This window comes from Hibiscus syriacus, unplaced genomic scaffold, assembly GCF_006381635.1.
Source record: "Hibiscus syriacus cultivar Baekdansim isolate YM2019G1 unplaced genomic scaffold, ASM638163v2 tig00010263_pilon, whole genome shotgun sequence".
NCBI classification, from domain to species: domain Eukaryota; kingdom Viridiplantae; phylum Streptophyta; class Magnoliopsida; order Malvales; family Malvaceae; genus Hibiscus; species Hibiscus syriacus.
In genome coordinates, this window is record NW_024062210.1 from 741,559 (window position 1) to 870,875 (window position 129,317).

Sequence of the window (129,317 nt, forward strand, 5' to 3'; positions counted from 1 at the left end):
ATTTGCATGATCGTTGACTTCAGCTTCTTTGTCGACTGATCTTTCAACATTTGAGCTCTCTCCAGTTCAGTTCGAGCTTGTTGCTTTATCCTCTTAGCACTCGCGAATTCAATCTCGGCCATCTCCATCTCCCGTTTCGCTTCTTGTCGACCCTTTTCGGCGTAGGCTCTCTCCGCCATGGCTAGCTTCAGCTGCTCGCTCGCAAACTCCTTCACCTAGTGGCTTCTTCCTCCAATAGTGCTGCTTCACTATCATTCCAATTGTTCGCTCGGTACTCATTCATTCGAGTTTGATCCAATGGATAGCTTTAATGAGTCGAGCAATTCTCATCTATGTTCCGCCGTAAGTGAGTGCTCGATGACGGCAGAAGCTGAAGTTCAAGAGCCCGACTTGATTCCGGTATGAGCAACGGCGATAAGCTAAAGCTTGCATCGAGTGACGGAGTGGCGGTTGAAGCTGATCGAGCCTGGAATTGAGGTTGAACTCGTCGAACAGTGCAAATATCTTGGTGTTCGATGAAAGTCTCCACCCTGAAACCACAGAGAACAAAAGGAATGATTTCATGGTGTTTTTAGAAATATGTTATATATATACAATTATATGAATTATCTAGTCTAAATACTAAATTAAACAAAAGAAATGAACTGGGGTCGGGGGTATTTGTGTGTTCGCAAATTGAAACATTGAGGTCACTTTGAACTGTAGTAGATGTAATCATTTCTTGGATTTTTGAATAATTTATGTATGTTTTAGTACTATCAAGAGAGGATTGTAAGGAAAATAAAATAAAACCAACAAACAATCATAGAAAAATACTTAAACAGTATAAAACTTTTGAAAAAAGAGAAAAAATCCAAGAATATGGGTTTTGAGCTTCTTTCAGGAAAACTTTTATGCGAATTTTTAGGGTTTGATTCAGAAGCTTTTTTTTTTTTGGGTTTGAACTAACCTGGAGAAAACACGGCCACAGTCACAAGAATGGCCTTTGGTGCCACAAGTCTTGAGATGAGCCTTGTAATCGGACTGGACGGCGTAGCCTTTGCAGCACTTACCGCAAACCCTGCTTGTTATCGCTGTGCTTCCTTCTAAAATGTTTCTTTATACCGACCAGATCTCCGAGGGTGGCAAGGGTGGTGGTGCAAACAGCTCGGCTCCGGGCAAACGAACACCTTCTTCTTCACCGTATCTTGATTATCCGGCCTTTTCAACAACTTCCACGCACCTTGTGCCTTCTCCGATGCATTTGAAGGTTCTGGTCTCGTTGGAACCCTTGGTTGCAGATCTCACACACATACCTGTCGGATTCCAGCAGTGTTCTTGGTGATATGAAACCACTTCTGCTTCTGGATCTAATATTAAAAAATCAAAGGGAAAAAGAAAAAGTGTATTACTTATAATTTATAAACACACACATACATAAAAACATATATATGTATGTGTTAAAGATTTAGTTTACTATATATATACCGGGGTGCCGGCTGACTTTCTTTTCCTTTCGGGACGCCACCGTTTTCGAAAGAGAAGACTGAGAAGATGAGAGGAGGAGGATGGAAGTGCAGAACAGTAGCTGATTTTTCCAACATAATATTGCTTGCTTGCTGTTGATGTTCGATCCTTTTAATGGAATAGTTATGGATTATATATTGGTAAATTGGATTTGAAGTTCAGAGAACAAATCAATTGATATTTTGGCTTCAGCTTTACTGATAACAGCCGAGAAAGGAAGAAGAAGAAGAAGAAGAAGAAAACTATTGATTTCTGCTATCAGCTTTCTCAAAAGTTTTCTTTTTGTTTGTTGTTTCATTGATTGAACCGGGTAAGGTTGAGGCGTCTATTGTCCAATAAATCTGATAAATTTTGTTTAAAATTTTAAAATATTTATCTTCATATTAAGTATAAATATCCAACAAAAATGAAAAATTATTAAATGAACACGATTTACTATGTGATTCGTAATCCTAACCAATAAAATATATTCATCTTATTTTTTTAAGGTGAATCTTCACTTATTTCCTTTGTATAAATTATTAAATAACATAGTGAACTGAATATATGTAATAATTTCTCAAACAAAATCATATATTTTACCTTTAAAATATACTTTACCTTATTTTCAACTTGTGGTTAATTTTCAAATTTAATATTTATATTCAAAATTTATGATTACTTTTTTAAAAAATCCATGTTGAGAGAATAACATATTTTATCATTATATTTAACGCTTATTAATATAAATATGAATCAAACGATATCGGTAGAAAGTTGTCGCAACCGTCTTTTGGTTAGGCCTCGGAATTGGGTTTCGACTTGAAAAATGTGGATTGGGAGTCGCCACCGATCATTTATTTAAAACAAATGGGTTGATCGGATACCTTATTTCTTACCTGATATGCGTCTTTCCAAAGATGTGTCGGGTTCGGGAGTCGGTTACGGTCAAGGAAGGATTAGCATCCTTGAACCGCCCTTTCAGTACTACGTAATTTCCAGTTGTCTTTGATTAAGAAAATTGCAAGTTAAATTAAAATGTAAAATTTGATCCGAATTACTTACCCTTAATGAGTTTACGGAAATACCCTTAAAAAATTAAAATAAGATGTTAAAAGAAAAAAAATAAAAAAAAAAATAACAAAACTAAAGAGTAAACAAAGGAAATAATGAAACCAATAATAAACATAAAATAATGGATGAACAAATAAAAAAATGAAATTGAATAAAATAAAATAAATGAAGAAAAATATATATATATATAAAAAAGAATAAAAAGGTAAAGGTTTAAAAAAAAAAAATAAAAAAAAAAAAACTAAATAAAAATACATAATAAATAAAAATAAATAAAAAAAAATAAAAATGTATGTATAATATAAAATACTAAATAGTAACAATAATAATAAATAAATGAAAAATAATATACATATAATATAACTAAAAAATATAGATATAAAATAAAAATGAAAAATAAATATATATATAACGTAGGAAAATATAGTAAAAAACATAGTAAAATAGAAAAAATATAATAAGATATATAATAATATAAAATAATATAGAAAAAGAAAATATAAAAAAAAAAAAAAAATAAAATATAAATAAATAAAATATATATATATATATATATATATATATATATTATATACATATAAATAAGGGTTAAATTAAATAAAAAATGAATTAGGGGTCAAAATTAAAGTCAATCGAAGAAAAAAACGAAAAACACGCGGATCCACACGATCCGTTTATAAAAATCCGAATATTTTTAAAAACAAAAGCCTCGGGATTAGTTCTACAAAAATAGATCTCGAAAACGCCCCCGTTAATCGGCCAAAACACTTCTCTCAGCTTTCTTTCGAATCAAAACACAGGGTAAGGAAAATAACATGCGAAGGTATGAATTTTACCTTTCAAAATATAAATGCTTCGAAAAATGGCTACGAGTTGCTTGTAATTTTTTGCTTAGTATTTCGTATATCCTTCTCCGAATGTGTTACAATAGTGAGTTACAATGACTATTTATAATGCTTGTGAATCATATCTTTAGGAATTTAAATAATAGTAGAACTCTATCCTATTTTTAGGAGTTTGAATCCTAGCAAAATTATATCCTATTTTTAGGAGTATGAATCCTAGTATGACGAAAAGGTGTATTGACAGTTGCCCCTCTTTGCCCATAGTCGTGTAACGGGGATAGGCAAAGATTAAAAGACACACTTTTCGTTCAGTGGAGTTGAAAATAGACTCTGATGTTTCAATAACTCCCTGTCGAATTGAGTTACGGATGACTCCTCCATCGTGAAGCCGAGTTCATCTTGAAATGATATGAAATTGAAGCCGTAGTTTAGAATTTGAATCAGCACGTGGCTTCCTGTTGCCCTTCGGTCTTCTTCTCGGTTTAAAGACCTTGGATCGGAATCGAACTTAAAAATCTTCATTGACAGATAGCTTTTTCTTGACTTAAGCTATGCTGCTTGAAAATGGTTGCTTGTCACTTAGGCGCGGCTAACCCAGGTCCTCTTCTCGAATTGAAAACCTCGACTGCAACCGGAAAGTAGTGCGATTGATGTGTCATCGAGCTGAATGGAATCGAACTCGACAATTTTGATGGCAGATAACCCTTCTAGCCTTGAGTTATAGTGTAAATGATGTGCCTTGGAGCTGAGCGTAGTCGAACTCGAAGGTCTTTGTTGACATATACTCCCTTTTTGAGTTGGATATCCTTCGTCGTGAAGTTGAAATCCAATCTAAAGATGGATGATGCTTGTGTGCAAGATTCCCTTCGTCGTGAAGTTGAGCCTGAAATTGGATATCCTTCGTCGTGAAGTTGAAATCCAAGTAAGTAGCATTGTTCAGAGTCCAATATCCTCCGTCGTGAAGTTGAAATTGAATCTGAATGAAATTTTGTTGACAAGCAGCGGTCCCTTCGTCGTGAAGTTGAACTTGCGTTGTCTGGAGTCCAATATCCTTCGTTGTGAAGTTGAAATTGGCTCTGAGATTGGGAAGTTGTTGTTGACAAGCAGCGGTCCCTTCGTCGTGAAGTTGAACTTGCATTGTCTGGTCCAATATCCTCGTTGTGAGTTGAAATTGGCTCTGCGATTGGGAAGTTGTTGTTGACAAGCAGCGGTCCCTTCGTCGTGAAGTTGAACTTGCGTTGTCTGAAGTCCATATCCTTCGTTGTGAAGTTGAAATTGGCTCTGAAATTGAGAAGTTGTTGTTGACAAGCAGCGGTCCCTTCGTCGTGAAGTTGAACTTGTGTTGTCTCGAGTACCACGATATCCTCCGTCGTGGAGTTGAAATCGCGGATGGCCCCTTCGTTGTGAAGTTGAGCCTTGACTTGAATATCCTTCGTCGTGAAGTTGAAATCCAAGTATTGTATGTTGCGGGTGGACACAATTTCCTTCGCCGTGAAGTTGAAACCGTAGAGACCCCTTTATTGTGAAGTTTGGCTTCGAGCTAGATATCCTTCGTCGTGAAGTTGAAATCCACTCTCGTGCAAATTGTGTCGCTTTGAGTTCAATATCCTTCGCCGCGAAGTTGAAATTGACTCTAGCTAAAACCTGAAAAAGTTATGCATATATGTGATGCTATGGATGCAATGCTCTTAGGTGTGCCTAAAATGCATATGCAACATATGTTATCTTGGGGCTCTGGAGAGAAATCTCGATCTCCAGTTTCCTGTCTGGAAACTTGATTCTTTAATCTTCAAATTTTGATCCCTGATCTTGAATTCTTCAAATGTTCAAATCTGATGTGCACATTCTATTTTTGATTTGAGAAATGCTTCTCGACCATCTCAAGTATGTGCCTGAGCTGAGTGTAACGGTTCAGATGATGCTTTAAGAGAAGTTGTCTTGAAGAGATAGAATTCGTTTCAAGGGAAATGATCTCAAAGATATATGTTGTTTCATGAGAAACGGTCTCAAGGAAACAAAATTATGTTTTAAGGGAAAAAATGAAGATTTTGTGTTTCAAGAGTAACTGTCTCAAGGGAGACGAAATTTGTTTTAGGGGAAATAAATTCAAAGATTTTGTTTCAAGGGAAACTGTCTCAAGATAGACGAAATTTGTTTCAAGAGAAACTGTCTCAAGAGAGACAAAACTTAGTTCCAAAAGAAACTGTCTCAAAGGAGACGAAATTTGTTTCAAAGAAAACATATTCAAATATTTTGTTTCAAGGGAAACTGTCTCAAGAGAGACAAATTTATTTCAAGAGAAACTGTCTCAAGAGACAAATTTTGTTTCAAGGGAAACTATCTCAAGAGACGAAATTTATTTCAAGGGAAATGTTTTCAATGTTTATGTTTCAAGAGAAACTGTCTCAAGAGAGACAAATCTTGTTTTAAGAAAAACAATCATGAGTGAAATAAATCTTCTTTCGAGTAAAACAATCCCAAGTGAGACAAAGTCTGTTTTAAAAAAGCAATCTCAAATGAGATAATCATCTGCATTAAATGACACTGTCTCAAGCGAGACAAAATTTATATTTGAAATGTCGAATCTGAAAATGAATGTCGATCTTTCTATCTGTCGAGTTGGTTGAAGTGTAGCTTCTTGCTGCTGATTAAACACCGACATCAATCTGTAAAGGTGCTTTTGAATCGAGTATCCTTCGTCTTGAAGTCGAACTTGACTCTAAAGCTGTAAAAAATATGTACGTGGAAAGAAATGATAGATATGATGCTCTAAAATGTATGCATAAGATGCATGTAACATGAATTGGTTATTTTTATCTCCTGAAAAGGTCTGATAATTTGTATTAGGATGTTGAATCCCCAAATATGCCCCAATATCAAAAATACCCCAATATTGATGTTGAATCTTCAAAGATGCCCCAAATGTTCCTCATTTCTTGCTTCATCATTGATTCTAAGCACGAGCTTTATGTCTAAGAGTCACATGTCATTTACCAAGATCCACTCTAGAGAGACTGTCTTGTTTGAAAAAAAATGTTTTTCTTTCTCTTTTATTTTCAAAGTTCTGAAAATATCAATTAAAAGAGTTTTGAAAGATTTTGATCCAAAGTTTTGAAATATTGTCACTTTCACGGTTTTACAATTGAGACAAATCATAAAACTAGAGTTCATCGGATATCAAAGAATTAATTACAATGTTAATCCTTCAATAAATTATAGCTATTGACATGTGCCAAGATCAAAGCTATTTTGGGAAATGGTCAAGCAAAGAAAGGATAAAAAGTCTCAGGTTTTTGTTTTGGTCAAAGGTTTGGCATTTTTGTTCATTTGATGCTAAATGGGTTGACATTTGATGCTCAAAGGTTTGATGGGGTAGCTTGCATGCTCATCTACTAGAAGTGTTCTCCGACTCCAAGCGTTTATGGTCACACTCGGATTGTGTGATGCCTTATCGAGGAATTTGTGTGATCGCCTCAGTTGCACAATTTTTATATTCGAGCCGCCTTTCAGTTTTCAACTCGAACACTCCTTTGGTTTCAAGACGTTATTCAGGATTTACGTCTTGAACCCCCCTTTGTTATTTTTCTCTATCATACATTAATTACATTGTTTTTTGCAAACAAAGATTAATCCTGATGGGCGGATGAAATCTGAAGATAGTCTCTCCTGTTTAGAAATCCATGTATGATTAGAAAGGACTTTTAAGGCACGTAATGTAGGCTAGGGTTCATGGTTATGAAAGAAAAGGATAAATAGGCCCAAACAAGTGTTTCAGGGTGTTGAACCAAGGATCAATTCATTCTGATGCCTTTAATCTTGTCTTGCTCAAAATGTCTCTTTCTCTTGATGCTCTATGATCTTCGAGTGAAGTGATTCGGGAATGATTGTGCTTGATCAATCTCGTAGTTTGAAGCTTGATGTGCCATTTGTCTTTAGGGAATCTTTGCATGTGTTTTTTATCCCTTTTTCTTTTTTCTTTTTGTTATTTTTTGCTTTTTTTTTTGCTTTTTTTTCTTTTTGCCCTTTTTATTCTGATTAAATATTTGCACTTGGCATCTGGTTCACCTTTTGGTAACTCCTTTGGATTGATGTCTTCACTCATGTGAGCAGATTTCTTCCACATTGCCCCCCAGTGGGAGGTGATCCTTGGTTAGGGTTGAATCAGAAGAAAATACTATAGGCTCAAAAGGGGACACAAGGGATATATATTTTCTCCTGTTGTGAAGGGATAAAGAAAGAAGCCGTTCATCATTTCATACATGGAAGTCCTCACAGAAAATGTATCCCCAGGGGGATAGATTTTCAGGATTAATTCTATTCACAGAAAACAGTGTAATTAACGCGTGATAGAATTATTTCGGATGAATTCTTCTTTTTCCCCAGATGTCTCAATGTTCAAGCTCCCCGCAAGATGCCCCAAGTTGTGTCTTTAGAATAAAGCTCATGTTCAGATGAACAACTCAATGCCTTGGGTTAAAATGTCAATTTGAGTCTAAAAAGGCAGTGGTGTGATCTTATTGACTCAAAGAAAAGTATGGTGTATCAAAAAGATAAAGGCAATGTTCAAGAATTTCAAAGGGAGGTAATGTCAAAATTTGGTCTTTTTGGTAATGACCATGAGTTATTTTGGGCAAGACTCAAGGTATTTTATTCTGGGGTTTTGAGACAGGATAAGAAATGTCTAATCTTGTCATATGTCAAAAATCTATAATTCTTGAAGAATTAAACGAATCCTTAATTCATTTAATATTCGAAGAACTAAAGATTAAAACTCGTTCAATTGCTCCACCTTAGAAAGTAGCATAAATTCAATCGTTTAACAGATTAAGCAAACATGAAGATCAGAGACGTGTTCAAACAAAACAATCCTCTAAGTGCAAATGGTATATGTCATGTCCCCTTCTTTGGTTTTTTATGCCCCTGAATCCATCAGGTTTTGGATCTTGCGCTTCAATGCCTTATAGTTCTCAGAGGAATGTTTGGGGCTTCTTATGTGGTAACAGCTAACAGCTTCAACATCGTAGTCCTTAGTATACGAGGATTCTTTCTTAGATCATCATGGCCGCTTTGTCCTATCATCAGCTAATTAGGCTCTTTAATGTTACAATCTTGCTTCCATGTGGTTAAATTCGCTTCATCGAGTCCTTCATGACTTAATTTCATGTTTGTGAAAATGCTTAAAATTGTAGATGAAAATGCAAAAAGGCAAAAATGCAAAATGCAAGAATGCATGAAATGTTCGAGGCATTGATCCAGAAAAGTGTCCATTATTATAATATCCTTATTCAGACAAAAATGTTTTATCTTGTAAGAGATATAAAAACAATAAAAGGTATGTTCGGACTAAATCTTCTAGACATCCATCCGAGACACTTTCTTCCATGACTCTGCTTCTTTGATCATCTTCTTATAACTGTCACTGTGATACATAAACTCTGATATAGATAATCCATATGTTGCTGGGACAAACTGATGTGCCCCATACTGTCTAAGTGCCAACAACGGAGCATACCCACTGCACCTCAAGTCCAAATAGGGTCATAGTGTCAGAATTCCCACACTTGAAAAGAACATCACTGAGGAACACCAGGGGGTTCTCCAGGTAATATCCTGGTCCTGAAGATGAGTGAAGACTTTCATCCATTTCTCTTTTAAAGCGCCTTCATGTCATGTCATGGTGATGAACTCTCAAAGGTGAATACGTAGTGCTAAATCTACAGTAGCAACCCCATTAGTCTTCCAGAATGGATGTGAATCCAGACTTGAAGGAACTGAACACATCCAATGAATCTACCTCCGCCAGCTCTTCGGTAATGGTTGAGAGACCAAAGGTCTCGGCTGAGATGGTCGGTGCTGGGTTGACTCGTTCGGAAGTTGCTCAAATAGTTCCACCACGGCTGCGTCAATGCATCCCAAAACCTTTGGAAAGATGATCAAGCCATCCAGACCTAGTGCAAAAGGTCTATAGTCTTCCATTCATCAGGGTGGTCCTTCATTAGTTCCCTTATGTGGATCCATTCAATTCCTTCCCGTTACCTTTGTTTCGGAGTCGGTCAGTCACCCATTTTTCATCAACCCCTGCAATCTTAGCCAGCCCGTCTTGAAAGGCTCACTCTTGATGTGTTTGATGTAGGCTCGCTCCAGTTTAATGCTTTCACAGTGCAATAGTGTAGTATCTCCTCGATGGTAGGTACCATGTCCTCCTGGTTAAAAGTGAAGCAACTGTATCCCAGGTTCCAAAATTGAACCAAGACTCTGATTAAGGGCTCATCGTCTTAACATGAGCAAATACAATGTCACCATACCGCTGACTGAACTTCTGTTTCCGATCATTCTTCCAACTATCTCAGATGTCTCGAAGTTCTTTGCACATTATTCTGTTTTAGGCTGATATAGGCGTAGCTAACCAGCTCTGACACATAGCTTCCTTGAAGACTGACTCCCTTTTTCTTCTGAGTCTTCTCAGACCATAGTCGTACCTCGGGTTTTTTAATCTCTTGTATTACAACACCTTTGTCCATGGATTCAGATTATTCGAATTTTAACAAACACGTTTTAGTGGATCAATGACATCTTTTATGATGCAAGTGATGAAATAAATAAAATAATAAAAGAAAGATGAAAAGTTAGTGAGGTGAAAAAAATAATAAAAAACGATCATAAAAATGAAAGTCCTACCCCACATGATATCTACCCCACATGCTTATTATTCCTACCCGGACATGATCTCTATCCCGCATGCTACTTTCAAACAATCCTAACCGCATATTTGTCTAGTTCGCATGCTTTAACAGAAACTAAAGCATGAAACAAAGCAGCCTAGGTTTGGAATAAGGTTTTGGGGTGGGCTCTAATTCTCCATGGTCTCCCGGTTTAGGTGCTAAAAAATGGTACCCGAGTTCTCCTTGCTTGTGCCCCCTTGGGCTTGCCAGACCCTTAGTCCTAAACCCATCACAGGCTTATGTGGACTAAGTTAAACTCGAGAGGAAACATTCCCTTATGCCCATACGGAGAATAAATTCACACGAAGCATAAGGTATATGAATCCCGAAGGTTACTTGCTAGGCCCTACGGAGAATAAATTCACACGAAGGCTCGCTTTCACCCCCACTTAAATAGGGTTCGGAGCTCGGGTATAGAGCCTTTAGATGAAAATCTTTAAGGCTGAAATCATTAAAAAACGGTCAGTACAACTATTTACTTCGAAAATATAATCAAAGTAAGCAATAAGGATCGAAATGTTACCTTAAAATTTAAACTTACCCTTTTCATTAAAAACACTGGAAATTACCTTAGCCTGACTCACTTACGGTCCCCAGCGGAGTCGCCAAGCTGTCGCAACCGTCTTTCGGTTAGGCCCCGGAATTGGGTTTCGACTTGAAAAATGTGGATTGGGAGTCGCCACCGATCATTTATTTAAAACAAATGGGTTGATCGGATACCCTATTTCTTACCTGATATGCGTCTTTCCAAAGATGTGTCGGGTTCGGGAGTCGGTTACGGTCAAGGAAGGATTAGCACCCTTGAACCGCCCTTTCGGTACTACGTAATTTTCAGTTGTCTTTGATTAAGAAAATTGCAAGTAAATTAAAGGTAAAATTGATCCGAATTACTTACCCTTAATGAGTTTACGGAAATACCCTTAAAAATTAAATAAGATGTTAAAAGAAAATAATAATAAAGAAATAACAAAACTAAAGAGTAAACAAAAGAATAAATGAAACCAATATAATAAACATAAATAATTGGATGAAACAAATAAAAATGAAATTGAATAAATAAAATAAATGAAGAAAAAAATATATATACAAAAAAGAATAAAAAAGGTAAAGTGTTTTTTAAAAAGAAAAATAATAAGAAACAGAGAAACTAAAACACATAATGAAAATAAATAAATAGTATAATAAAATAAAAAATAAAAAAATATAAAAATATAAAAATGTATGTATAATATAATAAAATACTAAATAGTAACAATAATAATAAATAAATGAAAATAATATACATATAATATTAACTAAAAATAGTAATCATAGAAATATAAAATAAATGAAGTAGAATATATATATATATATACGTTAGGAAAATATAAAAAAACATAGTAAATAAGTAACATAGATAAAAAAATATATATATATATATATATATATAATAATAGAAAATAAATATAACGCAAAGAAAAATGAAAAAATAATAATAAATAAATAAAATATAATAATATATATATATATATATATATATATATATATTTATACATATAAATATAAGGGTTAAATTAAATAAAAAATGAATTAGGGGTCAAAATTAAAAGTCAATCGAAGAAAAAAAAACGACAAAACACGCGGATCCACACGATCCGTTTATAAAATCCGAATAGTTTTTAAAAATACAAGCCTCGGGGATTAGATCTACAAAAATAGATCTCGAAACGCCCCGATACGAGTTGCTTTAAATAGTTCTTACAATTTCGTATATCCTTCTCCGTGTGAATAGTGAGTTACAATGACTATTTATAAGCTTGTGAATCATATCATTAGGAATTTAAATAATAGTAGAACTCTATCCTATTTTTAGGAGTTTGAATCCTAGCAAAATTATATCCTATTTTTAGGAGTATGAATCCTAGTAGGACGAAAAGGTGTATTGACAAAAGTAAATTGTTATTATTCATTGACATCACAGGTTTGAGCACAAGAAATGTCAGGAATATGAGCGTTCAATGTCAGATGGTTAAATTATCTTAGAATATATACCTTGTATTTATAACCATAAATTAATAATAAAAACACTTATTAATAAAAAATAAATTTATATCATTATTTAATAAAAATATAATATTTATATTGATAATATAATTTGTATATTTCTAAATTGGTGGCATACTATAGTTCACAATTATATTATATAAGTGTATCAAATATAAATTTAATGAAAAGGATTTAATTATTGAAAATTGATCATTTTTATTTATTCATATTTTTTATTTCAATTTTTTTATGTAATGATACCGATTTTGATAAACAGTGACATTTGAACAGAAAAAAACATCCCGACAACAAACTTTATTAACCATATCATACAATAATTTGCATGAATCTACATATTTTATATACTCCTTTTATCTCAATTGTTTCATCATTTTTGTATTTTTAAATTATTCCATTTAGAATATCAATTTTAAAAAATAATAATATTTATATTTCTGGTTTATTCATTGATCTTAAAAAAGATTTAACTTTTTAAGATAAATTTCGTCATTAATTTTTTTTACAATATTTTACTTGCTAAGACTATGTGTATAGTTAATAAGTGACAAAATAATTAGAAGGGAAATATATGATTTGTTTAATATAAAAATACTTAAATTATATATCTTTTTTAATTTAGGTGTCAAACTTTTTTCCAATCAATCTAAGTGTCTAATGTTATAAATGTTAGCATTTTAAGTATTTCGATTGTAACAACGGTTAAAAAAATTCTAGTTAGTAGCACATGTCACATTTATGTAATTTTTAAATTTTTATTTAAAATAAAAAACTAAAATTAAATTAAAAAAAAAACTCAAAATTTTCTCAAATCTTAAAAAAACCCAAAACTTTGAAAACTCTTATTCAATCCCTATACCCACACCGACCACTGCCTTTTGCCTCAGTTTCCATCGACCAACCTCCACTCAATTGTATTCCACTTGACGAACACCACCAAAACAAGATTCTACGAATGTTAAACCTGATGAACAACAAAGCAACAAATCGTGACACCCGACGAACTCAATGGGCATCTTAACAGTAAGGGTGACGACAACAGATAAAGAAGATGGTAAGGGCGACGACAGTGGCCATGACCGACAAAGGATATGATAAGACTTTAAGGATTTATGGGTGATTTTTGGGATTTAGGGTTTTGTAATTTTAGAGAATTAGGGTTTTTAAATATAATAATATTTTAAGTTTTTTTTAATTTAACATTTTCAAAATTAACTGAATGTCACACGTGTCACTTAACAAAAAATTTAGTGTCCATTACAGCTGAGGCACTTAAAATGATAACGTTTGGAATACAAAATACCTAGATTGACAGAAAAATTAAGCACCTAAATGTGAAAAGAAGAATAATTTGGGCAACCTTTTGTATTAAGCCTATATAATTATATATGCACTTCATGTCACACATCTCTTGCGCGTGACCTCACCCTTTCATCATTGATATTTTTTATATTAGAGTCGATTTGTTTCACTTTTTTCATTTTTAATGTTTAATTGGCGGGAAATAGATTAGTTAATGTAATTTATTTTCTTGATAATAATAATTTTTTTATTTTTTGAAAAAAGATTTACAATCTAATTTTTTGTAAGTCGTTTTTTAAAATTTCATTTCAAATCATAAATATTCAAAATAATATTATTTTATGAATTAATATTAATATAATTTTAATATCCTCTTAATAAAAATATATAATTTATTATTATTCCTTTCATTAATTAACTTTCAATACATTGATCATCACCATTTAAATATGTAAAACTCATTCATTAAATATGGAAATTAAGTTGTGATTGGTGATTAAACAAGTATCAAATAATAATGAATAAAACAATAATGAAAGAGAGTCAAACTCCAAACACTAAGGACAACCTTTATCAGATTTCCTTAGTTGGATTATTTGATTACTAAAATAATATTATAACTTAAACCAGATTTGTATTAATTTTATCTCACTTTTATGATACAACATTCATCTTAAAAAAATAGAAATATATCAAATTTTATATAACATATATAATGGAAGGACGGCGTCATAGTAAATTGATAAAATCAAATTAATTTAAATAATTAATATATATATATATATATAAAGTTCAAACTTGTTGAAAATCATGATCCAACTATTTTTTAACAACACTATACTCATTAAGCTTTCGACATTCAACCAAAATTAAACTTAAATGAAAAAAATTCAATTCAGATGTACATATTACGGTTTCTATGTTAATTTTGTGGGACAATACTCGTATGATGATCATATTAAATAAGATAAAATTTATTTTAAAACAATGATTATTTAAAACACAATAATTATCTTTTATAAAACATATTTTACAATAATATATTCAACGAAAATCCTTTAAGAATTAAGACCAACCGATTCAAAGTTAATTAACCTAATGTATTGAAATTAGTTAATTAACCTAATGTATTGAAAATTTTCAAAATTCAACTATCTGTTAATCCAGTTCAAAATTTCATTAATGAATTTTGAATAAATCGATTCGATTGGTTAATCGAACAAACCGAGCATACACCCCTACCAATGAGGGTAATATTAGTCACTTTCAAATTGGTTTGGAAGAACATAATCAGTTGTGGAAGAAATTTTTACTTATTATTAGTAGTTTAGGGTTGAAATTGGGTATGGGCTTCATGATTGAATCCCTCCCCAGCTTTCAAAATTTAAAGTAAACATTTGGCATTCCCTCATCATAACTCTTTTCTTCAATAAAGTAATAAAAAAAAGGAATCTTAATTATTGCCTTTTTTTTTGCTTGTAATCAATACCTCTATATTTCTCTTGTTTTCAAGCTCTTTTTCTTAATAATTCATTGTTCTCTTTAGAAAAAAAAGAAGATAAACTATATTCTAAACATCTAACTTTCAATGTATTTATGTTTTAATCACTTAACGCTTAAAATCTTCAAAATTAATTATTATATTTGTGAATTTCATTCATTTTGATCATTCGGTTGCTAAGTGTTTCGGTGACTAAAACGAGTGCAATTTGGAAGTCTAGAGATAAAATTATAAATATTAAAAATTGAATGGCCATAATAGAAACAGACGAAAAGTAAGGTGACTAAATGTATAATTTACTAAAATATTAATGAGTCCGAAAAGGTGTTGTGATTTTGTATATTAAAATTTAAAAATATTGTAGATCAAGAAACAATTAAAATTGTCTTTAAATGGAAAATAACTTTATCCCGAAAATTATTTTAGTAAAAAAAATAATATAAAAATTTCAATATTTAAAACAAGGTATCTACTTATTAATTAAATGTTATTTTCGTGGGATGATATATTAAATCTTTTAAATAAGATTTAAAGTTTAAACATCATTATCGTGAATAGAGTAAATTGAGTTAGGATAATTGTCGTATAATATGTTTCTATAATACTTGATTTAAATTAATTTATCAATGAACTAATTATCAATGATTTATATAAAAAAAATATGATATATATATATATATTTATTTATTTATCAATGACTTTAGTTTTCTCTTGAAGGAGGATATAAACTTGTATGAATAAAGATGATAAGGAGACAAATTGATATGATGATTTTTTTATCAGTTCAATCTTATCATGATTTTATTATAATAAAATCTGATTCCGAATTGACTTAAATTTTAGTATAGCTTGCTCAACGGTTGGTGAAATTAAATATCCAAATCTTCTTTGATTTCTCTTAATACCCTATTACTAACATAACATCCAAAACATAAATATATTAAGTGATTTCAGTGGTTAAAAAGAATATAGTTATCTCTTTAGATTTTGGGTTTAGATAATTGTGTCTGTAGATTATGTATGTGTTGTCAATGATTAAAAAAAATTACGGACATATATTATATGATAATAATCCGAATTTAAAAGAAAACATCAAAAAACATGAACTTCAATGATCTCATGATGAGAAAGGGAAGAAGGTTCTTTATTGCGTACCCAGGAACCTGAAGCCTTTTGTCTGCTTTAGTTTTGTTTGGTATCCAAAGATTTGGCATCTTCGAAGGGACAGTGGAATAAGACGTAAATTTGAGTAATTACTATTCAAGGAATAGTAAAACATGAATTTACCACATCATAATAATAATTGCAGTTCGTATAATCCATCAAATAGAGAGGACGGTGACAAGTTGTTTGATGGGAAGTGTCAGGTTTCTGAAAAAGCAAACGTGCCTTTGGGTAATTTGTGAGTACATGAAAAACCAAGTTACCTAAAAAGACTTGGGGGGGGGGGGGAATCTAAACCAAAGATTTAAAGTAAAAAAGAAATGGGTAAAGTGAGACAAAAAGACGTTCGGAATTCAACTCGGTTTCCCAGAAAGTCTATAGAAAGTACTTTCTTAGAAAGTTTTTGGTCTTCCTCGGAGACATATATACCTATATCTATGGCTTTTCCACACCATCGGTTCCATTTTTAATACATATTATTTTGGTTTCTACTTCTACAAAATTAAAGTGCATATATGATGATAAGAATAGTAATGAAAAGGGGATTAAAGTCTAATTAATTAATCTATCAATTTAAAATTTTAAGATTAAAGAATCAAAGTCTAATTTATTTAACTGTAAATTTTCAACAGAAAATGATGATTTTAAAACATATGAATAGTCGGGTGTTCATCTTATAATTTTTAATAGTCTGAGGACTTAGCAAAGCAATGCCCTAGGGACCATTTAGTAACTTTTAATAGTCAGAGATTCAACAGAATAATTTCTCATACTCTGGGGACATTTGTGTACTTTACACTTGAATGATTAAATAATCAAGGAAATAAGTTTACGAAAAAAAAATAGAAATTGTAAAGCGTAATAGATGGGTTGGGTCGAACCCAAGTGATAAAAGTATAGACCTTTAATTGTTGAGATCAGTGCAGCCCCACCCTGAGTTAGCACTTTGTCTTTCAAGTGTTTGGGCTAACCTTAACTTGCTCCAAACTAACACCATTATATCACAATTGTTATTAAAATATTACATAAGGAGTATCTTGTTATGTTGCACTTATACGAATATGAGGATAGATACGAGGATATACTTTTTAAAATTATATGATATGAGTATAGTAAAGCTACGATAAATATAAAAAGAATAAAAAATTGTAATTATTATAAAAATACGTATTATACTCATATTTAGTTTTTTTTATTTGTATTAGCTTCCCTAAAATATACATATTTTGAGTTTCCGATATTTGATTAAGACGTTTCAAAAGGCTTTAGGAAGGTAATTGTAAGACGGTTTATACGATGGTATGAAAGAAGACATCTCAATCCATAAATGTCTAGATCTCATCCGAAAATTGAAAAATTGTTGAAGTCCGTTGATATTCCAAGCTTTAAAATCAACTTCAAATTCTTATTCAAAATCATATTATTATTATTATTTAAGTTAAATCTAAATAATAACCCTAGGTACGCATGTGAAGATCAAATATCATCTCTGAAAGCAACTTGTTAATCTGCTCCAACATCCAGTTGCCTCCTTTGGAAGTGGTTGGTTGCGGGGATCCTTGAAATTTGCTTTCTCGCTAAGCTCTTCGAATGCTCGCAATAAACTCAATCATCACTAGGTTCTTCGAAATTTGCTTTAACACTTTCAACATGTATTGGGCCGGGCCAGCACTTTGCTATCTTTGGAATGCATCTCACAAAGCTTATGCCGTCTATGGTAATCCCTGAATTGGTAAATTGCACGATTTCCAGAACCTCTACTCAAATTTGTCTTCTTCGATCCCACTAGTTTCATCCCGTCTCACTTTGATTGTTTGGATAATCATGGCCACCTTGGGAGTCGAGCTTTAAAGTGAGGCTTCCTGTTTCTTAATTCATACTGTCATCTTCGACCACAGTAACCTTCCTTTTATTTTACATTTTCCTTTCAGTTTTCTTAGTTCCCGAATTTCAGGCACCCTCAAACATGAAGCCTCGAACTGATGTCCCTCAAACATATTGTCCTGAACTAAGGTTCATCTGGCATATGTATTGGGTCGAATCTGCCTACGACTCCAGCAGAAAATGTCCCAATAGATCGATTGATACCTTTACTAAGCGTTGCTCCTACGAATATATGAATTACAAGATAGTATTGGTTAAAAAGACTTTCAACCATTTAATAATAAATACTCATGTATATATGTAGATGTTATGCTCAAACAAAAATCTACGGGGATAACAATCCTTTAAATACAAGGCAGTGACAGTTAAGTCTTATAGGGATCAAGTGCATCCCATTATTTTAGAAAAGTGATTAAATTTAATTTAATATGTTAAGAAAAAAAATTACAATTTTTACATACCCATATTTTAAGAAAAGAAAAATAAATTTTCTTACCTACGCTGAACTCGAAAATCAGAACGACAGTGAGAATTGCCCAGATAGAATATTTACTGGCATCCCTTAGGGGCCCTTTGAAAAGCATAAGCAACGAGACAGACGTTAGCGTGAGCCCTGTTTTTATGGCGAAAAAGACTTTACGAGGATCCGATCGACCCCATTTCATATAACTTGACAGCGAGTTCTTGAAGGCCATTCCAACAGTACTTGATCGAATCACAGCACGATCGGAAACACAGGCCTTTAACACCATCCTCGACGCCAGTCGAGCCGTAGGAGCCTAATCCCGAATACCCTTTCGTCGAAAGCAACCTTTCTTTACTCTCGGCACTATTCAGAAAAGACCTCCCTGCCATTGTTTTCTGCATCAAACAGATCACGAACAGAAACTGTGATTTACAAGATCTCCAAGAACAAACATCTGGGTTCAATCGATACACAAAAAAGAAAAGAAAAGTGGGTATGTGTTTGATTTGATCTACACGTATTGATTGAAGAGGAGAAGAGGATACAAAAACAACCAATCCAAAATAGAAAATTATGAAAGTCGCAAGAGTGGCAAGAGAAAAAGAGACAAATAGCAATGTCACCTGCTTCCACGCGTCACCAGCTACTTGATTTTTTCTTAAATTAAATTAACAATTTTGCTTGGATAATTCAATTGACTTTAAGTGGAAAGTGAAAACCACCCATCAAAATCCTCAGAAATCATGTGTCCCTTGGTTCATGTTGAAGATCATCTGGCCTCTTGGAACTGGGTTTCTTTCTGAAAGCTCTAAACCCAGAATGGATATATATTGGCTCTGAACCTTTTTAATTTGAATCATTACAATATCAACTTAATTTTTTTGTGTTTTGCAAGTTATGTTTTGGTGATTAAGCATGAGAGAGTTGGCAATCATTGTTAATTTTATAATCTAATCCGATTTAAATCAGATGCATCATATATTTTCAGGTTTATAATTATAATCATTTTGGGGGACCATGCATTGTCTGTATGTGGGGTTTCAATTATTTGTTATGTTCTTATTTAGATCTAATGAATGAAGAAAAGATGGCTTGGAACCATTCAACCTCTTCTTTAACACAATTATTACTATTATTGAATGGAAAAGAAAGATGCTAATTACAATTAAAGAGCATCGTAAATAACCACTTCGTTCTTCGACTGCCAGACGCCATGTTGGCCTCACGTCCCGTCCACAATTGCATAGAGCAGAGATCGAGTGATCATTCAGGATAGGGCACGAGCCTACTTCGGAGTTTGTTGTACCCTCCGTCAAAGCTCCTTTGCATATTATTTTAATGTCTCTAAACCTCTTGCTAAATTCTTCCACTCAAGATTTTAGAAAAGCAACTCCCAAGAAAGAGTCTCAAACATTAAACACTCCACAAGCTATAAATTCTTCATAATTATATGTACTATATGTTTTTCTTTTTATAAAGTTTGGTTGGCATGTACTAATTTGGAAAAATTATATCGTACGACAACCTTAATATACGGTTAAGAAAATACATTATTGATTTTGTTATTATTTTTTAACAAAACCGGTAAAAATTACCTAAAATATTATTATTTCTATCTAAAACATTAATGTTTTTAAAATTTTCGATAAAGTGTCTAATAATAACAAAACCGATAGAAAAAAATAATAAAATCGGTATCGCTTTACCGGATATATTAATAAAACCGGTAAAACACCTAATAATAACAAAATCGATAGAAATAATAATGTTTTTATTTATTTATTTATTGATTTTATTAAAAATAATAATAAAAAATGGATAATATCTTTATTTTAATAATATATTAAACTTACCACACGTGAAACTTTCATACTAATTCGTCAATTCTCCACATGATTTAAAGGTAAGTTATTGAATTGTCACCTTCCAATCAAATCAATCACCTTGCAATTTAAGGTTTCTTGTTTGAAAAATATTTTTATTACTTTTTAGTGGTTAGTTAAAGAAAATGAGAAAATAACTTCAGTGACAAAAATACCTTATAATATACGATTTTAACTAAATTTTTTGGATTTGCCAAAATGACCAACTAAATCGTAATGCGATCGATAATTCGCAACACGATCTCCAGTATCGCAAATAAGTTTCCAGATTCGCAACGCGAACATGGACTATCGCAACGCGAACTTCGACTATCGCAATGCGATTTTTCAAATTCGTTGCGATAGTCCAAGTTCGCGTTGCGATAGTCGAAATTCGTGTTGCGATTTATTCCAAATTCGCGTTGTGATTTATTCCAAATTCGTTGCGATAGTCCAAAATCGCAACGACTGGTGGTATTGTATTTGTTTCTTAAGAATTTTCTCTAAAAAGATAGTATTCGCGCGGACGTGTCAAAGACACGTATTACCACGACCACGACACGACACGACCCGAGACGACCAGTCGTGCTTAAAAATGATGTATGATTTAATGTTTTGTAAATCATTTTCTGAATTTTCACTATAAACCAAAAATATTCAAATAATATTATTTTATGTATTTAATATTAATATGATATTTTAATATCATTTTGATAAAAAATAATTATTAACGTATTTAAAATATGCTTATTAATATTTTTAACAATATAATATATATAATAATAACATTGTAAAGTTAGTTATATTATAATAATAAATGATATTATTCTATTCTTATTTTAATAATATATAATAAATTATTAATAAAAGTTATATTATTTATTAATATCTTTAAAAAATATTAAATTATTAATAATAAATAATAAATAATATTATGTATTATTATTAATATAATAGTCTAATAATATTTTAATAAAGATACTTAAAATATATTTATTGATAATTTTAAAAATATAATATATATTCTTATTTTAATAAATCTTTAATATAATTTATAATTTTTATTTTAATAGAATATACTAATCTTAATATTTTTATTTATAATTTTTTAGAAATAATATTTTAATAATATTATTAGCATAAATAATATTAAATAAATTATTCTGATAATATTTTTAAAATAATAATATTTAAGTTTTTATAATAAATAATATTATTTATTATATTTCATATTTACAATAAATAATTTCTACAAAATTTATCAACTAGTAAAAATTTTATTATATTTCATATTTGCAATAAATATCTAATTTTACTTTTTGATTCAAATAGAGCCATGGAAGAGAACTCAAACCTGCTGGGAAGTTCATGTGCAAGCAAGGATAAAGTTGTGGACCACCCACCAACAGATCCATGAGGCAAAAACGCACTTCCTAAGGCCATCCCATCAGTCAAATTGTGTTGCAATACTAGCATAAAAGAACGTCTAATTAAATAAATTATTTCCACTCAATCCAGTATAAATAAACTGAAAAGAGCTGTTATTCAAGCACAAGAACATTAAATTTCAAGAATACACAAAAATTATACTTACAACACCATCAGAGAATAGATTAAGATAGCCAAAAACCAGGTTCAATTGTGAATGAGAAGTGACAAGCAAAACCATGTAAATAAGAGCATCGCTACCAAATCAAGCCAATTTGGAGAGAGACTTATGACAAAACAACTAATCTACATACAAGAGTGAAAGGAGTAGGTAGAGCAGATGAGGATTGCTTCTTCTAACATCAAGGAGCAGAATTCAGTTGTTTCTTTCCTTAATTTGTTCTTAAATGAATTGCTTAAAACACATTGAACAGATCCTAAATATAAGCAAAGACAAATTAACATATTGAACAGATCCTAAATATGTAATACCTCACACTGTCGTATTTACTTAAGTCGGTCTCCTACTAAAACTAACACCTTCTACCAAGCATTATTTCTTTTCACCATAGCAACGGACTTTCAACAGATTTCCAAAAGCATTGCACGATTCTAACTGCTTGAGAAAACTTTGAACTATGTTCATCTCTATCTATGATATGCCTTCAAAATTTCAATAGTGATTTTATTGAACAAGAAATTTCTTGCATCAGTGGAAATATAAAGAAATGGTAAGACCAGCCTAGTAACATGTTCTCCTCATATTCATGAATATATACACGTAAACACACACCCGTTTATAATTAGGGTGTATTCGGTTCAATTCGATTTACTTTTTTTCAATAAAAGATAAACCGAATTGTACTATGCAATTTTATAGAAAATGAAACCAAGATCCAATGACGTAAAATCGAAATTTTCGGTTTGGTTTGATTTTGTAGATTTTTTTAAATAATATGATATGATTACAAAATAACATTTGTTCAGAACCTTCTTAATCAATTCATAACGTACACACCTGCTCAAACTCATGACCTCTAAGAAGAACAACGTTCCCTTTTATACTACTGAGATCACTTGATAGATTCGATTTTACGGTTTTTAAATGTTCATCAACATCCAAAACAAAACACTTCAAGCTTAAATGGACTTCAAACACACATGTTTAAATTTACAAAAAAATAATATTATTAGTTTTAAGAGTTTGTTTATTTAAATTTGTCTTATAACAAATTTAAAATGGACTGGATTTGGATAATTTTTTTTAATTTGGTTTTATAGGGAAGATTTGAGTCATACTCAGATTGCACGCGGATATCATATACGAAAACGTGGTGAGACTTGAGATATGTTCAAATTTTTAAGTTTTCCCAATTGGAGGGCATAAATTACTGGTTCATCCAATATTTACCTTTATATATATATATATATATATATATATATATATATATATATATATATTGTTATTCCACTGTATCAAGTTAACTATTCACAGAATTATCAAGAAAACTTGCATCTGTTAAAAGTTTTTTTTAATGTCATTAAAGGGGTCATCAACCATCCAAATTTCTCTAATGTCTATTGAGAGGATACATACCGTAAAGCTTCTTTATCTGTAGAAACCTTTAGCTACGGGGTTCAAATGCATAAGAATGTCCTTGACCTTTTCACCAATGTCCTCTTCTTTGTATGATGTTACAAACTTCACTGTAAGCAAACAGGACAGAAAACATTTATTTATTTTTATTAAAAAATTTCTTACTGCTAACTGCATAATGCTAATTGAAAACTCGAATGCCTTTGATGAATTAGCAAACAGGACAAAGAAAAACATTTATTATGAATGCAAAGATTTATTGAGTTGGAAAGTTTCTAGTCTCCAGGGACTAGCTTGTTTTGGAACGTACTCATTATTAATCAGACCTAAGGGATGAGGGTTGGAGTAATATTCAAAACACTACATTAATGCAAATATTAGTTGGACGAATAAGCTTTAACTGTGATTAAGAACTCCTACTCTCATGTAAGAAAAATTGTTTTAGTTTACTGAATCTAGAAAAGCAGTTGTCACAGTTTATGCAAAAATTGACATCTAATCTTAGCTATCCTGAAATAAAAGAACAGGAACTCTAATGCCTGGCCAATCGCCTTTCCACTTGATGGTATGCGGTATTTAACACTTGAACCTAGCTATATTTAAGGCCAGGGTCCCCTACCAAATCCCACTCCACCCCAAGAATACCCCAGTTCGAAAGGCATCAGTAACATTTGGATAAACATTGAAACCGATGATCTAAGTACATGGGGATTGAGAAGAAATAATTTATGCAGTGCACAAAAGAAAACTGAAATTTACCCCAGAGAAGAACAGGAAACTCCCACTGCTGTTTAGGCACCGTGACCACATAAGAAGTAACCTACAAAAGGCCAAAAAACAAGAGCACAAATGAAAAGTTTAATATATTTTAATCAAATTTGGCTGAATGTTAGAGATGAGCATGTGTCCAAGGCAGTCCTTTTTTCCTTAAGTTTTTCCATATACTTAAATGAAAATGTCCTATACTAATGTCTCAATATATTGTCATATGTGAGTTCTCAAAAGAAAATGAAGAGTTGAGTTACATAAAATTTAGCTTTTTTTAATCACATAATTTAAGAATAAGAGACATTTATTGGAACTATTTTGCTAAAACGAAAACATGCCAAGATTGCAGCAGCCAGAGAACACGGAGAACTAAACAGAAGTGATGTCTCCTCATTTCATAAAGAAGATCCATCACATCCATACATGCTTCAAAGCTCACCAATTCCCCAACCTTTGCCACTCCCCTGTAAGCAAAAGCAAAAAAAATGATACTAAGATGATAAAAACTTTTCAAATAATTCAATTCAAATGGATTGGATATTGGAGTGGAACCAGAGAACATTACTTGAATCGAATAAAAAGCTCTTCAAGGAATATGAAAGCCACATTTGATGTCCCAATTTCATAATTCAAAACCTTGACATTTTAAAAAAGGGAAAAGACTATCTTATTACTTAATAGTTTGATCAGAACAAAGATTATATAAAAGCCATGAGATTTACCTTTAGGAAGACCACCTCCTGCAAAATGTACTCACCATCACCATGTCATATGATTAAATAAAGTACTGAAACTTCGTAAAATAAAGTAGTTTTACAAATATATCATTGTATTAAATCAATACAAATTTCACTAGACATAATTCAAAGTTTGCAATTGTAAGATTATTTCGAGTTTTGATTATTAATATATATTTTGAGTTTGATCATCAAATGAAAACTGCATATATCAAACGAAGTATTGAAGCATTGAGGGGGAAAATAACTTACAGCTTCCATAAAATCTCTAGCAGTAAAATGCTGATCCTTAATGAATTCGTCTCCCAATGATTTTAAACATTTTACAGATAGAGCACGAGAATCGTGCATCTACAATAACAAACGGAAGCCATTACTTCTGAGACGAGGGAAAAAAAGAGGAAGAAAGAATGATAATCTTGAAATCTGAAAACTCAACTTTACTTGAAATCCATATTGAAATGAGTGCAAATAACTGCAGATTGCTCTCTTCAACGGATCGTAAAAGCCAGCTTCCGATCTGATTCCTCTGATTTACTAAACTGTGAAAAGAACTAAACGAAACTTCATCTACATTAAAATTTAATATTAAAAAAGAGATTCATGGAATTAAAATAGGAGAATAAGCAGATTTACGTGGTGAGAGAAGGGAGAAAACGATCCGCGAAGAGAAATAAAGCTGTGTATTTCACTATCAGTGGAGCTCGGAGTAGCTTTCAAATTACAACCGAAAAATGAAATTTATGAAGTAAATTGAATTTTCTTTTTTGTTTATTAAATTATCTGATATAGTTGGATTACTTACATGAGAAGATCCAATGAGTAACTTCACCGACTTCTTTCTCAGTCGCTTCATTTCATGGAGGGAATCAATGTCGCTTGAGACTGCCATTTCAAAGAAAACGCATAGACAGTGTGCTCGCGGCAATTTGTTTCTCTATTTTAAATCAAATTTAATTTGAATATCATAAATGTTGTTCTTACTATAAATTTTAGATTAGAAGATTTGCGTTTACAGCATATATGTGTGTTGCCAATTGGATTAAGAAAGTAGAAAAAATGTATTATCTTGTAATCATCATGTAATATTAAAAAGCACATTTTTATGATTAATATTTTGAGTTAATTGCATCATATGTCTCTAAACTATGACTTTTATTTTAAATTTATCTTTAAACTTTTGAATATTCTAATTTCATCCCTAATCTATAACTTTCATTTTAAATTAGTCATTAAATTTTTAAACATTCTAATTTCATTCTCAAACTGTGACCCTCATTCTAAATTAGTCCAAAAACTTTTGAATCTTTCAATTACATCCTCAAAATCATCCAAATATATGTCATTAGCTTCAAACATAGTTTAACCAGAATTTTATTTTTTCAAACATATAATAATATAACTTGACCGAACAATTTTATTAACAAAGGATGTGATTAGTATATATGTATATAGTTTGGGATATAATTTAAATGTTCAAAAAGTTTAAGGATCAATTTAAAAAGAAGTCATAGTTTGAGGATGAAAATAAAATGTTCAAAAGTTTAAGGACTAATTCAGAATTATAGCCATAATTTAGGAATATAATTAAAATATTTAAAAATTCATGGACTAATTTAGAATAAAATCATAATTTAAGAATGTGTGACTTTTTTTAAGTTATATTAACTTTTTATTCAAGAACGTGTTTGACTAATTTTTATATTATTTATTTTTAATAGATTAAATTTTAGTTTTTTTGGGTGAATAATGTACTATTAATAAAGTGAATCATATACAAAAAATATCATACATGCCTCATTAAAAATCATCATACTCTTACGTAGAGAAAGGAGTACACGCAGAGTACTTAAAACATCATAAACTGAACCTTAAAAGCTAAAAAAATAATGAACGCCTAGCTATTAACCGAACCAACCACATCGTGCTGCAGTAACTCGATCACTCTACCCGGAGGAGAGGTTAATTGATGGATCTCGAAGTCCCTGTCGCAAGCCAATTTTACCATGAAATCAGCTACCCAATTCCCTTTGCGATTAACATGTTGAAACCGAAGGAGCCAATCCCTGTGAATAAGTTCATCAAGATGAGCAAGACTGGAGACGGTATTGCGCCTCGTTCCATTCGATCGTATAAGCCGGATTGTGTCTATACAGTCCAGTTCTACTACCATCTGTCGATAGCCCCGCTCCCAAGCACACCACAGGCCAAGAAAGACTCCCCACATTTCCGCTTCTAATACCGAAAAAATGCCAATAAATTTATAAAACCCTCACTATTCCGAACGACTCCCCCGCATGCAGTATGTCCAGTGTGGAGATTACACCCACCATCCGAATTGAGTTTTACACAGCCGGTTTTCGGACACAGCCAAACAAGAGACGCTGTCGAACACTCCACGTTAATAGTTAATGAACGACGGCTGTGCATGGCTTCTCTTCTAGCTGCACTACACAGCAGCTGTAACCTCCTCCCTCTTTCAATAACGTAGTCGCATTCCTCTATCGAGTTATTAAAAATCTGGTCATTCCTATCTAGCCATATGTACCAAAGAAGTGAGCCAAAAAGGATGTGCTAATCCTCAACATCTGGTACAAACAGAGAGGCATCGGTAAGGTTGATAATTAACCAAGTATTGTCGTCCATTGCAAGATAATTAACATCTGGTACAAACAGAGAGGCATCTGGTACAAACAGAGAGGCATCGGTAAGGTTGATAATTAACAAAGGCAGCCCAAATCATCAGTGTTCCCTTACAACCTCGGAAGACATGGTTAACATCTTCAATATCCGCATTGCACACTGCATACTTAGCCTCGGTAGCAATATGACGAAAGAGTCTATAAGCGTTCGTCGTAATCCGCCGACTCCCAACCATCCACAAGAAGACCTTCACGCGTTGAAGGCCTGGGAACCTATGCATCGCCTTCCATAAACAATCATTTGCTGCAGCAGACGGGCCACAGTGGATAGAGTATGCTGACTTTATCGAGAATTGGAGATCCGGACTAGCTTGCCACCCAACTGTATCATCCAACCGCATCGTTACTGGTCCTCTAATGACTGCGATGTGTAGTAACACCTGCATAGGTAATAAATGATCGAAACAATCCCATCGCCAATTATCAGTCCCATCTCCCATGCTGGCTACCATGGCAAAACCCACGTTATGGAGTAGCCTCGCAGGGACGTATGAGATCAGCCAAAACTCAATGTTGTGTCCATTCCAACACAATGAACCACATTGTCGCATACATCCTGCCAAACCACACAAATACCCTTCCATAACCGCGAGCAATTACAGGTGAATATCCTATTTGTTAGGAAATAAACCAAGTGCAAGTAATTTCCCTATTACCAGATTAGTGAGAATACGAAATAAAAGCAGAAAAATAATACCCGAAATTGATAACGGAGTTCAGCCAATTGTGCTTACGTCTCCGGACTGCTGCAGATATTTTACTAAGAGAGAAAATTTACAGGTGTTTACAAAACACTCACTACTCACAAGAAAGCTCTCTAGTATTGGGGGAAAGAAATGATTTTTGGAATGGTCTTTAAGCTAAATGAGCTAGGGTATTTATAGTTGAAACTTAAGGACTTAATATTGTAAATACCCTAAAACCTAGGGATTAATTGTGATTATCCCATTATCATTTTTCAACAAACATATACCAAACTTTGAAAAACTATTTTTCAAAGAAACATTTACCAAACTTTGAAAACCATTTTCAAAGAAACATTTACCAAACTTTGAAAACCATTTTTTCAAAGTTGGTTACCAAACTTGAAAACCATTTTAATACTTTCAACAATCTCTCACTTGAAGACTGATTTTAATCTGTTTTCACACCTCGATCAATGCAACAGCTTTTCTAGTCTTGTTACTCTAGCATGCCAACTGAAGTTGAACACAACTTCAGTTTGTCTGTAGTCACCGTCTTTGTCAACATATCTGTCGAATTTTGAGCTCCACTGATCTTTTCAAGTTTCAAAATCTCATCTTCCAGAAGAGACCGGATAAAATGATATCGCAATTGTATGTGCTTTGTCCTGGAATGAAAAGACGGATTCTTTGCTAGATGTATAGCACTTTGACTGTCGCAATACAAGACATTGTTTTCTTGTTTCTTGCCTAACTCTTCCAAGAAACTTTGGAGCCAAACCATCTCCTTGCTAGCTTCCGTAACAGCGACATATTCTGCTTCAGTTGTGGAGAGAGCAACTATCTTCTGTAGTTGAGAAACCCAACTCACTGCGGTTCCTCCTAGAGTATAGACATACCCTGTAGTGCTCCTTCTGATGTCAACATTTCCGGCTAAGTCAGCATCTACATAGCCTGTCAGTATCGTATCTCCACCTTTGAAACAAAGTGCTTTGTTTGTGGTACCCCACAGATATCTGAGGATCCATTTGACTGCTTCCCAGTGTACCTTTCCCGGATTATTCATGTACCTGCTAACAGCTCCCACTGCTTGAGCAATATCTGGTCTGGTACAAACCATGGCATACATCAGACTTCCAATTGCTGAGGCATACGTCACCTTCACCATGTGTGCACGTTCTTCCTCCGTCTTTGGTGACTGTTCTTTGGAGAGTCTGAAATGAACACCTAAAGGTGTACTTACTGGTTTAGCATCTTGCATGTTGAACCTGGAGAGTACTTTGTTGATGTACTCAGCCTGTGATAATATCAAAATCCCCGACTTTGTGTCTCTCTTGATCCTCATCCCAAGAATCTGCTTTGCAGCGCCCAGATCCTTCATAGTAAACTGCTTTGACAATTTTTGCTTCAAGTTTATAATCTCTTGCATGTCTAAGCCTGCAACGAGCATGTCATCAACGTACAACAATAAAATAATGAAGCTATTATCGAACCTCTTGATGTAGCAACAATGATCTGCTTGGCATCTGGTAAAACCACTGCTACTCATGAAACTATCGAACTTCTTGTACCACTGTCTAGGAGCTTGTTTTAAACCATACAAGCTCTTCTTCAACCTACATACCAGGTTTTCTTGGCTACCTCTATGAAGCCTTCTGGCTGCCTCATATAGATTTCTTCCTCCAAATCACCATGAAGGAAAGTTGTCTTTATATCTAACTGCTCAAGATGTAAATTCTCTGCAGCTACAATTTTCAACACCAGTCTGATTGTAGATAGCTTCACGACTGGAGAGAAAATTTCATTGTAATCAATACCTTCTTTTTGTTGAAAACCTTTGACAACCAATCTTGCTTCATAGCGTTTGCTCCCATCGTGTTCTTCTTTGATCTTGTAAATCCACTTGTTATGGAGCGCTTTCTTGCCTGGTGGTAATTCAGCTAATTCCCATGTCTGATTTGACATAAGCGAGTCCATCTCATCTTTCATGGAAGACTTCCACTTGACTGAATCCTCCACTTGCATTGCTTCATCATAGCACTCTGGTTCACCATTGTCAGTCAGCAACAAGTAGTGCAAAGAAGGAGAATACCGTTGTGTTGGTTTAGGAATTCTGGAGGAGCATCTCAGTTCTGGTGTGTCTGGTTCTTCCTCTTGAACTGCTTCAGGACTGATCTGAACATCATTTCCAGAAATCTCCTCGAACTCAGCAAATTCCTTTGTTTCAGCTTCGGTATTACTTGATTCTGCGGTTGACCTGTTTTGTACATCACATTTTCATTGAAAATGACGTCTCTGCTTCTAATGATCTTTCGATTTTCGTAGTCCCAAAACCGGTAACCAAATCATCACCACCGTAACCAACAAATACGCATTTGTTGGACTTGGCATCAAGTTTACTTCTTTCAACAGAGTTTATGTGTACATAAGAAATACAACTAAACACTCTTAAGTGTGAAAGGTTTATTTCTTTCTTGCTCCAAGCTTCCTCTGGTATTCCGCCATCCAAAGGAACTGAGGGCCCACGGTTGATCAGGTAAGCTGTAGTGTTGATAGCTTCAGCCCATAGAAATTTGGGTAATCCGGCATGTATCCTCATGCTTCTGGCACGTTCATTCAGAGTTCTGTTCATGCGCTATGCTACGCCATTCTGCTGCGGTGTTAGGAGAATTGTTGTCTCCATCTTGATCCCATTGTTTGCGCAGAAATCTCTGAATCTACTATCTATGTACTCTCCTCCATTGTCAGACCTCAACCGCTTGACTTTTAAACCACTCATTTTCCACCATGGCCTTCCATTTTCTGAAGGTATCGAAGACTTCTGATTTCTTTTTCAGAAAATAAACCCACACCTTCCTTGTTGAATCATCGATGAAGGTGACATAGTATAGTGAGCATGCAAGAGATAGAACTGGGGATGGTCCCCATACATCAGTATGAACCAATTCTAACCTTTCTGCCTTGGGTGTCTTGCCAATCTTTGTAAAACAGACTTTCTTTTGTTTGCCAAAGATGCAATCCTCACATAGTCCGACATCTACATTCTTTAGATCCGGCAGCTTCCCTTTTGACAGAAGTATCTTCATTTCTTTCTCGCTCATATGGCCAATCCTTTGGTGCAATAGGTTTGATTTTCCATCAACATCTGCTACTGCAATGATATTCTCTAAATTTGAGGTTACATGGAGAGTACCAGTCTTCTTACCACGAGTAATGACGAGTGCTCCTTTGGTAATCTTCCATTCACAGCCTGAAAAGGTTGTACTGTATCCTTCTCCATCAAGCTGTCCTACAGAAATCAAATTTCTTTTGAGACCAGGAATATGTCTCACTCCTGTCAGCTTCCAGGTGGTCTGGTTTGGCAGCTTTAGTCGGATGTCTCATTTTCCGACGATCTTCAAGGTTTCATCATCAGCAAGATGAACCTTCCCAAAATCACCACTGACATAGTTCTCCATGATTTTTTGGCATGGCGTGGAGTGGAAAGATGCCCCTGAATCCAAAATCCATGATTCAATCGGACTGTTGACGCTTAAAATCATAGCATCACCTGTCTCCTCCGTCATGTTGGCAGATTCCTGTGCGCCAGTATTTTTCTTCGGTGCTCGGCAATCTCTTTTGAAGTGGCCCTTCTTGCCGCAATTATAACAGGTAAAATCTTTATTTCCTGTTCTTGATTTTCCCCTTCTGGATTTCGATCTGCCACGATTTGAATTTCTTTCTGAAGTTCTCCCTCTGGACTCCGTGTGCAAGGCTGAGGAGGTTGATGTTTCACCCGATTCTCTCCGTCGAATTTCTTCGCTCAGTACCAGATCCCGAACATCGTCGAATTTTAATTTGTTGTTTCCCGACGAACTGCTGACTGTTGTCCAACTGTCTGGTAAAGATGATAAGAGAATTAAAGCTCGAACTTCATCATCAAATTCAATTTCCACTGAACTCAACTGGGTTGTGATTGTGTTGAGTTCATTTAGGTGTTGTGCCACCGATGCCCCTTCCGTCATCCGCAAATTAAATAATCGCCTCATCAAATGAACTTTGTTTGAGGCCGATGGCTTCTCATACATACTGGAGAGAGCCGTCATAAGACCCGCCGTGGTCTTTTCCTTTGCTATGTTGAAAGCAACATTGCGGGATAACGTCAGTCGGATAACTCCGACCTCTGGTTGTTTTCCTGAGAGGGGTTGATATAGATTTTTCTGGTATAGAAAATCTTCAATTTGCATCTTCCAAAGTCCGCACCATCGAATTTTTCAATTTTCACATTCCCTTCGTCTGCAACCATCGCTCCCACTCGAATCTGGCTTCGTTTGGATCGTTTCTGACAATTTTTGCGAACCGCCGTGTATTAGAACACCTCCATCGACAAACTTGTATCGCCGACCGAATTTCACTATTCACAAAATTCACTATTCACGTAAATAGTAACCAGAATAGTAACCTCGCAAAAAATTGACAAAATTCACAACCCAAAAGCTCTGATTACCAGTTGTTAGGAAATAAACCAAGTACAAGTAATTTCCCTATTACCAGATTAGTGAGAATACGAAATAAAAGCGGAAAAATAATACCCGAAATTGATAACGGAGTTCAGCCAATTGTGCTTACGTCTCCGGACTGCTGCAGATCTTTTACTAAGAGAGAAAATTTACAGGTGTTTACAAAACACTCACTACTCACAAGAAGCTCTCTAGTATTGGGAGAAAGAAATGATTTTTGGAATGGTCTTGAAGCTAAATGAGCTAGGGTATTTATAGTTGAAACTTAAGGACTTAATCTTGTAAATACCCTAAAACCTAGGGATTAATTGTGATTATCCCATTATCATTTTTCAACAAACATAACATCTACCAAACTTTGAAAAACTATTTTTCAAAAAAACATTTACCAAACTTTGAAAACTATTTTCAAAGAAACATTTATCAAACTTTGAAAACCATTTTTTCAAAGTTAGTTACCAAACTTGAAAACCATTTTAATACTTTCAACACTATCAGGCATCAGAGTTCGGCATTTATACTTTGCCCAAAGAAACCGAACCGACAGCGTATCTTTATTCCGAATAAGATTAAAAGCCATCTTCATCAAAAATGATTCGTTAACGGTTGAAAGGTTTCGAAAACCGAGACCTCCTTGTTCCAACGGTCGGCACATGTCTTTCCAGTACATCAAATGTATACCCCTGCCTTCCACAGAGATACCCCAAACAAAACGATTAATCAGGCATTGCAGTTCCAGACACGTTTTCTTATGCAAAACCGTTGTTTGCATAGTATATATCGGCAATGCTACTAGAACAGCTTTTGCCAATGTTATATGGCCAGCTAAAGATAAATGCTTGATTGCCCACTTAGACAACTTTCTCTTAACCATTCGTGTCAAATATTCATACTCTTTCAGAGGTCACACGTTGATGCAACAGAGGGACGCCTAAGTACTTCCCTAGATTATGAACCTCCTGGAATCCGAAATGGCTACTTATACAGTGCTAGGAATATTCTTCGAAAAGAAAATAGTAGGGCTGGGCAACGAAACTAAGAAAACCGAAAAACCGACACGAACCAAGTAAAACGGTTCGGTTTCGGGTTGATTCTTTGAATCAATTCTATTGATTCGGTTCGGGTTTTCTATATGGAACCCACTTGTTTCATATTGAACGGAATAAACAATTTTTTTTTGAATTTATAGTTTCAAGTGGATTTTTCATTGAAAAATCGACGAACCGAACCGAAAAAATCGGTTTCACATAATTCGGATTTTTAACCATTCGGTTTCGGTTTAAATTTTAAAAAATCATTTATTTTGATTCGGTTCAATTTTTAATAAAAAACCAAACCGAACCGAATACACCCTAGAAAATAGTAGTCTTTGCAATGCTCACCTTATGCCCGGACACTTCACAAAAATGATCGAGCGCACGTCGGATCACCTCGCACTGTTCCAAGGAAGCTTATGCAAATAAAAGCAAGTCATTTGCAAAAAACAAATGTGAGATACCTGGACTGGACTTTGAGGTCTTAAACGGCTTCCGATCACCATTATCAACAACTGCCTGAATAATTTGTGCTAATCGTTCCATACAAAGCACAAATAACTATGGGGACAATGGGCCCCCCTGAAGAATGCCCCTGGAAGGGGTGAAAGCTTCAGTCTGCGCTCCATTCCATAATATTTGTGTAATTATACTCTGCATGATCAAATTACGCAGCTGAATAGGTAAACCAATATCCAGAAGGATATCCTCAATGAAACCTCACTCGAATGGATCATATGCTTTCTCTAAGTCTATCTTGATTACCATCCAACCTTTCTTACTCGACTTCCTCTTCATAGTGTGAATATATATTATTTATATAATATCTTTAAATTTTAGCTTTTTAATATATATATATATATATATATATATATTATTTATATAAAAGATAAAATTTTATAATTATTACTTAAGCTAAAAGATAAATTCAATTATACCAAAAAAAAAGATTTAATGATTGTTTATACTATAATAAAAAGTAAAATATTAAATTTAATTTAATAATATAAAAATATTGTATCAAATGCAATTTAATTCAAATATAAGATTTATCAATCATAAAATAAATATTTAATTTAACAATTGAATGTTTGGATTGCGTAAAAAAATAATACTTACAAGAATTCCCCCCCCCCCTAAAATCACATCTCACATTTGGTGTGATATAATTCACTTTTTGATTAACAAAAAAATTCTTAAAATTATAACTTGGGAGGTGGTTTTAAATATTTACCCAATGTAATTGCTTTGAAAAATATGCTTAATTATCATGTTTCATTAATTTATTTTAATAAAATAATTATGTTTAAACTTGGTCTCATTTATTAAAAAATTATTAATTTCTCTAAAGGTTTTAAAATTAAATAATTGTGTATATATATATATATATGTTGTTAATGACGAAAAAAATTATAATCGTTAAATTATTAAAAAAACAAACATGTTCAATAAAAATGACACTAACTTAATAAAAATAAAACCATTGTTTGTTTTATCAAAAAAAAAAAATCAATGTTTGATTATCATGCTAAATCTTAACTAATATTCAAAATCGAATAGGATGAAATTCCTAAATCGAAGGTGCACCAACTCAGCGCTGACTAGGAAGTCCGTTGGTTGCCATGTATATATGACGCATCTGTTACACAAAATGTACAAACTTGTATTTTTCGGAGCAGATTCTCTGAGGAAGGCGGAAACTCAACGCCATTCTTGCACAAATCTCCATTCGGAAGAAAAATGGCAGCTAATATTATAACCCAATCAACTCTGCTTCAACCAAAACTTGTACTTTCTGATAAAACCCTTCAAAACTCATCTCTCTCTCACTTAGCCAGACTCTCTCCTCCATCAAGTCTCTCTCTCTCTCTCTCTCTCTCTCTCTCCTTTTTTTTTCTTGATTTTTTGTTGGTGCAAAGAGTATCAACTTATTCTATTTTATTTTTTTGGTTTTGCAGGGGTTGGTTTTTTGCAGAAAAAGAGAACTGGGATTGTTGTAAAAGCATCATTAGCATCGACTGTATTGGACTCAAACTCTTCAGTTTTGGAGAAGAAGAAAAGCAGCAAGAATCCCATCGCTGTCATTGACAATTACGATAGTTTCACTTACAATCTTTGCCAGGTTTAATCAATTGCAATTTTAGAATCCGTTTCCTTTTTTTCTTGGCCAATCTTTTGCCTTCTCTTATCTGTCTTTATGGTTTAAGACTTGCTCTGAATTGATGTTTGATTGCTTACAAATCTACTGGAAAAATGATGGGAAATATAATCGCTAGATATAATTGTTTCATCAGGAAGCTTATCGTATTTGCTTGTGAGAGTGTGTACATTGATCGTTAGGGAAGACTTGATAATTTAGTTTTAGTTTAGGAAACCCAATTAAACCAAGTGTAAAAGGGGGAAAATGTTTTGGTTACGTTTGTTTCCTTTAATAAGAAATGAGATAAGATACATACACATATACATGAATATATGTGTGTGTGTGTATGATGTACATGGTCTATAGAAAATCTATTGTTTTTTGTTATAGTTCTCTAGTTCTTACTTTTCAAGGGAAGGATTCGCATTCAGATGAGGTGTTTCATTATAAATATTTGCCTCAATAAAAATGATGTTTTTTTTATGGCTGTGGTTGCCAAATGAAAGTTAATATAGTTTGTGGGTTTTAGTAAGAAACATGATATTCAAAGTGATTCCTGTTGAATTGGTTAGTCAAATTTGGCATCTTTGATCCTGGCGACCACTGAGCATGGTGATCTTGATCTATGAAAGTCAATAGAATGTTACTATTTGTACCAATAATTCTTTGGTTGGAGATTATCACTTCTATTAGAAATGTGTTTTCTTACCCTGATAAGAATAACCACAGAGAAACCGACTATTAGGGAATAGAGTGACATCTGGAATCCAATGTAGGGGTTTCACCCTCACTTCTCTCTTATCTTTCCTCTTTTAAACAGCTGATGGGGCACATTTGGTTGTCGCCATATGGAAGGAGCCATAAGAGTTAATTAAAGAATTTCCTTGGCTTCAAATATTTTCGTTTGATTGTTCTCTTAGTCTTTTCCGAGTTGAATTTTGACTAAGAACAAAATATTCTTAGATTTGACATTTAATTTTGTAGTATATGGGAGAAGCTGGATGTTACTTTGAGGTTTACCGAAATGATGAGCTAACTGTAGAAGAGTTGAAAAGGTAAGAACTAACCTTTTGACTTGTGTAATATCATTTAATCAATTTAGTTGTGTTAATGGTTATTCGTTAACATATCTCTAAAGATTTGTTTCAGTAAATGACAACTTTTTCTTGTTACATTTGTAGGAAAAAACCTAGAGGAGTGCTCATCTCCCCTGGTCCAGGTAATAGTTTGTTAGATATCTTTTTAAACTAAAAGTAAATAAGAATCTTTCATATTTAAGCATGCCATACACTTTGTAACCTTTGTATAGGAACACCCAAAGATTCTGGAATTTCAGTGCAAACAGTTTTGGAACTTGGACCCATTGTACCTGTGTTTGGTGTTTGTATGGGTTTGCAGTGCATTGGTGAGGCTTTTGGTGGTAAGTGTCCTAGGATGCGATAAGTTAGATTGGATATTACTTCATACTTGTACATGTTTATTACTGATGCTGAGCTATTAGATGGTGGGATTTTAACATATTCTGCTTGACTTCATTTCAAACTGCAGGAAAGATTGTTCGTTGTCCCTTTGGTGTTATGCATGGCAAAAGTTCTCTTGTATATTATGATGAGAGGGAGGAAGATGGGTTGTTCTGCGGATTGTCAAAGTATATATTACTTCTTCAGACCTGATTTTCCTTTAAAATTCTTGGTGTGCTTAAGTTATGTCCCGTCTTTTAGATTGATCTCTCTTTTTACCTTTCGAATATCAAGATTTCTTAGCAGCATTTTTCTCCTAACAAATTTCAACTTTCAGGGAATTTTATATACTTTATAATAAAAGAGTGGACAGGGTAAAATCGAACAAATTCGTGTTTACTGTACACTTGAATTTGACGGCATCAAATTCCATCCTCTCTACTTTATCTTCTTTCATTTTCACCCCCTCAGCCATTTGAGTTCTAATCACCTAACATTTTCTACGCCTTGATTCCTCTACCTTTGCATTTTTCTTAAAATATGTATCAAGAATCATCCTCAATTAGGAGGAAGGGGGAGGAATAGATAAAAGACTAGAGAGTTTGTTGTGTAGGATATTCTGGACTAATGAAAATTGAAAACCATGAAAATTCTTTCTGGTTTCAACTTCAAAGAGTTTCTATTTCTGCAATTTCTTTAAATGTCCCTCCAGAAACATTCTCGACTCTATGTCAAAGCATATCGCTCCCTCTAAGCTTTTTTTTAATCAATGTAATAGATCTACATATCATGTTAGATATGATGTTCTTGCATTACACATAATGTGCATAGAATTGTTGTGGCCATTGAAATAATTAGAGTGGTAGAAAGAAAGCTTATCTTCATTAAAATCTCATATTTGTAAATGGAAGGTGAGGAAGTTATAGAAGAACATTTATTGATAATGAAATCTTATGCTCTGTCATCAATCATGCCACTTCCTGGATTGGCAATGGAAGGGGTGATTGAGAGCAGGGAGTTAATAAAGCTATAGACAAAGAAGTCAAGTCATAGTATAAGCGTATATAATCACTATTGAACTCTTTGCTATGCTCATATTGAGAAAATAAAACCAATCTCTCTCTCATCGCAAACTACCCCTCGCTTTGGCCCCAAGCGGCCATGTGGATGTTATGCGATGTTTTTCCGCACACTTGGTCGAAACCTTGTTTTCCTTATATACTACTAACCGTCTGCTTTTTGTTAGACATTTGTGAAGCATCTGTTTACTCTTTAAGTTAAAATAATTTCCATTTTGTTTTCATTATTTACACCTCATGTTTTCTTACTATTATTGCCCCTTTCTAGCCCTTTCAATGTTGGCCGATATCACAGCCTCGTGATTGAAAAAGACAGTTTCCCCGTGGAAGCACTTGAGGTTACTGCTTGGACAGAAGATGGACTGATAATGGCTGCTAGGCACAAAGTATATAAGCATCTACAGGTAAGACTTGCGGCCTCATTTACTTGTAACGTATTAGTACAATGATTTGCTGATCTAGAAGATATGGCTACTACCAATTGGTTACAAGCCGATTTGGCTTGTGGGAAATGTATTTTCTGCGATCTTCACTTAAATTAGGTTCCCTCCTAACTACCAAAATTTCTGCGGGTATATTTCAATCACCGTCTCTAGAATAATTGTATATGTTAACATAGAAATAAATTCTCGGTGACTATCTGACACTTGCGTTCCAGTCAGATTAACATAAGTCTTTGAGCATAATTTTAGCTGTGGAGAATCATAGTACTTGGACCATGGCTTAATGTTTGACTAAGTAATTGATTTAAGAATGTTTGAATGAGGGTCTTGAATTATTGTTCTTTCTGCAATGTGTTCTAATCTCCTACCCTTTTAAGTTCATCAAATGATATTTGATTAGATCGATCCAACATTTTCATGTCATTGGTATCGATTTTATAATGATGTCATAATCACACATGAACACCTAAGTCCACGTAGCTTTTAACTTTCACTCCCCATCTTGTTATGCTTAGTTTCCACTTACCATTTCTTGTGAGTCATTAATAGAACTGTTTTATAAGCTATTTTGATTAACTTTACTTTCGTGTGCAAATTGATTGGAAATTGTAGGGTGTTCAATTCCATCCAGAGAGCATCATAACTTCCGAAGGAAAAACAATTGTTCGCAATTTCATCAAACTAATTGAGAGAAAGGAGGTGGCCGAATCCCAGAACTAGAGGTGACGCTCTGCATATAAATACTCGAGTCGTAAACATCAGCATCAGCCATGAAACCACCAAGGCAAATCTGATATACTTTCTTCATTTCCTTTTCGTTCTGAATCATAAGTTCTCGTGTAGAACTCAAAACTCGGTGAAATTTCTGAATGCAACTCCTTTTCTTGTTCAAATCATCTTATAGATATCAATGCTTTTGGATTATCATTTATGTTCTGAATCAGTTCGCTTGAGTTTGAATCTTGATAATTATTTTAACTTACGACGTTATCTTGTTACTAGTCGGGATACGCATTGTTGCTTCATTTTTTTTTTGTTACATTTCTACAAGAAGTCAGAAAATATTAAAACTGCTTCAGATTACAAAGATAAATAATGGGAAGAAACAAATCAGCCCTGGCTAAAATATAGCAGAAAAGCAAGTCTTACAGTGAGAAACGAACAGACCAAACATCTTAGAACAAACAATCAAAGCCACAACATGTGTTGTACGTTAATCGTTTTCATCGAGCATCAGCCGATCTAAACGAATCTGCAAACCCAGATGGGAGGCCAGGTATACTGGTCTGTGTAGTGTATGTACTGGCCAGGAATGATGAAGAATCATTCAAATTGCTGTTCTCTAATGCTTGCCATTTTTTGAGTGCTTGTGGTAGAGTCAGTTCGAGGTCAATGCCATATATGTCACCGGAATCAGGTTGTGCTGGTTTCCAGAGCTCGACTAGCGATGACAACAGATTGACCACATGATTCATATCTGGCCTCCGATTGGGCTCCCTTGCACAGCAGTGGCAAGCCAGTTCGGACACTGTTCTAATACTGGCAAGTTTTTCTTCATCGAGATGAATGGTTTTGTCGATGACCTTCAGGAATGTGTCCTTATTTACGTACATCCTACGGAACCATGTCACGAGGTGCAGACTCTCCTCGGGCTGTGTTTCATCCAGCGCCTTACGGCCAGAGATCAACTCCATGAGGATTACACCAAAGCTAAATACATCCACCTTTGTAGTCACTCGTCCGGTAACTGCCGAAATGCTAGTGATGTCAGTCTAATGCTTTCATCCCGTAAATCAAAAGCCTTGGTGGAAGCAAAAGAAACCAGAGGCATCTTAAAAGAAAAGAGGGGGGGGGGGGGGGGGGGGAAAGGCATAATGTGCATACATTTATGATCAGAAAATGAAGAAAAATGAAACTGATTACCAGCATACTCTGGAGCCATATACCCAAAAGTTCCTGCAAGTCTTGTTTCGACTGAATGTTTACCATCTGTGGGAGCTAGTCGAACCAATCCGAAATCTGCAACTTTGGCACGCATATCGTCTCCGAGAAGAATATTTGATGGCTTAAGATCTCGATGAATGAAACTCTGCTGCGCCAGTCCATGTAGATACTCAACACCTCGAGCCACATCTAGGGCAATCGTAAGTCGCCGAGTCCAGTCGAGTGGTTTCAAGCCTTCATCCTTCCAGTTGAATAGGTACCTGCTGAGGGTCCCTTGAGGCATGTATTCATAAACAAGAAGCCTCTCGTTTCCATCCAAGCAATATCCAAGATTTGCAACCAAATGGCGGTGACGAACCTTGGTAAAAACCGCAATCTCAGACTTAAACTCGGCCAAACCTTTCGAACTTATGGCACCGAAATCCATCCTTTTCACTGCAATCTTCGTCCCATCGTGCAATTCCCCTTTGTAAACTGTCCCAAAACCACCTTTTCCCAATATATTTTCCTCACTGAAATTATCTGTGACATTCTTCAAAACTTGAATCGAGATTGCCATGCAACTGGACTCAACCATGTGAACATCAGTAGGTCCACTGCTCATGTTGCTGAACGTGTCACTTTGACCAGTAACGTTCGGTCCAGAAACGGTTATCTTGACACCTCGGTCACTGGAATGATGATGATGTACAAGCGAAGTAGACGGACTCTGTATCTTACTAGTACGCTTTCGTTTTACGGCACACAAACAGATGACCGAAACAACAAGACTCAAGCCACCAACAACACCAATTGTACAACCCAAAACTGTGCCTTTGTTGGATTTCTTTTCACCATTTTCAGAAGGATTAGCATTACTCTCACCACCAGGGGATTTGCCTCCAGATGTACTAGGAACCCTCTGTTTTCCAATTTCTCGGTTTCCAGCAGTAACTAAATCAACATCATGCCTAAATGATGGTATCTTTCCATAGAGCCGATTGTTCGAGACATCTAATCGAGCGAGCTTTGTCAATGTAGTGAGCTCTGCTGGTATGACCCCGGTAAGATTATTATCCGAAAGATCCAACGTTCTCAATGAAGTAAGCATCGAAAAGTTGCTAGAAATTGTACCGGTAAGCCCTTTCTTTGCTAAAAGAACGGAAACAATCTCTCCTCGATCACATACAATCCCGAGCCAATCGTCACAAGGATCATTCCCTTTCCATTCAACAGCGAAACTATCCGGATATCCAACAGATTCCGATATCGATAACAATATATTAACGCGATCGTTGCAAGCAACGCCGGGATCATCCAAGCAAAATCTATTACTACCGGCATTCATATCAACAATCACATGATCAGCAAATCGAGGCGTCGGCCCTTGAAGTTCGTTATTAGTCAAATTCACGATATAAAGTGACTTCAAATTAACCAAAGACAAAGGGACAATACCAGCGAAGTGATTATCTCTTAAACTCAAGTTCCTCAACTGAGTTAACATTGAAAAATCAGGTAAACGACCTGAAAATTTGTTCTCGTGAAGCCATACCTCAGTCAAAGAAGACATGTTTCGAATCACTTCGATTGTGCCATTCAAACTCTGCCCGTTAACCCACAAAGACTGAATCATTGAACCAGAAAACTCAACAGGCAATTCTCCTTCAAGATTGTTTGAAGCCAAATGAAGTTCTGTCAAAGATGGGAAAGTTTCCGGGTCAAAGAAATACGGGATTTTGCCTTTGATGTTAGCATTGTTGGCCGAGAAAGTTTTCAAGTAAGTTGCTTCCTTTAAGCTCTTTGGGATCTCCCATGGCTCAAAAGGGTTGTTGTCAAGGTGAATGGAGGTCAGTGAAGTTAAACCAGTAAAGAAATCTGGCGGGAAAGATGAGAAATTGTTGTTGTGGAAGTTAGCTTCTTGCAGCTGAGTTAAACCAGCAAGACTCGGGATTGGACCATTGATTTTGTTGTTCATTACCTCAAAGATGGTGAGCTGAGTCAAGTTCTTGAGCTCAGGTGGAAGTGTTCCACCAATGTTTTTGCTTGGTATTTGGATTCTGGTGATCCTATTCTCTTGACAGTCCACTTTAGCCCATTGACAAGGGTCAGGGTCAGACCAATCGAGTGAAGATGGGATTTTTAAGGTTGTTTTTAGCTTTTCCATGGCTGGTGAATCAGGGCTGATCTGAGAAGAGACTAGTGAAGTAAAGAAGCAAATGGCTGCAAGAAACTGAAAAGCAAGACATCCCAGAAAATGGGGTTTCTTCATTGTTGTTCTTTTTTTTTCCTTGAGAAAATTGATAGAGAAAGTGAGGAAATTTGGAAGCAAAGTTTGGGTTTATGGTGACATTATGATGATATGATCAACGAAATTAAAGGAGAATTGTGATTGAGAGAGAAACGGCGGGGACAAAGGAAAAGAGAAAAAATCGGAGTGTTTAAAAGTTTTTACTTTCTACAAGGCGTTAACTTTTTCTTAAAAACATTTTGGAAGTAAGAGTGAAAAATAGTTGCCGAGTGTCTGGTTCTCGAGAGAGAGAGATCGTTTGCACATGCCAATGGTCCTACTTTAACTACCTAATGCTATTTGTTTTCCTCTTAATAGAATTATTCAACGATGAATGATGAATTATTCAACGTTGAATGTTGAATCATTCAGCGTTGAATGTTAAACCGTTCAGTGTTGAATGTTGAACTGTTCAGCGCTGAATGCTGAACCGTTCAACATTCAGCGTGTTTGTTTTGCATCTCTGAATGATTCAGTACTAACTGATTCAACAAAACAGTGCTGAATGATTCAGCACAGAAATACATTTTGAATCATTCAGAGCCAGTTATCAAACAACATGTCACATTCAGAGTCAAACCATTCAAAGCCTCTTAATCATTAAACATTTGAATCATTCCGTGTTTAATCATTCTGAAGTAAATAAACAGCCCCTAAGTGGTAAATCTCTCTAAAAGATCCATTGGACATATTTTTTTCTTGAGAATTGAAAGCATATTTATTTTTGCAGAGGATTTACTTCTATTTATATGTATCATTTCATATTTAAATCAATATCAATTAATTTAAAATTTTAATCCATTTTGATTAATATTATTTTATATTAAATTGTACAAAATATAACATTTTAAATTGATTTTTAATTTTTTATCTTAATTATTTTATTATTTATAATTATATTTAAAAATAAAATAGAATAATTAACTCATTTATTATAATTAATAATTTATATAAATATATGTATATGTATATAATTGAGGAATAGAAAAGTTATAAGGGAAATGAATAGGAAAATATGTAAAGAAAATTGGTGGAAATGGGTTATTTTGTAGAAGGTAAAAGAGAAAACATTATGATTGAAATGTCTAAAACCAATCATGTTGTTTACAAAATTTAATTAGACATTGGTAGGCCTTAAATACTTTTAAATTTGTTGGTTACATTATTATGTATGGTGAGACAAAAGAAAGGTTGGTTCATCTTTTAAATTAAATTTGTTGGCCCCAAAAATTAAATTTAGATAAAAATAACTAATACCCCTCTAAGCCTTTGAACATTTGCATTTTCTCTCTAAATCTAATTCTAACCCATAATTAAATTTAATTGCTAATATTGGTTTTTAAAAGCATAAGTAATTGTTTAATTGATTGATTATTATTAATAATAAAAGAATAAAAAAACAAGATGTGAAATCCAAAAAATAGTCCATAGAAGGCTTACTTGCCTAATATATTAGGGTAAAGTATACAAATGGTTTTCCGACTATAGAGTATGTTTTGTTGAGTCCCATATATTAAAAGTTACAAAATGGTTTTTCAACTATAGAGTGATGTTTTGTTGAGTCTCCCGAATATTAAAAGTTATAAAATAGTCACCCGACTATTCATATGTTTCAAACTCGTCCTTTTCCGTTAAAAATGTGACAGTGTTTGAGCTGGACGCTAACTTACTGATTGTGATATGATAAAATCATATTTTAATTATGTCTATTGGCATCGTAAATATAATATTTCAAGCACTGGCTCAACGGTATAATGTAAATGAAGAGTCACTCTACTAAAATTCAACTCAAACACTTTTGGGATTAGATTTTATCATATCTGAGTAATCAGGTTAACGTCCAGCTCAAACGACTGCCAATTTTTAACGGAAAGGGACGAGTTTGGAACATACATAATTTTTTAACGGAAAATGACGAGTTTGAAATATATGAACAGTCGGGTGACCATTTTATAACTTTTAATAGTCAAAGAACTTAACAAATCAATATACTATAGTCATTGGATCATTTTGTAATTTTTAATAGTTAAAAGATTCCACAAAACAATATCATACAGTCGAGAGTACAATTTGTGTACTTTACCTCATGTATTAAAGATTCAGCTGCTCAAATTTTCTTAAATATCGATTTTCAGCGCTTCTAATAATAAAATATCAACCAAATAAAAATTGAAATTAAAATATAACATATATTTATTTATAATTCAACTAATTAGATTGGATTGATTGCTAAATTTCACCATTTAAATGTGGTTTTATATATTAAAGTCAAATTATTGCCATTTAAATTAATTAGATTTTAGTTTAATAAACCGTATTTATTAAGTTGGAAAATAAAGTAAGTTGCTCATGTATGGTCACATGGGCTCATTAACTTTCATTTTTAATAGGTAAATTTAATATTTTATGAAAAAGTTAATATTTAAATTAAAATAAGATTGACATTAATTAATACTAATATAGTATTAAATTAATATTATATATATATTTAAATTAATTTAAATTATGTTAATATATTCTTAAATTTAAATTTTTACTTTGTTCAGTACAGTCAATAAAACATAATTATTTAATTAATATTCAAATTTAATTTCATTTTTCTTAAATTTTTATACATATTATTTTTAAGATTAATTTCATAAATATATTGATAATTTTATTTTCAACTTTTTTACTAAAATTAGTTTTGAATGGTATATTAGTTCCTTAATTTTTTTAATTAGTGCAATTTGTGTCCAAATTATTTTCAGTTTACCTTGAACTATGTTTTACAATATGGTTACATTTTACTACTAATAATTTTACTTTTTGGATTGATTTGAGATTTTTTATTATTACTTAATTAAGTCTTTATAATTACTTAATTTTAATTAATTATCGAGTTTTTTAAGTCAAATTTAAATCGATCAAAAACTCGATCTTACTCAACCATTGTTGATTCATAAAACCTATTAATGGTTTGTTAATTATTAATATTTTGATCTCCATTGCCAACGTCTCATTTATCAATTTGGCTTATAAGCTTAATATGACTTAATTAACTATCAATGTAACTTATAATGATTTGATTATCCACGTTATCTTTGCAAGTTATCCAGACTGAATTTGGTTCTGTTGGCTTTTCCGATGTAGGTGCAAGGTGTTTCGTTATGAGTCCGAGATCGGTTGAACTTCGAAGAATTCAGAATTGGCAACTGCCTGGTAGAGATTTTCTTCCTCAAAAGGCTTCGAGACGTATCCATCCATCCCACATTTAAGGCACTTTTCATAGGTGGCATGAATTACGTCGGCTGTCATGGCTAATATCGGGACATGCCACTCACCTTTCCGGGCCAAACCTTCATCGATGCCGCCTCCATTCATCTGCTCATTGGCTTGACTCTCCATCATTCGAATCCAACGAGTTGCCTCAAACCTGAAATAAAATATTGTGATGACATTGCAATAGATAAGACTTCTTTTTCCCTTTCGTTACTGTATTTTGATTGTCGATTGCTCACCGAGAAAGATATTAATATACATGATTACATACCCGTCCATTTCTGGCATCTGAATGTCCATGAAGCATGCGTCGTAAGAGTGCGGAATCTGAAGCAGTTTTAGAGCGGCTTTTCCGCTTTCGGCACATTCTACAGCAGCTCCGAACTTCTTCAATGCACCTGCGGCAACTCTACGATTTACCATATTGTCATCGACTACTAATATTTTCTTTCCACAAAATAAACTCCGAAGAGATCCATTTTGCGCGTCTTTTCCCGCCTGTCGCTTCTTCCTGATCCCGAGCACCTGTTGAAGACATGCAGCCACCATAATTGCCCTCATAGGTTTCATAATTAGTGTCTGCAAAACCGGCTGCCTTTGCTTTCTCAAGTTCAGCGTTCGTAATATTTGTCTCAAGAAGAATCATTTTAGGCAACTTAAACACATGTCCGTTCTGTTTCCAGTCCAGCATCCTTAAGCTCAAACCACCATCCTCACCGGAAAGCCATGAATCTTTCTCGACAAGAATTATATCTGGCAGGATTTTACTTCTGCAATATTCAACGAAGTTAAACATTATATCAGTTTTTTTTCCCCAATGATCCCATAGTATTTGGCCTTTTATAGCAGTTTGATGGTTGGTATCGATATCTAAAACCATCTCTCACATTTTAAGCGTTCATTATAATAAAAAAAAACAAGAACTTTGTGTAGTAGAAGTACGGAAATCTTCGAAAAATAATTCTGAACAGAAATCCCATTACCCACATGAAGAGCCATTTTTCCCACATGCAGAAACTGCTCCCTTTACACTACTTGCAACTTCAGCCAGTGGCATAGGGTCACAGCAGCTCTAACCGGTTTTCCGTCAACTACCATTGCTTTCAATCCTCGGAAACTAGAAGGAAGATCTTCGGTATTGAGTTTTTTCGTATCATTAAAAGAAGTTTTTTTACATCTCCCAAAATCTGCGGTGAACGAGAATGTGCTTCCAACTTGAGGCCGGCTAACGAAGCTTATGTGACCACCCATTAACTCAACCAAACACTTGGTAATGCTCAAGCCTATACCCGTCCCACCGTAATTTCTCGAAGTTGAATTATCTGCCTGCATAAATGGCATGAAAACTCTACCCTGGGCAATTAAAGCGATCCCAATGCCGGTATCTTCTACATATACCGTCAAAGTGACACTCTGAGAAGTTTCACCAGCAAAATGCTTGAAGGAATCCCAACTATTCCGATCATCAGCTGCTTCATAACCACTCAAGGTTTTAAACTGGCGTGCACCTGATAGTGGTATATTATCATCTGACTCTCCATTCAAACAGTTTTCGGCTTTTGCATCGTCTACGGGCTTTGTGTTTTCCTCTAGATGGACTTTAACAAATACGTGTCCTCGTTCTGTAAACTGTCAAAGACACAATTTAAACAACCACCATTCTTAAAAAGATTCGATAGACAATTCAGTAGACAACAGTACAAGAAAAAGGGCATGGTTAAAATAAATGTATACTTTGTGCCGGTGGACTCGGGATAGGGTGAGAGTATTGGATAGGGGTACAAGACGGGTACGATCAATTTGTTCAAGTTCTTTTATGTATTTTGAGGGTCCTTGAAGGGTCATATCTCATGCTCATGTCAGGATATGAGTCGGACATGAGTAGGACATGAAAAATGAGAAGTCGAAGCAATATAGATATATACCACCTACTCAGTGCCAAAAAGAATGAAGAAAAAGCAACTCACTTACTTTAACAGAGTTCCCAATAAGATTCGTAATAATCTGTCGGAATCTTCCTGGATCCCCCATAACCATTTCCGGAACTTTATCAGAAACAAAGACCGCCAACTTCAGTTTCCAAACAATTACACCGTATAGTATGAATCAGGAACATCATCATTTCTCGATGTAAACAATCCACCAAAGTGAAGGAAAACAGAAAAAAGAAGACAACGAATTAGTTCAAATAGTAAAAATCGCAAGGTTTTTCCTTTTCCTGTCAAAGGCATTCCCTGCCTATAGGAAATCAATAAACCGCAAATGAAGCATTAGATTTTCCATTAATTTCATCTAGACTTACCTCGACACCTTTGTTCCTAGACTTCTCAGAAAATAAAGAGAGCACATTATCTAGGATAGATCGAACGTCGAAGGGGACAGTTTCCATCTCCAACTTTCCAGCTTCGATTTTTGCCCGATCAAGCACCTCGTTTATCAATGTAATCAATTCTTTTCCGCAGACTTGAGCAGTCTGAGCATAATTCCTTTGAGTTGAACTTAAATCTGTATCTAAAAGCAAAGCAGGCATCCCTGCAACCATTCAAAATGTCATCAAAACATTGCTGATTAAAATCGGAAATGCCCTCAAACGAATATTTCACAGAGAATAACTTGAGATATCTGGAACATACCGAGGATGTCGTTCATGGGAATCCTGATTTCATGAGAAACTGTTGCTAAAAACTGCAACAAGAACACATTGTAATTAGTTTTAGCTCAGAAATTGGTAGTCAACAATGTGTTGATAGATATATCCTGAAAAACATACTTGTGATTTGGCAACTTCTGCAGCTTCGGCTCGAACCTTCAGTTCTTGCATTTCATGGAAATCGTCTTCAACTTTAACAATATGTATAGCGGCACCATATAAGATATAGCCAACTAGTAAGCAGATCACAAAGAATAAGAATGCGGTGGTCAGTGCTGTTCACGAAGTAGGTGCCTTCTGATGATATCTGCTCGAAAAAGCCAACGACTAAGAACTTATAAAATCAACAGCTTTCATTCGGTAAACCGTGTGAATAAGTAACCAGTTTTGCACTCACCTACATATCATTGTATGCTTCCTGAACGGATCTCCGAAATCAAGCTTGCTTTCAAACAACAGAGCCAATTCACCATCTTGATCTTGGTGACCATACATGATCAGGTGATCAGAGGAGTTAGTATGTCATATACATGCACTAGAATTGATTGATTTCCAGCAAGTTGCCCGAGCAGATTCTCCACAAGAGACTCTACATCAAAGGCTCCACCAAGGTATCTGTGTTAGAAGTTGTTTTTTATGCTCAAGGAAAACTAGAATTCGCTAATAAAAAAATGAACTAACAGACGCCATTAACCCCATTTTTTAGTGCATAGGGTATATGTGTTCGCCAAGACTACACTTTCGGATTTACTTATCTACCTTCAAATTACTAACTTCATCAGCATTGATCACATTAACAAAAGACTAAACCTTTTTTCCCATTTGAAATGTCGGTTCTAATACAACTGCATTTCCATAGACCACAAACTTCTCTCATAATCACTCTCAAACTCTAGTACGCAAAAGCTTAAAACTTACCCTGCAGTTGCTTCAATGCGCTCTTCCACAGTCGGCCTTGATGGGAATTTGGATTTGTAAACGGGAAACGTTAACACAACACCAAGATGATGAGAACCAAGAAGCTTGAAGGGGCTAGTTAGGACGGCTTTCCCGGTAGCCCTAGCCCGTAAGTGTTGGAAGTGTAGGTGGACTCTTGATAATTTATATAACTTCTGTGAGAGGTGCTTCAGAATTTTCTATTATGTTGCTAGCATCCTGCTGCTGCTTGACAACGATGGTACATTTTGTTGAGGACCTTAATCATCAGCTTGTTTATCTTGATTGATAAGATCGTCATCTTTATCTTTATTAAAAAATAGTCATTCAATTTTACTTTCCTCTTTGCTCCATCTCCAACATCTGCATCTACCCTCGGCCTCTGAATCCTCTTCCACGATCTGATGTTTGATTGTTTTCACTTATTTGATCGGTTTCATATGACCAACCACCACGTCCATGAGTTCCTTGTCCTCATCTGTATCTGATCTGATTATCTTCATATATTGACCACTTTGCTTTTCCGTCAAACTTTGCTTAATAATTAAGTATTTCAAAGTGTTGTTGATGTCATGTTTCCATTTACTTTGTAAATGCCGCCTTTCATTCTTCACGTGATCATTATCCTTCTCGAAGTTACACTTTGCTTTCCTTGGTGAATTTACTTATTACTATAATTATTTTATGCTTTGCCACATTTATATGCTTAATAGTTAATCATACACATGTCAACTTGCTTCCATACACGTTGTCACATTTCTTAATTTCCTTTGCTTTATAGCAGTGTTTTTTTGACTTTTTCAACTTTCTAGAAATCAAGTTTGATTTCCAACACTCCCCTCAAACTTGATTTTCCATTTCAATCTTTTCTCTGTTTGTCATCTCCAATCGATTCTTCATTTCCTGTGATTTATTTTCTAGTTGATATCTGCATCTACCTCGGCCTCTGAATCCTCTTGCACGACCTGATGTTTGATTGTTTTCACTTTATCGCTCGTTTGCCATTAAAAATAAAGAAGGAGAATTAATATCCCAAGTTGATATGACTCGAAATCGTCTCTTTACAATTGATAACAAGTCGGGAGAAGTCAAGTGCATGAAGACCGCGATCAAAGATGATTCATGGTTATGGCATCTACGATATGTACATCTTGGATTTTCTGGATTGAAGTTGTTATCAAAAACAAGTATGGTGAAAGGACTACCAGAGATCAACCTTCCAAATCAATCATGTGAGGCTTGCATTAAAGGAAAGCAACATAGAAAAAGCTTTGAAGTTGGTAGATCCAGGTGTGCCCGAAAACCTTTAGAGATAGTACACACAGATATAGTCAGTCCTTTTGATATACCATCACTTGGGCGGTAACAGGTACTACCTTACTTTTATTGATGATTTTAGTAGAAAATGTTGGATTTACATATTGAAAGAAAAGTTAGAAGCGTTAGAAAAATTGAAAGAATTTAAAGCAATGGCGGAAAATCAAAATGGCCAATATATGAAGATAATCAGATCAAATACAGAGGAGGACAAAGAACTCGTGGACGTGGTGGTTGGTCATATGGCGCTGATCAAATAAGTGAAAACAATCAAACATCAGGTCGTGGAAGAGGATTCAGAAGTCGAGGTAGATGCAGATATCAACAAGGAAATAAATCCCAGGAAATGAAGAATCAATTGGAGATGACAAACAGAGAAAAGATTGGAATGAAAAATCAAGTTTGAAGGGGAGTGTTAGAAATCATACTTGATTTCTAAAAAGTTGAAAAAGTCAAAAAAACGCAGCTATAAAGCAAAGGAAATAAAGAAGTGTGACAACTTGTATGGAAGTAAGTTGGCATGTGTATGCTTAACTATTAAACATATAAACGTAGCAAAGCATAAAATAATTGTTGCAACAAGCAAATTTACCAAGGAAAACAAAGTGTTACTTCGAGAAGGATAATGACCACGTGAAGAATGAAAGGCGACATTTAAAAAGCAAATGGAAACATGGCAGCAATAACACTTTGAAATACTTAATTATTAAGCAAAGTTTGACAGCAAAGATGGTACCAAAATAGGCGGTCTATTACTCCTATAAATATATGTTGATAGCTTTAGTTTATATAAGATGAAATATGGGTGAAAGCTTAGAAAAACTAGAGAGAATTTGAGAGAGCTTAACAAAGCTTAGAATAACGAGGTTGTGTTTGTAAACTAGACGTAGCTAGTGTTGTAATATTGTAGTATTGGGGTAACGTCGTTATAACGTATTTTGTTTCGTATTAATAATAGTTTGAGTTGTAAAATATTGAGTGCCCATCTACGCTTCCAACACTAAGATGTTTTCTCGGTCTTCCTGCACAAAGTAACACGGACAATGTAAATTGAATCTAACACCACGTTTAAACATCAAGCTAAATGTAAAAGCTTAGAACTTACAAGCAGATTGTATATAGCAAACCGCAGACCTCCCCTGATATCATATCGAGCGATTCGATATAGGAAACTGTTTCTTGAGAGAGTATGACCAGAGCATATTCGTCTCGAACAGGAGAAGGTTCCCTCAGCGTCGTCTTTATCGTCCAGCCATGCTGTCTCTCGAATTCCTCCCTCTCTAAATACACTACTTTTTCTGTATAGGCCACCCCACTAAGCAGTGGCCTCTCGAATGCAGTTCTTGCCGTGTACTCAGCAAAAGTCTCCTGCATTTCTTGCCAAAAAAAAACACCCCAAAGTGCACAATCAGACATGGCAATAATCTAGCATTTTCAATGTCTATCAGAGTGAGAGAATATGCTCTCCCTTCTCTCTAGGTTTTCTCTTCGACATGGGTCAATGGTTGGTTTCAATAGTTTCCTCCATGGTTTTTCATGGAGTAATGGTTGTCGAGATTCATTCATGGATCTCAAAACGGTTAGGTGTTGTCAAAGTCAGAGTGTTTTTAAGTCCAATTTCTGGTCCTTTAGGATTTGTTAGTTACTCAAAAATTAAGGAACATTCTTGGTTTTCTTCAAGTCTCAAGAGATGTGCGTGGTGTTCTTCAAAAATCAAGAGTCATTCTCGGTGTTCTTATTAGGCGGAGAATGTTGAAGGTAAAAGTATTTCTTGTTATCATTGGAGTTTTTTATTTGAGATTTATGTTTTGCAGGATCGCCTTAAAGGATGTCGTCGAGGGAATGACATTGAGAGAGGGATTGTATCTTATGAGATCAATGTCCATTGGTTCATAGAGGTGGGGGGAATTAAGAAAGAAGAGTTGCATTGGAAGAAGGTAAGGGGAGATTTTAGGTATAGGAAACGGATGGGAAAATTGATTGTTAAGGATGATCTCGGGTATAGATTGGAACTGGAAAAAGAAGGTAGAGTTGTCCAAGGGAAAGAAGAAGATGATCGGAGTTGGGTTTCCAAATGCGTTAAGGGAGAAATTGGTTTAATTAGGGAGCGGTATACAATAATATGTGAACAAGTTCGGAATTACAATTGGAATTGGGAAAGCTTGAACTTTCAACAGGGTTTCAGAGGTGAAGTGATGGGGTGGTTGGATTATGAGATGTCTACTAGTGAAATAAAGCAAATTTCAAGGGATATGTGTTTTGTGTTGGGTGAAGAGTCATTTCAAAAACTCATAATTAAATGGATTTTTGGATGGATTCGGAGATGTCTTTGGAGATATGGTATACGGAAGTATGGTTGGAGATTTGAGTATGAATGTAGATGGTGTCAGGTGAAAGAAATTCTCTATAATTTATTTCACTCGATACAACTGGTTCAGCAGGAACTTTTTTCTCTAGGCAGATTGGGGATGGTCTTTGTAGCTTACTGCTCGGTTCAGATAGAGGGGGAGAGTGGCAAAGTCCAGTCACGGGGAGGGGAATTAAGGTCCCGTCAGCAGAACAGGATGGCAGACCCAGCAGATGCAGCAACTATCGTACGGACAGTCACTGGTTTTACTGTAGGAGCAGGTTCCGTTTTCATTATTTGAACACGATCTGCGACTGGAAAATTTGGGGGATTTTGAACAGATTTGGAGTCCTAGAAATCTTAAATTATTATATTATGGTCAGAATCTCCAAGAGATATATTATAGACCTGATTTTATTAAGAGTTGATAGAGGAAGTAGGTGGGAAAAGTCAGATCAACACTTAATTTGTCATGATTTGAGAGTACAAGTTGGAGGTGGGGAAAGAGACTCAAGAGTAAGAAAGCCGGTTGTTTTTATCACCTTTTCAAAAAGAAGCTTGCGTATACTGTTAGTGAATTTTACTTGCTTTCCTTCCAAGTGTGGGTGCTAGAAGAGTGTAAGAAATGAGTTCTCTCGTCTCTGTTGATAGTTTACACTACGGATACTATGTCTAAAGAGGTGGCATATCTTATGGAGCATTTGAAATTTACAGAGGAGGAATCAGAAGATATTTCCCCACCAAGGGTCATTTCTGAAGATGACTTAGTGGAGATGGATAAATGGATTGTTGCTAAGATTATTGGATACAAGCGTGTTTACAACGAGGCGGCTCTAAGGGTCTTTCGTTCTATTTGGGGGCATGCGAGGATCTCGGAGTCTAGCATTCTAAAAGATCAAATATTCCTGTTCAAATTTAAAACTCTTGCGGATAAGCAAGCAATTCTAAAGCGCACCCCATGGAGTTTTGAAGGAACTTTGTTGGCCATTGCTCACTTCGACCCTACTTTGAATCTTGAGGAATTTGATTTTAGTCCGTTGGAGGTGTGGATGAGGATATACGAACTTCCGTTAGGGCTTATACGTATTGAGACAGCGGAAAAGATTGGGAATAGAGTGGGGAAAACCATCGCTACGGATACTAGGTCTGGAGAGGGTCGAATGGGTGATTACTTGCGGGTAAGGGTGGAAATCGATTGCACCAAACCTTTGAGAAGGTGTGCTAAGATTGGGGTGAATGCAAATGGTCAACCGAGAAAGTGTTTACTCAAGTATGAAAGGCTGCCTTCCTTTTGTCACCATTGTGGTTTAATTGGACATGTCCTTACGGAATGTTCAAGTTTCTCGGAGCATGTTCAGCAACCACTCCAATTTAGATGATGGCTCAGAGTGACGAATTTGAAGCGGGATGAAGAGAGTAACATTAGAAGAAGAGATGTGATCGTATACGTTGAAAGGGATAACAATGGCCGGTCTTCGACAAGTTCGGCGAATAGCCCACTTTCTGAAAGGGCTACTCGGGCTCCTCGAGGAAGGCCGTGGATGCCCGGGAGAGATTTCTGCTCTCATCAAATTCCAATCAATGAGATGATTTAGATCCATCTGACCCCACAGGTTCCGATAGCTCACTTCCTCATACATTTCCGGAGGTCTTCGTTGTCCGTGAGCGTATGGCTATGGAAGAACAGCAGTCTGATCGTGATCCAAGTGTTAGAGCCGAAGTAGGTTCTTCAAGTTCGGGAAAGAGAAAGAATGGTGAATCGAGCAAAGCTAAGAGGAAGGTTAAACACATTAACAGGCAGGTGGTGCACATTCCAGATTCTACTTTGAATTCCAAGGTGGGAACGAGTGAGGAAGAGGATCCTAGTGAGATCCCAGAGGAGAATTCGGAGGACATTCGTGTTTTGGCGAAGGCTGAGGTTCAGCCCCGCTGGTCGCAGTGACGATTCTATGCTAGAACTGTCGAGGGCTTGGGAACCCTGCGACAGTTCGAGAGCTTAGGAGAATAATCTCCGTTAAGGACCCGAGGTTGGTTTTTGTTTCGGAAACTAAACTACGGAAAAATAAGGTAGAAGCTATCAGACTAGCGACAAAGATGTTGGGTGTTTTGATGTGGAAAGAGCGGAGGGTTGTGTGGGCTTATTGATGTTATGGAAGGAAGGGATTGATGTTTCGTTGCTGAGTTACTCCAATTTACATATTGATGTGGAAGTGTCAGGGATGGGGCAAAAATTTCGTTTCACAGGGTTTTATGGGCGTAGTTCTTGGACGGATAAAAAATACAATTGGGAGATGATTTCTCATTTGGCTTCGACTTCTTTACTCCCGTGGTGCGTTGGAGGGGATTTTAACGAAGTTATCCATTTTGATGAGAAAAGAGGAGGACGGAAACCGGTTAGAGGACACATGGAGGAGTTCTTTCATTGCCTTCGTGGAGCTGACTTGTGGGATATTCGGCTGAAAGTTGGTTGGTTCTCTTGATCAAGTGGTACTCGAGCAAAGACTTATGTGTGTGAGAGAATTGATAGATTTGTGGCGAAAAATGATTGGAGGCTTCTGTTTTCGGACTGCTCCGTTGAAACGATCCTGATGGCTTTGTCAGATCACTTCGCAATCCTCTTGAAGTTAGAAGGTGATGCCAGGAGTTGCGCGCCTAGGAGGGATTATTTCAAATTTGACTCTTGTTGGGCTAATGAAGAGAAATGTAGAGAAATTGTGAAACGGATTTGGGAGAAGGAAGATGATTCTTTCTCGGCTAAGGTGGGGGAAATTGGCATTTCTCTTGGTGATTGGAAAAGATCGAGAAGGAGTCAAGCTAAGAGGGAAGAAAGGAGGTTAAGGAATTATTTACTACGGCTTGATTCGGGACCGTTCACGGATGTGTCTTGTGATCTTCGACGCAAAGCTTTGGTGGATCTTAAGGAGATTATGGATAAAGATGAAAATTATTGGCTTCAGAGATCCCGAGTTGCGTGGCTTAAGGATGGGGATTGTAATTCTTCGTTTTTCCATGCTAGAGCAAATGGGCGCCGTAAAAAGAACTGGATTGAAGGGTTGCAGAGTGATGGGGGGTTGGTGTGATAAGTTGGAGGACATGTTTGATGTTGCTACGAGATACTTTTCCTCTCTCTTTTGCTATTCCGATGCGGCTCCGGATGAGGAGATCCTCCAAGCCATTGATCGATGCGTCTCTCCGAGTGATAATGAGTTGCTTTGCTGAGAGTTCTCCGCCGAGGAGGTCACCAATGCCTTTTCTCAAATTAATCCTTCGAAAGCTCCTGGTTTCGATGGACTTTCAGGTCATTTCTTTCGTTCTTTTTGGAATATTGTTGGTTGTGACTTTGTTAATCTTTTTCTTAGTCTCTTAAATTGTACGATGGATTTTAATTTTGTTAATCGTACCATTATTGTCCTTATTCCAAAGGTTAATAGCCCTACTTTAATGAAGCAATTTAGACCGATTAGCTTATGCTCGGTCATCTATAAAGTTGTGTCAAAAGTAATTGTTAATCGCCTTAAACCGTTGATGCATGCGTGTATAGCTGAAAATCAATGCGCTTTTGTCCCCGGTAGACGTATCTCTGATAATTTTTTAGTAGCTCATGAAATTTTCCATTATCTTAAGGGTTCTAAAAATGGTCCTAATAAGGGAGCTACTATTAAACTTGATATGGAGAAAGCGTATGATAGAGTGGAATGGGGTTTTTTGTTGGATGTTATGAAGCGTATGGGTTTTGGTTGTCCTTTTATAAACCTTGTTCGGAAGTGTATCTCGTCGGTCTCTTTTCAAGTTCGCATTAATGGAGTGCTATCTGACCCTTTCATTCCTAAGAGGGGTCTCGACAAGGAGATCCTTTATCTCCATATTTGTTCTTGTTTTGCGCTCAGGGACTCTCTGCATTATTTCTTAAGGCTCAAAGGAGGAATGAGATTAAAGGAATTAGAGCGAGCATGAGAGGGCCACGGATTTCTCACTTGCTGTATGCCGACGATAGCCTCTTGTTTGTCAAGAATTCGATGGTGGAGGTGTGCAAAGTTAAGAGCATTCTGAACCAATATGAGAAGGCCTCAGGACAAAAAGTGAATTTTGAGAAATCAAGCATTTACTTTAGTCCTAATACTCCTGCTTCGGATAGATTGAACTTCTTGAGTGAGTTAGGCGTTGTTGAGGCTTCGGACCCGGGGAATTACCTTGGATTGCCGCTCGTAGTTGGAAAAGGCAAACGTCCAGCTTTCAACTTTATCAGAGATAAGACCGAGAAGAGGATTCAATGATGGACCAAGCGTCTCCTCTCATTTGGAGGACGAGAAGTTTTCATTAAATCGGTGGTTCAAGCTCTTCCAGCCTATGCAATGTCTTGTTATCTTCTCCCGGAGGGTATTATCGAGGATATAAAGTCCCAAGCGCGATCTTATTGGTGGTCGGGGAAACAGAATGTTAGAGGATGGGCTATGGTGGCTTGGGACAAGGTTTGCCGTTCCAAGAAATTTGGAGGGATGTGATTTAGAGATCTTAAATTGTTTAATTTTGCGCTCCTTGGAAATCAGATATGGAGACTGATCCAAGATGACAATTCTTTGGCGTTTAAGGTCCTTAAAGCTAAATACTTCCCTAACACTTCGCTTTTTGAGGCGAAACTTGGTGAAAGATATTCCTATGCGTGGGCGAGCATTGTGAAGGCCAAAGAGGCACTTAGGGATGGCTTTTTCTGGAGAGTGGGCATTGATAGTAATGTTTCTATGTTCAAAGACAAGTGGGGGGGACTCTAAGCCTATTTCTTGGACGGAAAGGTACGTGGATAATTCTGATTACCCGGTTAGAGTGGGGGAATTCATGATTCCAGGGTGTGTAAGGTGGGATGAGCATAAGATTAACAGAGTGCTTTTTGCGGAAGATGCATCCAGGGTCCTTAGCACGCTGATTGCTCCAGTTCAAGCTAATCAAATGTTGTGGAGTCATCACAGTTCAGGAAGGTACTCTGTAAAGTCGGGATACAACTGGTTAAAAATTCAAAATTCCCCTATGTTGTTTGATGAAGGGATTTGGAATGTTGTGGCTAGGGCGAAAGTTCTTCCAAAGATAAAAATTTCCGGATGGAGATTGTGTCATGATGCTATTCCTTCAGGGTCAAAAATTAAACAAGCAAATCTGGGTGAGGGCATTTGTCCACTTTGTAATAGTGAGTTGGAATCGGCGTTGCATGCTCTAAAAGATTGCCCGAAATCGAAGACGGTTCTCGCTTTGTCGGGGCTTCCTCACTATGTGGTTAGTTGGAATGGAGATTCTTGTCTCCGATGGATGTCCTTTGTGCATTCCATTTTACATTCTGAAGGGTTTGATTTGTTTCTTGCATTGTTTTGGAATATCTGGAATAGACATAACAAATTGGTTCATGATGGGGATTTCCAACCGGATAGAGAAATTATTATTAATTCTTCTAATCTTATTGGGGATTATAAGGTCACTATTAATCCTCTTGGTTGTTCAGGTGATCGTCTTCACAACCGTAGATCGCGCATTTGGAGTAAGCCGACTCAGGATGGGGTTAAAATTAATGTGGATGGGGCCTTTTGCAAATTTCTAGAACAACGGCTATTGGAGTTGTGGCGAGGGATTCGCATGGAATGGTCTTAGGAGGAATGGCCAAGAAGATTGATCATCCGTTTACGGCGGAATCCACTGAAGCTGTTGCTTTTACTAAAGGTATCCGATTCGCTTCTGAGAACGGTTGGAACAATGCTATTATTGAAGGAGATGCCATCTCGATTGTATACAGGTTGACTAACCAGATCACGGAGAAGACCCAGGATCTCTCTACAATTGGATTGTTGCTCAATGAGGCTAGACTGATGTTAGCTGACCTCCCTTCATTCAAGGTGTTTTATGTTAGTAGGGAAGCTAATAGAGTTGCTCATTCCTTAGCTCAATGGGCCTTATCGAACCACAATCCATTGAGTTTTTCTTGGATGAACCTGATTGTATTAGACTTCTTGTAATTGATGATGCTATTGGAATATAAGCATTTTTACCTTAAAAAAGACATAGCAATAATCCAAGATGCCATTTTTGGACAACAACAAAACAAATATAGAACTTCAACTCAAATAGAAATTTCCAAACCTATATGAACAATTAGGGTAAACCTGATCAATAGTAGATGGATTCTTGTAGTAATGAAAAGTGGAAATAAGGATGGCCAAGGTATGAACATGGTTAACACTAACACTGAATTGATCTTGCAACATCCTTGCCCTCTCATCACACATGCTGCTCAATACTTCTTTCCTCCTAACTTTGTTGTCAGCATCCATTTTTTTTGTAGATCCAAGTTCTCAAAAAGGCCATCACCATTGCCCAAAGCAAAAGAAATTTGGGCAACCAAGCCTTGTTAGCTTGAATAAATGTGTACCCTCTTTTGGTCCCCATTTGTTCATTCACTTTGACAGCCACCGCCGAGTGGTGGTGCTGGTGGTGGCTTTGTTGCAACTTTAGATCCATCAGCAAAAGCACAAAACTACTAATCTCAACTTATTTTTTTCTTCTTCTTCTTCCTTTGATACCAACTTCATATCTGAGTTTGAAGAATAAAAAATACAAGCTTAAACAAAATGATAAGAGACTTGGAACTCTAAAAAGGAGAAAGACTTTTCAATTCTCAGAAACAAGCGTGCTCTCAAAAGATGTATACAAAAACAGCTCAAATTTCAAAGATTTCTCATTTTCTCTCTCTACCTACAAAAAAGGGTTCTTTCTTTCTTTTTTCTCTAGCGCCAATATAAAAAAATGGGATTTTTACAGAGAAACAAGACTAATCATGTTTATTCCAAGTGTGAAAGGTGTTTGTTGTAGTTTGAGGACGACAAAGACAAAGAAGAGCACTTCACAGTTCACTGTGTTTTCTTCTATATTATAATCAAATTCTGCAGATTGACCAGCATTCGCAGGCCACAGCAAAGCACAACAAAGCAAAGCCTCCCAGAAAAAAGAAATTAAAGATAAAATATAAAGAAGGTTAAAAATCTTTGGAGGAAGAAATGGGGTCATTTGAAATGGAATTTTAGATGCAGTACATGAATAAATAGTTAAATAAATAAATAAATACTTTATATATACTAGTATATAGGTTTTTTTGGTCATCCTTTGATACTAGTTAAATAAATAAACAAATTGAGTGGATGTAAGGTTTGTTCCCTTGCTGCTCTGTCTTTGCCTTTGCTTAGAGGATTGGATTTGATGTAAAATTGAGTTGTGTTGTTGTAGCAATTTCGTTGCTGATTTTTTTTAATGAAATGAAACATCATTTATTCTGAATATATATATATATATATATTAACTCGAGAAGTATTTACATTCTTATGACAAATGTTGAGGTTTGAACTCATACAAAATAAGACAATATAAATATCATTGATCAGTCAATCAATTAATAAATCTCTAAAATAAAATAAATAAATAATTCTTAATGTTTGATCTAATTTTATCTTCAAATTTAAAATATAATTATGTGGCCTTATAGAAATAAAAAGATAATACTAAGAAAATGGCATATAACAAATCCCAATCCGGCTTAGCAGAAGTTTTTACTCTTTTACAATTTGCTACATAATAATTAATTAGTAAATTTATTAAAATAACAATAATTATTAAAATATAATTTAGATTATGTTGTTTGATTTTTTTTATAAATATATGGTGAATAAAATGTAGTATCTATTTAAAATACTTTCAATTTTTTGACAATGAATGTTCATATCCGTGCATGCATGGTACTCAAATACGAAACCTCAAGATTTAATAACAAATCTCTTAACCACTAAAATTGTTTGATTCGTGTTATTTGATTTGAATGAAAATTAATGATTAGATATAATATGGTCCCTCCCACAAACAAGAAGATAAAGTTTTCTTTATAACTCTCCCCCTTTGCCTTCTTTGTCACTCTTTTTTAATTCGTGAATAAAGACGTTATTTTATTGAGTCTCTCAACCATTAAGGATTAAAAATAATCACTTGATTATTCATATGTTCTAAACTCATCATTTTTCGTTAAAAATCTGACGACGACCTAAGTTAGATGCTAATATATTGACTGATATATGATAATATTTTATCCTAGAATCTCAACAATTATTATATTTCAATCAGCATGTTAACGTCCAGCTCATACAAACATAAATTTTTAATGAAAAAATACGAGTTTGGAAAATATAAATAGTCGGTGACCATTTTTATAAATTTTAATAACCGAAGGACTCAACAATGCAACACCCTATAGTTGAAAGATCATTTTGTAACTTTTAATAGTCGATAGATTCAATAAAATAATACTCAATAGTTAAGGGACCATTTGTGTACTTTATCCCATTCTTTGTTCTTTTCCTATTTACAAAATAAATGCTCAAACATAGCTTTCCACCTACTATAATTACAAAAATTGCTAAATATTTAATTTCATTGGTTAGAACGCAACGTCTAATTTACTTGAGCTAATCTCGAATAATCATAACTTTGGTTTAGTTGTATCATATGTCCTCAAAGTATAAATTTTATTTTAAATTAGTCCCTAATCTTTTAAATATTTTAATTTCATCTATGAACTATGACTATTATTCTAAACTAGTCCTCAATCTTTTGAGCATTTCCATTTTAATCCCCAAAACTATGACCTTTGTTCTAAACTGGTTCACAAACTTCTCAAACATTCCAATTTCATTTCAAACTATATGTATACACTAATCACATCCATTGTTAATAAAATCGCAAGGCCAAGTTACATTATTATATGTTTGGAAATAAACAAAATTGAGGTTAATGGGTTGGAAGCTCATCTGTGTGAAGTTTAATAAAATTTTGGATACTCTTTTCCCCTTTCGTTGTCTCAATTTAGTCTCGACTAGATCACATTACGAGGGGATTTTTAATGAGGCTCCATTTACCTTTTTAAAAATTTAACCTCAAATTATGGTTGAAACTAATTACATATTTGGATGAATTTGAGGATAAAATTGAAATATTTAAAAAATTGGGGACCAATTTAGAAAGAAGGACATAGTTTAGTGATGAAATTAGAATGATCAAAAGTTTAAGGACTAATTTAAAATGAAAATCATAATTTAGGGATGAAATTAGAATATTTAAAAATTTAAAGACCAATTTAAACTGAGGGTTATAATTTGGGGATATATGATACAATTAACTATTTACCTTTTTAAGATGAAAATTTTGTAAGTTTAATTTTTTATTTAAAATTTATGATTACTAAAAATATCAAATATATATTTTAAATTTAAATAAATTTTAAATAAAAAATCTATTTAAATTGCAAGTCAAATATTATAGGCTTAATATAAAAAATGTCTAAACTATACTTCTTTTCTCATTTAGGTACTTAAACCTTTTTCTGATTAATGTAGGTATTTAACTTTACCAACATTACTATTTTAAGTTTCTCGTCAGTGACGACCATTAGTTATGTTAAAAAACAATCAACTAATCAATATTTGACATGTGATTTAATTTTTAATTTTTTAAAAAAAATTCATAAATGAAAAAAATTACTGAACTTTTCAATTTTAAACAAAACACCCCACAATATAACAATAGTGATAGGCTAGTCACTTAAAATGATAATGTTTATAATGTTAAACACCTACATTGATTGGGAAAAAATTTAAACACCTAAATGGGAAAATATGTATATTTTGGACACTTTTCTATATTAAGTGAATATTATAATGCTTAAACTCAATTCAATTGATAATTTGAGCTATTCAACCTAAATCCAAGATAATTATCGAATCAAATATAAATTTTTAATCAAACTCAAATAATTTATAAATATAATTGTGTCATTTACCCTCTTAAATCCCACATGTCTCTTAATATAAATATATAATTTATATGATTATAAAAAAAAGGTATGGGTTAGTCTGAGATGAAAAGCTCAGGGTTCATGCAAAACTCCATAAGTGAGCATGGGTAGTCTTTTATCTGACAAATGTGGTAGTTGGGTAATATTGGAAAGAAGAATCTGACCACAAACAATTTTTTAATTGAAAAAAGAGAGAGAAAAGCATTGAGCCAAACTCCATAAGGAGAGTGAACTTCCAAGGCATTAAAACTCCGGCATGAATGTCGACCACCTGCAATCAATCATCTCTTGATTCTCCAACACATGTTAGGCTCATTTATTTACTTAGCTTTGGCCTCTACTGGACTCTAATTTCTTTAATTCTTTTTTTGATCTCGTGTATGCAATAAAGCACCCGGATCCGTGTAACACGGAAAACAAGTCCTTACTAATGTCGGTGCTCATGTACCATGATAGTTCTTTCTAATACAAATGCTCAAAATCTCACATGGAGCCTCCTGCATCATGAACCGATGTTCCCCAAAGCTTGAGAATTTGAATTGTTACTCTTGAAACCACTATGAAGCCGGGAAATAGCGAGTTTAAGGAAGAAATGAGAAACCATAGAATTGATTCAGAACTAGGATAATTTTGAGTTTATGTGCCTGAGGTGATTACTCTTTTTTTCCAATGCATTCTAAGCTCTGCCAATCACCGGACAATTTGCGCCATCTTTTTCATATAGTATTATTTTCTTCTAGATGGAAATGGAAAGTTCAGAAATATTTGTTTGCGAATTTTCATATAATTATCGACTTGTGTTGCTTGAATGCCTGTCTTTGAATTTCTTTATGTACTTGAAGTCCCAAATTCTTGAACAGAAAGGACATGAAATATTTCTGATCAAGAAGTCCCTTTGTTGCTCGTTTATTTTTTATTGCATAGTCGCATCCATTCTGTCCTCACTACAAGGCTTGCACAAGCCGAACACAAAACTCAGACAAAGTATAGATATGCGTGAATGTTTAGCTTTATTGTCTTAGCAAGAAATCATGCCTATTGTGTCTGGTTTGTGTTTTGATTTTGTCTGGCTATGCAATGCATGTTCTTGATAACAGTATAAAATTTCATCTTTTTACTTGCGTGCAGGTGTTGAAGATCTGACTAATTAATACTGTAACATTTCATACAGGAGGCGGAGGTATCAAACAGAACAAGCAGTAGACATTGCTAATTATCCGAGAATGACGCCACCGAACCCAAGGTTAGAATCCAAAAATGATTCAGAAGCTAGTAGTGAAGCGGCTTCCAACAAATGTCTGCAAGAAGCATCCTCCGATCCCTCAAAGGATAGCACAACAACTACTTCATGCCTCACAAATCCTGTAAAGGATCAACTGGATTTGGGGTCTGTTTCCCTATACCTGACTCTCCATTTCAGTGCTGGTGATGGTGAGATGAAAGGAACCGGTGAGACTAGTAGTGAGATAGCGGCCAATCCTATGTCAGCCGCTATCCCGAGAGTTTTCTCTTGTAATTATTGCAGGCGTAAGTTCAATAGTTCACAGGCACTGGGTGGACACCAAAATGCTCATAAGAGGGAGAGGTCAATGGCGAAGAGAGCGATGCGTATGGGGATATTGTCTGATAGGTATACAAGCTTGGTGTCTTTGCCGCTTCATAGTTCTGCATTTCGGTCCCTCGGGATCAAAGCTCATTCCACTATGCACCACGGAATCATGCAATCCCAGAGGCCTCTATACACAAGAGCTGGAGTACGGTTCGATCAAGGCTATTTCGGGATGCCGATATTCATGGAAGAAGATGATGTTGAGTTATTTTGGCCTGGGAGTTTCAGGCAGGTGAATGAAGAGGCAAGCAGCAACCAGGCTTCGGGTTACGCTCGAAATTCAACTCAAAGTTCAAATATAAGTTTTGTAGCTACAGCATCACCATCAAGAACAGATACGTATTTTCCGGATCTTACATTGAAGCTCTAATTTTCTGAAGGTCAGTTCGCATCTAAACATGATACTCATTACAGCAGTACTACTCTGTACAATTGAGATGCATTAGCAATGGCTGCTAGATCCTAAGGTTATTTTTGCTAGATTTCTTTAACATTTTAATTTTCTATTTTTATCCATGCCATTGAGTCGCTTCTGATGTGCAAAGTTTGGTGTATGAAATGAAACCCATAGCTTGCAATGATTGATTTTAGGCTATACTTGATGCTAGATAACATATATAAATGATGAATAAGATTTCCCCAGATTTTCTCAGAAAACAATCATAACCATAAGAAACATACTCGTGCATCTAATATAAAGCTTTCATATTTTTCCCCGTCATCCAAACACTCGAGACATAAGACCCATCATTCTATATAAAATAAATCCATTTCATTCAAAAGCTTCTTTAAAATAATACACAAATTATCCTAAAACATTCACATCATTAAATTGAAGGATATTATGCAAGTTTTTTTTGGACAATTTCTATTTAGAGGAGGGAGAGAGGTAATTTTTGCTCCTAATAGATATTAAACCTACAACAGAGAAGAGAAGTATCAAATGATAACCTTATCCACTTGCTCTATAGGTTACAAAATAGTCACTCGACTATTTATATGTTTTAAACTCGTCATGTGATAAAATCATCTCAGTATGTTTGATAATGTGTTTTTGGATCCAACTAAAGCCACTTTTGCATTATCCTTTACTGGCCTACCCCTACCCCGTTTAGGAATAGAGGGTTGGGTAGCAACTTTACTATCATATGTTGATAATGTGGATTCAGTACTTGTATGCTCTTCCTCAACAGTAGGATCATTAGACTCTATAGCAGATTCTTTACTTCCTGTTACTAAACTAGCACCATTTTTACTGTGCTCCTCCATAGCATTAGGAACAGGCAGCTCCTTTTCCTGCAGAACCTCTATACCTCCAACAATTGGTTCCACTACAGTAGCATTTAAATGTTTCCCTTCTTTTTCCAAACTTGTGCTTTAACCGGAGCAGGATTTTTTAGCTCCATACAGGCCTTCTCACTATGGCCAAAGACTTTACATTTCCTACAACGAGATGGCAGCCAGGGAGTCTCAACCGTAATCGAAGTAGCTAACCCATCCTTTAGGACAACATCCACATATTTAGGTATTTCATCATTAACTCCTATTTCAATACAGATTTTAGCATACTCTAATCAAGATTTGGAAGCTGAAATAGAGTCCATTGAAAGAGGAATTCTTATGGCACTCGCAATGTAGCTTAATCCAGCTCGCGAGAAGAGTTCTAGAGGTACATTATAGAGATGGACTCAAACTGGAATTCTAGATAAGTCAAAGTTTAATCTTTTCAAGTTAGGTAAAAAAATTGAGTGTCAAAACAAACTAAAAACAATAATTTAAGTACTAAACATGTAGTTTACCCATTTGAAATAATCACGTCATAGTTGGGAAAGTTTCAAAGATAATAATAATCGCGTATTTGTTCATTTTTTTATGTTAAAAACTTATTAAAATTGCAAGTCTTGCATCACACTTCCCTCGTAATCATCGATAAAATTATCGATAAGTTTATTCAAATCAATAGTCCAAAAGTCTAAGGTCAACGAAGCATCTAAGCCGTCAGTAACACGACCATAAACCGACAACAATTCTTCCTGCTGTCTCCAAATTTTCCATTGACAGAGCAGCCATTGAAACACCATGTCTTTGCTCTTCTTTTTCTCCTTCTTCTTCCTCTCAAACCTTCTGCCATTGTTGTGCCAGCAAAACCCATCCTTTAGTTTGTCGAATTTCCCATGGATTCCATCACAAAACAGGTTTCTTGTCTCGAGAAATGGAGACTTCGCTGCTGGGTTTAAGCCAATTAGTTCTTCGGCAAATCTCTACACTTTTTCCGTTTGGTATAACGACATTTCTGGAAACAACACCGTCGTTTGGTCGGCTAATGATGATTCTCCGGTGACCGGGAATTCATCGCTTGTTGTTGGCAAGAACGGCGAGCTTCGATTAACAAACTCTTCGGGTCAAAACTTGTTTCCGGGACCGCCGTCAGTGGCTGCTGTTTCGAATTCGACGAGGCTGGAATTGGAAGATGGGGGAAATCTCGTTTATGGGAATTGGCAGAGCTTTGACTTTCCAACCGATACGATTTTGCCCGACCAAACAATGAAAATAAACGGGACGACAATTGGTTCTAAGAACAATAAATTCATCTTCCGGGACAGCAAAAGCCTGGTTTTCAATTCATCTGAATACTGGGCCACTGGTAATGCGTTTCTGAGACTCGAATCAAGTGGAAGAGTGGCTCAAGATAATGGGGCATCTTTGGTTTCATCAGATTTCGGCGAATCCAACCGTTTACGAAGATTGAAATTGGATTCCGATGGAAATCTCAGGATTTACAGCTACAATCCGAGTACCGATGACTGGGAAATTGTTTGGTTAGCTGTGCAAGAAATCTGCACCGTACATGGAACTTGCGGGCCTAACGCTATTTGTATGAACGATGCAACGAATTCGGATTCGACATCTTGCGTTTGCCCGCCGGGATTCAAGAAAAAATCGAATGATAGTAGTTCATGTGAGATCAAAATCCCTCTCGGGTCGTCGAACACCAAGTTTCTCCGGCTGGATTACGTTAATTTCTCCGGCGGCGCCGATCAGAGTAATCTCAAAGTTCAAAATTTCTCAATGTGTCAATCCAGATGCTTGGCGAATCCAAATTGTCTAGGATTTGGCTTCAAATATGACGGACAAGGATACTGTGTGCTCCAGATTGATCGATTGTTGTTTGGGTATTGGTCGCCGGGGACCGAGGTTGCATTCTTCTTGCGCGTCAATAAATTAGAATCTGATCAATCCGAGTTCACCGGCATGACGAGTGTGTTAGAAACATCATGTCCTGTTACTATAAGCCTTCCTTTACCACCCGATGAATCCGATACAACAACCAGGAATTTAGTGATCATATGTACTCTCTTCGCTGCTGAGCTTATTTCTGGGATTATTTTCTTCTGGAGATTCTTGAAGAAGTACATCAAGTATCGAGACATGGCTCGGACGTTTGGACTCGAGTTCTTGCCTGCAGGCGGGCCAAAACGGTTCACCTATGCAGAGCTGAAAGCAGCGACAAATGAGTTTTCGGATCTGATCGGAAAAGGAGGGTTTGGTGATGTTTATAAAGGGGAATTACCCGATCACCGTGTCGTTGCGGTGAAGTGCTTGAAGAATGTCGCCAGTGGGGATGCGGAGTTTTGGGCGGAGGTGACGATTATCGCCCGGATGCATCATCTAAACCTGGTTAGATTATGGGGCTTTTGTGCCGAAAAAAGCCAACGAATATTGGTCTATGAGTATGTCCCAAATGGTTCACTCAACAAGTACCTGTTTCAATCAACTCAAGACCCCTCTAACGAATCGTCGACGGACATCCCCAGGGTGTATATTCTCGATTGGAACGTTCGATACCGAATCGCTCTCGGCGTGGCGAGATCGGTCGCTTATTTGCACGAAGAATGCTTAGAATGGGTTTTACATTGCGACATAAAGCCCGAAAACATACTTTTGGGGGATGATTTTTGCCCGAAAATATCCGATTTCGGGCTAGCAAAGTTGCGAAAAAAGGAGGATATGGTTAGCATGTCGCGTATGCGAGGAACCAGAGGTTATATGGCACCAGAGTGGGTGAAAATGGATCCGATAACACCAAAAGCCGATGTGTATAGCTTCGGGATGGTGTTGTTGGAGCTCGTGACGGGGGTTCGAAACTTCGATATGCAAGACTCGATGATGAATAATAGTGAGATTGGTATTTCCCAAGGTGGGCATTCGACAAAGTGTTCAAAGAAATGAGAGTGGAAGACATTTTGGACCGACAAATTAAGCATTGTTTCGACAGCCGATTGCATCTTGAATTGGTGGATCGAATGGTAAAGACTGCTATTTGGTGCCTTCAAGATAGGCCGGAGGCGAGGCCGTCGATGGGGAAGGTTGCTAAGATGTTGGAAGGGACCGTGGAAATTATGGAACCTAAAAAACCCACAATCTTTTACTTGGCAGATGATTGAAAAAATTGTTCAAATTTCTCAAGTTCCAATATATATGTATTTTCTTCTTGTAATTTGAATATGTACGGTTTTTTTAAAACTTCACAATATTTATTATCTGTATTAAATCACTGAAATTACAGTTTTTGAATCTCATGTTTATTGTAAAAAATTTGATTTAATATTATTTATCGAATATTTAAATTAAATATCTAAATTTAAGTTCACCAATTAATGTTAATGGTTGGTTAACATAGAAGTGGTGGGTCAAATATTCTTTTAAATTCTATGATTATTATTCATATGACGTGCTTAATGCTTCATTATTATAATATATGAGGGTACGTATGATCAATTTAACTCAGTAATTAAAGGGGTGATTATTTCTAGAGGTTTTAAGTTCAAGCACCAAAGACTGTAAGGATGTTTGAGTTTTCATTGTCAAATTGTGAAGAATTTTTAGAATATATATTACCTATAATCATTTTAGATTAATCAAAAAAGTAAAAAAATCAATAGTTTTTACTATTCATCTCGTGTATTTTTTTAATAGTATGAAGGTGATTATAAAGTAGTATTTGTTCTAAAGACTCTCAACCTTTTAACAATGAATACTCAAACATCCCCTGTAGATGTCATGCTCGAACTGAGAAACTCTAAAAATAATAGTTATCCCTTTAACAATTGAGGTCACTTAATTTATGCTATGAATATATTTAATATAACATATAAATTATAATTTTATGTATAATGAGTAATACTTAAAGTTAACACCATTAATGGATAATTATTTTTAAATACCACATGTCATTTTAAAATTTCAAATATCACATTATACATTGTCGTCAAAATATTTTAAGTATAAAACTATATTGTATATTTTATAAAAGTATAGGTCCCGAAGTGTTATTATCCCACAGAATTATATACGAGTAATAGATATGGGTCCACTTAGCTTCAGTTTAGCCCAAAACAAACTAAAAGAATGAACCGAATCTAATTTTTGAAACTTCGTTCTAAATTTTTATTTATTTTATTATTCTGGTTTTGCTTGTGTAACAACTAACCATGGCGTGGAGATCGTCAGGAAGATCCACATTTTCGGGGAAGAAGAAACTCAAGAAGAAAAAGGATTCGGCGACGGATTTCCAAAATTTCGGGGAAGATCCGGTCGAAAAACAGCGCGGCAGCAGTGGCGGCAGCAACATATTGGCGGGGTCGAATTCCGAGAATCATGGGATCCGAGACAATGGAAATGTTAACAGGATCAGTTACGTTGGTGGCGCCAGCGTGGTGGTGCTGGAGGATAGCGTGTGTCGGAATGTGTGCTTTTGGAGAACTGAGGCAGAGGAATGTCAATGGCAGCGAGGGCGGACGAGAGTGGTGGGGAGGTTAGTAGTTCGAAGGAGCCGTTTCCGCCGGTGCTGCCTCAGCCAATGGCAAATGGGAATGTGGTGAATACGTTGCAAACAGCTGTGTCGTTGGATTGGAAACGGGTTATGGCAGAGGAGCCATTGCCCGTTACCTGTTCCATGAATTTGGTCAATCTTGATAGTCATTCATCTGGTTCAGGGCATATCGATCATTTCATAGATGCACCCCTCCCCCCAAAAAAGAAAAAAGCTCGAGAATTCTTTCCGAGACAGGTAGCAGGACGACATCGTGATCAACTCCCGAGTCCCGACAACGCTGCACTTTTTCTTGTGGAGAATATGTTCAGTTGCTTACTTCGGGGAGTTGGTCTACATATGAAGGTTTAAGCATTTCATTCATTCAAAATAGAAAACTATAAATTAAAAAAGAACTTCTAACTTTTTTAAATTTTTCCTTAAAAATTTAAGAAATCCTTCTACTTTGAATTGAAATTAAAAATACCATAAAATTTTTAAGTAAAATCAACTATGACTCAAATCCAAAAAAAAAATATCTATTAAATTTCTCCGTCATATTAGTATTGTGAATTACTACATCAACAATGTAGTAATCAACCTCAGTCAAATAAAGAAATTAATACAATTAAATGACTTTAAAAATAAAATTGATATAATTAAAAATAAGAATAAAACTATTAATTTAAATTTATTACAAGAGTAAAAATATCATTTAAACCAAATTTTAATTTTAATGATCATAGAATTTATTGAATGATTTTAGTAATATTCCTCTTTAAAAGTCCAAGTCTAAACAATTACGTATATACATTTATAAAATGTAATTTAAAATAATATAAAATTAAATCATTTGTAAATTATCATATAGTTCTGTACCTTGCATAATTTATATTAAATTATATAATATTGTATAATTTGACAATTAAAATACTTCTTTTGTTCCTCATTGATATTTTTAAAGTCAAATTTTTAAACTTTGATTATTATTAATTTAAATATTCCAAACAATTAAATTTTATAAAATATATATTTAAAAATTAATTGAGTGAAGGTTTTAAAAATATTTTTTAAAATTTTATTAATAATAAATTTTAAATAATAATGAGTCAAAATAAAAAAAAATCAATAATGAACAAATTTAATGGAACAGAAAGGATAAGAAATTATAACTCATCTAATTAAATAGATACAATTAATTAAATGAAAAATAATTAAATTATCAATCTAATTTATAATATTAATCTAAATTCAATAACAATTTGATCGTAATATATTAGAATTCGAAATATTCGCATTTTAATTAGATCCAGTGAATAATCCCTAGCTTCAAACATCACTGACAAAAATTTTATCTTTCCAATTTTATTTTAATTTACTTTAAATAACTTTGACTGCACATTCCTTTTCAGTTTCTTCCTTTCTCTCATTTTACCTTGCAAATTGTATTCACAGGAGTATATTGATCACAGAAAATATATACTTCTATATATATATCTCAAAGCAAACAAATGGTGAGAATTCTTCAATCATTAAACTGTTGCTGTCTCTTTTCAATTGTTGTTTTCTATGAGAGAAATATGCCTTTCTTTTCTGTTTTGATGATTGATGTTATTTTTCTCTCATGTTTGGTACACTGGAAAATTTTAGAGTTTTTTTTTAATATTGTATTTATTATCATTGCAACTCTGATATACTCATGAGAAAACAGCCTGTAAAGCTTCTTCGGTTAATTTAGCTTTTGCTGAAACTTTTTTTCTTTACTTTTCATGAATTCAAGAGCTTTACAGTTGGTATTGAAAATTCATCTGTTTCCAGATTCTGTATCGACTCCATCTTTTTGATTTCGAGTAATTATTAGTAAAACTGGGAATGAATTGTGTAGTTTTTAAATCGAGAATGTTGAAAGTTTGATTGATTTTTAAGCACTTTTGTTTGTTTGTTTGGATTATGAGTGAATTGAATTTGTTGTTATTGTTGTAGGTTGGATGTGGGTTTTACATAAAGAACAAAACAGATTGGCTAAGAACGCTTCTGGAAAGTGACTTCTTTGGCCCTTGTTTTGATCACCAAAACCTGAGAAAAAAATGAGAAAAATGTGTTCTGCATCCCTTGTGGTATTGGGTTTTGCAGACATTGCAAGTCTCATATTCACCATCCCTCGCTTCAGATCTACAAACACGTCTATCAAGACGTTGTTCGTTTTCACGGAATCCAGAAACTCCTCGATTGTTCCAAAATTCAGGTTTTAATTCCCATATCTTAGCTTCTCTTTTAATACCTCAAACTTGCTTTTGTAGCTATGGTACTCGGACTTATGTATGTGATCAACATTAGTATTGCTGGATTTTTATGTGTTTTGAGGATACTTATTTGCAATTCCTTTGCCCCAGTGTGTGAAAAATTGGAACAAATCTATATGTGCATATCCTTGTATCCATATATGTATGTGTATTCGACACTTATTTCAACTCCGGTGAAATGATCGTAGTTTTGTTTACTGAAATGGGTTTGAATTATTTGACAGACGTACAAAATCAATGGTGAAAAGGCTGTACATTTGAATCCTCGGCCTCAAGCCAAAGATGCAAAACCATCGACAAAATTGAAAACCGGTGCTGCTTGTGAAGTTTGTGGAAGATACCTTCAAGACCAGCCTAATCGCTTTTGTTCCATTGCATGCAAGGTAAACTCGTGTTCCGGTGCTTCATTGTTCTCGAATCAACCATGTCGTCTTCGACTTGATTCCGATGCATAACGTAGCAAAGTAATAGCACATGACCCTTCAAGCACATCTGAAATCTTAGAAAAGTTAAAATACATATGGTAAAATATATCTGAATTTGAGTAACGAAGAAGTAACAAATGATTAACAACTTGACTACAGTATGCTGAATATTTCAGGTATCTGATGTTGATTTGAAGCCTAAAGACCAAAGTGATAAACTGGAATTTCCAGTACAAGAATTCCCTGATCATCTTTCCTGGAAAGACAATCAAAATTCGGAAGAAAAGCAATCCACGATCTCATCGACCGATGTCTCGGAGGAGACAAAAATGTGGGTAAGCACGAGTTTAAAGCCTAGGAAAGGAACAAACAAAAGGAAAGGTATTCCCCATAGATCTCCTCTCAGTTGATATTATTGGGAAAAAAAATTTGGTAGATATTCAAGCAAAAATGGGTACTTAAAAACAATGGAATTCCATTGAAAGTTGTACAATTTCATTACAGAAATTGAAAATTTTATTTTAATTTTAGTTCTTATTGAGATTGTATAGTATAAAATATAAAAAGTCTCAAATTGAATTTAGATTGGCAAGCATTAATTTTTAATCTTTGTATCTACCACCTCGGACAGGATTTGATTGAGAGATTTATTATGATGTTTTTCTTTTGCTGGGATGTTGTTTTCATATATATATTTATATACTCACATTATAATAATCTGATATTTAAAAAATATTATCAATTTGACCTCTTAATTATATGGCTGTTTAATATGTCATCCATTACAAATGGATCAAAAGATGAGATGGTTTTTCATGTGAGATAAATTAAGAAACTATAGTTTATTTTTAGTGATTTTTTTAATTTTTTTAATTTTTTTTTCAAATGTGTTACGTATCAAATATTTGTTGATTAATCCATCCTAGTCTCACTCAAATGTTACGATAATAAATAATATATTAGGCATTCAAATAATTGATAATATATTTTTAAAATATATATAATTTAATGATGAAACGACTCTGTATTATTTAATTTAATTTATATTTATATTTTTAGTGTAATATCTGGTGATAGATCAACCGTTTTTTTTAATCGAATCATAAAAGATAGAGACCAATATTATGTAGTTGTACAATAAATGGGACCAGAAATGTCTCTATCAAATAGAATCTGAATTATAGAAGGGGACTCGATAAACGTCGTCATTAGAAAGAGAAGTGAATCGGAAAGTCTAACTAAATTATTAGTAAGTAGGGCAGTTGCTTTCTCGCAGAATCTATTTGAATTTCGTCATCCATCTTCCATTACAAAATTTATTTATTAGTAAGTAGTGCAGGAACTGCCATCATACAAGGAGAGAACAAGGATCATCAATGACTTTGCGCAGCTGCATCTCGATGAAACTTCACCGGTTTCTGTCGATGATGTTCAGAATGCAATGTTGTAATCCAGCTTGCCGATGTGGTGGAGGAAAGAGTGGTAATGAAAAATGATGTTGAGATTCCTTTCTTTGCCACTGGTTGCTACCTCACGTACTGTACCGATCAGTCCAACCTCTGTTTGGCAAACATTATCAATGAACCCTCAATGTAATGGAAATCAATGATAAATATGAGCAAAGCAACAAAAAAAGAGTAGCTATAGGGATTTTGCTTATAAAATTATACGCATTAAATAATTGTTTTAATAATACATATATATATATATATATATATTCATTCAATGTACTGAAAATGGTAAATAAATTTATCAATATAGTATAAGATTATTGGTATATAAATAGTAGATCAGTTACTAATTTAAAAAGAGCCTAAAGAGACTTGAAGAAACAATTGTTAACTAATTTTATTTTTCTTTCAATGGTTAAAGCAAACGGATATGCAGAGAAATTATACAAGATTTACGTGATAGCTATTTTCTCAAAAAACTTACTTTATATACTAAAAAGACTAGCTTATACTCCATGAACCTGTTGAACGGCTGATTTTCTTGGATTCTGGTAGCCAATACAAAGGCAGGCTATTCCAACGATTTGAAGACTTTTGGTGTGTTTTTTCTTTTCATTGTTAACCGACGGGGACGGACAGGGTGGTATCTGCACTTTTGGTTTTCTCTCTCGCCTGCTTCCACGGATGCCTTTGCGTGGGCCTATGGAATTTTGATGGAATTACCTCTACCATTCACAATGGCTTAGATCAATGTGCTCCATTCTCCTCCTTCCGATGGCCTTTCATCAATATTACTGTCTCTGATGACTCTATTCTATGCCGAATGCTCTGTTATCATCTAGTTTGCCTCCGGTATCGTTGTCTGGTCCCGATCCAAGGCAAGGCTTTGGTGATATTGGCTGGTCAATATCCGGCCTATGGATTACAGTGCCTGGGGCCTGGGCTCTGGTGGACGGCGTGTGAGTTATCTGGGTCTCTGCCAGGTTGTTAGCCACCTATGGAATCTATCAAATCCCACCTACTTTCTGAAGACTCCTTATTGGGTATTTGATCTTGACACGATATTTGGGCCATTATTTACGTGCATGGATTTTTGCTAACCATGCTACTGTTTCTCTATATACACGTGGCCTCCATTCCCAGGCATGTTTTATACTTTATCTTTGCACGTTCTTTTTGTTGGGCTGTATGGCATATATTTAGGTGCATATATCCCATGCAGTTACAGGGTTTTCTCTATCTATTTGATAGTGGATTCCGAATATATATATCTTCAAGTCTTATCTATTCTATTCCTTTTTCTGCTATATCCCACAGGCTACAGTATATCTATTCGAATTGCGGAGGAGTGACAAAGGCAGACGGAAAGGCTGACATTTACCGAAGAAGAAACCATTTTTCATAAATATGACTCTAGATTTTTCATAAATTTAATGACATATTTTGATCCATTATATATTTAATATTATTCTCAAGATATAATTTTAGGTAATATAACATTATATTCGTTTTTGCAAAATATATTAATTTGAAAAGTCGAACAAATTTTATATACTAAAAAATTAAAAATAAAGAGAATGGTATATTCAAATCCTTGAATACATTAAGTATAATATAAAAAATAGGTAAATATATTTGTTAATTGGAAATGAAGAGGGCTTCATGGCCCAATGGATAAAGCGCTCGTCTACGGAACCAGCGATTACAAGTTCGATTGCCAGTGAAGTCGTTTGTAATTTTGCTGTCTGATTTTTCCGTTTGGACCAAGAAACAAGCATCAGCCTATAATGCAAACTTAAGATTTTTTTTAAATCTTTATATTTTGGTCATCCATCATTAAAGTTATTAACAGTAATATTTATGTCATCATGAAATAATGTCACATCATTATTAAAACATAAAATAACAATAAATTAACAGTTATATTTATTTTTAATGATATGTGACCAAAATAAAATTAAAACATAATATTAATGAATGATTTTGAAAAATAATAGTTACGTGATCAAACATCATTAAAAATATATATATTTATCTTAAATTATTTTATTATTATTATTATTCTAAAATGATTATAAATAATATTTGTTCAAAAATTCTCAATTAATCAATAATGAACAGTCAAACACAACTGCAAGCATCATGCTCAAATTCAAAACCTCTAGAAATAACAATAATCATTTGTTTAACCACTAGGGTTATTTGATTCATGTATATAACATTCTTTTCAACTCTTTTGTTATTATTTTTTATCTTTTTACATAATACTTAAATTACTTATTATTTTAAATGTTAAAAAAGTATATATATATATATATATAAATCCTTAGACAGAGTATATAGGATCCTATTGAATTTACATTTTTTTAATATCTTTCAATAGTTTTTTAAATTAAATTTGAGTAATTCGTGAGTAAATATTTTTCATGTATATTTCCCTCAAGAGTAAACATTAATGCACATATAAATATAGTCTCAGAAGTGAAAACATGAAGCACCAGAACACAAAACCCTAGTTGTTTAGGCCACAAAAAGACTCAAAATTTGGTTCAACTCACCAAAAGATTATCAATATTTGTATTTGAAATACCAAAATTGACTAGACTCAAGTGAATTCAAATCCAATTGCTTGGATGAATTTACCACCGGCAAGATCATAAGAGCAACTCGGCAATCTGAACGGCGTTGAGTGCAGCTCCCTTGCGTACTTGGTCACCACAAACAAAGATGTCCAACCTATTATAAAATTTTGTACTTGTGTTTAAGAATGAGCTAACAGTGAAAGTTCTTTCTTTTAAATGTAGGAAAATGAGAAATGTTACCCATGATTGCCTTCTTGAGAAACATCTTGGCGTATCCGGCCGACTGCAACATCATCTTTGTTTGATACCTCCAATGGGGTAGGGAAGTGATTAGAAGCCCGATCATCAATAACTACTACCCCCGGAGCAGTTTTCAAAATTTCTCTCGCTGTGTCCTGATCAATTACCAAATAAAGAGTAGAGATAAAACCGTGGGTATATTTATCATCAAGTTATATCAACATAGAATCTCAATAAGTATAAGCTCGCATGGATAACTTAACGCGGATATTCCAGATAGTTCGAGGTCCAAGTTTACTACTTGTACATTTTCTTGTTGAAACCAATATGATGCAATAACATAAATAATAGTTTTCCCCAAGAATGTGGCTTGAAAGTATGATTATAAGATGTTTCTACAATTTCTAATTTTTTCTTGTTCTAAATCGTAAAAGTCGAATAAAAACAACAATAAATGTAAATTCTTTCCAAATAATTAAAAAGCTGAAAGAAAAAAGTTGCTAAAAACTCATAAATACAAGTAAAATGTAAGAAACCCTAAATCTCATTGCCTAAAAACAATTAAAAAAGTGCTTCAAAACTTGAAAGATGATGTAATGCATATTAAAAGCATATGACTAGCTATAATGACAAGTGAAATGTCAGGCTTTTTATATTACTATCATTTTACTGATGATAGAATTGTAAATCTACAATTTATTAAAATATTACCTCATCGAGGGGCTTCTCAAACTGAAGATTCATACTCTCAGCATGTGCTCGCATCACAGGTACTCGGATACATGTGGCAGTGACTTTAACATTCATGTCATTCTGAGACAGAAAGGAAAGGACAATCATGCAAATCGGAACATGCTTCTCTTTTATGACTTTCCTTCACAAGTGAAAATCCAAAGGTAAAGGGTGTATTTGTATGATTTTATACATACAGAACACTAATTACTTACCCAGATTTTCCTCGTCTCATTTACCATTTTCATTTCTTCTTCGTTATACCCATTCTCAAGAACTGGGGCATTATGTGAGAACAAATTAAAAGCATACTGCGTAAATAAAAGAAACAAGAGAAAGTTAAGATGTGTTGCTAGACGAAAAGATATTCTCAAATTTACGGATAACGTAATACACATACATACTTGTTGCTTAAAGATATTACAAGTTGGCGGTTTCCCTTCCAAGACCTAAAATAATGCAGAAATGAATCAATTTATAACAAAAAATAGTAAAACTCTGATATAAAAAGGGGGGAAAAAAGAAGGAAAAAGGAAACTGAATCAAATAACCTCACGGGTTTGCAGCTCAAGCTCATGCATAGCACCAGCACCAGCACCACTAGCTGCCTGATATGTACTGACCACCATACGAGTCACCTGCAACATGTCATGAATAGAATCAATAATTGAACCAACGTTTAGGTTGCTTGATGAGGGCAGTGAAACTGGCAAAAGCTCCAAACACTATCATACAAATTTGAAACATATAGGTTTCATTCTCAATATCTCATAAAAATTTCACACTATAAAATACAAACAACACTATCATACTAATTGAAGCTCTCATTATTCATTTCTTATCTTGTATCATTTCCAAACAATAACTTATTCATCTTACTTCAAGCTCACTATGTCTTCGGTTTCTTCGTAAAATTTGGAAACAGTTCCTTAATTCATGATTCTATATTACTTTTGTTTTGTATTCTAAGATTTTATGATAAAGTTTGCCACCAAAATATACATTTCAATCTACGTTACTCCAACTCAAAGAGTCGGACTGAGCATGCATCAAAATTTTGTTGTTCTATATAGTTGGAGGGTGGTATTCCCATTTTCATTCTCATGTATCAGAAATGGTGTAAAAACTCTATTTCTTAGTAAAATTTGCAAACATTCCCTTCATTTTTAAGAGTATGTTGCTCAGAATCTGCAAACTGTTTATAAGTTATAACCGAAACATTAAATCATCATCAATAAAATCCAAACAAAAACCCAGAAGGCAGCCTCAAACAAACAATGCAAAGCTAAATTCTACAATAAATCTACCAATAAAACGCTTAAATATTTTGAAGTCAATAACACAAAGAAGGGAACTTTTTATCCTACACCTTAGCATGGCGATGAAGAGGAGTAGCAGCCATTAAGCAGATAATGGTAGAACAGTTGGGGTTTGCAATCAAAGCACCTTTTTTCTTACCAACTTTAATCCCATCCATTGCTTCCGGATTCACTTCCGGGATAACTAAAGGCACTCCATCAACCATTCGAAACGCCGAGCTATTATCCACCACGATGGCGCCTTTATCCACCGCAATGGGACCGAACTGTTTACTTATAGACCCACCGGCACTAAAAAGAGCGATGTCAACATCGTCGAAGCTGTCGGCGGTTAGTTCCTGGACGGTAAAGGTGCGGTCTTGGAAGGAAACGGACTTACCAGCGGAGCGTTTGGAGGCGAGGAGCTTGAGGGAACGGTAAGGGAAGTCGCGGTCGGAGAGTACGGAAAGGAATTCTTGGCCAACAGCGCCAGTGACGCCTACGACGGCGATGGATGGGCCAGACTCTTGGAGAGACATGCGAACCTTGGCGGGGTATTTTCGGGTTTGGAGTTTGGGTTTTGAGGTTGAAAGAAGATGGGCTTTGAGAGTGTAGCTGAGAGAAGCCATTTTTGAGTTAGAAGCGTTGTGAGATACTGAGATGGCAAGGAGTCGTAGACAAGGCGATGAAGAACGGGATGGCGGCGGCGGGTGGATTGATTGTGTCTACACAGACCAGGTCCTTTAAACTTTGATTTGGTGTGACCTCTGAGTTGTTTACGGTGAAATTAAATATTTAATCAATCATCTATTCTCACAATTCAATAACATTAACATTCCAGCTCAAATTACAATACTCAATTAACATTTATCTATTAACATTATTTCGAAATTTATTTATAAATCATATTTATTTATTTCAAAACATATAATTCTAGAAATATTTTAATCATTTTGAACCTTTACAAGTTACAGACCTTTTTAAATTTTATAGAGCCATCACAAGTTCAAATAAATTATTATTCAAATTTAAAGCTTTTATAACTGTCGATGTCAATGCTTTTCCCATGGAATTTTTTTTAATGAACTCTCCTCACCACGTAAGTTGTAGACTCAACAAATTAAATTAAAACATGATCATCATTAAACTTAAACTTATTTTTAATTATTTTGTTTTTTCCATATTAGAATTATATTTCCATCTCTTGTTCAACCTCTTAATCTCCTCTCCCCCCTCTTCGTTAACCATAATCATCATCGTCGGCATAATCTCTTCATTAAATCTCAAATCTTATTCTGTGTTTTCTTCTTAAATGCATCTTTGATTAAGCTAAAATATCTAGTCTGAAACTATCTTTAATTTTTTTCTTTTATGTCTTTGATAACCAACTGTCGCGGACATCGCTGCCAGTACTACAACAACAATAACCCCAAAACTGTTCTTCATAGACGTAAAATGTATTAAATACAACATTATTTAAGTTGCAAGCATGGAAAATAAGGAACGAAAGAAAGTGATAGTGACTATGGTGATTGTGGTTAACAAAAGGATAGGAAGGTATAGTTAAAATATTGAAGAAAGATAGAGATTTAATGCTAATATGAAAATAAATAATTAATTAAAAAGGCTTAATACAAAAATAAGTGTCTAAAACTTTACATCAAAAAAATTTAATATCTAAAGAAATTTTCGCTAAAAATAAACGCTTGATGTTTTCATCAAAAAAATTTAAGTGTCTGGACCATAACGACCATTAAATTTGACCGTCATGTGACATATGTTTTGGTAATTTTAAGATTTTATTTAAAAAAATATTTTATTAAAAAAAACAGCCCACGTGACCATTCAGCACCTCCTTCTCCCCTTCCATAGTCACCGACCGGCCAGCCGCGACCGTCACTGCCGTAAGAAAGATTTTAACAACTTAATGATCAATAATAAAACTGTATTAAAAAGGACGCACACAAAAAAAAAAATAACATTAATAACAACTTAACCGTAAAAAAGATTTGACAACCAAAATATAAAAAAAGCGACAATATTTGATGACCATTTACCCCTGTTATAAACTGTATTAAAAAGGAAGCACATAAAATAAAACAAAACCCAAACACATACAATAAATCAAGACAATCCAGAAGATTTCCCCGCGAAAAAAAGAAATTTGGCCCATATGCCTCCACCACAATGTTATCTACAACCACGGACCATCCATCCATCCAATTTATTCCTTATTCTCCAAGTTTAGAGATTAAAGAAAGAATTCAGGCAATCATCCCACCATTGCTAGCACAACCAAAAGCTTCCAAACGGTTACCACTCAATAATAGATATAGTTTTAAATGTTAATACAATACACATTTCAGCAATCACATCTGCAGATTCAAACAAGATAGAAGGTTCTTGTTATGTGCTTATATCGAACAACTCGAAACCATAGGAGAGGATGCAAAAACCTACAAATTTGAAGCACAAACCTTGTTTGTTTCACTTAACTTCGCTGAGCAAAACAAAGAGCTCGTCATCTGTAATTGCTCCCTTTTCCATAGCCCTTTCCAGAGCACTTAATCCACCACCATCTTTAATCGTCGACAATGCGCCTCTGTGTAGTATTGGAAAATTAAAACAGCTTAACCAAGAGCGATAAATAAATAAATAAATAAAAACATTATATTAATGATGATATATTAATCATATGAAACAGGGTTATCCAATAATGTGGTATGTGAGTAAAGCATCCATCTCCAGAATAGGGTGCGCCAACATGAAATTTCAATTGAAGTTAATCCAGGCAATTAAGCCACAATACTTCTAACAGCTCTGCCACAAATAGCTTCTCCATTACTCTACAATTCTCTAATCAAACTAGAACAGATTCGGTGGGATTTGAACATTTGGTCACATTTGATGCGGGATGCAGCATGCATACACCCGCACCACTGACAGATCTCTCTACCAAAGACATCTCATGCATGTGGCACGCACCATTTTGCCATATGGTGTTATAGTGCTCCCAAGTCCACGTGATACTATATCTCCAAAGGGGCTCTAACACCATTCATATGGTGAAGGTGTATCAACGCCCAACATTTTATGTAAATAAACTAGAGTGGCCTGAGGATATATAAAAGGGTGATTAACTCCCAAATAGGCCAGTATTTGTGGTCGAAACCCAAGCTTGTAATGAGAGTTATCAAAACCACTGTGGAGGTACCCAGATAACCGTTTTGCAGATTGGCCTGAAGAGCTGTCTGCAGGTGTATACTAAATCCCAAATAAGATGTGACTAAAGAAATCTCAAGCATATATACAGGGTAAAGTTAGTATCAATCATTTGGTGGTTTGGACTTGAGACATGCTTTGATGGTGTCATCTATTTGTCAGAAATATCAGATTTCTTGTAGATAAGTAAATTTTTTTTTGCTCGACATGTGGATATAAGTTTAAAATATGAAGCCTACCTTCTTAGTAGAAGTTTTGCCAGTTGGTTGTTCCCTTTAGAAATGCAATGCTGCAAAGGAGTCCTGCCATGGAAGTCGCGCATATTTATATCAGCACCAAATTGCAGCAACAGCTCCACCATCGCAGGATTGCCATATTGGCATGCCAGATGCAAAATCGAACAACCTTGTAAACAATTCCTCGGTTCGTTTGAATCCTTGATTCTTGGGCAGGTTGATGGATCATACTGTTCCCTTTTGTCAACTTTGTTGATATCATGTGATGAATCTTGTGCATCAACAACATGGTGATACAACTCAATGGTAAAAACATCATCAAAGGAAGTCTTTACAATATTGGTGTCTGATATTGCAATTAGACGATATACTTCTCGCAACTTATCACTCTCAACTGCTTGCCAAATGTTTGCAGAGTTTGAAAGATCTCCATGTTGCATTGCATCTCTGACGATTAGCAATTTCTCTACATACTGGTTAAGAGAAGGAACAATGTTAGGTTTGTAATGGAAATCACAGTATTTCTTATCATAGTAGTGTGGGAGATGAAAGAGAAAGATTAATATGAACAAAAATAATTCACATTTATGAAAAATTGCAATCATCTAAAGGGAACAGGTATATGTGCAAGTTCACCTGCTTTTCAGAAGTGAACATGAATGTTAATTGGGGTATCAGGGACCAACAATCCAACTTGAGATGATCTTGAACACAAAGGAATATCATATCCTAACAACGGTTTATTCCTTTCTTGCATAAAAGGCCAAATAATCCACCGATCAATTTAAAAATGATTACAAGTAGAAGAAGACTATTATCACCACAACGACTTAAAAGGAGGCGATTATGCAGAAGTTCCTTGCTGACTGAAAAAACCAGTCAATTGCCCCTTAAATTAAATGGCTAGTGCAAGGAGACGAATTTTGATGCATGGACATCTTGAGAAATAGAAATCCAACAAAATACCTTAGCATAAACATATTTCTCTCTATGGGAAAGCGGATCTTTGGAGCATGGTTTTGTTATTGATGTGCCAAGAGCATTTGATTCATCCACTCTGCAAAGAATTACATTTTAACATGAAACGGAAAACTGTTTACTGTACCTATAACACAATTAAGCGAACAGCCGAACCATTATTGACCATCAGTTCAACCATATCGCTTTCATCTCCACAAATTCACTCTTTCAGAACTTAACAGATTATCATGCTAACATATCTAACAAAAACAGTGCATCTTTTAAAAAAGTTTGGAACACGTTTTAGGAAGAAAGGATGAAAGCAAAGAATATGACAAAATGAAAGGATGAGGATTTTACTTTTTCCAAAAACAAAATAGAACCAAGCAAAACAAAAGAGAAAAAGATATTAAACCCAAAATCAATATAAGTTTTTCCAATTCAAAGTTCATACTGAAATAGCTTTAGAAATTAACAGATTAGCCAGTGGTATCACTTTCATTTTCCTGTTAACCTAAGGAAATCTTACCTCTCATTCAGGAGTGAACCTTCCCATACAGAGTTGCAGTAAACATTACCCAGAGAACGAAATAATTCCACAATTGAAGGTTCCCACACTTTGACATCTAGTGTCAGAGATCTCACCTATAAAGAGAAAAAAGAGATTTATTTTATTGAAGAGTCTTAAAATGAATAATAGAAATTTCTTTCTGTCAACCTCCTCCTCCTTATTCGTTCCTTTTTTTTTTGAGGTTATTTGTTCTTTTGACTCCTAAAATTTTCTTATTTTGCTTTTTTTTTTTATAAAAAGGAAGGCCTCATTAAAAACCCCCTTCATAACCGTCAAGCAACAAAGACTCAACGGACATTGGAAGGAGGAAAAGAGTGCCTTAGAAATTATATTGCATAAGAACCAAGTACAATAAGAACACACTACCACCAAAAAATCTATGGCAGCCCACTCAACACCGTGCAAAACAGCACAATACATGCATGTGTTAATACCCTACACAAAAACTACCTCCTAGATTACTCAACCAGATACAAACATATACCATGCCCAAAGCTGCCAGCTAAAACCAATAATACAAAATCAACAACCCTTGTTAAAATAGAAAGGGAAGTTTAATTCAACTAAAAAATTCAGAGTTTGGAACTTAACAGCATGACTCATACAGTTCATATTTTCACAGCAACACTACAATGACATAAAAGTTATTTGGATGTATAATAGGTTTGAAATTGTACAACAGATTATCCCAAAAGCCTGCTGCAGCACCCAAAAGTGTAGAAAATAAAGGAAACTAAACATATTCTCCTGACATGATTCATTTCACCCATACATCATAGGAAAACTACTCAAGGCAATTGCAGAAAAGCTAGTTGAAAGTATAGAAGCAGATTTTAAATTGTACAAAATATTCTACTAACAGATAGGTACAACCCAAAAAAGTTGGAAAAGAACAGAAGTAAATACTTTAAGAAACCATAATGTAGAATTCAATTCAACAATCTAAAATATTTCATCTAAAGTTCAGTTTCAAGAAACCAAATGCGGGAAGTGTAATACCTAAAATAACAAGAAGATTAGTAAGAAGAAACCATTACTGCTACCTAAAGCCCTTCGATATCTCTACTATAGGAATAAAATTTATGTAGTATTAAAATAACTACATCACAGCTAACAGTGGACATTAATTTTTAGTAATACCAAAGAGCATAACCTAAATGTTTCAAGGAAACCTTACACAGGTTGAACACCGAATATAGATTATTAACTATAAATTGAAAACCAACAAAACAAAATTAAAAAAATGGTCATAAGGTCTTTTACTCTTCTTTGAAGAAAAAATTGCACCTTTGAAATGTGTACACCAAGATTACGGTGAACACCAGAACATTCAATGCAAAATAATATGCCAAGATTAAGAGATGCCCAATCTGGTTCAGGAGCATTGCATTCTGCACAAACATCATTTCCAGGAACTTCTCTGAAGACAGCAAAGACGGGATCTGCTCTGTTGCCAATCCGGTCAATCCCTAAAGGAGGAAGGCTCTTAGATGACCTAGCATTAGAAGAAGCTCTGCGAGTATAATCATTATTATCCAGGAGCTTTTTTCCCAAATGCAGCCACAACAGACAACCAAATCACTATTAGTAGTAGCAATTAATGAGAACTGTTGTTTCAAAATCACAAAAAATAGAAAAGGAATGGCTTTAAAGGGAAAAAAGAAAAAGAACCTGCTGCCTGATACGATAGTTGAAAAGAGATGTAATAACTGCAGTTATTTTATTAACCCAGTCCATTCTATCAGCCCCATTTTCAGCCTGCCCAGAACAGTGACAAAAAGTGCTAGCACAATCATCATGAGGAAAACAATACTAGCTAGCCTAATTTACAAAGTGCGAAAATATTGTCTTTTGGTTCATCACATTTTACTTATCTAATTTAAATACAATTGAAGTAATTGTTTCACAAGTAAGTTCGAACAAGGGATTTGACACATGCTTCTTTCTCTTTTAAGGGCACAAGATCATGGCATCAATCATTAGGAGTTCAAACTTTGGTTAATCTTAAATAGCTACAATTAAGGTTTCATGAGATAATTTACAGTACACTTAAAGTCACAAGCAAAAATCCCAAAATAACAGTAATAAAGCTAATACTATATGTAGTCAGCTAAATGTATCATAATGTGATTTTGACATGCTTTAAATATCAGTGATAAGTTTAGAAAATGTGAAACAAAAATGATTCGAATGACCGATCAATATCACCTGCAATGTGTATGTTTTCAGTGGAGATATGATCCTGAAGCAAAGCCTTAAATCTGTATCTTCTGCGTCCATCTTTATGGTTGAAATACGAAGATCAATGGGACGGTAGCCCAGAGCTTCTTCATTAAACGATGATGACCTATTATGATTTGCACGAAATCTTGAAAATACACCACTATTGTGTTCAGCTGAACCAGCATACTGATGGAGAGAACCCTAGGAATAAAGAAGATGAAGTAAAATATACCTCATCAAGATCATTTTCATTTCATTTTCAAATAGATTTACTGTCTAACCTAAGACTATGCAATGCATGTTTCATGGAACCATTTATCGGATGCAACTACTACACACTTCATCCTTGTTGCATTTCAATTTCAACTTAACTCTAATATCTGCATATCTAAAGAAAATATAGGAGAAAACATGAAACCAGCAGTCAAAAATTTAGTGGGCCATCAGGCTGCCAATAATTTGAAGAAAAAAAAGATAATTACAATAGCTAAAAACACTAAATCAAAAGCCAATTAGGGGGAAATGAACCACTAGAGTATACTATCTGCGCTTTCAAGTTGTACATAAAGTTCTCCTCTATAAAATATTCATAAAGAGAAAAACAAGGGAAATAACATATAGCAATTGAAACTTGGGCTTAATAGCCTGTAAAAACTTTTACTCTAAAATATTAAAGGAGGGGTTCTGACCGATAAACACCACTGAAAAAGCAGTTATAATCAGAGCAAGTTCAAATCAACATTTTACCATGAAGTATACTCATGCAACTTAGAGTCCTTTCTCTCTCTAGCAGCTAAACATAAAATTTTACAACAAACCATAATAATGCAACTTAGAAGCCTTCTTCCTAATGAATGAGGAACTAAAACGATTTTGAAGAACTGGCTGGAAAACAAGAATAAATATGCCTTCTAACTTTTCAGCAGCTAGACACAGCAACTTCGTAATTTTGAGCATATCCAGACTACAAGGAATTTTGAGTTAATAAGAGAGAAGAGAATAGATAATAAATATATGAAGTGCTTTGATAGGAATTACAGTCTCCCCTGTTAAAATTTGAGTTTCTTGACACACATTTTATCACTACAGCTAAAGGATTATTTGAAAAATCATGTAAAATTACATTAGTCATTCACATTTCTCTCCAAATCTAACCAAATGGAGGGATAAAAATGAGGCTAAGAGAAACTGAAGTCTTCTCTTTTCACTTGTGAACTTGTTATGTGAATGAAATCAATAATCTCTCCATTTCACTTCTTTTCGCTATATATTTTCTCAATCTGAAAGACACTGTTATAGCACAACAAAACCATTTAAACACGTATTATCTTGTCACTCCCTCAAATTTGTCAAAACAATTGGTTAACAAGCATCAAGACCAAAATCCAGATACAAGTTCCCATTATCCATAATCATATTTAAAAGACAAAATGTCCCACGATAAATCATTGAACATGATCAACCAAGGACAGTAATAAAGTAAAGATAACATACCATTGGTTCAATACCCTTATTCCTATAATAGTATAAAGTTCCTTGACTGTCAAGTACAAAGAACCTCCTCTTCCAATCTCCCCTCAAACTAGAAGGACGTTTCAACAAATATCCTTGTTTGATTATCTCAACCTGTAAAATGAATTAAAAAGGAAAATATCATTTCATCCTCCAAAATAAACTGTTGATCAAATAAACACGATGCCAATATGATAAAATCAGAAAACGGAAAGATATGAATACTACTAACTCACCTCCCCATTTGTAAAAGACTGCATGATTGCCTCTATGTTTTTGTCTGTGTTCTTGCCAATAACGTGAATGCCACCAGTACTTGTCGAAGGCTCTATGTTACCAGAAGCTCGCAAAGCATCTATCTCAGCTTGGGTCCTGAATTCTTGAATACGTTTTTCAAGCGTATCTTTCTCAGCATTTGCTAATTCTTTTGCTTGTTGAGCATATGTCAATACCTGTTATATAAATCCATATTAAATTAATTTAATTTAGAGGACAGAAAAGTTAAGCAAATGGTATCTAAGAATCACCATTTTAAGATGAAAAGAGTGCTTCTGTTCTACGCACAATGCAAGACCATCAAACAGAAACATGCATGTAAATTATGCATTTACATAACAGAGGACATAAATCAATATCTACAATTGCATTCAGAAGATGAAATCTATTTTACATGGATTTGGTAAAAATGTCAGATGATATGCACCAATATGTCACATTTGTCTTTTTCTATAAGTTTTGGACTCAAGAATATGACCAAGTGTGCAACTTTAGGATATTGTACGTGGACACTTAAAATTACAAAAATATAGAATTATTTGTTAAAAAAACTGAAAAGACTCCTAACACAACTCTTTTAAAATATTTGTGCTGGGCCAATATGAAGAATGCATATTAATTGGGCCTATGCTGCTGACCCAAAATCACATTTAATTTTAAACTGTACTGGCCTAGTTTAAAACTGTGAGTTTGCATTCTCGTGGTATTTTATTACTAGGAATTCCAAAGGACATTAAAAACAAAATCCATAGAACTTTAATTAAAGAAGCCATGGTAACCCCTTCAATCCCGAATCTATTAGTCTTCCTCCAAATATTTTAGTTTATTACTCGTATTATTATTTGATCATTTCCCTCCCTTTCTCTTCTTTTCTTGCTCTATCTTTACTATCATCGGATGTTTCATTGCTTCCTCTTTCTTCTGTGTTACTTGATCCTTTGTAAGTGTAAATTTATAGTCAAAACTGAGTATAATCTTTTGGGTTTAAAGATTTTTGGTTTGATTTCAAAACAAAATCCTCGAGCGCAACAGTTTTTATTAAGCCAGCAAACCCAGTATCAGCTCAACATGTTAACTCCCAAAAGAAGTAAAGAACACAAACAAGAATACAGCTATGTCCAACACTTTATAACAGAAAACATTTCTGATCGTATGGTTGAAAAAGGAAAATGGTTGTGCAAGCAAAATCCAACACTATCCATATTTCATAGGTTCATGGCTAATAGCAGAGCCAACTTTCCACGGAAGATTATTTTGAAACCATTGATTCTACTGACTACATGTCTTTAACTTATTTTTAACACCATGGCAGAATCCGCATTAATTGATTAATAAAGTTAACTGGCAGTGAGAATCAACATTTCTTTTTTTCTTCCCAAATAAACAATGAGATCTATTACCTGGTGAATAAATGGTTCCAACTGGTTCAATAATTCATACCCCTATGACAAGCAACCAATCATATTCAGTTGACAAACACAACTTGTATAACTAGCAAAAATTAAAATAAAATTAGTCAAAAAAGAAATACAAACCAGCTTAAAATATCTAAGGTGGCCGTCCATAATTGCACTTATAGATTCTAGAAACTCATACTTCTTTTTTGCTTCAATATTCATTAGAGAATTTACCTGTTTTCCTTAAACCAAAAACAAAAGTCACCAAGCCACGCATGGAAAAATATTGATATTTGAACACAAATAAACAGGGAGCTTTGCAGCCAAAGTAAACATACTAAATTGAAGCGGTTTCTCTCAAAAGCTGATTTTGAATTCTCCAGATCCTGTCAAAAGCAAAACCCAATCCAACCCAGAGCACAAGCCAGGTTAGTTTAATTAGGGAAAAAAACCAACTGCACTCTATAAACAAGGTTGGAAGTTCAAGAGAACACAAGAGATGCAGACCATGTTATGGTATAATCAGAACAAAAAAGGCATTCATTACCAAAAAAACAAAGCCAATCTTGGAGAAGTAGTGGTATTTACTTATAGGGTCTCGGAAGGAAAGTTTAAGACTTGCATCTAATGGATATCTAAAATTTGCAACTAATGTTCAGGATTGTACCTAATGGACTCAAATGTATTTAAAATTTTGTCAATGCAGACCAAGTATGAGCTATCAGATACTAGAGACAACATGATTGGTGCCTATACAGAAAATACCAGATTGTATAAACATTCCATCCAGGTAACTGGAAACATACTTTCTTCATATAAAGGTAAGCAAAGAGGAAGGCAGAACATCAGGGTATATAGTTTAGACTTTAAATACAAAATAAGTACAATAATTACAAGCTAAAATGATATCAGATCAATAATCAAGAGAAATATGTGAGAGAAAAGTGAACCAGATTCAGCAATAATAGAAAAGTGAGAGAACTGGCAGAACACAGAGCATAGTAAAATAATGTCATCTCTCAGCCTTCTTTAAAACATTTGTGAAGTCAATATTACAGATGGAAAGAACATACCTCTTCTAGCATCACAACAATATCTTCTGGTGTATTCTTCTTCAAAGACACAAACTTTTCACGTGCCTAGCAAAACAAAGCATTTGGTAAAAGGCATTATCTATTACAAAAATCAAGGAAGATGATGCTTTTAATAGTCTTATATGCTTTTAATAGACTATATAAAATTTTAGAGGAAAAGTAGCTAATATTTAAAACTTCTATATATCCATCTGCATTACTTTTGAAATCTAGGAATATGTATTAGTATACCCACTAGAGAACTTATTTAGAAATGAGACATATTCAATAATGTTTGATACACAACATTGAAGACAGTAAACCAGCAATAAATATATTTGATGCAAAGAATATTCTGAGTTTAGAACACACAAGAAATTTCATCAAGTTGCTGATTTCATTTCTCTGTTATTCACTTCTATTGGATAGCTCTTCATTTAGAAGAATTCTGAGGTAGTACATAAAACATAGTCTGTACCCAATAATTGGTCTGTTCCAAAATTTACTTGAGATGACCTCAAAAGTAAATAGGAGAAAGAGAGAGAAACAGTGAAGGAGATTCAAACTGTTGTTAATATGAAAACCCAAAAAATTAACTTCATGTCAAAAAGGAAGTTTCTGTAGTCTTAATACCTGAGCATATCCAGTCCTAGCTTTGTCAAATCGCTGACGAGCCTCCTGAAAAAGATACGAGGACAGGAGCTGTTAGGTAAAGTGGGAGGGCAAGATGAATAAAGACATGTATTTATCTCCACATTCTAATCTAATTAGCAAAAAAATAGCTTCATAAAAAATGTTGAGCTACTTTGATAATGAATGTAATCAATCTGTTTTCTCATCTGATTCATTCTCCACCTTGCGCACCCAACCACCAAACTCCTACCATCAGAATTTATTGTATCCTGACAAGACATCTCAAGCCATACTGCAAATATTTAGCATCCACAATTATCAAGAACTAAATCCAATATGTTCATCCACTAGGAGTTCTTATGTGGGAAATATACACTCTCCTAAGAATCAGTAATGTCCATAACTTGGATAAGAAACACTGTAATATGTCCTGGGAAAAATGGAATATAATATGGCTCAGTATTCGGTTCTATTCAGTTGAGAGTCCTATTTTTCCCAACATTCTGAGTTCAATATTCCAAAGTGGATTACTGAATTTAGTTAGAGATGGCTCTATTATCAAGACAATAAGAAAAAAAAAAAGAGAGGCAAATTTAATCTAAAATATCACATGGGAAAAGTAAAGGATACATATTCTTAGGCTAACAGCAAACTACGTGGATAAATAATATGGTAGGATAATGGAAAAGGATAAGATTCAACCCAGAAACAAGTGAGACAAGAGAAAACATAAAATGCAAACCACAAAAGTAAAAAGAAGACAAAAGATTGATGTTTTACCTTATCTAAACATAGCACATGAATAGACTAAAGAAAACATGATGAGTAATTAGGTTTGCCTTGGAACCAAGTGGGTTGTTTAACAAAAACACAATCATTCCAAGTCATCCAAAACACCTAGATCAAATTTAAAGATTCACAAGAAAACCCAAGTAAAGTGTGGCAATCATTGACAACCCCGGTGCAAACACATCCAATTTTTAATGCAAAATCTCAACAAGGGAGTAATCAAATTAATCTCAGTGACTCGGACTATGGAAATGTGGCAAGGAAAGTGTGGCAATCATTGCATCCCAAGGAAACAAGCACATCCAATTTTCAAGTCCAAAAGGATGACCAAATTGATGCCATACAATGTACCGAGATCAAATTTCAAGATACACACCAAGGAAACAAACACATCTAATTTTCAATTCAAAATGGATGATCAAATTGATGTCATACAACATATCTAGATCAAATTTAAAGCTTCACAACAAAACCCAGGGAAAGTGTGGCAATCATTGACAACTCCTGGTGCAAGCACACCCAATTTTCAATGCAAAATCTAAACAAGGGAGTAATCAAGTTAATCCCCGTGACTCAGACTATGGTAATGTGGCAAGTTAATAACAACTTCAATTTCAAATTGATGATCAAAAACACCAAAATTAGAAAAAATGAAACCAAAAATGAGATAGTGACTGAATTAACTTCACCTTTGCATCTTGCAAATCGACAGTTGTAAAGTGCATTAGCCGATCAATTAAAACATGCTCCACCTGTAATGGATTATTCAAATTTCAAATTCTGAAACAAAAATGAGCTCCCCAATGGCATGATGTAAATGTTAATATTGACTCTCCGATATAAGAGTTGTTTTAAACTAAAATTGTGCCTGTCTGCAGTTATGCTTCAAGTGACCTCAAGATTGTTAGCATTCATGCATAACATATTCAATGCTCAGTAATACTACTATATTAAAGAGCAAGGTAACCTAACCAAATTGACACAAAGACATCAGACAACAAACGAAGAATTTAGAAAGTAGTTGCCTATGTAGAAACTACCATGTTAAATACTTTTTTAGAACAACCTACAATCTGATCAGGTGAATCTATTTGTGGTAGAGAATATATTTCATAAGACTGTAATAAGGGACAGGTATCATACATATGTGCAATTAGGCAACGGTCCTTGATTTTATCACATGTCAGCTTATTTCCACATTGAAGTTCAGTTAAAGGAGTTGATACCTTGTATAGTTGACCTTTATGAACACAAATTTTAAAGGTACATGATATCAATCACCTAGAAGCTTATATTCTGATTAAGTATTTCTAAATGCATTGACTATGACATCAGACACAATATTTCTATTTAATTTCATCAACAAATATTTCATGAATGGTTTATAACATTAAACGACTTAAAGTTAGAAATATATACAAGCATAACAATACTTAGAGATCTATATATATACCTGAGGCACCAACACTATGTAATCATGCACAATCAAGTTAAATAAAAAGGAAACTTTAATGTTGCCAAAGAAAAATAACATTAAGTAAAATGTTGGTAACAAACCAGATACATTTGGAATAAGCACTAATAAGACAAAGACTACGCAACCCGGTCTTATTCAACAGTATAAGAAACAATTGCTTTTTGTAGATGGCAAATGAATACCCACTTGTGAACAAAGCAACTCCTTATAGCTAGCAAGCTCACGAAAGGCATTGATGAACTTGGACATAACTGGCCCTACAAAAGGAAACATTTTTATAAAATTAAGGTTGAATCTTCAATCTTTCAGCAAGGTAAATTATATCTTCAACAGCACATCTTTGAAATCAGGAACATAATTTTCTCTTTCATTTTACATCTTAGTCTTCAATAAGTAACTTAACGGACCAACAGGATAATCTCCCTATCTTCTTCCAGCAGGAAACTCAGCCATCAGATGAGTTGTAGCCAGCAAAAACAAAGAGTATGAACATAACACGGACCAAAACTTGCCAGCAGCCAAACAATGAAACAATAAAACATAGACCACTCTTTCACCAGAGCCTTTTCAAAATTTAAAAAATAAAGGCTTAGATACCCTATGCCGTCTCAATTAAAAATCTCCTGAAGCAAAAGTTCCAAGCAGCTTCCAAACAAAGATCTTAAAAGGTGCCATGGCATTCAAGACACTAATCTAAATAAATATTTGACAAGCACCAGCATCAGCAAAATGTCATAGAGCATAAAGCAACTTATCCTGGTTCAATTTTTGGGGAGTTTTCATGGGTCAGAGGTTACTCGGGTTACTGAAAAGTAAAATCCTCCTAGCTAAATTAATGGGACTATAGCTTCTTTCCCCAGCTAAACAAGCAACTAAAAGACAAAAGCTTCACTGGTCATTAATAATGGTAGAATAGGTTATTAGATTTCTCCTCATCTGAAACACAGAGAAAAGGTAATTTTATAGAAGCTTCTAATTATCATTGTCTTCCAACCTCATTTTTCATATCAGCCACACAACTTCATAAGAAATTATTGGAATATTTTTCTAAAAAATTAAGACCTCAACTGGTTCACCTAAAACCTCAATCGGTTCACCTAGCTCCCGACTCTTGAATAGGAAACATCTTCTACTGAACAAGAATATCTTGGGATTAGCTGGAGAGCTAGATGTATCCACTTATGATCCAACCTTGCTCAAACTTCAGACCCAAGAGCTCTACCTTTAAAGTAAAAAAAAAATCAAATATGTGGCTTCAAGCCTACATCAACCACTCTGAATAAAAGTAAATATTCTAAACATTCACTAAGTAATCTGAAAACTAACTTCATTCCCACCCAATTACATCTCCTAACATTTCTTTGCCTTTATATTTAAATACATTATACTGTAAAAAGATGAACTTAAGGATATAGATGCAACTCAAGTGGTGAGAAAAAAATCACCATTTAATAAAATTTGTTGTGCAAAATGGCAAAAGGAAAATTTGCTAGAATAGGTTATTAGATTTCTCCTCATCTGAAACACAGAGAAAAGGTAATTTTATAGAAGCTTCTAATTATCATTGTCTTCCAACCTCATTTTTCATATCAGCCACACAACTTCATAAGAAATTATTGGAATATTTTTCTAAAAAATTAAGACCTCAACTGGTTCACCTAAAACCTCAATCGGTTCACCTAGCTCCCGACTCTTGAATAGGAAACATCTTCTACTGAACAAGAATATCTTGGGATTAGCTGGAGAGCTAGATGTATCCACTTATGATCCAACCTCGCTCAAACTTCAGACCCAAGAGCTCTACCTTTAAAGTAAAAAAATCAAATATGTGGCTTCAAGCCTACATCAACCACTCTGAATAAAAGTTAATATTCTAAACATTCACCAAGTAATCTGAAAACTAACTTCATTCCCACCCAATTACATCTCCTAACATTTCTTTGCCTTTATATTTAAATACATTATACTGTAAAAAGATGAACTTAAGGATATAGATGCAACTCAAGTGGTGAGAAAAAAATCACCATTTAATAAAATTTGTTGTGCAAAATGGCAAAAGGAAAATTTGCTGAATGGCTTTTGGCTTTCTGCCATTGATTATATACAGTAGTTTACACAAGAAATGTTAATTTGACGTCAGAAACACACAAACATGCAGAGTATGATGAAGATTACATTCATATCCAGTAATTGACAAAACTGGTAACAATAGAAGAAAAGGTTGTTGACATTAACTAGTAAAAAACAACTCAACTAACTGGAGATGTAGTCAAAAGAATTGAATAGAAAGAGACATTGGCTACCTCCTATGGACGCACTAATAGGATCATCTTGTCCGCAACCAAATACTTCTAAAGAATCAGCAAAGCTATTGTCTGCATTATATGCTTCTCCAAGAGCTGTTCTGCAAAGGAAATAGAGACAGAGCAAAATAAATAGATAAATATATATGTAAAGAGAATGAGTGAAAGATATTAGATAATTCTTCTTATGTTTTACAATTTAAGTCACTAAAGTGAGCCCTTGAGCCTTGTTACATCCTTTTATTTTATTGGTTTTGGGCAATAAAACTATTTAATGTTTGTTATTACAGCTGAAATTATATAACAAGAACAGAGAGAGTGCAAATTAAAGATTAGATGCTAATGGAAATAAGACAACAAAGATGCATTTGTATTGTATACTAAAATTTGAACCCAAAATCTAGCCCCAAACTTGCTAAGAAATTGATGCTTTTGCATGGAACTTTGAGCACATTTAAAACATATTGTCAATCTATGTTACTCAAACTTGAGTGTCGGTGTCAGATAGGGTATTCATCCGGAAAAGATATGTTCAAACTTCTAAAAGCTTTTGAATATATTCAGATATTCATGCATAAATGATCACTAAAGAAAAATGAGCAAGGCAATCAATCAGAACTGCACTAATATACTAAGAACGTAGCTTACTAGTCAGAAATCATAAGTCTCCATAAATTATAACAGAAAATAATTTAATCCATGCATTTGTAGCATAAGTAAATAAGTGAAAATAGAATGAGAAAAAAATGCACACCTATACGTTATACTTCCCTGGGTCAGCATTTGACAGCGGCTTTTCAATTCATCAGCCATGGACTCTAGAGAACATATCTGTTCAATCAAAAAACACAACAGGTTTACTTTTCAGAAATAAAGAATATTGGAATGACAAACTGCCAATCAACGCAGATTCAATGGAAATTTGATTACTCGGTAAACAGAAGAAAATCAATGAAACGGATTCACACGCGATTGATTGACTAATAAACGAATTTGAAAATATCGATAAACAAATAAATATAATTCTAGAATCACAAATGTTAAAGAATATCGAATTCCGGAGATACCTGTTTTTGAAACATGGGGGAATCTTCTAGCTTGATAAACGCCGCCATTGCTAGTTTGCTTCTTTTCTCCGAAACTCGACACTGCAAAATCTCAGGATCTCACTCTCGGATCCAGAAACGAATATCTTAGAAAGCAATTTCTTGTCGCTGTTGATTTTTTTGTTGTTGTTGTTGCTGATAATTTGTCGCTGTTGAATTAAATTATAAAGAAATCATAACTTAACGTTTGGTGGATATGAAATTTCATTTGTTTGCAGACCAGGGGTCTCTCTCCGGGTCTATATATTGTGGGCTCAAAACTGAGTCCATATTGAATCGGGCCTTTATAGTTTACATATTTTTTTTTTCTAAATTTAGATATTATCAGTTTGAACTACATATATTTGATATTACAGATCCATGCGATTTGTAAACCTTTATCTGAATCCTAGAATTCAACTTGTAAAACATTAGTGAATTTTACGCTTTTATAAAATCCTAGCAACCAGTTACCATCGCAAACCCAGCTAAAGATTTTCTTCACTTTATGGGATTTGTAGTTAACTTCATATAATGAAAGTTTCGTTGAGAGTGCAACCTTTCCAGGTTGATCTGAATGTTTTCTTACGTATGAAATGATAAAATCTAAACCCTAAACTCGAAACTCTAAAATCGAAGTGAACTCGATTCAACACAATCGAAATAGAACTAAAAGTTCAATAAATAAAACTATTCCCACCATGAAAGTAGCTTTAACATTCTAAACATGCAATTAAAAAAATAGTAAAAGACTTTACATTACAATTCTAAATGGTTGAAGAATAGTTTAAATGGGAAAAAAATACATAACTAAATTCAATGGCCTACCAAATCTAAGCTGTCACAGCCTTTTTTTATATGCTTAGATGTTCCTCTCTAGGCAAGCTCTGAACAGTGTCCGACCACCGTCCCGGGGAATGATCGCTACTGTTTGACGATACATGAGCCTCGGCCCTCACATCTTTTATCATCTTCAAAACTTCCCTCATTGCAGGCCGGTTATCCGGTGCAATCGCAATGCAGGTCATTGCAACGTTCAAGAGAGCTTGAAGCTTCCCTTCGGATGCTTCGTTACCAGAGTTAGGCTCATCGCCGGACTCAGTCTCTTCTTCTCGGACCGTCCGTACCCATGCAGGAATATCCAAACCGTGTTCTTGTACAAGGTCCTGGAATGGAGTTTTGCCTGTTAAGAGCTCCAGGAGAAGGACACCAAAGCTGTAAACATCAGCCGGTTGAGTCGACGATTTCCGGATGTCCCTGCATTCGGGTGCCTTGTAGTAAAATGTAGCGGCACTAGGTTCTCCGACTGAGTCGGTATCTCGGAACATAGTGAGACCGTAATCTGTGAGGCAAGATTCGAAATCAGGACCTAGTAACACATTAGAGGATTTCAAATTCCCGTGAGTTAGGCCTGGATTTTGGTGAATATAAAGCAATCCAGTAGCCAAATCCTCAGCTATTTTCAGACATGATGTCCAATGAAGAGGCTTTCCACTACCACAATTTCTCGTTCCTACAAGGAAAGTCAATAAAATAGGTTAAAACTTGAGGGGGCGTATTATTATAAATGTTAAAATTTGAATCTCAAACGAAACATATTCGAATATCAGTACGAAAGTATAGTTCCTTAAATGTATATAAAAATATGATAAACTATGTATTTAACCACTCACTTATTTCAACAATTTCATCTTACCTAACGTTGTTCAGTTTTGTTCATCCGTGGTAAAAAAAATTCCAGACATAATATTTTTTTTATTATTTTCAAAGATAATGCGACATTACCCAATGATGACATGTCAATATCATCATTAATTTTTAAACGGTAGTTGACCAGAATGGAACAAAGTATGATTTTGAGGGAAAAATAGTTAGATGACTAAAACAAAATTGTAATAATAGATAGCTGACTAAATATGTAATTTGGCCTGGAAAATATTAAATATGTATTATGCAATATACATACTTATATTGAATGCAACGAGCTCGAATGCAAAATAATGCAGAGTGGGGCAACCGACAACAATAACATGCTGGGGTGGTCAGACTCAATGAGTTGTCATATTATAGCAATTCACCCTTTTAGAAGTTCAGCTTTGTTTAAAAATGGCTAAAAATGGCCGTCCCTTTTTCTCATATGTATGGGATAAGGGGAGGTAAGATAGTAGGCTACCCTCAAAATCAGATTGAAATCAGTTTCCGTAAGAGACCTCTGAATAAACAAGTCACCCTCAACACACGAATTTCCTTTATATATATCAAATTTCAAAGGAAAAAAAGAAAATGCCATATCTCAAATATTTCCATGAATTTGGTTTTTTATTTAATTAAAAGAATATTTACTGAAACGCTTTCAAATTATTTCTTTTCTAAGAAAAGAAAAATAACCCCTTGAACAAAAAACAAAAAGAAAATTAACCCAATAATAATAGAAACAAAGAGGCTTTTAAGCAAATGTGGGCCTTGGACTGTACGCAAATAAAAAAACACACGAGGTACTTACTTTCCAGGAAACACACTAAACAGTCGGCAATATCATGCACGGAATCAATATAAAAATAATTGAAATATAATAAAAATGATATAAATATATACATTTTCAAAAATTAAAACTATTAAATATACAATTCGTTAAATGACATAACACGGCCAAACTAGTTTACCAACGAGGGCATAAGCAATCTATGTCCATCTGATTATTATTAATATTTTAAAAGATAGATATAAAAGTTTATAGTATTTAAATATATCCGTTTCATTCAAATTTTAAACCTTTTTTTCAACAAAGACCACCATTTTTGTCGAGATCTCCCCCAGGGCCCTACTTCACTTTATTAACAGGAATTTAACTCTTTTTTTCCTTTAAGATTAAAAAAGACAAATAAATACATGTCTTTAAATAATTATTATTGCATATTATGCCCTAAACACATGTCTTTTCAACTCTTTGGCTTCCCATTTATTGTTCTCGAAGTTCAAGGTTCAAAAGAAGAAAACTGCTTGAAACTTAAAAGGGACTAATAAATACACTGTGACGAGAAGGGTTATAAATTATTTAAAATTTGAAAATTCTATAAAGTTTTATGTATTCAATTTGATTTGATTCCACTTTGATTATATTATTTTAATTAAATAATCTTAAAAATAGAAACACATAAGAAACAGAAATAGTCGAATAAACGAAATTCGATAGTCACCGACGTACCGTGGATGAGAGAATAGAGGCTTCCGTTGGGGAAATAATCGTACACGAGCAAGCGTTCCTCTTTGGCTTGGAAATAAGCTCTAAGCGGGACCAAGTTAGGATGTCTGAGCCGTCCGATCAAATCCACGTGTCTCTTAAACTCCTCTAATCTCGGATATCTAGCATCTTTCAACCTTTTCACGGTCACGATGAACCCGGATTCCATCACCGCTTTGTACGTACTCCCCATCGTACCCCTCCCCAATGTCTCCGCCGATGCCTTCAGCAGATCTTCTAAGCTGTAATTCATTTGCTGATCGCCTGTGCCCAAGAACACCAAACTCCCTAGACCCTCACTCTCCCAAAACCCCCCTTGTTTCCCACTGTTATTACTTCCCATGCCACCACTCCCTCCACCGCCGCCGCTCACCGCCTCTTCTCCTTCCATCCCTTCCACATTAGCAACCCCTTTGCTTTTAACATCCTTTCCCTTTCTTCCCCCTTTGCAAGCAAAACAAACCAAAAACACACAAATAAGTAGCAGAGAAAACCCGCCTGCAACGCTTCCTATTATAATCTTGATCAAGTTGGAATGCTTTCTCGATTTGGGACTCGACACATTGGGGTAAATGGGACTCATTGCCGGTCCGAAATTGATCGTTCGACATGGGTTTTCAATCTGTTCGCCGCAAAGATCAATGTTACCAGAAAACGAAGAAATGTTGAACCGAACCAGAGCTGAGGTCACAGGGATTTGACCGTGGAGTTGGTTGTTTGAAACATTGAAGAATCTAAGACCGGTTTGGTTCAAAGCTGGAATTGCACCTTTGAACTCATTGTCTTGCAAGTAAAGAGTGTACAATCTTTTGAGGTTGAGTAAAGAAGCAGGAATTCGACCCGTGATTCGGTTACCGGACAAAACAATGGTTTTCAACCGATGTAAGCTCGTAATGGATTCTGGGAATTCGCCGGTGAAGTTGTTGTCGTTGAGAAAAAGGGATTTGAGATTGACTAAGCCGGAAAGGTCAGGGATTTGGCCGGAAATGGAGTTGCTTTTGAAACTGAGAACCCGAATTTGATCCAACCGGTTCAAGCTCTGTTCATCTAAGGAACCAGTTAAGTTTAAGTGTTCCAAAACAAGTTTTGTAACTCGTCCGTTTAAGCATTCCTTGATTCCTTTCCATGCACATACATTGGTCCCTTTCCATGGCAATGAGTTGAAAGGATCAATGGACGATTTCAGGGCCAAAAGTGCCTCTGCATCCCCTGATCTGACAACCGGGATAAGAGAAACGAAAATGGTGAAGACGAAGAAGGAAAGAAAGCAGTACCTTGACACAAAAGGTTCCATTTTTCGAGCCCAATGATCTTCAACTCATCGTATTTAAAACATTTGTTTTCCAAAAATAAAACACCCAAAATCCCCGCTATTCACCAAAATCACAGCCCGAACTCCTAATCTTCAGATCCACCATTGAAAAGCCCTGAGAAAAAACCCCACCACACTGGCATTTATGGTGAAAGAGGATTGGGAGCGGCTACATTGGCATTGCAATGGTGAAATAGGTTTTACTGCTGTCTCGAACTCGTTATTTGCAAAACTCACGGACAACGCAGCGTAATCTTCACGTGAAATCTGAGAACTCGCAGACCATAATATTATATGTATTTTCAACTTATGGATTCTATTATATTCCCGAAACTGCAGTATCTAGAAAATAAACAAACTTTTAAAAAATGAGTCAAATTTATAAATAATTTTGGGCTGCTCAAACGTCGTTTACCATTGTTGGAACTTCGATAATCATGGGATCCAATATTGCCCCCCATTTTCATTTGATAGTTTGTTGAATGATACATAGAAAGCTGGCATTTTTCTCACTGCTTAATCATTCTGCTAAAACCAGCAACGGCCCAGAACTTGAAAATCTTCAATCAAATGATTGGAGCAACCAAAAATCATTAAAAAAATATAAAGAAATTTACTAATGCCATATATAATCAAAAACAGTAAGAACACCATCCTTTGTCAGATCAAAATCAACTTTTTTTTCCTTTGAAAAGAAAAGAAGACTTTGAGAAAAACAAAAACATGTAAGGAGTTTCAGAGGTAGAGAGAATAGATGTACCTGCGTTGAATTCAATAACTCAAGAGAGAGAAGCTGAGTTTCTGAGTAGACTCGAGAAATGGGTGAGGGAATTGAAAGCCAATGCGGATGAAGAGAGACAGTAATAATGTTGAGCTTCTCATGCCATTCAAAAAATGCTTAATTGCCTGACATATGTATTATTTATTGAGATACACGTGGCAAAAGTTGTTTAATGAAAAGTGAGCTTCCTCTTTTATTTATAAAGTTTAAAAAAACAATTATTTTCTTAAATAAATTAAAGTATTTATATCTTAATAATTTTTTATATGAATTATTGTGTGACTTATCGGAAGTTAAAAGCAATTTTGGGTTGATTTTTCTGAAGTAAAATAGTAAACCATATTTTATATTTTTCGACAAGCAAAGTCATAAATATATGGGTAAATTATTTATTTTGTCCCTCAATTATTACTATATTTTCGTTTTAGTAATCAAACAATTTTTAATAAATTTATCACTAATATTACGTTTTTTATTCTAGTCATTGATCATTAAATTTTGGCTTAAGGGTAACTTTTACCCCTGTAGTAAATCCAAATTATTAATTTCATCTCTATCGTATTTTCGTATCAATTTAACTCTTGAAGTTATTTAATTGCATCATATCATATCGTTAATCGTTTTAACTATCGGAAGCGTTAGTTTCTACTAATGTAGATACTAATTGTTTCCACATCAATCAATATTATTGACATGACTTGATGATGACATGACATTTATTAAAAATAAAAATATTTTAAATATTAGAACCATAAATTTCTAACCCATTACAAGACATAATCAGACCATCAACATTTATGGCCTCAGAACAGTAAATGAACCCAATCGATTCATCAATCCTATCCAATCGATGGTTTAACGACATACAACCGAATACTCATCTACCTAAACTCTTGGTAAACTTTCACCAAACCAATAGCTATAGCAGACGATTGATGGCCTCCTCAACAACAGTCACGCCCTCGATCGACGATGACAACTGCAACCATAGTTGTCCTTATCTTTCACATGGCTACCTGCAAAGTAATAACCCCAAAATCAACATTAATCAAAGCAGGAAGAAGAGAAATAAAAAGGTCAACAGGGTGAGTTTATCATTTTTCGACGATCTAGACGTTGGTTGGAAGATCTGTGTGGTAGAAAGGTTGGAATGGCATCAAGGAGCAACATTATGTGAAGATGGCTCCATCTGACAATTGTCGGCAACGAAAGGAAGTATTTTGTTTTGAGGAAATCAATTGGTTTTTGCTAAAGCTACGATGACCCGCTATGTATTCAAGTGATCGAAGGTTGAATTTGTGAGAGGAGCATGTGCCGATTTTGATGATGTATTTTAGGTCTAGAACAGTGGTCGACAACAGCAGTTGACGCGAAAATCACCGACGGTCAAAAGTAGTCGGTGAGTGACCGATGGAGCAACCATACCTGAGAGTGGAGAGCACGATTGAGCTTGGATACTAGGTATTAGCTCCTTTGATGTTGATAATGCTCTAAGAGAATAAAATTTATGATTGTCCAAATTGGACCAAGTGACAATTGTCTGTTGTCCTAGAGTCGATACATGGGTTTATGGTCTTAGGGCCCAATAAGTGGCTTAGTGACATAAGGGTATTAATGTGGCCTTAGTGGCGTGAGCATAGTTGCTTATGTGGATTTAGTGACGTGAGCATAGATACTTGTGTGGCCTTAATGACGTTTGTAATGTTAAATATCGATGCATAACTGTGGTGGCACTCGAATACCATAAAATTATGCGGCTTTAGTAGTGTTCATAAAAAAATCGGACATCAGATATATAATTATGTGGCCTTAGTGGCGCGATCTTGATGGATATTTCGAGATTATATATATTTTTATACTCGATGTTAGGTAAGGTTGAGAGATGACATATTGATACATGGATATGCTTTATTGCCTAGGTGACTTATTGATAATAGTTCATGGCTAGGCCCTCAGTTATAAACTAGGGAAAGCATAGGACTTATTCTTGAGAAGATTGTAATGCCTTGTTATATGACATTCATATACTTGCTGTCATTTTATATTTTCGTATGTTCATATTTATGACATTTATGATATGATAATAGAATTAGGGATATATTATTGAGCGTTTAGATTTTTTCGTTTGCATATTAATTGACTCAATGATATGTGGAGCACCGTCATCACATAATTTCCAACAACTACTTTTAAGATATAGTTCTGAGTATTGTAGTAGACATTAATATCCTTAGGACCTTTACATCTATTCAGCTGGTAAAACCTTAATTGTTTTGAGATTGTATTTTGAAAAGTATTATGTCGGAGCTCCAGATTTGTAAATACTATATTAATGTTTTGTGAAATTTGATGGATTTTAATTATTTATGGATGAAATATTTAGGGGGGAAATTATAGTAATGATCTATTTTAGTGATCCGATGTAAGACTTTGAACTCGTATAAATTTAAGGTGTAATGCATACTTGGTACTATGATTATAGAATTATTCTAACTTCTTCTTCCTCATCGTCGTCACCATCACCATAATACACCTTGCAACGACCTTTGATTGTCATATGTTTCCTAACAACTGCTAAGCTAACTATGGAAGTAAAAATAAACAATATAAACTATAAAAGTAACAGAAAGGTCAAAATAAATATATTAATCCACTGTTTAATAAGAATACATATACCAAATGTCTACCAGTAAAACTTAAGTCTTTTGCTAAGTAACGATTCATACAATCAAAAGCAAAAGCAAACAACGTTTTTGAACGTGCCATTGTATAGCTCTCTCGACTAGAGGGCAAGTGTTGCACTTTTTTTGGAGCTCACCGAATCACTTAGAGAAAGGGACGATTAAAGGGGATCCACCACCTAACATAACAAGAAGAATAAACTCAAATTATCAGACCTTGAGCTCCTCGACCTGTAATCCAAAATCATCATACTACATTATAGATTAGGAGTAAGTACCAAGAGAAGACAAAAGAAGACTATTGTGAAGACTTAACTTTAGACATCGCTCTTAGTGATTCTTCACCTACATCAATTGGTGTGAACCATTACCATCACGCTAACCTTCTTCATATGTAACCCCTTAAACCATTATCTCATCTGTACATCAACAATAATATATATATATATATATATATAGGATTATGATCCACTTACACGATGTAAAACACTTTAGTTTTACACATATTTAGGGCCGTTTGATGAGTGATAATAGATGGCTGAGATTGACTGTTTGTTTTTTTTTTCCAGTGAATATTTTCTTGTTTCCTACTCTTAATCTTAGCCATCTATTTTCATTTATTCAACTGTCCTAAATCTATGTAAAACTAAAAGAGTTTTACATTGTGTAACAAGATCTTATCTCATGTGTGTGTATATATAGAAAAATACGTATTTGGATAACAAAATAAAAGAATTCAAAAAGTGATTTGAACGATAAAAAGTGATTTTTTAGATGACCTAAATTTAAGTAACATTTTTACACAGCGTATTTTGAGTTTATGTTTTTTTTATTCCATTGAACAACTTCAATAATAAAATGGAGTGTTGTTCTTTTTAGACGTCTCGAGTTCGAGCAATTGTGTCTGTCAAAGTGTACTCGATGACTAAAATAAATTATAAACATATATTACATTATAATCACATAGAATATTAAAAAATAAAAAATAATAAATATACTAACCTGAAAAAAAATACACTCGTGGGTTCCATGATTTCACTAACCTAACAAAGTAACAAACAACACCAAGATGCAAAATTGAAGCTCTTGTCGGAAGAATCCCCCACCTCACCTTCGCTGCATGAAAGAAAGCCTCCACGTATCTTTTTTTTATTGCAAATTATACAGTATATAATATAACTACCCTCCCCCTATTATGTAAAAATTTTATCACAAAATTAACAATGACACTCTTAGCAGCTTCCTTGGCGATTACTCTTATTATGGCTACCGGAGGGTGAGAGATGATAGTCAAGGATAGACCGAGGAGTGTTGGGGCAGTCATCTCTTTAAAAAAAAAATCAAATTCTTATATTTTTTAGATTTTTTTGTATTTTCTATCGATAATATATTTTTATCCCTTAAAATTTTATAACTTCGTTCCTTAACATAAGATCCTGAATTGGTAGCTGTCAACAGCTGTGGTTATGCTGTGGGGAATTGGAGTCGAACGAGGTGCACCAGCGGTGCATGGTGGTGAGACGGATGGAAGGTTTCCGAGGTAGAGAAATGTTGCAGAAGGGTAGAAACTTGCTGGCTTGGTGCCGCGTGAGAATCGGCCGCGGTTCCACGGTATTGGTTTACTAATTTTGCCAATGCTTTTGGGTTGAAACTAATATATATGATTAAATCTCAATGTTTTTAGATGATCTATTCTTGTCTTGTTTATCTGGTTTCTACTCGGATTTTGATTGCAATATCAGAGTTGCAATTCTCATAATATTTTGATTTCAATACCATCAAATGTAAGAAAATATACATTTCATTTGAAAGATTTCAAATCTCAAATATTACATAAATTCAACAGAGTTTGTAAACATATGCTAACAACTCTGATACTTTGTTTTTATATTAATACAATTAATCAAGTGTATAAATTTTCCTAGAAATAAATCAAATTTGTTTGTGATGTATATATGAGTAATTACATCCTATTGAATCTTTGAACTTGGATCTCCATTTTGTATTAATCACAAGTTACCAGACCAATCATAATCCTGATAGATAACGTTAATTTCATCATCATCATCAGCCAAAAGATGTGACAAAAGCCCCGACTGTGTTGGTTCCAAGTATTTTATTACCCACTTCAGGGTTTCTTTCTGTGACCCAAAATCTTCATTATACCTGCGTACATAAATATAATTAATTGTGGGACACTTTTGAATGTAATTGGGTATAATTACAAACGTACCATTTGATGATTCGAGTTAAAAAAACGGTCCTCGTATCCATGTCGAACCCTATTGCTCCTCTCTTGAAATACTCCTTTGCAGCACATTTCAACTCATCTTCAACGCCGTCGGCTGTGAAAAACCTCACTGCCGGGCTTGACCTCGTCGCATTGCATAGTCCAAAATGTATCAATGGATTCACTTTTGGCGGAACCAACTGTAAGTTTAATGTAAAACAAGTAATAATAATAGAAATTAGTCCAAATATCGGAATCATATTTATAGTATTAAATAACAGTCATGATGTTACGAATGTTACGATGACTACAATCTAATACTATGTTCATATTATGAGAGTATGATGTTTTGATCATACCTCTAAGCGGCGGTCGCCTTTGCTAAAGGGTCGGATGAAGGAATTAGGGGAGGTGCGATTGTGTCGGAGGATTCCATTGACGATAATGTTGAGGGAGTAAGGGTATCCTCCGACGAGATAGAGGAACTCGTTGAAAAATGCTCTTTTATCGAGTATTCCTTCGGGATGTCCGATGCTGATGACGGCATGGATGGCCATGGCGTTGTGTAAGTTCAAGAAGAATGCTAGCCTTTCATTTGGGGCCAGTAATTTCATATTTACCCTTTGCAGATCTCGAGCCACATTCAAGAATCTACATCACAAACATAACAATCAAATGAAATATTCAGTGAGGTAGAATTTTTCTATGTTAAAGAGAGAGAGAGAGAGAAAAAGAAAGAAAGAAACCTGCGGAATTCTTCACTTTTGTCGATGGCATGATAATTAATGTGGAGCCTGTCATCGGATGCGTAAGCTTCGAGGATGGCAAACATTAACTTGGAAAGCCTATCGGCAAGGAAAGATGCAGATTTTGGCTCACAATCGTTGGTAGAAATTCGAAAATTGAAGCATCCCATTATAAACGGCTCGTGTTCTAGGAATCTATAAAAGTGATTTCCTTCCTCAAACTCATTCTCTCTAGAAAAATAAATCAATTAATCAAATGTCTGAAATAACCTAATAATTTATATAAGAAGAATATTTTATGTTAAAAAGATGGATATTTAACAGGAGACGATGGTGTATTCCTATATGTAAGTGATGTATTTCTTACCCGAAGACATGGTGGAAGAAGTGCTTATGACCCATACGCTTGGCAGTCATAATGCCCTGCATTGTTTTACAAAAGGCTCACAAATATGTAAATGATGGAGTTCTTTTCATGTTAAATACAGTAATAAAAGCATGTATTAAGAAAGTAAATTTTACCTTCTTCCTGCTGCAGTCGAGAAACTCGATAGTGGCTTCCAACAAATCAACGCCAGAGAAACAATTCTTCACCATTTGCATCCTAAGCAACCGATCATGAATCGGTAAACTCCGCCTCAGATACCTCACTGTCTCAACCAAGTCATCGTCTTCTTCTTCCTCGTCTTTCACACCGTAAACCGGTACCGCCGGAGCTACGTCCGGGCACCTATCCCCGACTAACTCCTTCAGTTTCGCTTCGTAGTCCCGGCTCTCTTTCAGTTTCATCAACGCCGGCAATCCCCCGAACCACTTGTCGTTAAAAAAAATCTGGGGCGTATCCGATCTCCCGGTTCTCTCGATCAGTTCCTTCTCACGTTTGGGGAACACGTCGATGTTGATTTCGACGTGCACCAGCCCTTTCTCTCTGAAGAAATGGCGGACAGCGGTGCAATCTTTGCAATTCGATCTCGTGAAAAATGATACCCGGCCTCTTAGATCGAGGCTGAGCCGTTCGGCTTCGGTTTTCAGCTTCACTATGACTTTGACTCCCGGGATTTTGAACTCCGTCACCTCGAAGTTGAGCGAATCGTCTTTCACGACCATGTCATTGTCGTCTTTTAGAGACGATAAGCGTCTGACGATTGCCTCCGAGAAACTGTTGCTTCGTTCGGTTATGTATTTGCCGATCGATGGTATTGTTTCGGCGATGGACAACGACTGTGTACGTTCCCCTTTCGGCGTAGACGTTGGCGGCGGCAACGGCGGGGGGTCGGGTTTCGGGAGGTGGGCTTGTGATTTAATGGCGGGCAAGTAATGATTACGTGCATTACCGTATAATTTAGGGCTACTTATATCCTTATCGTTATTATATTCTTGGATTTCTTTGATTTCTGGGATTTTGATGGAATTTGAAGTGGCTTCTTCCTTTTCTTCTTCCGGGGGCATCATAACCTCCTCTTTCTCTTCGTTGCTTTTCTCGATCTCGACGTCAACAAAGTCTCCACCATCTTTATCATCGGATACGGCGGTTGGTTCCGTTTGGCAGCCGTCTTCACCACCATAGTTGGCGGAGGCGGACACGTCTACAAAATCTTCGTCAACTTTGTCTTGCTCAGACGAGTCCATGTTTATTCGATTGTAAAGAAAATATATACAAAATCGAAAGGAAGGAACTTGCTTATATATATATATATAGATATATATATATATATATATATACAAAGAAGAAGGAAGATGGAGAAAGCGATGAAAACGGAAAGAATTAATGGAAGGGAAAATAGAAAGCAATGCCAGTGGTGGGCATTGGCAATAGGCTTTGAGTTGAAAGAAACCAGTTAAGAAATGGATTATCCACTTGTTTTAAGGCATAAACTTTGAAATATAATTTTGGAATTATTAAAAATAGAAAAACAAAAACAAATGATTTCTGTAGGAAGTAGTATTCACTAAATATGATTTTGGTTTCACATAAACAATTTTACGGCCTATGGTCAGTCAACCTTTGGTCGTTTATGCCTCGCCTCATTGTCAACAACTGAGCGCCCCACTACCCTATTGCTACGGTGATGCTAGAAGCCTATTATATATATGTTTGTTTATTAAGATTTTTTATAAAAATTGCTAATTTTTTAAAAAATAAAAAAATATTTAAAATATAATGAGGATTTATAACTATATAAATCAAACACATAATTAATAATTCAAGATTACACAAAGATTATACAAGAAAAATGTTAAAAAATATAATTAAATAAACTCAAACTAAAGATAGATATAAACAGATCTGACTACATCATTACACGTACGGGTGGAGCTCCCTTAGGCCCCAAAGGGGCCAGACCCTTGTAAAATTATTTTATATTCGATAGATTTTGATCTAATAGTATTTTAGTTAATGTAAAAATAAGTATTTAAATTAAGAAATATAAGAATTTATTAAATATTTAATAAAGTAGGGAGCGAGCTAAAGAATGATAATCCAATACCAACAACCGGTTGATCTAACGGGATGAGGCACTAGATCCCTTAAGCAAGGTCATGACTTCGAATCTTGGCGATTGAGAATGAAACAAACTGGTTGGGAGGGTCTTCCTCGCCTTTGCAGTTCCCGATCTGAATTAGTGAATCAATATATTAGAAATCGGTGGTTATACAAAAAAAAAGAATGATAATTCAATGTTCTCAAATTTTTGGTCTAATAACAATTTAGGTAATTATAAATTTAATTATTAGACAAATTAGACATTGGTTTCTGAATTGTAAATTTAAATACCTAATAAGCCATTGTATTTTTTTTAAAAAAATTTAATATTTCGACCCAATTCTATATATAATATTGGCTTCGCCCCTGATTACATGAACCACAAAAATGAATCAAGTTATTAAAATATTATCAATTAATAATAAATCAGAGTCGAGCAACGTGAGTAAAATTATCCACAAACGTAAATTATTTATCCAAATCTAATTCGATGGTCCAAAGTGATTAAGTATTAAGGATGACGTAAGGAAAAGCGAACAAATTAAGGTTACTCAGGATTTTTTTTTTTGTTAAACAAATGAAACTAACCTAATTATCTCACATATTCTAACATTCTCTTGCAAAAGCTGTATGATGTCCTGCGATGGTGCTTCCAGGAACCTGGTTTTTGCATCGTCAGCATCTGCATTCTTAGCTAAGCCGTCCGCCACCTTATTCCCGGAGTGATGAACATGTGGGTTAAATAAATATGAATAAAAAAGTGTGTTTATTTGTTAAATAGAAAAGTTTAAATAAATGTGGGTTTATTTTTTTTGTGCTTAACTAATATTTTTACTATGAAATATATTTAGAAATTATTTTGTTTATTTATAATGTAATTATTATCATATTTATGTTTGATTATTTTATATTTAAAAAGAATAAGAAATAAATTAAACAAACATGTTTACATGGTTAAACAAACAGATCCGATCACATGTAATTTTAAATAAACGAATGTAAACACGTGTAGTTCAAACTTAGTTCATTTAAAATGTAAACACATTTTAAAAATTATTAATGAACATAAATTAAAAAAAATAAAAACAAAATTATATTAATTCAAACTTAGTTCATTTACGACCCTAAATAATTTAAGAATATAAGACAACAATTTCATAAATTTTCAAATTCCAACTCAAATTATTAGTTATTGTATAAAAATCAAATCAATTGAACTGATAATAAAATTAAAACTAAAATAATTCAATCGAATAAACTATCTAAATTGAATTGATTATATTATGAAAAATTATTCTTTGAAAATTTTGTATGTATTATATATCACCTGATACGTTCTCAAAATGAAATATAATTTTTTTTTTGTAAAAAAAATGAGATTGAATAGCATGTTTTATTAAAATTTCAGAGGTCAACTGAACTAGTAAAATTTCAAGTATCAAAATAACAACAAGAAATAATTTTTAAAACCAAAGTACCATTTAACCCAGAACTGAACTATGTAAAAGTTCAAACGGTTTTTAAGCGTGAAGAATGAAATCAATGTACTTAAATGAAAAAGAGCCCAAAAATAGTCCATAGTTTGAAATTGGTAATTTAGGCCCATCTCTCTCTCTCAAAAACCAACGTACCAACCCTAATTTATTAGGTATAGGAAGAATATAAGAATACACATGACCTAAAGATTATCTAGCTTTTGTTTGGGCAATATCCCATCCTAGATTATTACTAACCTAATCTATATCGTATGTATAATTCATTTAATGTAAGATTACCTTCGAGAATAATAAGATTACTATAATATAATATTACTTTAAGATTGTTGTACTACATTATTTGGTTTATTTAGTATGAATATAAAATTATAATGTTTTGCTAGAAAAATATTTTAATTGTTAAATTTTCTAACTTTTAGGGTACAAACCAACTTACCTCGGTAGTTAAATAAATTGTTGTTGTTCCTAGAAGTCATCGGTTCGAGCACCAACGATTCCAAGGGTGATTAACCGTTCATTGTCAAATGGTTGAGATTACTTAGAACAAATACTACTTTGTAATCATCTTTAGCTTAATAAAAAAAACTTTCAGGGGGTGTCATAACGATCCTTAAGCTTATAACGTCTCGAATTATTTAGTGAAAAAATTGATTTTTGTGAAAGAAATGTTTTGGAGTCACCATCGGCCTTTCGAGTTAGGAAGGTCGAATACCTAAAAACGTTTTTAAGTATTTTTTAGAAAAAAATCACAAAAATGGTATGTGTCTTACCAAAGATTCATTTTAAAGAGTTCAAGAGTCAATTCCACATGGGGAAGGATAAGCACGCCCAAAATTGGAACCTCATCGATTATATATTGTCTCTAATAACATAAGACTAAGAATTCAAATATAACTTTAAATTACAATTCTCTTATTCCAGATTCAATCACACAATTTTATTAGCATGAAATTCTAAGTAGAAAGAAAAAAATATTCCATTATTTCCAATTGGACATAAAATATTCCCTAAGGTACTTTATGACAAATGTTTCTCTTTCCAACTGAAACAAAAAGAATATAATAATTTCTCCTAAGAATTCGATATTAAATAATTTAATTCGGCCAAAAAAATTAAATCAATTAATCCAAGTTTCTCTTTTCAATTGAAAATAATATGTATTTATTTATACATGGATTGTATTTTATCTTCATTTTTAATTTTTTGACTGTCAGAGGTCTTCCACGGAAGCTGCTCTCAACCATGCGTTGGGGGCAGTCTACTATCCTACCTCTCCCTTACCCCATTGCATATGGGAATAGGGTTTTATTGTTGTTGTTGTTGTTGTGAGAGATGTTCAATTATTTAAAAAGATCGAGACCAAAACCCTAATATAAATTAGATGAATTGTCTCAGCAAGTTTAAATTAAAGAACATTTTCTTTTCCCTTTAAACTTGATTAATTTTAAACATACTTGATTTTTAGTTTTTTTAATTGGGTATTTATTTATTTTAAAATATAGAAATATAACATCTAGTTACTGTAAGACTATCATCTGTTAATATTTTAAAATAAATAGATATTACATTTAATCCAATTATGAAATCGATCAAGTTATGCTTTTGAGGCTATCATGCATATTCGAGATATCTAGACCTAGGTGCACAAACAAACTTACATATAAAAGGGAAATCTCGATAAATTAAGGGATATATTACGACCTACTTATTATGAGAAATTAACTAAAGAAGGTATGGACATACATTTAACAATTTTAGAACCTAAATATGATAGACAAGGTGATTAAATATTTGAACAAATTAATCAAGGATGCTAAATGATAAAAGCTTCAACTTTAGTGGCAAATTATAAACATGATAAAAGCAAACGACAAAAATAAATATCATACAATATGGGTGATGAAATGGAAGAAAATCATAAATGACATAAGGACTAAATTGCACAATAACAAAATAAGGCATCAAATATAATAAAAATATGAAATATGTATATATATATACATATATTCATGGGACTGAAATAAAATAAACATAAAATAGAGTGCAATAATTAAAGAATTGAAATTAAATTACTAAAAAAATAAAGGGAAAAATAAAGTAAATGGAATTTTATGGACTAAAATAAAATAAAATAAAATAAAGGGCACACATTTAAAGATACATAAAATTAAATAACAACAATAAAAGAGAAATAAAAATAAAATGTTAGTAGTAATTTTAATATTTTACCCAAACCATAAATAATGCGAGTTGTACCCCGGGATAGGTCGTCGCAAGGTCGTATCATAATTTGAACGTAAAATTAAAAAAAATTAGTGGTTAGAAGTTAGAAAAGTTAGTTGTTAGAAATTAGTAAAGTCTGTATCGTAATAATGCGGATCACATCCCAGATCGGGTCATCTCAAGATCGAATCGAATATTAGTGCAATAATAAAATTAAATAAATAGTGGCTAAAATACAACAAAATAAAAAGTCAGTAGCTAATTCGAAATAAAAAATAGCATAAATTAGTGACCAAATCGAACTAAAAATAAAAGGTAATGCCAAAATCAAAACAAATTAAAACAAAATTGAGAATAATGAGCAAAATACAAAAACACGGTAGAAATAAGGGGACTATTGTCCCCTATAATGGTGACCATAATGCAAAAAGGCTCCTAAAGTCTGGGTACATAAACGTGATTAACTCACAAATTAATGGCCAGAATTGAAAACATGCTGAAAGAGGGAGGGTCTCTGCATGATTTTCCCCTAAAGTTCTTACATAAAAGCTACCATTTTCCATTTCAAGTAAAAAAAAAACTCTAACCCTAAACTTTCCCTACTTGTGCATTTTTCTCTCAACCCCTCTTATTCCCCTAACATATTCACGCCGGCGGTTGAGAAAAGAGAAGACCACGCCGGCGGTCGCTTCGGCGGTCGAAAAAGGAGAGGCCAAAAAGGCTACCCAAATCGATCCAGGCAGCCCCCTCTCTAGCCTCTCTTCTCTTCTTTTTCTTTTGGTCGAAAAAGCCGAATCTTGGTTGCAAATGTTTTGGGCCAATTAGGGTTTAGGATATTAGGTTTAATGGATTTTAGTTTGGCAATGGGTTATGGTAATGTATTTGGGTTTTGGATATTATGTTTAATGGATTTTAGTTTGGCAATGGGTTATGGTAATGTATTTGGGTTAAATGGTTTGGGTCAATGGATGTGATTAGACATGTAATTGGACAATTGGTTTTTGGATATTTAATCTGGATTGATAATTTTGGATTTGGAACCTAAATCCCAAAATTGAACATTTATGGTTACACCCAATTAAGCACCAAAATCTTCAACGCTTCGGTCGAGTGCAAAATTCCATGAACCACTTTCTTCTCCATCACTCACGCCGATCGATGCACGAACATCTTCAAATTAGTCCTTGAACGTCTTCAATCCAATTCGAAATTAGGGTATTACAGGAAGAAATACATTTAATTTAAAACATAATTAATATAATTAGTATATCAATCTTATACTTTTAAATTATTTTCATAAGTATCATATTTATTGATATAAAATATAATATAATATAGAAAAATAAAGTTGTGATCTTGAGTGGACAAATATATTGTTTTTCAATGTATAAGATATATTTTTTAATAACCAAAGTTATATATTATTTTAAATAATTATTTTTTACAATAATATATTTTTACCTTTTAAAATTATAAATAATTAGTATATTAAAATATAAAAATTATAAATAATTTTAATCACTCAAAGGTATTAATATTTTTACTAAATCAAACTTTTTATATATTATTATTTTATAGTTTTGAATAAAATACGAAGAATAATAATTGGAAATTATACATATGAAAAGAACACATTATTTTAAGGGTATTCTTTTTCAAAATGGTTGGAATTATGCAATACCTAAGAACTTAGAGGTAATGACATTTCTATTATTTTAACAAAAAAGATATTACTGTTGGTAATAAGTATTCGATAATAATCTTTTTACGAATCGAATGTGAGAATATAATATTAAAAAAATATTCCCTTTAATAATGATATTTTCTGGGAATCAAACATTCCTAAAAGATGAATTGATTTTTGACAAAAAAAAATATTACATGGTACAAGGTATGATTCATATTTTCTTGGTATGAAGATTGAAATCTAATACATTATTTGTTGGTAGTAAATATTAGGAAGGTAAATTTTGTTGACTTATTTTTCTTAATATTTTGATAATTCAAAGTATATTTATTCTTTTTAAAAAATAGTGGAATGAGATAAGAGATTAAAGAGTTATTTATCGCTTAATGTATGTGGTATAAAAGGTTAATTAATTTTTCATACAATATCAAAATTAGTAAATTGTTTATAATCTTCTTAAATTTAAATATAAATTAATCGTATTTAAACACATTTAAATTTAAAACTTTCAAAATATGTAAACTAAATTAAGATTCAATATAGATTATTAATTAAATTTTATTCGTTCTAAAAGATAAAATGTTTTTAAAATGTAAACTATCTATTTGGTATCTTACTTATTTTTGTATTTCCGTTTTGGTCATTGAATATTTTTTAAACAACACCTAACATTATATTTCTTTTTATTTTAGTACTCATTGTCAAGTTTGACCGTTGACTAAATGGAAATGGTAATGAGTTATAGTATACTAATACTCACACACTTAATCATATTGGTCCTAATTCAAAAATAATTCTATAAATCCTTAATTTTTAAAAATCTTATCAGTTTTATTATCAATTTTAATTTAAAATAATTTAATAATTTATTTTTAATTTAATAATAAGTATTAAGGTTTTATCGAATTCTTTTGAATTAAGACCAATTTGATAGAATATACAAGTTTTGAGAACAAAAATGTTACTATACCATGTCACCCTAATAGTTTTAGTCTCTAATACTCACATTAATGATGTAATACTAAAATTGAAACTTAAGCTATCAACCACCAATTGTTGTAGTGGGAGGAGACACTAGGTCCCTTAAGCAAGATCAAAGATTATGTTGTTTGCGAATAGAGCAAACGGGTTAGGAGGGTCGCCCTCGTCTCTACAGTACCCGATCTGGATTAGTCGGTCAATAGATCAGATATCAATGATTAATTCAAAAAAGGAAAGAAACTTAAGCTAGTGGGATGATGCACTAGGTCCCTTAAGTAAGGTCAGTGATTCGAATCTTGGAGTTTGTAAATGAAACAAACTAAGTTGGGAGGGTCATCCTCGCCTGCAGTAACCAATATAGATTAGTCGGTTAATAGATAAGATACAATGATTAATTCAAAAGAAAAAAAAGAAACTTAAGGAATATGTTTTTCCCTTCAATATATATGTTTTTGTATTTATTTTAAAATAATTCCATAGATACACCTACCCCAGTTTAGTCCCTATAGATGTATAGGCTAGGGAGAGTTGACTTGTTAAATTTCTCGTTAATTAAATGTTCGATATCTTATATAGTAAACTAATGCTGGTCATTTTGAGTTCTTTTTTCTCCATAACTTGCCCTGGATATTATTATTATTTAATTTCATATGGTATATATTAATATTATCCGAAACAAATAAAATTTAATAATTTTAAGTGATGACAGATGAGTTGAGGTTAGCTTTTGGAAAAGCTGTGATAATGAAACTAACAGAATACCACAATGCGTTAATGAGGATTTGTGAGTGGCAACTCAAAAATATTTTCATAAGAAGTTGAAATCAGATTGCATTTTATTTTTTTATTAGTGCGGATAATTATAAGATAATATCTGTTCAAAATTTTTCTAATCAATTGATAATAAATGTATATACACCTTACAGACGCAATTACTTAAATTTAAATTTTTTTTAGAGAGAATAACTTATTTTTATATGCTGAGATTGCTTATGGGGTTCCATTAGGGACAAAGTTATGCTTCGTTTTAAGGGGCAGTGCCCCTATATTTTTATAATTTAAAAATATAAATAAGTAAATATCAAATTAGACCCTCTGATTTTAGTTTAGTTTAATTTTATTTTCTTCATTTTCTATAGTTAATTATACTTTACTCCCTATTTTTTATGATTATTATATTTTATCCTTTTGAACTGGTACTTTGTTTCCCCCCTGAATTTAATTAGATTTCATTTTATAATAATAAAGAAAGATGAGATTGAGATATGTGTGTAGTGGATGTACTCATAGTTTCATTAGAGGACTTGGTTCATGGGGGTTTATTATTTTATATGCAACCTCATGTTCTTTGTTTTCTCAAGCAAATTATAAATTAAAATTTAATAATTTATTTTCATCTCCTAGGGATAAAATTAATGTTAATGTTTGGTTAACTTTGCTGGTCGGCCAACAGAGAAGTGGTGGGTCAAATATTTGTTTAAATACTATGATTGAAAGTTAGTACTATATGGGTTTCATATGTTGTGCTTAATGCTCCATCATTATAACATTTGGGCAGCACTATAATTAATACATTATAATCTAATCACTAATCAATAAAAAATTATCAAACTTAATTCATTTTGTTTGATTTATTCCATTTTCATTTAATTTAATTTGTTCATTCAAAATAAATTAATAATTAAAAATATTGTGTTAATTTCAAATTCTAATATATTTTCTTCATCCATCAAAATTGCTCATTGATACATTAAAATCATTCTACCTTTTCTAATTATATTGTATTGTTTACGTAAATGTTATTTGTATCGATGAAAACACTTCGCTAGTGACCATTGGAACAAATATCTCAAGAAAATCAAACATGTAAAATACTAATCAAATTTTTAAACATAACATTTTATATAAACATTAATTAAGAAACAACATGAAAATTAAAGTTAAAAAGATGTCAAGTGTACACACAATTTAAAATATATGTAAATCCATACCTAGGGATGGCAATGGGTCGGGTCGGGTTTTTTGGTCACCCGACCCGACCCGAGAAGAAAGGGTCCTCCACCCGTGACCCGACCCGAATATATGACTTAGAAACCCGACCCAAAATAATTAAAATATATATTTTTATTCAATAAAAATAGTGACTTAATTGAAGAAAAAAATTATATATAAAGGGGTAAAATTGTAATTATCCCTAAATATATAGGTAAAATTATATATATTTTTCGGGTCGGGTCGGATTTTTTTCACCCTAAACCCGACCCGAACAGTGCATTAAAAAAAACCCGACCCAACCCGAATCCGATTTGTTTTTAAAAAATCCGACTTGATCAGGTCGGGTCGAGTCGGAACCCGTCGGGGTCGGACCATACCACAATAGTGACCACTAATTCACAAGAAAATTTCAATGCAAAAGTTTGCACCAACAGTTTTGTATACATGCAAGACGACGAAGATCACTATGTAAGATATCAGATAAATTAGTTGATCCTATTCCCATATGTAATGGGATAAGGGGGAGGTAGGATAGTAGGCTGCCCCCAACGCCAGGTTGAGAGCAGCTTCCGTGGGAGACCTTCGGCAGTCAGAATTATGAATTGCCCACCGTGGGACACGATCCCACGACCACAAGGTAATGTATGTCACACCCCAAAATTTTTGAGTTAGAAAAATTAGCACCCCATTAAATTTCTTTTAAGGACTAAATTGGTAAATATTAAAAAATTTAGCTTAATTTGTAAACTAAGGATGATTCGGGGACTAGCCCAATAATTTTTCCTCCTTTAGCTAAAAATATCAACTGAAGAAAAAATTAAAATAATGAAATGGGTGGTGGGTTTTGAACCAACATCCTTTAGAAATTAAACAAGAGCCTTAGCCATCCAAGCTAGGCTACTATTAATGGTGTAAAATAATACAAATATGATTTAGATTAAATAAAGTGAGTGTGTTAATGATGTAAAATACCACAATAGGCTACTGTTGCTTCATTTATACGTTGATTTGACCTAGTCATGGTGTTTGGATGCTCGTCAAGTGATCGGCAGTCTGTCTCGCCCCTTTTCCCCACTGCACGCCCGCCACATGCTGTCAGCGCATGTGAGACTGTCTCACCGGTCATGGAACCTCCTAGAACCTGTTTGAACTAGTCTGAACTCTTATTTCCTACTACTATTGTTTATTGTCTGAAAACTATTCTTTTCATTAGGGTACTTTGGATCTGGTATGAAGGTTCTACAGGTTCAACTCCAATCAAGCTGATAATTCCTTATGGACCTAAGGCGACCATTGGGTGGGCTCTTGGGTCCAATGGGCCTAGTGGTAAGGCCTTATGGACCCAAGGTGCTCCCTTAGATTGGCTCCTATGCCCTTTGTGCCTAGGGTAAGTCCTTATGGATGCAGTTATGGGGAACTGCATATGGTGTATGGTTGGAGGGTGATTCTGTATTTTAAACTAAAAACCCTAATGACATTTTCATAACTTTAATATTAATATGATTTTAAAACTTAACTGTGTTTTTTTTATTCTGCACTGCTGGAACACACTGAGCTTTCTAGCCCACTTTTTCAAACTTTTCTCCCTTTCAGATACTTTTGGATAGGCACCCCGGACCTGACACTTGGAGGATCGACACATTCATACAATATTATTTTGTTGTAATATTTTATCTTTCGAACTGTCTTTAATTTTGGTGACATGTGCCCATATTTTGAAATATTTGTTTTACGACTTATATTGCTTTTGCTACTGACAATAGACTTACTTCGATACTGATTATTGAATGTTTTATATTACTCGATTTGGACTTTATTATTATTAATGATTTTTTTAAGCTGTTAAATCATAATATGATTTTAAGTTACTGAAAAAGTGTTTTGGAGATTTTATTTGTAATCCGCTAGATCTAGTCATATCGCATAGGTTGTATTTATGGAGTTACATTTAGTTGGTATCAGAGCTTTTGATTTTTAAACCTCGGACTGTGGATGAGTCCAACATAAAGTACGATTTTGAAATGTTTTATAAAATCAGTCACGAACACAATGCCACTAAGTTTTTACGAGTTTAACTATATACGGGACTCCAAGTGACAAATATAATCTTAGGTTTTACCCTTCTGTAGTGAACTCGAGGTTTTTCAAGATGAGCGTAAGGCGTGGTCGTCGACCTAGCCGTAGGCGAGGTTGAGCGACTAGATTTGCTGACCCGATAGACAAGACGTGTGTTGATCCCCCGCCTCCGTTAGATACTTCTACTCATGTGACCCCGATGGATCTGCCCCTGATCCTGGTATAGGTTTGACTACTCTGGTTAGAGGAGTGACCATTTCTGAGTCTGAGCCTACGAGGGTAGTATTAGATGAAAATATCTCTAGGCAGTTATTTTAGTTGATTCAAGGAACGATTCGAGCTACTGGCGTTACACCCAAAGTCCCCATTTCTTAAAATTTTATTGCTAATAGAGTAAGGACTTTGGAGGTCCTACTGTAGGAGCTCCTACTAAGGCTGAAGGTTGGTTTAGTGATACTTAGCGTCTTATGGACCAGTTAGGTTTAGATCTGTAATGACTTTATTTATTAGTTTCTCTAAGTTGGAAATGAATGCCCACACCTGATGGGAGTCTATTGTGAGTAGTGTTCCAGCCAATCGCTTGACCTGAGATTTCTTTAGATAGCATTTTAGGAGTATTTTCCTCAGAGAGCAATATTTAGTGCAAAGACGATAACAATTTCAAGACCTAGTTCAAGGAGATATGATAGTTTCTGAGTATGAGATAGATTTTTTGAAGTTGCTGACGTATGATTCTAGTCTGGTACCCATCGAGAGATATAGAAGTCGTAAGTTTGCTCAGGGACTCTGATGTGAGCTACGTTGAGAGGTGGTTACTCATCATGATAAGGTGTTCGATATGGTAGTTGGGAGAGCGAAAGATGCTGAGGAAGTTGAGGCTTCAGCTCCTGATAGAGACAGAGTAGATAGAGAGCGGTCTAGGAGGCCTCCAGGTCAGTCAGAGTCTTTTGCACGTCCTAATAAGAGGATCATATTGCTGCCCACCTGAGGAGTAATACTGGTTCGAGGCCTATGTCACTTCCACCTCCGACAGTTAGTCGAGGTAATTCTTTAGGTTTTTTCCGATACCGAGTTGCAAGCATTGTAGAAATCGACATGGGGAAGAGTATCGAAAGAAGATGGGTACGTTGTCATACCCCAAAATCTTGAGTTAGAAAAATTAGCACCCCATTAACTTTATTTTAATGATGAAATTTATTTTAAGTATTAAATTGGTAATTATTAATAATTTTAGCTTAATTTGTAAACTAAGGATGATTTGGGGACTAGCCCTATAATTTTTCCTTCTTACCTTAGCTAAAATATCAACTAAAGTAAAAATATCAACCGAAGTAAAAATTAAAGTAATAAGTAAGTGGTGGGTATTGAACCCATGTCCTCTAGAACGTTTGCCTAGAGTCATTTAGATTAAATAAAGTTAGTGTGTTAACCCATTTGTTTTCAATTGATCTTTCCCCTTGATGTGAACCATCCTTACCCCCCAAACTGAAACCCATTTCACCTTACTTGTCATCTCTGTCGTTCAACCGATCTATGATCATCCGTAGCGGCTACCACCACTTCCATTGAGTTCAGCATCAACCAGAATTCCAACCCCACCATTCGTTCACCCGAATTGATCGTCGTTCATTGCGTGGAAGAGTGGAAACCATTCAGCTACCTCAACATTGATTTTCGCCACTATTCATCGGGAGTCATCACCACCACCATCGTTTGACGCGCCAAGTCACCGCGATCCAATCCTTGTCAATCACTACTTGCTAGCCATCACTATTCATCAAGGGAAAACATTTGAAAGCTTCATCAAAACCCCTTTTGCTGTTAGGAATTTCGAGATTTTTGGCCAACTTAGCGCCATGTTTACCTCACCATCGTCACCTCTAGACTTCTCGTCTCCGTGTGACTGAAACTCGATCGATGGGTCTCGTTGTTGTCGTCTGTCGTTGGGGTAAGGTTTTCAACCTTTTCTTTCGATTTTGATAATTTTTACTTTATTTATGCATTGATTTGGCCTTATCATGGTGTTTAGATGCTCGTGGAATGATCGACCATCTGTCCTGCCCCTTTTCCTTGCTGTACGCTTCGCCAATGCGTGTGGGGTTGTCTCACCAATCATGGAACCTTCTAGAACTTGTTCTAGCCAACTCGAACCAGTCTGAGTTAACTCGGACCGAATCGAGTCAACCTGAACCGGCTTGAGACAACATGAACCAGTGTGACCCATTGAATTTGATCCAAACCGTTGGCTTTGACATGCACATTAACCTTTGACTTTGACTTTGACATTTGACTAGTTTGACCGTTGACTTTGACCAAAAAGTTAATTTTTTTGAAAAGTTAAATTTTATGTTTTTCAACGTCTTGAATTCGAATATAAAATTCGTTCTGCTAAATTCTAACCCGAAAGCCTCCGAATTGACCTTTTAACCCGAACGTGTATGTGTAACTTAAGTAATTTAATTAAGTACTTTTAATTTAAGGGTCAATAACTAATTTATGTTATCATTTATTTAAGGTAACCATGATTCTCCCGATCGTTCATCTTCTCGTCCTGATTCCTCCCTATCCGCTCGTCCGTGAGAGCCCGTGATTACTTGTATAGTTCTGTAACCCTATTAAATTCTCAGTTTAGTACATTACTTCGATAATCACCCTATTCTAATAAGACCTAGGTTATCGTACAATAGAAGAGCGTTGTGAAGCCGATGCTTAGTAGATTTCTCGAACTGATAACTTTTTGCGAGGTTTGTTCCATGTGTGCTATATATCGGTTTTAAATATCTGAATGAAATACTATGTGCACATGAATATTTTATCTTATTTGAAATGCATTGTCTACTCTGATTTACTTACAGTATGATTTATCTTATTTAAGCCCAACTCTGGATTTACTGTATTTTAAATCGTGCTTGCCTGACACATGTTCCGTTTTTACTGAAAACAAAATGCATATCTAAACTTTGATTTCCTGCTACTACTTTTTACTATATGAAATCTATTTTTTTCTTCAGGGTACTTTGGGATCTGGTATGAAGTTTCTACAGGTTCAGTTCCGATCAAGTTGATAATTCCTTATGAACCTAAGGCGACCCTTTGGTGGTATCTTGGGCCCAATGGGCCTAGTGGTAATACCTTATAGACCCTAAGTTACTCCTTTAAGGCGGCTCAATTGCTTTGTGCATTAGGTAAGTCCTTATGGGCCTGAGGGTACTCCCCTCAGGTGGGCTCCTAAGCTTTGGCTAGGGTAAGACCTTATGGACCCAAAGTGCTCCCTTAGATTGTCTCCTACACCCTTTGGGCCTAGGATAAGTCCTTATGGATATAGTTCTGGGGAACTGCATATGGTGTTCGGTTTGAAGGTGATTCCGTATTTTAAACTAAAAACACTACCGACGTTTTCATAACTTTAATATTGATCTGATTTTGAAACTTAATTGTATATTTTTTTATTCTGCACTGTTGTAACACACTGAGGTCAGTAGCTCAATTTTTCCAACTTTTCCCCTTTTAGATACTTTTGGATAGACACCCCATACCTGACACTTGGAGGATCAACACATTCGTACAATATTATTTTGTTGTAATGTTTTTATCTTCTGAACTACCTTTAATTTCGGTGACATATGCCTATATTTTGAAATAGTTGTTTTGCGACTTATATTGCTTTTACTATTAACGTTAGATTTACTTCGATACCGATTATGGAATGTTTTATATTACTTGATTTGGACTTTATTATTATTAACTATGTTTTTTAAGTTGTTAAATCATAGTATGGTTTTAAGTTACCGAAAAAGCTTTTTGGAGATTTTTATTTGTAATCCGATAAATTTAGTCGTATCGCATAGGTTGGGTCTAGGGATTTACAATGTATATAACATAATAGATAAAATAAATCTTAAATAAAATAAAAGGTTTGAATCTTGACATTTGTAAATTGAGTAAACACGATTGAGAAAAGCGTCCCTATAATAAACTTTTACAAAATTTTAAATATCTGAATGAAATACCATGTGCACATGAATATTTTCACTGATTTAAAATGCATTGTCTACTCTGATTTGCTTACTGTATGATTTATCTGATTTAAGCCCACTCATGATTTATTGTATTTTAAATCGTGTTTGCCTGACACATGTTTTCTATTTTTTGTTTTTACTGAAAACTAAATACATATATAAACTTTGATTTCCTGCTACTACTGTTTACTGTATTAAATCTATTTTTTTTCTTCAGGGTACTCTGGGATCTGGTATGAAGTCTCTGCAGGTTCAACTCCGATCAAGCTGGTAATTCTTTATGAACCTAAGGCAACCCTTGGGTGGTCTCTTAGGCCCAATGGGCCTAGTGGTAAGACCTTATGGACCCTAAGGTACTCCTTTAGGGTGACTCAATTGCTTTGTGGATTAGGAAAGTCCTTATGGGCCTGAGGGCACTCCCCTCAGGTGGGCTCTTAAGCTTCGGTTAGGGTAAGATCTTATGGACCCAAGGTGCTCCCTTAGGTTGGCTCCTACACCCTTTGGGCCTAGGATAAGTCCTTATAAATGCAGTTCTAGGGAACTGCATATGGTGTACGGTTTGAGGGATTTCGTGTAAGATCTTATGGACCCAAGGTGCTCCCTTAGGTTGGCTCCTACACCCTTTGGGCCTAGGATAAGTCCTTATAAATGCAGTTCTAGGGAACTGCATATGGTGTACGGTTTGAGGGTGATTTCGTATTTTAAACTAAAAACTCTACCGACGTTTTCATAACTTTAATATTGATTTGATTTTGAAACTTAATTGTATGTTTTTTATTCTGCATTGTTGGAACACACTGAGATCCCTAGCTCACTTTTTCAAAATTTTCCCTTTTAGATACTTTTGGATAAACATCCCAGACCTGACACTTGAAGGATCGTCACATTCATATAATATTATTTTGTTGTAATGTTTTTATCTTCTGAACTACCTTTAATTTCGGTGACATATGCCCATATTTTGGAATAGTTTTGCGAATTATACTGCTTTTGCTAATGACGTTAAATTTACTTCGATACTAATTATGGAATGTTTTATATTACTTGATTTGGACTTTATTATTATTAACTATGTTTTTTAAGCTGTTAAATCATAGTATGATTTTAAGTTACCGAAAAAGCTTTTTGGAGATTTTTATTTGTAATCCGATAAATTTAGTTTTATCACATAGGCTGGGTCTAGGGATTTACAATTTATATAATAAAAAAGATAAAATAAATCTTAAATAATATAAAATGTTTGAATCTTAACATTTGTAAATTGAGTAAACTGAATTGAGAAAAACATCCCTATAATAAACTTTTACAAAATTTTAATATGTAATAATCGATCAACAAATTAAATATTATGAACAAAATAAAAAACTGACATGTAAAATGCAAATACGGCTGCTAAGATGGTCACTTTCGGCTTAAATTTACTATGAATTATATATATATATATATATATATATATATTTGATAAAGTCATACGTTATCTAAATGTCCAACATTGTTAAATGCAATAAAGTAAAATTATATCTCGAATTTTAAATTAAAATTTTCATTAAATATGAAAAAGAATACATCATTATAAAGTATGTTAAAAAGCAATTTATAAAATTTTAAATGTCAAAACATTATAAATTGAATTGTTTTTATTAAAAATAATTATTTACATACGTAATAAGAAATTGAAACGGTATAAATAATACTATTAGTTTAATATATAAAATCTGAATCAAAATAAAACTTCTATAACTAATCATATTTTATTATTTACTAAATCAAAATTTATATATAGTTTCACATTTTCCCTTCAAATTATTTAGCCGGTCATGACTTATTCTTCAAATGCGCCCTGCATTAAGTGGATTTATTTTATTTACTTTGTATTAATAATTAGTATTTAGATATCTTAAGTGGGGCGGTGGGAAGTAATAATTATAAGAAAAAAATGATAATGTTGTTCACTAGCAATTGCGTGAAATTAAAGAATAAAAAAAATTATCAATTTAATCTTAATTTAATTAGTATCTTTTATTATTATTATTATTTAGAGATTATAAAAAAAGTATATTTTATGTAATTATTATTTTTAATTTGGAGTTTAGGGTGTTAGAGATAATATAAATATTGTAAAAATTATTATAATAATAACAATCTTTTACTTAATAATCAGTATAAAGCATTTTATTGATTATTTTATATAATTTTAACATTTAAGTTTGATTAATTAAATGTTAATATTCAAAGTCAACTTAATTTCTTTTCAATGATCAATGATGTCTATAAATTGACATTTCAACATTTCAAGTTTGAGCTCGACTCCTATAAAGATGTTTGAACGCTCGTTACGTTTAATCTTTAAAATAAATACTACGTTATAATTACACCAGATTAATGATAAAATTCAATCGATAAATTTATTTTTTGAGAAAAAAAAGCATTCATGTTCCGATTATAATTCCTATAACTAATTTAATAGTTTAATTTTTGTTTTTTTTAAGCCAAAGCTATCAAATTCAACAGTTGACAACTGGACAGGACGAAATATAAGGGCATTTCCCCTCAACGACGTTACATGCAAACAATTAGGGATGGTAATGGGTTGGCTAGGGTTTTTGGGACATCCGATCCGACCCGAGAAGAAAGGGTCATCCGCCCGTGACCCGACCCGACTTGACGAAATTAAGGTTTCACCCGGTCCGATTCGACCTAAATATATGACTTAGAAATCTGACCCGACCCAAAATAATAAAAAAATATTTTTTATTCAATAAAAACAATGACTTAATTAAAAATATATATATATAGGGTATTATTGTAATTATCCATAAATATATATGGTAAAATTATATATATTTTTCGGGTCGGGTCGGGTCGGATTTTTCCACCATAAACTCGTCCCGACCCGAACAGTGCATAAGAAAACCCGATCTGACCTGAATCCAATTTTTTTTTAAAAAAATCCGACCCGATTAGATCGGAACCCATCTGATTCGGGTTGAATTACCATCCCTACAAACAATTGCAGCCATTCTTAGAATGGGAATTTTATCCCCCAAAGTCAACTGAATCCATTTTATTAAAACACAGTCAACTCTATTTCCCCCATATTTTATTTACTCTTTAAATCACAAATTGCAAGTTAATATATCATTATAATTTATTTAAACCGTAATGTAATGACTACGTAAATCCTATATGATTAATGAAAATAATTAAATATAAAAGTCAATTAATATTTTAATTTACTAGTAATAGATACAGGTGAACCCCTCTATTTGATTTTTTCTCTCTCTCAAAACATGTCAACAATTTAAAATAACTAATTTTATTACGTTATAAGTTTCTTTATTCTTGAATTATACATATCTTTGATTTTACATATTCCACCTTATTCAGGGATGGACGTAAGATTTTATATTATTAAGGAATGAATTTATAAAATTTTAGAGGGGAACAAATTTATAAATTTTTAGAGGTAAAAATAGATTATCAATAGAAAATACAAAACAATATAAATTATAAAAAATTTAAAAATTTCAGGACAGTCAATCCATCTCTGCATATATTGTTGTTGTTGTTTATTTGAAGCTAATATACAAACTCAAGAATAATATATATTATGTAATCAACTGTAATACTACTTTAGAAAAT

At 34.2% G+C, this 129,317-nt stretch overlaps 7 protein-coding genes and 4 pseudogenes across 10 annotated transcripts; 3 read left to right on the forward strand and 8 right to left on the reverse strand.

The window, feature by feature from the left end:
- Nucleotides 1-1,583, reverse strand: part of LOC120203819 — a 1,829-nt pseudogene extending 246 nt beyond the window's left edge.
- A 21,802-nt stretch (nucleotides 1,584-23,385) lies between these two features.
- Nucleotides 23,386-25,734, reverse strand: LOC120203820 (annotated as a pseudogene).
- Nucleotides 25,735-35,467: 9,733 nt separating this feature from the next.
- Nucleotides 35,468-39,784, forward strand: LOC120203674 (anthranilate synthase beta subunit 2, chloroplastic-like). Its single transcript, XM_039203865.1, has 8 exons — nucleotides 35,468-35,651; nucleotides 35,755-35,918; nucleotides 36,921-36,991; nucleotides 37,118-37,155; nucleotides 37,246-37,356; nucleotides 37,485-37,584; nucleotides 38,744-38,879; nucleotides 39,531-39,784. Exons 1-8 carry the CDS (start codon nucleotides 35,537-35,539, stop codon nucleotides 39,636-39,638), a joined length of 843 nt encoding a protein of 280 aa, XP_039059796.1. The 5' UTR covers nucleotides 35,468-35,536; the 3' UTR covers nucleotides 39,639-39,784.
- Nucleotides 39,785-40,019: 235 nt separating this feature from the next.
- On the reverse strand, nucleotides 40,020-43,188 carry LOC120203731 (receptor protein kinase TMK1-like). Its single transcript, XM_039203922.1, has 2 exons — nucleotides 40,842-43,188; nucleotides 40,020-40,665 (listed from the first exon to the last, which is right to left on the reverse strand). The coding sequence occupies exons 1-2, from the start codon at nucleotides 43,111-43,113 to the stop codon at nucleotides 40,142-40,144; spliced, it is 2,796 nt and encodes a 931-aa protein (XP_039059853.1). The 5' UTR covers nucleotides 43,114-43,188; the 3' UTR covers nucleotides 40,020-40,141.
- Nucleotides 43,189-46,278: 3,090 nt separating this feature from the next.
- LOC120203734 lies at nucleotides 46,279-60,755 on the reverse strand (annotated as a pseudogene).
- Nucleotides 60,756-64,679: 3,924 nt separating this feature from the next.
- On the forward strand, nucleotides 64,680-65,626 carry LOC120203733 (zinc finger protein 4-like). Its single transcript, XM_039203923.1, has one exon. It carries the CDS (start codon nucleotides 64,737-64,739, stop codon nucleotides 65,490-65,492), a length of 756 nt encoding a protein of 251 aa, XP_039059854.1. The 5' UTR covers nucleotides 64,680-64,736; the 3' UTR covers nucleotides 65,493-65,626.
- Nucleotides 65,627-67,164: 1,538 nt separating this feature from the next.
- Nucleotides 67,165-69,645, forward strand: LOC120203732 (annotated as a pseudogene).
- Nucleotides 69,646-77,523: 7,878 nt separating this feature from the next.
- LOC120203737 (aspartate-semialdehyde dehydrogenase-like) lies at nucleotides 77,524-80,685 on the reverse strand. Its single transcript, XM_039203924.1, has 7 exons — nucleotides 80,037-80,685; nucleotides 79,219-79,305; nucleotides 79,072-79,116; nucleotides 78,883-78,978; nucleotides 78,647-78,748; nucleotides 77,936-78,090; nucleotides 77,524-77,849 (listed from the first exon to the last, which is right to left on the reverse strand). Exons 1-7 carry the CDS (start codon nucleotides 80,592-80,594, stop codon nucleotides 77,768-77,770), a joined length of 1,125 nt encoding a protein of 374 aa, XP_039059855.1. The 5' UTR covers nucleotides 80,595-80,685; the 3' UTR covers nucleotides 77,524-77,767.
- A 1,712-nt stretch (nucleotides 80,686-82,397) lies between these two features.
- LOC120203738 (ADP-ribosylation factor GTPase-activating protein AGD4-like) lies at nucleotides 82,398-97,865 on the reverse strand. Of its 4 annotated transcripts, none has more exons than XM_039203925.1 (19): nucleotides 97,705-97,865; nucleotides 97,392-97,468; nucleotides 96,638-96,738; nucleotides 94,521-94,591; nucleotides 93,547-93,609; nucleotides 92,069-92,113; nucleotides 91,436-91,501; nucleotides 90,701-90,748; nucleotides 90,501-90,596; nucleotides 90,366-90,407; nucleotides 88,926-89,144; nucleotides 88,672-88,803; nucleotides 87,163-87,378; nucleotides 86,626-86,712; nucleotides 86,242-86,496; nucleotides 84,913-85,028; nucleotides 84,390-84,480; nucleotides 83,427-83,896; nucleotides 82,398-82,567 (listed from the first exon to the last, which is right to left on the reverse strand). In XM_039203925.1, the coding sequence occupies exons 1-19, from the start codon at nucleotides 97,750-97,752 to the stop codon at nucleotides 82,453-82,455; spliced, it is 2,358 nt and encodes a 785-aa protein (XP_039059856.1). In that variant the 5' UTR covers nucleotides 97,753-97,865; the 3' UTR covers nucleotides 82,398-82,452. The 4 variants fall into 4 exon arrangements, with proteins under 4 accessions (XP_039059856.1, XP_039059859.1, XP_039059857.1 ...); XM_039203928.1 differs by having other exon boundaries at nucleotides 96,638-96,733; nucleotides 97,705-97,770; XM_039203926.1 differs by having other exon boundaries at nucleotides 88,926-89,141; nucleotides 97,705-97,752.
- A 530-nt stretch (nucleotides 97,866-98,395) lies between these two features.
- On the reverse strand, nucleotides 98,396-102,272 carry LOC120203739 (inactive leucine-rich repeat receptor-like serine/threonine-protein kinase At1g60630). The gene is made up of 2 exons (XM_039203930.1): nucleotides 100,928-102,272; nucleotides 98,396-99,235 (listed from the first exon to the last, which is right to left on the reverse strand). Exons 1-2 carry the CDS (start codon nucleotides 102,255-102,257, stop codon nucleotides 98,577-98,579), a joined length of 1,989 nt encoding a protein of 662 aa, XP_039059861.1. The 5' UTR covers nucleotides 102,258-102,272; the 3' UTR covers nucleotides 98,396-98,576.
- Nucleotides 102,273-107,746: 5,474 nt separating this feature from the next.
- LOC120203821 lies at nucleotides 107,747-110,342 on the reverse strand. The gene is made up of 6 exons (XM_039203991.1): nucleotides 109,236-110,342; nucleotides 109,081-109,136; nucleotides 108,714-108,944; nucleotides 108,327-108,618; nucleotides 107,971-108,167; nucleotides 107,747-107,903 (listed from the first exon to the last, which is right to left on the reverse strand). The coding sequence occupies exons 1-6, from the start codon at nucleotides 110,340-110,342 to the stop codon at nucleotides 107,747-107,749; spliced, it is 2,040 nt and encodes a 679-aa protein (XP_039059922.1).
- Between the last annotated feature and the right edge of the window lie 18,975 nt (nucleotides 110,343-129,317).

Coding starts and splice junctions, on each gene's coding strand:
- LOC120203674 (XM_039203865.1), top strand. CDS start 35,537: ATGGCAGCTAATATTATAACCCAATCAACTCTGCTTCAACCAAAACTT. Junction 36,992..37,117: donor ACTGTAGAAGAGTTGAAAAG/GTAAGAACTAAC, acceptor TTACATTTGTAG/GAAAAAACCTAGAGGAGTGC. Junction 38,880..39,530: donor AAGTATATAAGCATCTACAG/GTAAGACTTGCG, acceptor TGGAAATTGTAG/GGTGTTCAATTCCATCCAGA.
- LOC120203731 (XM_039203922.1), bottom strand. CDS start 43,113: ATGAAGAAACCCCATTTTCTGGGATGTCTTGCTTTTCAGTTTCTTGCA. Junction 40,666..40,841: donor TATGGCTCCAGAGTATGCTG/GTAATCAGTTTC, acceptor GCATTTCGGCAG/TTACCGGACGAGTGACTACA.
- LOC120203733 (XM_039203923.1), top strand. CDS start 64,737: ATGACGCCACCGAACCCAAGGTTAGAATCCAAAAATGATTCAGAAGCT.
- LOC120203737 (XM_039203924.1), bottom strand. CDS start 80,594: ATGGCTTCTCTCAGCTACACTCTCAAAGCCCATCTTCTTTCAACCTCA. Junction 79,117..79,218: donor TTGAGCTGCAAACCCGTGAG/GTTATTTGATTC, acceptor GCATTATTTTAG/GTCTTGGAAGGGAAACCGCC. Junction 78,091..78,646: donor TTGAGAAGCCCCTCGATGAG/GTAATATTTTAA, acceptor GTAATTGATCAG/GACACAGCGAGAGAAATTTT.
- LOC120203738 (XM_039203925.1), bottom strand. CDS start 97,752: ATGGCGGCGTTTATCAAGCTAGAAGATTCCCCCATGTTTCAAAAACAG. Junction 97,469..97,704: donor CCCCCATGTTTCAAAAACAG/GTATCTCCGGAA, acceptor TTGATTGAACAG/ATATGTTCTCTAGAGTCCAT. Junction 89,145..90,365: donor TGGAACCATTTATTCACCAG/GTAATAGATCTC, acceptor GGATTTATATAA/CAGGTATTGACATATGCTCA.
- LOC120203739 (XM_039203930.1), bottom strand. CDS start 102,257: ATGGAACCTTTTGTGTCAAGGTACTGCTTTCTTTCCTTCTTCGTCTTC. Junction 99,236..100,927: donor CCTCTATTCTCTCATCCACG/GTACGTCGGTGA, acceptor CTTTCCTTGTAG/GAACGAGAAATTGTGGTAGT.
- LOC120203821 (XM_039203991.1), bottom strand. CDS start 110,342: ATGGACTCGTCTGAGCAAGACAAAGTTGACGAAGATTTTGTAGACGTG. Junction 108,168..108,326: donor AAGGCGACCGCCGCTTAGAG/GTATGATCAAAA, acceptor TTAAACTTACAG/TTGGTTCCGCCAAAAGTGAA. Junction 107,904..107,970: donor TTAACTCGAATCATCAAATG/GTACGTTTGTAA, acceptor TTATGTACGCAG/GTATAATGAAGATTTTGGGT.